The 144,179-nt window shown below is 44.0% G+C and overlaps 1 protein-coding gene across 1 annotated transcript; it reads right to left on the bottom strand.

Annotated features, from left to right (window-relative positions):
• Positions 1-28,142: 28,142 nt before the first annotated feature.
• lars2 (leucyl-tRNA synthetase 2, mitochondrial) lies at positions 28,143-124,567 on the bottom strand. Its single transcript, XM_078539616.1, has 21 exons — positions 124,528-124,567; positions 122,655-122,893; positions 121,053-121,181; positions 110,867-110,958; positions 96,225-96,285; positions 89,501-89,590; positions 88,340-88,483; positions 83,196-83,303; positions 81,829-81,988; positions 75,095-75,199; positions 73,819-73,934; positions 71,562-71,845; positions 69,337-69,435; positions 67,840-67,977; positions 65,553-65,656; positions 63,854-64,036; positions 61,895-62,064; positions 57,052-57,129; positions 43,467-43,578; positions 35,252-35,379; positions 28,143-28,831 (listed from the first exon to the last, which is right to left on the bottom strand). Exons 2-21 carry the CDS (start codon positions 122,886-122,888, stop codon positions 28,652-28,654), a joined length of 2,715 nt encoding a protein of 904 aa, XP_078395742.1. The 5' UTR covers positions 122,889-122,893; positions 124,528-124,567; the 3' UTR covers positions 28,143-28,651.
• Positions 124,568-144,179: the final 19,612 nt, after the last annotated feature.

Below are 144,179 nucleotides of genomic sequence, written 5' to 3'. Positions count from 1 at the left end.
GGAGATGCTAAACCTATTCCCTTATTTAAAGAGTAAGTGGAAAACAGGCGAAGTGACTGTTGGAGCGGTGGAAAAATTGCCCATTGCAGGAGTTCAATTTATCTTGAGTAATGATATAGCTGGATCACAAATGTGGGTGATGCCTATGATAGTTGAGCAGCCTGTAGAAGTGTCTTCAACAGAAGTGTTGCAGAGAGGGCGTCCTGGATTGTTCCCAGATTGTGTGATAACAAGGTCACAGGCTCATAGGCTGCAACAAGAACAGGAAGTTCATAGGCAGGGAGAAGGTGTGGAAATCCAATTAACTGACACCGTGTTTGATAACATTGTTCAGGAAGAAAGACTGGGAAACAATTCAGCTGAAGTGCTAAACTCAAAGCAGTTGGTGGAATTCCTGAAAAAGACTTGCAAATACAACATTTATATCAAACAACTTACTCTGAAACAGAGGCAAAATGTATTCCAGAATGTTTTTACATTAAGGGTAATGTTTTAATGAGAAAATGTAGGCTTAATAATGTTTCAGCAAATGAAAGCTGGAGGAGGTACATCAGATTCCATTTGGATATAGAAATGAGATTCTGAGGACAGCTCATTAAATTCCAATGGGGGGACATTTAGGAATTAGAAAGACATGGGCAAAAGTACAAAAAACATTTTTTTTTTGGCCTGGATTATGTAGGGATGTTGTCAAATTCTGTAGAACATGTCGCAAATGTCAGGCGATAGGAAAACCACCAGCAGTTTTTAAGCTGGCACCTTTAATTCCAATACCTGGAAAAACTCAGCAGGTCTGGCAGCATCGGCGGAGAAGAACAAAGTTGAAGTTTCGAGTGCCACTCGAAACGTCAACTTTGTTCTTCTCCGCCGATGCTGCCAGACCTGCTGAGTTTTTCCAGGTATTTCTGTTTTTGTTTTGGATTTCCAGCATCCGCAGTTTTTTGTTTTTACCTCTAATTCCAATTCCAGCATTTGAAGAATCTATTATTAGGGTCATGATTGATTGTGTAGGGCCTCTCCCTAAGACTAAAAGTGGAAATCAGTGCTTACTGATAATAATGGATGTGTCTATCAGATTTCCTGAAGCAATATCTTTGAGAAACATTGCAACAAAGAGGATTGTGGAAGAGTTAGCTAAATTTTTTACAAGATACGGTTTACCTAAGGAAATACAATCAGATCAGGGTTCAAATTTTATGTCACAGCTGTTTAAGGACGTAATGAACAGCTTGGGGATAAAACAGCTTATCATTCGGAGTCACAAGCAGCTTTGTAAAGATGTCATCAAACTCTAAAAACTATACTGAGAGCCTACAGTCAGGATTATCCACAGGATTGGGGTGGAGGAATTCCATTCTTGTTATTTGCTTTTAGGGATGCTCCTAATACACCATCTGGTTTTAGTACTTTTGAACTAGTCTATGGTAATGAGGTAAGGGGACCACTGAAATTGATTTATGAGGAATTAGTGGGTCAAAATTCAGAAACTACTCTCCTGGATTACATATCAAACTTCAGAGAAAGATTGGTTAGAGCAGGTGAGTTGGCTAGGGAACATTTAAAGATATCATAGCAAGTGAAAGCAGACAGGAAAGCTACAGCTTGAAATTTTGTTGCTGGAGAGAAAGTGCTAGTTCTATTACCAGTACTGGGTGACTGATTAAAGGCAAGGTTTATTGGGCCTGGCAGGATTGAAAAGAAACTGAGTGAAGTAAATTACTTAATAAACATTCCAGATAGAAGGAAGAAGCAGAGGGTGTGTCATGTAAGTATGGCTAGAAAGTACTTTGACAGGGAAGAGGACCAAAAGGAGGTATTAGTGGTGGTAGATAATGAGAAAGTAAAAACACAGGTTTCTGAAATTGATTTTCCTCTAATCAAATTGGGTAATGAGGGAGTACTTGAACATTTGAATGTAATATTGAGTTTTTGTGACCGGATGCCTGTGTCCAGTAGGGCTCCACAGGGATCGGTGTTGGGTCCCTTGCTGTTTGTGGTGTATATGAACGATTTAGACTTGAATGTAGGAGGGTTGATCAGTATGTTAGCGGATGACACGAAATTGGTGGGGTGGTAAATAGTGAGGAGGATAGCCTTAGATTACAGGAGGATATAGACGGGCTGGTCAGATGGGCTGATCAGTGGCAAATGGAATTTAATCCAGATAAGTGTGAGGTGATGCACTTGGGCAGGACAAACAAGGCACAGGAATTAACGATGACGTAGGACCCTGGGAAGTACCAAGGATCAGAGGGACCTTGGTGTGCATGTCCACCGGTCCCTAAGGTAGCGGGATAGGTAGATAAGGTGGTTAAGAAGGCAAATGGGATACTTGCCTTTATTAGCCGAGGCATAGGATATAAGAGCAGGGAGGTTAAGCTGGAACTGTATAAAATGCTGGTTAGGCCACAGCTAGAGTATTGCGTGCAGTTCTGGAATCCGCATTATAGGAAGGATGCGATTGCACTAGAGAGAGTGCAGAGGAGATTTACCAGGATGTTGCCTGGGCTGGAGTATTTTAGTTATGAGGAGAGATTGGATAGACTGGGGTTATTTTCCCTGGGTCAGAGGAGGTTGAGGGGGGACATGATTGAGGTGTATAAAATTATAAGCAGCATAGATAGGGTAGACAGGAAGGAACATTTCCCCTTGGTGGAGGGATCAATAACCAGGGGGCATATATTTAAGGTAAGAGGCAGGAGGTTTAGAGGGGATGTGAGGAAGAAATTTTTCACCCAGAGGGTGGTGGGAATCTGGAACTCACTGTCTGAAAGGGTGGTAGAGGCAGAAACTCTCATAACATTTAAGAAGTATTGGATGTGCACTTGCGATGCCATGGCATACAAGGCCTAGTGCTGGAAAATGGGATTAGAATAGTTAGGTACTTGTTTGACCGGTGTAGACTCAATGGGCCACAGGGCCTTTTTCTGTGCTATAGGCCTCTATGACTCTATGACAAGTTTCAAAGTGATTTGGAAAAGCTATTGCAGTCACACAGATATTTGTGGAAATAAGTTGGGAAGGACAGATTTAGCTATACATGATGTGTCTGTAAAAGTTTCATCTTCAGTGAGGCAACATCCTTATAGATCAAATCCAACAAAGTTATCACAAGTACAGAAAGATATTGACTTCATGCTTCAAAATGATATCATTGAATCTAGCTGCAGTAACTGGAATTTACCTATTGTAACTCTTTCGAGTTATCAATAGATCGCATGTAACTCTTTCGAGTACATTCACAGTTCTTGGTTTCCGGGAGTGGGACATGAACCCACAACCTTCTGATTCAAAGGCGAGGGTGCTATGAACTGAGCCACAGCTGACACTGGTACCAAAACCGGATGGAACACAAAGACTGTGGGCAGAATTTTCTGTGTGTCGGGCGGGCGAGCCTGACCCAATCGCTGGCGGGCGCAGAGCCGATCGCCGCCAGCAATCAGGGCCGCACCACCATTTTACGTGGGCGGGCCAATTAAGGCCTGCCCAGCGTGACGTCCGCCGGGAAGCGCTATGCACTCCCTGAGCGGGCGGGGGGGAATCCCTGAAATCGAGAGTGCGCTCTTTTGCGCATGCGCACAAAAGAGTGCACTCATCTCCCTGAGGCTAAGTGCAGCCTCAGGGAGATCACCTCGACTTTTAAAAATATTAAAAATAGAAAAAAAAAATTCCCTTACATGTCCCTCATGTGACAATGTCACATGAGTTGGGACATGTTCATAATTTACATAACTTTATTACAATTTTTAAAACCCTACATGAAACTTCATCCCGCCGCTGGATGAGGTTTCATGTTTTCTCTAGTTGCCGCCGGGGCTCCTGGCCTGCCCGCCGGACAGGTCCTTCAATTGCTTAATTGATCCTGTCAATGGCCTCAAGCAGCCATTGACAGGTCAGCGGGCCCACAGCTAATTTTGCTGTGTCCCCGCCTTCCTGAAAATTTAAGTGGGGTGGGGTGACGTTGGGGGTTCCACCCGATGTCATCCCGCATCATTTTACACATCGGCGAGCAGGCTCTGCCCCTTGGTCACCGACGGCAAAATCTGCCCTGTGTGTGGACTATCGAAAGGTGAATGCAGTGACAAAAGCAGATTCATATCCTATACCACGGTCGGAAGATTGCATTGAGAAAGTGGGACAATCAAAATTTATCACAAAGATTGACTTGCTAATAGGATATTGTCAAGTATCGTTATCGGAGAGAGCAAAGGAGATATCGGCTTTTGTGATGCCAGATGGACAATTTCAGTTTAAAGTCATGCCATTTGGTATGTAGAATACACCTGTGACATTTCAAAGACTGACAAAGTAATTGCAGATCTGAGCAATTGTGCTGTTTATATCGACAACTTGATAGTTTTCAGTCCTACGTGGGAGGAGCAGTTACAGCATCTGGAAGAATAGTTTTTTCGATTACAAGAAGCTAATTTGGTGATGAACTTGACTAAAAGTGAATTTGCAAAAGCGCAAGTTGCATATCTAGGCCATACCATTGGACATGGTGAGGTGGCTCCGAGAGATGTGAAAGTCAATGCTATTGTGGATTTCCCACTGCCTACAGAGATTTCTGGGCATGAGTGGGTTTATCGGAAATTTGTACCAAATTTTAGCGAGTGGTTGCTCCACTGACTGAACTACTAAAAAAGAACAAGACGTTTCAATGGACACTGGAGTGTCAGAAGTAATTTGACAGTTTGAAAACTGTATTAACTACGACATCGGTTTTGGCAATACCCAACTAGGCCATTGACACAACTGATAAAGGCATTGGGGCCGTGCTGTTACAGGATGAAGAAAATGGAATTGAAAAACCGATAGGGTATTTTTCACGAAGTTGAATGTACAACAGAGAAGATATTTAACAATCAAAAAGGAAACTTTGGGTTTGATGTTAGCATTGCAGCATTTTGAAATTTATGTGGCAAACAATTCATCAGAAACAATTGTTTATACAAACCACAATCCTTTAAAGTTTCTGGACAAATTTTGAGACAGAAGTGCAAGGCTATTCAGATGGAGTTTATTACTGCAACAATTTAATCTACAGATTGATTATACATGTGGTGGGACAAGAAAATCTGATTGCAGATGCTTTATCAAGAGTTTGAAACTTAAAGGGAAAATTGGACATTTAAAAACCTGGACTCTGAACTGGAATGATTTCTGTTGATGTGAAGGATTTGTATATGTATTGTTATGTTAATGCATGCACCTGGTAATGTAATAGTGTAAGTATATGGATAAGTTATAGGAGATATTATAAGATGGGTTAATAAAAATAAAGCTGTCTTTTTTAATTATGATGGTTCATTTTTTAATAAGGAGGGGGTGTCAGGAAGATATAATAATTCTCATAATGCTAATGGAATGTATTGTAAAATAGAGAAATAGTGGCATGTGTCTTTGTGTGTGTGTGTGACTTAATTGGATTAAAGGCAGCTGGTCTGAAGGCTTTGATGTAAATGTGGTAAACACGGGGGAAGTTTAAAATGTAAGAAGTAAAGGGAACATTTGCATTTTAAATAAACCAGACTAGATTGTTTTCAAAAGAGGGAGTGAAATGTGTCACCTGGCCAGGTGAAGTTTAGAAACAGTGTGTTTATTTTTCCCCAAAGATTACTGGTAAAACTTACTGCTATAAGAGGTTTTTATTATCAGGGAGATAAAGTCCAAAGACATAGTGAAATATTGGGAATTTGCGTTCAAGGGGGAAAATATGTATAAAGAAGTGAAGGCTCTGTGTAAGGGTAGGCATTTTAAGATCTTCCAAGCGTGAAAAGCCTTCAGCATCTTTGCCTCAAGCTGCTGTCTTCAAAGGACTGAAGTTAAGAAAACTCACTTTGAATTCGACTTGATCAGGTCTTTTAAATCTATGTGTCTTACTGTTGTCTTAATGAAAGTGTAACTGGGAGTTAGATTGATTAGAGAATTTAGAAGTTGTCATAGTAGTAATTTGTAGATCTATGTATGTATTTAAAAATCATTTCTCTTATTAATAAATGTTTAATCTAGTTTTTTAAAATCTATAAGACTTTGGGCAGAATTTTGCCATCGGCGAGCAGGGGGCAGGGCCCGCTCGCCGATACGTAAAATGACGCAGGATGACGTCGGGCGGAACCCCCAATGTCATCCCGCCCCATTTAAATTTTCAGCAAGGCGGGGGCACAGCAAAATCAGCTGCGGGCCCACCGACCTGTCAATGGCCAATTGAGGCCATTGACAGGATCATTTAAACGATTAAAGAACCTGCCCGTCCAACCTTAAGGTTGGCGGGCAGGCCAGGAGCCCCGGCGGGCAATAGAGAAAACATGAAACCTCATCCACCGGTGGGATGAGGTTTCATGCAGGGCTCTAAAAAGTTTAATAAAGTTTTACTGTAATTTATGGACATTGTCACATGAGGGGGACATGTTAGGGAATTTTGTTTTTTCTAGTTTTAATCTTTTTAAATGTGTAAGCGATCTCCCTGAGGCTGCACTTAGCCTCAGGGAGATGTGCGCTCTTTCGTGTGCGTACACGAAAGAGCGCACTCTCGCTTTTGGGGAATCCTCCTCCGCCCACACAGGAAGCACATAGTGCTTCCCGCTGGATGTCACGCTGGGTGGGCCTTAATTGGCCCGCCCACATAAAATGACAGCAGGACCCACTTCTCCAGCAGGGATCGTCAGAGATTGGGTCGGGCCCGCCCGCCTGGCAGGTAGAAAATTCTGCCCTTTGTGATACTGAATTCAAGGCAGGCATCTCGAAATTTATACAAACTGCAAAGCAAGTTGTGGCAGTTGTTTCAAGTTTCCCTTTGGGATTTGAAAAACTCAGCATTTCCCTTCGGCTGTGCCATAACAGCAGTTAATCCAATAAATCTGTCGGGTCAACCAATGACTCAAAGAAGTTGCGGCGCAGATCACATTTCTGGATTTTCCAGTTTAATCAACTGGATTCTCTTCCAGCACAATCTATCGGATGCTGAGCACTTCCAAAGAACAACAAAAAAAGACACCAGTCTACCTAATATCTCTTGATTCCAAATCACCCCAAACATTTTATCTGCATTAAATTTCCAAAGCTGGCCTGAAATGAAATGCTGGCAAAGCAATACTAAGGTGCAGATTTACCAGAGCATGATATTGGACTCAGAGGGTTAAGCTAGGAAGAGAGATTAGACAAACTAGGCTTGTATTCCCTAGTATTGTAACAGAACTTTAAGGGGTGATTTGATCGAAGTTTTCAAGGTATTAAAGGAGGACAAGATAGGGTAGATGGAGAGAAACTATTCCCGCTGGTTGCGGAGTTTAGGACTAGGGGGCATAGCCCAAAAATTAGAGCCAGACCTTTCAGGAATGAAATTAGAAAACATTTTCACACACAAAGGGCGACAGGAGTTTGAAACTCTCTTCTACAATTGCCAATTAGAATTTTAAATCCAAGATTGATGAATTTTTGTTAACCAAGTTGTATGGAGTTAGGTCACAGATCAGCCACAATCTCACTGAATGGCAGAACAGGTTTGAGGGGCTGAATGGCTTTTCTTCCTGTTCCGACATTTCCAACTTAACGGGTTTCAGTTATTCCACATTGGTGGAGAGGCGTTTTCTTCTTCAATTCTCTGCCTGAAGGCAGGTTCTTGGTGATTATTCACCCAATCTACAGCAAAGTGCCATGATTTTTATTTTTACTACCGGCAGGGCAAGGAGGCAGGCCCCGAGTCTACCTCAGCTGGAGCGGGAATCGAACCCTGCGCTGTTGGCACTAACCTAACCCACATGCCATCTAGCCAACTTGAGTTTACCGCCACATCCCCCCCAGCCAAGCCATTTTCTGTTTTCAATACCAAGAGAATTAGTTAGTTTTTCATCAAAGCATTGAGTGGACCCAACTTTCACATATTCTCATGGTGTTTTGTGATGGTGCATTCATCTACAAGAGGAAGTGGTAACGCGATATGAAGGCCCTGCTGGAGTGCATACTTGCCTGATCAAATTGCAGGACAGATTCCGCAACACTGCAGCAAGGAAACAACTATACACATCCGACCTAAAAATCAAGCAGTGGAAAAGTGAGAAAATAACTTTTTTTTAAAAAAAATTAAAATTAACTCACGCTCAACAAAAAAAAATGTTAATGATATGCCACTTAGAAAATGCCAGAAGAGAGGCCAAAGCTTACTTTGGGCAGACTCGTTACATTTTCTGAAGGAAACTGTGAAAACCCACCCCCCAAATTTTCCACACCTGCAGTTTACATAAAGACAAACCTAACATCTGGACATGAACAAGGAAACCAATGACAAGCAGCAGCGGTTTTTCAAGCTCGGGTCCAGATAGAAGCACCCAAGTTTTGCTCCTGTAGCTTGCATTATGTACACTGCATGACCCTGCCATTGTGGGTCAGCCGTTCCTCAGTTGGCAGCACTCTTGCCACTGAATCAAAGGTTCCAGATTCAAGTCCTTCTCCAAGGTCTGAGCACAAAAGAATCAAGGCTGACACTCCAGTACAGTATTGAGGGAGCGCTGCACTGTCACAGGTGCCATCTTTCAGATGAGGCATTTAACTTGTCACGACATGACAGATTATGTGTGCAAAGTGGACCAAATCCACGAGGGAAACTTGGTCGCGCTATCAAAGCAGTTTTGCAATTTGTATTTGAGATGTGTATACTGAATTCAGAACTAATAAGTCCACCAAGGCCTTTAGAGATTTTAAAATAATAAATTAAAATATTTATTAACAAAATATAAAAGATTTCAAGCACATACATAAGACTACAATTACTTACTACTATAATAACTCCTAAAATTCCTAATTAACCTGACCCCAGTTACACCCTCTTTAAGGCAACAGCCCAAAACAGATTTTAGATTTAAAACATAACCAGCAAGTTTACACAATATCCACTTAACAGTGGAATTCCAAATGACTTTTCTCTAACTGCAGTTTCATTATATAGCATAGTCTTGTACACATGGCTGGAGGCTTCATTAAGGCTATTTCACACACTTCTGTTAGATCTTACATGGCCTTCTTCCCACATAACCTTTCATTCTCCTTTATATGTGTTTCTCTCTTTTTAAGATGTAAATTCTATTGTTCCATATGTCTTTGAAACTGTATCTTCCTCATAATATAAAAACTTCCATGTTGCCAATATTGTCAGTAACCTTTGGGAAAAATAAACACATTTCTTAGCCTTGATTATCTGGCTGGTTGTAAACTGACTAAGATCCCTTTGAAATTCAAATATCTTCATTTATCTAAAGATGCAAATTCCCTTCACATCTTACATGCTAAGCCAGCATCCATGTTTACTCATTAGCATGTCAAGCACATAGCTTCTTTTGATACAAAAACAGAACATGCTGGAAAAACTCAGCAGGTCTAACAGCATCTGTGGAGAGAAAAACAGAGTTAATGTTTCGAGTCTGTATGGCTCTTCTTCAGAGCTTTGCTTTTAGCTTCTTTTGATGTGCTTAACCTTGCAGTCTACTTGTCTCCAAATGTAATTAAATCACACAGATAGACCCAAATATACTTACCCCCATAAACCTACTTCACAATAAACCAGAAAAACATTAGGAAAATTATTATACTTTCAGCACAAAATAAAGATCCTGTTTGCCCTCTCAGGTGGATGCAAAAGATCCCATGGCACTATTTCGAAGAAGAGTAGGGTAGGTATCCCTGGTGTCCTCACCTATATTTATCTCTCAATCAACATCACTTGAAAGAAACATTATCTGGTTTTTACCACATTGCTATTTGTGGGAGCTTGCTGTGTGCAAATTGGCTGCTGCATTTCCTACATTAAAACAGTGACTACAATTCAAAAGTTCTTCATTGGCTGTAAAGTGCTTTGAGACATCCGACGGTCATGAAGAGTGCTGTAGAAATGCAAAACCCTCTTTTATTCTCCTCTTGCATGCTGTTCCATTCCTTTCTGTTCTGTAAGTAGGCTGGATCTCTTTTGCTGGGCTTTCAGATATACTGTAACCTTCAGCAGAGCACAGATGGTTCTGTAGAACATTCCGCATGGAAACATTCCTTGCACTTTCCAAGCTGACCCTCTTTGACAAAGTTTTCATGTGGGTCTCCAAACATAGCACTAGGAAGTTGGCCCACAGTGTCTAAGAACATGTTTTTTTTAATTGCTCTTGGCGATTTTGTTGTTAGTGTTGTGTTACCTGCTCCATTAAAGCCGGCAATTAGAGGAAGCAGACAAAATATTAAGCTGGTTTATTTTGTTCCTTGGGGCCTCATTAAAACTCAATTTCAGAAATGCAACTGTTTTGACTATGGATAGAGGTTCCCGACTCAAGTGTATCTTTGCAATAATATTTCATGGGAACCTTTCATATTGGATTGGCTCACTATTATTATGTTAGAGTTAAATGAGAAGTGCCTCTGACTGGGTCCTTTAGACAGTCTCACTCTGCTCCTTAAAGCACTGGAGGATCAGGATCCAGCAGGATCCTCCAAAGCGGGTGGTAAGAAAGGTGTTCCAATAGCAGCGTCCTCTCCCAAACCAGCTTGGCCAGCAACGAGGTGCTAATCACTCAAAACCAGCTCCTCCGACTGAGACATGCCATTCATATGCCTGACACCAGACTTCCAAAGCAACTGCTCTACTCGGAACTCAGTCGTGGCAGGAGACTCCCAGGAAGACAGCGGAAACGCTTTAGGGATGTCCTTAAAGTATCCCTGAAGAGGTCAAACATCCCCACCGACTCATGGGAGACCCTGGCTTGTGACCAACCAGAATGGAGAAGGTTCATTCAGGTAGGCACCGAACACATCGAGAGACTTCGTCAGGAATGTGCAGAGGTGAAGTCGAGGTGTCAGAGGGAGCACTCAAACCCCCAAACCACCCATCTACCCAACCCTTCAAGCACCACCCACCCCGCAGGTGGCAGGGTCTGCAGGTCACATAGACTAATTGGCCATCTCACAACGCATCAAACCAGGCTGGAAGCAAGTCACCCTCAAACCTGAGGGGTGGCCTAAGGAGGAGACACTGAAGAAACTCTGATAGCCAGACAACAGAACCAACAATAGCTTAAATATTAAGGGTAAATATGTATATATACCTTTTCACCTTTCTAGCTAATACATTCAGGAAAGATTAGAGCATTAACAAGCAGTGACAAGCTGACAGGTTGGAAGCACCTACTTTGGCTTACAGATCTAGATTAACACAACATGTAGGCTAAGGTGTTGAAAGGTCTGCTCTCTGCCAAAGTAAAGCAATTTCATTCAACTTTGTAACTCAGTTCCTGCTGCAGATTTGTATGCAGAACTTCACCTGTTGATAGCATGAAGTTCCAGCCACTCTCATTTATAAACTGGGACAGGACATTACAGATAGATTTACCCTATTCACACCATCAGAGGATGGAGGATCAGCACTTCCATTCATAGTAGAACTTTTAGATAAGGTTTGCCTTATCTAAATCGTTTTAGATCGTTTGCCCCACCGAAATTCCAAGCTTGGGTAAGGTAGCAAAGTCCATCTAGTCTTCTGAGGGCAATCTCTGCTCTTTCTGCAGGTGGCAGGTGAAACATATTCTGACAATGTGCATCCACAAACAGTGCAACACATTCAGTCACTTACTTTGATAATTTCGCGATAACATCACCAGAGAAACCAGCTTGTATCAATCTGCTTCCAAATGTGTGAGGTCTATGTCAATTTTTTTGTACACATGTAAGCGCAAGTTGAAAAATTATGGCACATACCAGGAGCGAGAGTGCAGTCAAACATCTGCCTGCGATTATATTTGCATGACTCACATTCCAACTGTACAATATAGTGTTATGCTTTATATTAAAACAAAACCATCAGCAATGCTCAATAACTTCGTGGAACAGTTTCCAAGGCAGGCTGGAGTTGGAACGGTAGTTTGCAAGGAGAGAGGGGTTGCAAGCTTTTTTTGTTGGGGCAGGGGAGGACAGATGGCAGTGGTTTGGTAAAAGGAGTGTATCAGAATGATGCCGGTGAACCATTCTGCCAACATGGCAGCTAGGAGAGGAAGATGAGCGGTCAGCAGTTTGGTGTGAATGGGGTTAGGGGCTTAGGAGGTGAGTCTCATGGACAAAGATGAGCTGAGAAAGAGCTAGGAGAGACTTGGGAGAAGCATACCGGTTCTGGGCAAAGGGAGGGGAAGCAGCAGAATGAAAAGTCTTAGTCTTACTGACGAAGAAGAGAGGTCTGGTTCGAATGAGAGCACGTTGGCAGTGGAGGGCTTATTCTTGTAGTGGTGATCAAGCCAACTCCAGGAGACTGATACACTAATCACTAACACGCCTTCTATTTCCTACTCACAGGAACGTGCCCAATCTGTGGTTGGCAGTATAGGTTTGTCAGGTCACACGTTCTAACCCAGCTGGAATAGTTGATGTCAGGTATTTGGAATTTGGAAAGGTACTGCAAGTGTCAGAATTCCAGAGAGTGGGAGAGGAGGAGGTGGAATAAAAAAAAAATCGACTAAGGCTCTCATTCTTCAGTTCTATTCAACAATCCCGATTGGTGAGTGGACTTTAGTTGCAAACAAGATTCCCTCCATGGTTAATGTAGTCTGTCCATTCACTGTGCTAGGACGTTTGGGCAGGTTACTGGTTGTATTCTTCCATGGGATGTGGGCATTACTGGTTGTTGCCCACCCCTAATTGCCCTTGAACTTGAAGGGTCAACCACATTGTTGTGGGTCTGGAGTCACATATAGGCCAGGATGGCAGATTTCCTTCCCTAAAATACATTAGTGAACCAGATGGGATTTTACAACAATCAATGAGAGTTGCATCTCACCATTACTGAGACTAGCTTCCAATTCCACCAGCTGCCGTGGTGGGATTTGAACCCATGTCCCCAGAGCACTAGCCTGGGCCTCTGAATTACCAGCCCAGTGACATTACCATTATGTCACCATCTCCCCCATTGTTCTTGGCAATGGGAACACTGGACAAGTCATCAGCTTCAGAACTGGAGATGTTTAGAGAGCAAAAAAGGCGAGAGAGCATGAAAGAGCAAAGGTCTTTTCAGTGAATATGTGGATTTGATAAATAGTGTTCAGAATATCAGAAAGTCTGACTGCGCTGTCTCTCCTGGTATGTACAATAACTTTTAAACTTGCGCTTATATATGTATAAAAAAAAAATGACACAGGCCTCACACATTTTGAACCAGGTGCTAAATTGATACATGCAGGTTTTTCCCTGTCTTAAACAGCTCCATTAAAATAGTGGAGTGACAAATGTGATACGAATGCTCTGAGTATTTGTACCACAATATCATATTGGGGATTTGTGCAGACCCTATGCCAACTTCATGGGAGATCTCCAGCAGAAATTCATTCACACTGTGTCTAAACCTGGCTTCTGACCTCAAGGTGTCCTTTTTTCTGCGAGAGCTCTTTTTTTTAAGCACATCACATGCTCTGCCAAAGGCAATCCGATGGGATGAAAAGGAAAACAAGAATTCAATTAAAAATCAATGAGCATTTTTTGCTTCGAGACAGAAATGTCAGCATAAACACTGGCTGCTGAACTTCATATATTTTTTTAGAAGCGTATGTCTCCATTTGGTTCAATAAATCAGGGAACAACTTGTGTGGGTGGTTCTGTGGCTGAGTCTCTCTGTACATATGACCTGTTAATTACACCAGTGTATTGAGAAACCTGTGTACAAAGACATACAAATGTGCCTTTCTTAAAACCAAATGGATTGTTAGTACGATGCACAAATTTGGATTTTTTAAAAACATACACAGACATTCATGCCCAAGTACAACGGTAAACACAATAAGATCTCAGAGTTACCAGATCTTGGCACAAAGACATTAGTGCTTTGAAAATCCCACACCCTGCCAGAGCAATCTGTTCATGACTTCACAATAGCCCTTAGGAACCAAATCAATCTCATTGATTTGCTCTCTCACCATTGTCAGGCAGCCTTTTTGAAATCGCTCCCCAAATGGCTGGATATTTCAACCGTGCCTTTACACAACAGTAATCTTTGACCTTTCTCTACATTGAAAATTACAATGTGAAGTAGATGCCCTTTACAAAGTAATAACCAGTGGAGTCTAGGTTAACTCAGCCCCTTGGCAAACTTTGGCCAGTAGCTACAAGGTGGGATGAGAATTGATCAATATTAGTTCATTAGATTAAATCCTAAATAGAATTTTTGTTGATGCCAAAACACTTGTAAAAAGCATACGTGTGGAATGCTCAGTTCATTGGTGGGACAAAAATTAATTTCACTGCAGTAGCCCATAAGAACAGAAAATATAAGAGCAGGAAAAGGCCACTGGACCCCTTGAGCCTGTTCCACCAGTCAATAACATCGTGGCTGATCTTTTACCTGAGCTACATCTTCCCTCAATATTCACATCCCCCTGAATTCCCTTAGTCTCCACAAGTCCACCAAGCTCTTTCTTGAATAAAACCAACGGCTAAGCAACTACAACTTCCTGGGGTACAGAATTCCAAAGTTGCATCATCCTCCAAGTGAAAAAGATTTCTCTTCACCTCAGTCTTAAATGGCCAACCCCTTATTCTGCAACTGTGACCCTTAGTTCTAGACTCCCCAACCAGGGAAAATACTCTCCCCTCCCATCCAATCTATCAAATCCCTCAAGAATTTAAATGTTTCAATTGGATCACCCCTCATTCTTCTAAACTCCAAGGAATATAGGCCCAGTCTACTCAATCTCTCTTTGTTGGATAATTTCCTCGTCCCAGGAGCCAGTCTTGTGAATGTTCCACGCATTCCCTCAAAGACAAGTATGTCCTTTCAGACATGAGGACTAAAACTGTACTCCAGATGTCTCACCAAAGGTCCTGCACAGCTGCAGTGAGACTTCTTACATTCCAATTCCTTTGTAATCCAAAGAGAGGATTCAAGTTATATTGAAACATGACTGAAGGTTTGAAATCTGATTATATAAATCGTGTGTGCTACTCAGCAAACTTTCAGTGCTCTTACACTTATCATTCTTGTTGCACTTTCAGTCCACTGCAGGGATGTGAGGTCAGTTGGTGAGAACATCAACTTGCATTCATGCAGCATTGATATAGAAGAAAAAAACGACCCAAAGTGCTTCATAAAATTAACGGGGCAACAACACAAAGGAAGGAGATATTAGGAAGAGTGAACAAGTTGTTGGTCGAAATGGTGTGTTGAGGACCTTAAAGGAAGAGTGGGAGGTGGTGCAGTTTAAGGAAGAGAATTTCAGAGCATGGGACTCAGATGGGGGTGAAGAGTAAATGCACAGGAGGTCGTATGTAGAGGAATGGAGAGTTCAAGGGACACATGCAGTTGTGGAGCTGGAGGATGTTACTGAGATCAGAGTCCCTATTATCACCCACGGTTTCAGCCAATGAGGTAGAGGTGGGGCAGGACTCACAGCTGTTTGTTTTACAGCAAAGCAAACAATATTTACTCAGTGGAATTGTGCACCACACCAAACCGTCTACAGTCTGCTTCAAGAGTCTCTTTGAAGCAGTGGGAGCAAACCTCATAACTGAAGCTACAGCAACCCCTCCTGATAAAAAGCAGGGTGATTTCTGCAGCAAAATTGCAGTCAGTGGAGGATATATACATACAAATTAAATGCATAAAATCAATCCCAGTTGCTTATACCTGCCATAGGCATGACCGACAGGGAAATAATTCAATCATTCCCATTCTAACGGGGAATAATAGTGTTGCTATAACCTAGAGACATAGGGAGATGCAAGGCCCTGGAGGGATTTAAAGACAAGGATAAGAATTTCAAATGTGTGAATGAAGTGGTCAAGGGGCAGCTTCTGGATGAGAGGGCCGAGGATATAGCCTTCAGGAATTCCAGAGGTGTGGGATGCTCTAGCTACGATTGGATAGGTTAAGAGTACAATCACACAAGGGTGTTCCCATTCAGTTGGAGACCAGAGACAGCTATTGGAGGACAGTTTGGTAAACCATATGAAAGGCTGCAGAGAGGCTGAAGGGAATTAGGAGGGATAAGGCACAGAGGATTCAGAGCAGTGCTTATAGAAGTTTTCTGGAATTGATGTAATGCAGCAAGTTCATGTGCTGAGGTAGGAGAATAGGACAACTTTGCGATTGTATTTCCCTGCAGAGCAGAGTGAAGAATGGGGAATAAGTCATAGGCGATGGATCAGCACAGATTCTTTCTGTAATTCTCTTTTAAATGCATTGAGTGTCATTCACAAAGAGATGGTGTCAATTGTCTAATGCTCAGTGTTTAACAAATCTTTTCATTAGATTGGAGAAAACCTTCCCCCCCATATTGAGTAATTATATTGGTCATAATCAAATTTCTATATCACACTGAAAAATAGTATAAAATTAATGCCTTATAAATAAGTGTGTGTTGGTGGGGTGGTGGTGGTGTGGAATTAATAGATCATTTAACAGCAATTAGATTTGGTACCAGGTGTCAGCTGTGGCTCAGTCCATAGCACCCTCGCCTTTGAATCAGAAGGTGGTGGGTTCATGTCCCACTCCCGGAAACCAGGAACTGTGATTGTACTCAAAAGAGTTGCAATCTGTGACTGTTGATAACTCGAAAGAATTTAATAGGCACTTAAACGTTAACAAGAGAATAATATTGTGTTTATATGGCAGCATTTACAGCACAGAAACAGACCATTCAGCCCAGCTAGTCCGTGCTGGTGTTCCTACTCCACATGAGTCTCCTCACATTTCATCTGCCTCATCTCAGATTATCTTTCTTTTCCCTTTTGTCTCATATTCTCCTCCAGGTTCTTTTTGAAAACATCTAAACTATTTGCCCCAATCACTATGGTATTGAGTTCCAGTTTCTAACCACTCTTAGAGTAAAGAAATCCTTCCTTATTTACCTATTGGACTGATGAGTAACCATCTTGCATTAATGGTCCCTAGTTTTGGATTCTCCACAAGAAGAAACATTCCCTCCACAGTCATAATTTTAAAGACCTCCATCAGGTCACCTCTAAGTCACTCTTATCAATCTTTCACTATAGCTGTAATCGCTCAGTTCTGGTACCACCCTTGCAAATCTTTCTCCAGTGCATCCATGTCCTCTTTATAGGATGGAGGCCAGAACCGCGTACAGTTCTCAAAGTGTGAGCCGAACAGGGTCCTAAACGAGTTTAGTTTAACTTCACAAAATTTGAATTCTTCTTCTCCAGTTCTCTGCCCAAAGGCAGGTCCGACCCACAGCGCCGTGACCTCCACCATGGGGAGAGCAAAGAGGCAGGTCCCGAATCCACCCCAGCCGGAACAGGGATCGAACCCCATGCTGTTGGCACCAATCTGATCCACACGGGCCTTCCAGCCAATGGACTAATCCCCCAAGAAGTCAGAGTTGCTATGGCAACATATGCTTTTACATGCATGTTGGGGCCCGGAGCTATGAATAATGATGATGGAAGCTCCAATTTCTTTCCATCACATGGCTGACCAGGAATCTCTCCCGCTCTTACCACCAGCTGTTGGCGTGTGTTGGAAGGATTTACAAGTTGATACTCAACCTGTTTGGCCACATTATGAACACATCTTCCTTAGCCATCAAGTCCTGGAATGGGACTCGAACCTAGAACCTCTAAGGGCAGGGTGCTGCCCACTGTGCCACATTCCCTTATTTGAATTCTATACTCCTAGAAATAAAGCCCAGTGCTTTGTTAACATTTTTAATTGTTTGGCTGACGCTGTTTTTAATGATTTGTTCACCTGTGTCTTTAGGTCTCTTTTTTCTACCCCATTCAGTTTCTTATTTTCTAAGCTGTTGGTGATGCTTCTGTTCTTCCTATCGAAATGTAATTACATCACATTTATCTTCGGTAAAGTTCATTTGTCACTTAGCTGCCCAGTCTGCGAGTTTTCTGTATTATGTTGCATTCTTCAGTGTTAAGTCTAAATCCCACTTTGGTGTCATCTGCAAATTTTAACATTGAGTGACTCCTAAAATCCAAATTATTCTTCTAAATTATGAAAAACAGTGGTTCTAGTCCTTGTAGAATCGCACTTTGTCCTTCCCCCAATTTGAATAAATATCCTTTACTCCTACTGTTTCCTACATTTTAAGCCATTTGCATTTCATTAAGCTATTTGTCTCCTACCTTCATGTGCCTTAATCTTGGTCACGAGTCAACTTTGTGGCATCTTATTGAAGACCTTTTAAATCCAAGTATATCTCATCCACTGTATTACATTCGTTCACCCCTCCCATTACCTCTTCAATGAATTAGTGACGCATGATGTAGCTTTTCAGAATCCATGCTGACTTTTAAAAAAAGTTATATTTTCTGTCTCTAGATGTATGTCTAATCACTTCTTTTAGCATAGGAAAAATATTGGAATCTATTACTAACATTAAACTTACTGATCAATCTGTAGTTCTAACTCCTTTTTTGTACATGGGAACACCATTGAAGTCCACCAGTTCTTTGACATTATCCCCATTCTATGGAACTTGGATATAAAACCTCATGCCTTTGCCATCTTCACCCTAGTTACTTTGAGTATGCATGGACACAAAGCATCTGGACCCGTGATATCTACTCTATCCTGCCCAAATTAATATTCTTTTTAACCTCATTCTCTAGTGCTGCCTACTTTGTTATCTCCTTCAGTAAAAACAGAATTCCAAGGAGGTTATGTTAAACCTGTATAAAACACTGGTTCAGCTTCAACTGGAGTATTGCATCCAGTCCTAAGTCCCACACTTTAGGGAAGATGTGAAGGCATTAGAGAGTGCAGAAAGGATTCACTAGAATGGTTCAAGGGATAAGGAATTTCAGTCACATAGATAGAATGAAGAAGCTGGGGCTGTTTTCTTTGGAGGAGAAGGTTGAGAGGCGATTTGATTGAGGTATCCAAAATCATGAGGGGTCTGGACAGAGTAGATAGAGAGAAATTGTTCCGATTGGTGGAAGGATCAAGAACAAGATCGGCAGAGGCAAAAGAAGCAACGGAGACATGAGGAGAAACCTTTTTATGCAGCGAGTTGTTGGGGCCTGAAATGCGCTGCCTGATAGTGTGGTGGAGGTAGGTTCATTTGAGGCATTCAAGAGGGATTTGGATTATTATCTGAAAACGAAGAAGGTGTAGAGCTACAGGAGTAGGTACAAGGAGAAAACAGAGGAGTGGCAGTAGGTGGATTGATCATTCAGAGAATTGGTGCATGCACAACAGGGCAAATAGCCTCCTTCTGTATTAAAACAATTCTATGATTCAGTTCTGGCATCCTTCCATCCACGAAAGATGATGGACAAACAGCAAACAAATCCATTTAGCTGAGGTGTCTTCATTTGGCACACCTTTGCTGACGGCTGTGAAGACCAATCCTTGAGATGCAGATTCTGCTAAAAGTACTGCGCCAAGAAGCTGCCAAGTGGCATTGTGGGCTGTTGCTTTCAGCATTGGCGTTGGTTGCCAAGCTCCTGTAGCCACTGGTCATCGTGGTAGTGCACCCCATCCCAGAGCAGGTGTCACCATTTCCCTCTTTCATCAGCTCGTGACTCCCAGGTGCAACAATTGACATTTACGGTCTTCATGTCACACTTGCAAGCATTACTGAAGTGGAGCCTTGGCCACGCCAATGGTTGACTGGCTCCGGCTACCTCACCGCGCGGAAAGTCCTTGGGTATGTAACCACCTTCCACCCTGTGGCTGTGCCCGAGCCAACAAAGCCGCCTCTGCCTTTGAGAGGGCTGCCATAATGATTTTGTCCTGCCAGAGTATGTCCATAATGTGCTGCACATTAGCGAAGATGGAAATTGTTGAGTTTATTTTCTTGATAGTTGTAAGTCACCCATGTTTCAGAGCCATACAACAAGGTGCTGAGAACACAAGGCGCATAAACCATTAGCTTGGTCCCAAGGGTCAGCTTGATGTTAACCCATATGCATTTTGAGAGCTGGCCAAAGGTGGTAGCTGCTTTCCCTATGTTTGTATCAAGTTCTGCATCAAGGGACAGATTGTCTGTCACTGTGGACCCGAGGTAGCAGAATTTGATAACCACTTCCAGTGTGATCACACTAGTAAAAACATTACATGTTATTAATATTAACACTAAATTAAATATTAACATGATATTTAGTGCAATGCGATGCGAGAAGAAACATTTTCGCACAGCGAGTGGTTCAGGTCTGGAATGCATTGCCTGGAAGTGTGGTGGAGGCAGGTTCAATCGAGGCATTCAAGAGGGCATTAGATGATTACTTGAATAGAAACACTGTGCAAGGGTACGGGGAAAAGGCAGGAGAATGGCACTAAGTCATAATGCTCATTCAAAGAGCCGGTGCAGACACAATGGGCTGAATGGCCTCCTTCTGCACTGTTACATTCTGTGATTCACACTAGTAAAACAGAGACAAGTAGTTATGCAATACTTGTGCTATTATTTCTGGCACCCCTAGTCATTACTCTAAGGCATAATGTTCTTGTCTGTTAAATATAGCACATTCTCCAATGTACCATGGGGGAGGTTTGCTAGTAATATTTTAAAAATGATACAACAGCACATGCAGACATTAAACTCCAGGCACTGCATTAAATAAAATATGCCTCCAACAGAAAAACAGCCCATATTGTAAGGTTGGGTCCTCTGGCCTTCTCCCAAAAACTAATGAGCACTTTCCACGGTGCAAAAATCCCTTGTCCAAACAATTTAACAACTCCAAATCAGCCTTTGGTTCCTCAAAAATTACATTTTTATTGTTATCGCAGCGCAGAATAAATCAAAACCACTCCGAGAATTAACACCCAAGCAATATTTAAATACCTTTATTCCTAATTAAAACAAAGATTAAATCTTTTCTTCCACAATGCCTTAATTTACCTTGATGTATCTAGGCAGAGACTGGGGAATAAGAAAATGGCAGAGACGATTCTGTCTTCACAGTCAACAACGCAAAGAACATATTGGAAACTGGGGTGCGGTGCAAGAGTCTAATGAGAGTGAGGAACCTAATTATTATTACTGGAAAAATAGGATAAAAAAAACTGACAACTGGTTGGACTGGATGGCCAACACCTTAGGATTTCAAAAGAAGTCGCAGAGATAGTAAATGCATTAGTTTTGATCTTCCAAAATTCCTTAAATTCTGGAACAACCCACAGACTGTAAGGTAGCAAACTATTCAAGAAGGATGTCATGAGTTTCTGCTATGTGTCTTCATGTGACTGAACAGGCCGATTCTTGACCCACAGATCTTTGTGTACATGGGGACAGGATGTGCCACGAAGTGGTGGGATCCGGAGTGCAAGATTTGCTTCTTTTTCCTTCTCTGCCTCATCATTAAGATGTTGTGACTCAATGTGATGCAGCTTGATGGACAAGTTATCGCCATTTTGAATGGCTGGCAGCAAGCTCCTCCCAGTCATAAATGTCAACACAGCCGTGCCTCAAGGGGAGCTTCAGAGTGCCTTTGAAATATTTTCTTTGTCCTCTCCTGGAACACTGGCCATTTGAGAGTTGAGAAAACAGGGCCTGGCAGGGGAGACACTTTTTGGCCACCCAGACACAGCATCCAGTCTTTTGCAGTTGATTTTTGCAGGAGTTATGCCCGAATGCTTCTGGAGCTGGCTTCAAGGAGGACACTAGCATTTTAAGAAGGCTAATGGAATGTTACCCTTTATCCCACAAGGGATTGAACTTAAAAGTAAGCATGTTATGCTTCAGTTATGCGGGGCATTGGTAAGATCGCACCTCGAATACTGTGTGCAGTTTTGGTCTCCTTATTTAAAGAAGGATGTAAATGCATTGGAGATGGTTCAGTGGGGGTTTACTAGATTGATACCTGGAATGAGTGGATTATCTTATGAGGAAAGGTTGGGCTTGTTTCCACTGGAGTTTAGAAGAATACGGGGTGATTTGATTGACGTATACAAGATCATGAACGGCCATGACAAGATGGATGTCGAAAGGATGTTTCCTCTTGTGGGTGAGTCCAGAACTAGGGGGCACTGTTTTAAAAATAGGGGTCGCCCTTTTAGGACAGAGATGAGAAGCTTTTTTCTCTCAGAGGGGTGTGCAACTTTGGAACACTCTGCCTCAGATGGTGGTGGAGGTGGGGGGGGTCACTGAATACTTTTAAGGCAGAGGTGGATTGATTCCCTTGCCTACGAAGAATCTAAGGTTATCAGGGGTAGATGGGACTGTGGAAATCGAAACACAAGATGATCAGCCATGATCTTATTGAATGGTGGAGCAGGCTCGAGGGGCCGAATGGTCTACTGTACCTATTCACGTTCTTATGCTTTTGATGGTCCTCCCATTGAATCCAGAGGATGTGGCGAAGGCATTACTGATGGAATTTCTGTAGCATTCCCGTGCTGTTGATAGGCAGTCCAGGTCTTACTGCAGCACAGGAGTGTGGTGACAACAACTGTTCTGTACACTAGGACTTCTGTATATTGCAGAGGTCGTTGTTGTCAAACACTCGCTGCTGTAATTTGTAGAAGGCTGAAGTGGTGTAGTTGATCCAGTGTTGGATCATCTTTTGAGAGAGGTGACTGTCAAGGTATGGGAAGAGCTCAACATATTCCAGAGCCTCTACTTCAACATATATGGGAGGTGGAATATTTGGTTGACCAGATGTGGGTTGATTTAAAAGTTTTATTCATGCAACATTCAAGGACAGGCCAAGTTTCATGCAGAATTGAAGAGATCAAGAATGGCTTGCAAATCTGGTTCAGAGTGGGCAACATTGCAGTCATCTGTAGATCGTGTATATCTATGGTTGTCAGTTTAGGTTTGGCGCAGAGGCAACTGAGGTTAAAGAGTTTTCCATCCAGGTGGTATTTAACACTCACCCCAGAGGGCAGTTGATCTTTGATGAGGGGAATAGCCACTGTCAGGTGGATTATAAATAGTTGGGGGGGGGGGGGGGGGGGAGATGGGCAATGTGGGGGCTATCACACAGCCTTGCCTGACTCTTCCCCAGATATTTTAAGACATCTGTTTCAGATTTCCCACTCAAGACAGTCACCTTCACATCATCATGAAGCAATTGCAAGATTGTGAAGAGCTTTCTTGGACATCCAAATCTGTGGAGCACCAGCCACAGAGCCTCACAATTTACTGGGTCAAATGCTTTGGGTCAGGTCAATAAATACAACGAAGAGTTCTTGGTGTCGTTGATGACATTTTTCTAGGATTCATCTGGCAACAAAAACCATGTTGGAGTTTCCTCCGAAAATTTCTAAAGTTACACTGTGTAGAATTGATATAGAACTTCAGTCATAGTCCAACTATAGCTGTGCAGGCTCGAGAGACCATACCTGTTTATGTCCTATTTATTCTTTATTTATTTCTACCAATACAAAATTAATTATCCCAAGCTTATATACGGTTGTAGCATTTTCATATCCATCTAAATCTCATTAAAAAGAATATCCAATAATTTTAAATTATGTATGAAAACCATTTTTCCGCATTGTATATGGGTTCTGTCACACTTTTGGGATCGAGCTCATTGTGTCTTCGTACATTACTCCCCCTCTTATCTTAATGAGTCAGCTCCAAGTCTCCAACCTTCTGCAGTGTCTATTCTTGAAACAGGAGCAAGATAATCAATTGCAGCTGGCTAAATGAGCAGCAAGTCTGGTTAAGCAATTGCTTTTGGTTCCTAGGCTCCATAAAATTCCATTAAGACGATGACAGCAAGACCACAGAAAGAACAAAAGACAAAAATATGGTGCAACTTCCAATTGTCTATAGTCAAAATAAAAAGCCAAACCTTGAGGTTAGCCATCAAAAGGAATACTGTCTTTCAGTAATTAAAACATAAATGGTGATGGAAAAACTCAGCAGGACCAGCAGCATCTGTGGAGAGGGAAAGAGAGATAACGTTTCGAATCCAATATGACTCTTCTTTGGAACTCACTGACCTTTAGCTCCGCTACGTTTATCACCTCAACACTTACATGCGGCAGAGCTGAGGTGGCAAACCAGAAGGTGTCAATTTCCCGCAAATGGTCTTAGAGTATGAACTCCTCACCATTCAGGCTGCTTCGCTCAGATTTCACATTTCATCCGTTTGCAGATTGCAGATTAGAGTCAGAGTCATAGGGTCACAGAGGTCGACAGCACAGAAAAAGGCCCTTCAGCCCATCGAGTCTGCCCCAGTCAAACAAGTACCTAACTATTCTAATCCCATTTTCCAGCACTTGGTCCATAGCCTTGTACGCCATGGCATCGTAAGTGCATATCCAAATACTTCTTAAATGTTATGAGGGTTTCTGCCTCTACCACCCTTTCAGTGAGTTCCAGATTCCCACCACCCTCTGAGTGAAAAAATTCTTCCTCACATCCCCTCTAAACCTCCTGCCCCTTACCTTAAATCTATGCCCCCTGGTTATTGATCCCTCCACCAAGGGGAAAAGTTCCTTCCTGTCTACCCTATCTATGGCCCACATAATTTTATACACCTCAATCATGTCCCCCCTCAATCTCCTCTGCTCCAGGGAAAATAGCCCATCTATCCAAAATCTCCTCATAACTACTCTCCAGGCAACATCCTAGTAAATCTCCTCTGCATTCTCTCTAGTGCGATCACATCCTTCCTATAATGCGGATTCCAGAACTGCACGCAATACTCTAGTTGTGGCCTAACCAGCGTTTTATACAGTTCCAGCATAACCTCCCTGCTCTTATATTCTATGCCTCGGCTAATAAAGGCAAGTATCCCATATGCCTTCTTAACCACCTTATCTACCTATCCTGCTACCTTAAGGGACCCGTGGATATGCACACCAAGGTCCCTCTGATCCTCGGTACTTCCCAGGGTCCTACCATTCATCGTGTATTCCCGTGCCTTGTTTGTCCTATCCAAGTGCATCACCTCACACTTATCCAGATTAAATTCCCGTCTATATCTTCCTGTAATCTAAGGCTATCCTCTTCACTATTTACTACCCCACCAACTTTTGTCATCCGCGAACTTACTGATCAACCCTCCTACATTCAAGTCTAAATTGTTTATATATACCACAAACAGCAAGGGACCCAACACCGATCCCCGTGGAACCCCACTGGACACAGGCATCCAGTCACAAAAACACCCCTCGACCATCACCCTCTGCTTCCTGCCACTCAGCCAATGCTGGATCCAATTTGCTAAATTGCCTTGGATCCCATGGGCTCTTACCTTCGTTATCAATTTCCAATGCGGGACCTTATCAAAAGCCTTGCTGAAGTCCAAGTAGACTACGTCAAATGCATTGCCCTCATCTACACAACTGGTCACCTCTTCGAAAAATTCAATCAAATTGGTCAGACATGACCTCCCCTTAACAAAACCATGCTGACTGTCCTTGATTAATCCCTACCTCTCCAAGTGTAGATTCATTCTGTCCCTCAGAATTGCTTCCAATAGTTCCCCCACCACTGAGGTTAGGCTGACTGGCCTGTAGTTCCCTGGTTTATCCCTTCCTCCCTTCTTGAATAACGGTGCCACATTGGCTGTCCTCCAGTCCTCTGGCACCTCTCCGAAAATTATTGCCAGCGCCCCTATCATCTCCTCCCTTGCCTCACTCAACAGCCTGGGATACATTTCATCCGAGCCTGGAGATTTATCTACTTTTAAGCCTGCCAGACCACTTAGAGCCTCCTTCCTTTCTATGCTAATTTCTTTAATTATATCACAGTCCTTCTGCCTGATTTCCATACCCACGTCGTCCTTCTCACTTGTGAACACCGATACAAAGTATTCATTTAGAACCCTACCTATGTCTTCCGGCTCCACACACAAATTACCACTATGGTCCTTAATGGGCCCTAATCTTTCCCTAGTTATCCTCTTACTCTTAATGTACTTGTAAAATAACTTTGGATTTTCCTTTATTTTACCTGCCAATGTTTTTGCATGCTCCCTTTTTGCTCTCCTAATTTCATTTTTAAGTGCCCCCTACACATTCTATAGTACTCTAGGGCTTCTGCTGTTTTGAGCCCTCGGTATCTGCCATAAGCCTCCCTTTTTCTCTTTATCCAATCCTGTATATCCGTTGACATCCAGAGTTCCCTGGATTTGTTGGTCCCATCCTTTGTCTTTACTGGAATATGTTGCCCCTGTACTCACCCTATTTCCTTCTTGAATGAGTTCCACTGCTCTGACGCAGATTTACCTAAAAGTAGCTGCTCCCAGTCCACTGTGGCCAAATCATATCTGATCTTATTCCAATCGGCCTTCCCCCAATTTAGAACTCTGATTTCTGGCCCATCCTTGTCCTTTTCCATAACAACCTTGAATCTAATGGAATTATGATCACTGTCTGCAAAATGCTCCCCCACTTATACCTCTACCACTTGCCCGGCTTCATTCCCTAAAATTAAGTCCAGGACTTAATGTAGGATCTTCTACGTACTGGCTTAAAAAGCTCTTCTGGATGCATTTTAAGAATTCCACTCCCTCTAAACCTATCACACTACGACTAACCCAGTTAATGTTGGGGAAGTTGAAATCCCCCACTATTACTACTCTATTATTTTTACACTTCCCTGAAATTTGCCTACATATCTGCTCTTCTATTTCTCTGACTGTTTGGGGGCCTATAGTACACTCCCAGCAATGTGATTGCTCCTTTTTTGTTTTTCAGTTCTACACATATGGCTTCATTTGAGGAGCCTTCTAAGATGTCACCCCTCTTTACTGCTGTGATTGATTCCTTGATCAATATTGCAACACCCCCTCCTCTTTTACCTCCTTCCCTATCTTGCCTGAAGACCCTAGATCCCGGAATATTGAGCTGCCAATCCTGCCCCTCTCTCAACCATGTCTCTGTGACAGCAATTACATCATACTTCCATGTGTTAATTCATTCATTTAAAAGCTTAGTTACACCCCATCTTATGTACATGATCCACAGAGCACAGCTTGGGTTATTTACAATGGTGATTTTAAGGCTTTGTGGCAATTCTGCAGGTTTACTGAATGAAGCATGGAACCAGCTTGTTAAAGGTGCGGTGAAGGTTCTTAGGGGGCTTGACAGGGTGGATGCTGAGAGAGTCTAGGACCATGGGACATAATCTCAGAGTAAGGGGTTGCCCATTTAAGACCGAGATGAGGAGGAATTTCTTCTCTCAGAGGATGGTGAATCTGTGGAATTCTTTACCACAGAGGGCTGTCGAGGCTGGGTTGTTGAGTATATTCAAGGCGGAAATAGACAGATTTTTAATCAGTAAAGACTATGGGGAAAAGGCAGGAAAGTGGAGTTGAGGATTATCAAGTCAGCCATGGTCTCATTGAATGGTGGAGCAGACTCGATGGGCCGAATGGCCTACTTCTGCTCCTATGTCTTACGGGGCAGAATTTTCTGCCTGTTGGGGGGCTTGTGTGGGCGCGTTTGCGGGCGGGCGGGTTCCCGATCGGCGCCCCGCCATTTTGCGTGGGCAGGCGCCGTCTGCTCTGAAGCGCTGTGCGCTCCCTGTGTGGGCGGGGAGGGAGGAGGGGGGATTCCCGCACGCCGACCAGGAAATCCTGCCCATGGCCTTAAGAGTGGGGGAAGGGAGGGGTAAGGAAGGAAAATCAAACAGTGGATTTCACAATGAGAAATTTCTGACAGTGATTTATGCACACTGAGTCGTTACCAGTAAAGAAGACAGAGGAAATACTAAGAATAGGCAACTTGAAGCACTGCAGTTCAACAGTATAAATTAAAATAGTCTTGACAAACTGCGCTGGGTTGTCAGTACCTCATTACCCCAGGATGTTGAGCACAAACACTTTCTTGACCATGTAAACATGACCACTGCATGTTCTGAAGATTGTGTTGCTAGATGTAAAAAAAAAAAAAGACTCATACAGCATTATCCAAACATTGCGAGCATCACACACTTATCCAATCGGCTACTGTGTCCAAGCAAGGCACAACCTGCTGGAATAAAACACACGGGGAGGGGGGGAAAAAAACAAACACTGCTGTTCATGTTGAACTATTAGAACTTTCTCACCTAACAGATCGAAGAGATGGTCACCGCAGTTCTGTCCCTTTTTAATTTGGAGTTACCGTTGGGGCGAGCGATTTTTTTTCCTTCAAACAAACTCATTTTGCTTTCCTTCTGACTTCTGCATAAACAATCATTGCATTTTTAGCAGAGTTACGTTTTAAAATTCCCTAAATTATTATTATTCCACTGCTTTGGTATCAAAACAAACTCCTAGTATTTTATTACATTTAATGTGATTTATTAAATTTACAAAATAGTTGAGTGTGATTGGAACATCAAATTTGCAGAATGTGGGCCTGGAAACCATCACCAATTTTGCACTACAAAGATGGGGCCCAAAATGCTTTGATTTCTTGACTCAATAGCTTTTTTACGTCTCCTGTTCATTGCTGTTGGCCATTGTCCATCACTTGTGCTTCGCTCTAGCCTAAAAGGATTGACCGATCAATGCCATTGTCAATAGCATTTCATCACGAGAGAGTTTCACTGCCCTGTCACTGCCAAACCCTGACCGTAGGTCCACAAACTGGAGGAAAGAGCTGGAAGAAATAACTGCGAAATCTGAGCCATGGCTTTGATCATCCCGTGAGCTCCAGGGCACAGCTTTTGGGCTCCATGCGTTGCTTCAAATTAATGAGTTTACGGTGAGAATTGACAGGGCTTCGCTTTGAAGGGAGCGTAAGTCCGAGGCACACGATGTTTTGAAAACATAAGCAGCTCTGTTATTCCTCCACGAGGAAATTGATGAGTGCGGTCCTGGGGGACAGGATGGCTTTCTTGATGGCCCGTCCCTGGAGCTGTCTGATCCCCAGTTCACTTTGAAGAATCAGCTCCTGCACTCTCTCTGCATTCTTGACCACTTGTTGCGGCAGGTTTACTGAGCCACAGACCTGGTTGTTAATCTGTCGGAGGCAGGGGAAGAACAGAGAGAGAGAGAGAGAGAGAGGGGGAGAGAGAGAGAGGAGAAACAGCTGAGCTATAGAACAATTGGACAGGGCAACATGTTATTAACATGCCTTGCATCTCATCAACATTTCTAGGTTTATATGCAGAGGCAATTGAACTCAGATTCCCAGAGATGTCCTTTGGTGTTGTACTTGCTTACGACGAGGTTTCTCTACAACCCCCTGAAGTCGCTTGCGCTTTCTTCCCGTGTCGTTCCTGGTTTCCTTGGCCACTGCCCTGCTCAGCCCACATCAAGCTGGAGCATTGGCAAGTGGCCAGAAGCTTCATGACATCATTCATACGAGCAGAGGTTGTCAGCTACATGGAACTTAACAGTTAATCAGCAACCATGAAACCCCCAAGGCCATACCATCACTTGGCTTCGAATTATTCTTCCAGTGCAGCTGCACATTCTATTATTGAAACCATGTGCCGATTGTGATAATACCACAGAAAATCCAGCTCCCCCACTACATTTAGACCTTGCAGTTGAGAAGAAACAACAACTTGCAGTTATAGAACACCTTTGATGTGTTATAACATCTCAAGACGCTACACAGGAGAATTATCAAACAGATATTAGGGCAGGTGACCAAAGACCTTAAGGAGCATCTTAAAGGAGGAGAGAGGCAGAGGTTAAGGGAGAGAATTCCAAGCCTTAGGGCCCAGGCAGCTTACAGCTTGACCACCGACCGTGTGGCAGAGACATGGATACGAGTTTATAAATTCAGATCCTCTTCCTGTGCCTCCTCTCACACTTACTCCCCCTCCAATGCTACTTTCATACTGGGAGACAGTTCCAACTTCTGATAGCTTGACGTTTGTGTAATTAGATTGTTAATGTCGGATTATTCAACTTTAGAGAATCGCAACCACATCTGTCCTCATCTAATCCACCCCATGCACACTCTTTGTAACAGGGGTGACTACATGAGTGAGGATATCTGGCTGATGCAAACCTCCCTAAATCCAGAGAATTGATGTAATTGCTGCCCATTTTGAACATTCCATGGTATGGGTGTGATCTCTGTAAATGACACGAATTCTACCCCAGGCTAGTAACTGTTTATTCATTCATGGCACGTGGGTGTCACTGGCAAGGCCAGCATTTGTTGCCCATCCCTATTCACCCTTGTACCTTCCCACCACCCCCCCACCCCACTTCTCTACTGCCCCGCCAATGACCAGATGATTCATTGTGGGTTGACGATTAAAATCTAGATCTTCCAGGTCCAGAGTTACAGAGCAAACAAGGGGAGTGAGTGACAATGCCACAGTAATGGCATTACGGCAGCAAGTTGAGGGCAAGTTGTGCTCAACAATGACATTTCTCAAACATCAGAAATGTGTGGCTGTGGACATGAAGCAGCTGAGGTGACAGTACGCATTACATATTTAAGTCTGCAGTTGGATTGATTTCTGACAAGAATGTATGAAACAGCAGTAGACCAGTCAGCCCTTCAAACCCGCTCCATCAATAATATCATGGATGATCTGACTGCAGCCTTAACTCCACTTCCCTGCCTGCCCCCATAACCCTCGACCTCCTTTGGAGGTCATATATCTGCCTAACTCACTCAAGGGTGAAATTTGAATGTGGAAGGGGTGGCGAAGAGCTGATTATACTTTACTACTATGCCACCACCTCCCCAAGTGCAATGTCACTGGACTAGTAATGCAGAGGCTGAGACTAATGCTCTGGGGCATGGGTTCAAATCCTACCATAGCAGCTGGTGGAAGTTAAGTGCAATTAGTTAATAAAAATCTGGAGTTGAAAGTTACTCTGAGTAATGGTGACCATGAAACTGTTATTGATTTTCATCAAAAAAACTCATCTGGCTCAGTAATGTCCTTTAGGGAAGGAAATCTGCCGCCCTTACCTGGTCTGGCCAACACATGACTCCAGACCCACAGCAATGTGGATGACTCTTAACTGCCCTCTGAAATAGCCTAGCAAACCACTTAGTACACAAGGGCGAATAGGGATGGGCAACAAATGCTGGCCTTGCCAGTGACACCCACGTGCCACGAATGAATAAATATTTACTAGCCTGGGGTAGAATTCGTGTCATTTACAGAGATCACACCCATACCATGGAATGTTCAAAATGGGCAACAACATTTCCACCCTTTAATACTCTTGATAGTTCCCAATGGAAAGTAGAAATCCTCTAACAAGTTGGAACATGCATAGATAATAGTCACACACAGCCCCACCAGAATGCACCCGCTTAGCCGCAACCCTCTAGAAGCAAACAGGATTGGGACCAGATACAGACTTTTTTTTAAAAAAGGGATGGGATGATTGCTTTTGGCTTGAGAGAAGTCTTTGAAACATTCAAACTGGAATACGGGTACCTTGTCCCAAAATCTCAATGCAGTGCGGAAAAGCAGATTTGTAACGAACACAGTCTGTTGCACAGAGTCAAAAGTTCAAACAAACAAGTGCCACCCACTTGCATAAAGCTACAAATTCCTGTTTGATTGGATGTAGTGACTCTATTGTGATGTGATGCAATCACGACTCAATGCACAGAGTAATATCTTACCACAATAAAAGCTCCCGAGACTTCTTGGACTTGTATGAACGAAGACACAGATTTGACCGAGTTAACTGGAAAGTCAAACTTTGGTAAAAGGATGCCACAGCTTTGAAGTACATTAAATGTGAGGAATACTGTCCTAGAATTGGACATAAAGGTCTTTCATAATGACAACTGATCATTTTGAGAGGCAAATTATTATGGCCGTTTGCCTTTTGTGACGGGGAATGAAAAGTTTCTGGTTTCCAATTTTCATATGCAGCGTTTGCATTAATCACTCCCAGGTCAACACTCTTTATCGACTCCATTACAATGTGGCCTAATCTGAATATTGAAACTACAGCTGAGTGAGATGAAGCAATATTAATTTCTCACTGGATGCTCATGGCCTTTCATTTTTATTAATTTTGTGAAGATATAACCATTAGATTTATGGAATTTTGCACAAGTCACATGTTCCATTAAAGTCTTTTGTGGGAACTTTGTCTCCATGATCCAACCTAATATACCGCCCCCAGTGCCAGCCACTTCCAACAGTGGTACTGCAAGAGGAGTCTTCAGCTACAAGGGTATCACACCTTGACTGTCAACAGATTCACCTAATCTTGTGGGACATACAGGAAGTGGAATGAACTAGTGGGAGGAAATAGTTAAAAAGTATATAAGATAAAGGCAAAATTTTGCAATTCTGGAAATCTGAAACAAAAACAAAAATTGCTGGAAAAACTCAGCAGGTCTGACAGCATCTGTGGAGAGAGAGACAGAGTTAACGTTTCGAGTCCGTATGACTTCTTCAGAACTAAAGAGAAGTAAAAATGTGGTGAAATATATACTGTTTAAGAGGGGTGGGTGGGACAGTTGAAGCTGGATAGAGGGTCAGTGATAGGTGGAGGCAAAGGAGAGATTTCAAAAGATGTCATAAACAAAAGATCAAAGGGGTGTTGATGGTGGTGATACTGGCTAAAGGAGGTGCTAATGGTGACATTAAGAGCAGAAAGCAGAATGAGCAAGTGACAGATGGCCCTCATGGGAGTGGGGTGGTGGGAGGGGACAGTGTGAGAGAAAAGGTCGAAATAGGCTATAAGGTGGGGATAAAACACTGAATGGAAATAAATTATAAAAATAGCAATAGAAGTAGGCGGGAAAAAATATATATATAAAAATTTAAAAATAAATATTTGAAAAGGGATCAAAAAAGGGTGAGGATGGAGGAGAGAGCTCGTGCTCTGAAGTTGTTGAACTCAATGTTAAGTCCGGAAGGCTGTAAAGTGCCTAATTGGAAGATGAGGTGCTGTTCCTCCAGTTTGCGTTGAGCTTCACTGGAACATTGCAGCAGGCCAAGGATGGACATATGGGCATGGGAGCAGGGTGGTGTGCTGAAATAGCAAGCGACAGGGAGGTCTGGGTCATGCAAAAAATATATTTACTTATTTCAATTTCATGAATGGCTTCTTTTAAACATTTATGCCATCTCTTCTACATTTTCTTAAAATATGCACCCCACTCACCCACCCCAAACCCATTCTCCAAACCTCTTTTGTTATATATCAGTCTTGAGACATCTAAAATACTTAGCATTAAACAGAGGAGGTTCACTCTGCTGATTCCTAGGATGAAGGGATTATCTTGTGAGGAAAGGTTGAGCAGGTTGGGCTAATACTCATTGGAGTTTAAAAGAATGAGAAGTGACCTTATTGAAACATCAGATTGTGAGGGGGTTTTACAGGGTAGATGCTGAAAGGATGTTTACCCTCATGGGGGAATCTAGAACTAGGGGGCACAGTTTAAAAATAAGGCACCTCCCATTTAAAATGGAGGGGAAGAGGAATTTCTTCTCTGAGGCTCATTAGTCTTTTGAATTCTCTTCCACAGAGAGCAGTGGAGACTGAGACATTGAATATATTGAAGGCTGAGTTAGACAGATTTTTGATTGACAAGGGAGTTAAGGGTTATGGGGGACAGGTAAAAAAGTGGAAATTAAGGCCACAATCAGATCAGCCATGATCTTATTGAATGGCGGAGCAGGCTCGAGGTGTCAAATGGCCCACTCCTGCTCCGATTTATTATGATCTTATGTTATGTAGTAAATTAATTTCAAGTAACCTTGTGTCCCTCTCTCCGTGGCTCCAACAGATTCTCAAAATAATTATTTTATTACATGTTAATTATTTCCTTGGGCCTGCCCACACAACCTGCAGGAGAGACCAGACCATATTCTCAGAAGTAGTCCTTTGGTAGTACAGAACTTGAGTACTGCTGAAATGAGGACATGCCAAAGCTTTTTGCCTGCACTCATCAGGACACTTCACAAGAATACCAATATAAGGGGAAAACAACAATTTATACTATATGAGAAATAATTAGTTGGCAAGTGGATTCTGATTGGTAGAGACATTGCCATGGAGAGTGCACCAGTTGGTGGTGACTGACAATTAACTGCCAGTCACCACCAACTGGTGCATTCTCCATAGCAACACCTCTACCAGAGTCTACTTGTCAACAATCAGCACTCTCTTCTCATAGTATAAATTGTTGCTTTCCCCTTATTCTTGCGAAGTGTCCTGATGAGTGCAAGACAAAAAGCTTCGACATATCTCTTTTTTCAGCAATACTCAGAAAAGTTCATGGGAAATAGAGTGAAATATTGTTTCAATGCTTATAAAGAGGGGTAGGGATACTTACAGATTAACACAGGCAGCAGCCTTGACTGGTGCTTCTCCCAGTTGGTTTTGGCATCAGAGGCTTCTGCTGACTCTGCTGCACCATGTGCCAACCAAACAAAGTGGTGTCTGATCCTCCTGCACTAAGAGAACAAACTCCCAAGCCGCCAACAGCCAAGAGGAACAGTAGGGGTACTGACCGCCCCACAATGTCCCTCTTCCCTGGAGTACAATCCAGGGCTGGAGCAGCAAACCACATTCCCATGCCACATTGTTAGGAAGTTACGGACTGAGAAAGGGAATGGCATCTTGCTGTATTCTTCCATATCTCCCCAGCTGAGATGATGATTCAGGCACAGGACAGCCAAGGGTAGCCTATCAGGTATCCATCCCTTGAAGACAAAATGGTAAGGGTGGGAGGGGAAAGGAATAGAGCCCAGCTACCTACCTTCCCATGGAATCAGGACCACATGGAGAGAAGACATCCGCCCCATTGATAACTCAGTTTCTACCACCTGGCAGCACAACAGAGGTACTTTCCCTGTCCTTCAGAGAGCCCACCTACAACTTTCTCTCTCTCCCCTGTTTATCTTTACCTTCCCTCATTGCCCTTCTCTGCCCAATTCAATCCTGGGTCGAATGAATCACCACCCCAATACCCACCACATGCCTCCCCTGCTCCGTCTTCTAACACTGCAGCATGACCCAAATACTGCAAGCTGGTCGTGACTCCCCTCGGGCTATACGACTGGAGATTGACTCGTCCACGTATCAAGATTTTTGTTTTAGCTCATTCAGAGGATATGGCTGTCGTAGGCAAGGTCAGCATTTATTTCTCAACCCTATACAACTCAGTGGTTTGTTAAGCCTTGTATTTCAGAGAGCAGTTAAGGGTGAGCCACGTTGCTCTGGATCTGGGGGTCACATATTGAGTTGTGGTCAGGTGTCTAGTAGAGTGGAATCCAGTGCCACCTACCTTGGAGACACAGAAAGGAAAGACTACTTGGGAGTGAAGTAAATTGAAATGTGTTAACCTGGCATAATGAAAATAGTAAAGAACACAGGATGATGGAAAAGGTATAACAGAAGAAACGCTTTACGAAGCAAGAGGTTATACTTAAGATTTGTTTCCCACTTCTGTGATTTATCCTTTGTTTCCCATTTCTGTTCTTACCCTGACAATCATCTGCACAGTGTCTGGCTGCTGTAGATACACTGGGTCCACGCTTGGCCACCGTTGAAACAGCACATCTGTACCCCACTGATAGTGAACGGTAAGCTTATTCTGGACACTGGAGAGACCTGTAACAGGCAGGAATCATTTTGTACATCAATGAGAAGATTAAAAAGTGGTTTCCCAGAGACTTGCAGCTGGCGGCGCCGCGAAGGAAATAATGTTTATTTGTCACAAGGGAGGAGCACTTCACATCTAATTGTGCACATTGCAAGGATAAATCCCCTGTGCTGGTTGGAAAAGCACAGGCCACTTTGTGAACACAAGACTGGATTTCCATGCTATACGCCAATGAAGTTTCACAGAACAACTCTCTCAAATCGCAGAAAAACAAATCTGCAGCGTCGGAATTGGAGCGGCATGGCTGCAAAAAATGGCCCAAACCTTCCGAGCAGGCTTGGGACCCCCTGTTTCTGGCCCTGATCAGACAAAAAAAAAAAAGCCCCCGTTCACCTTCCTCCAATTTTTCTGGCTAATCTTCCGACGGAGGATCCTGCAGAAACAGGACAGGAAGCCTCAGAACATCAGGGGAGGGAATCCGTGCAGAAGCCACGCCCCTTTTTAACCAGAATGAGGCAGCTAGTGCAATAAGTGTTCACTAACACACTGAAAAGCTTTGAGACACAAACAGCTTTTCAGTCTCTTAGTGAATGAGCATCGTAGGGCGGGTGAGGTAAGCGGAAGGGTGGTGAGGTGAGGTCAGGGGGAGAGGGAGTGGTGGGGGATTAGGTAGCGGGGGGTGTTATTCAGTCAGGTCGGGTGGGGCTGGGGGTGGTTGTTGAGGGGGAGTCAGTTGTGTAGTGACCCAGGGATTAGACTAGGATTTTTCTGTCCAACATTTCCTGTGTAACTATTCAGGTAAGTCTGAACTGTCCAAAGTCTCTGACTCTAACTCAAACTCAAGAGTTGGAGACTTTCTTGGAGGGTTCTGGGTGCTGGGGAATTGTTCATCGGAAGTTAAAACTTCCCAGACAATTCCTTCAGAGTCGGGGTTTCAGTCTTGTAATGCTTCTTGGGGTGGGGGGCGGTGTTGCTATATGTCCCGTCTCAAGCAATCTGGAGACTGAAATATCTGGGCTATTGACTTTTGCTTTTAAGAACAGCAATGTTTGCATACATTCCTTTAAATCCTAAACTAAGTCAACGAGGACTCGTCATTGAAATAACGTATTGAGTAACTTGGAAGAACTGGTGTGTTGTTGCTGGCATTCAAACAAACAAAACTTGACTCTGACGCAAGTTACCAAATACGACAGTCACGTGCATTTCGAGTTAGATGTTTGGATACAGATGGATTATTAGCTCCTGGGCTGGCAAAGCTTTCACATTTGTAAAAAAAAAAATCAAAGGCATCCCCCTCCACATCCGCAAAAATCATACTTCCCTCTTTCTGATGCTTTAATTTTTTGACCCTCTTTGGTCTTATATTTCCATTCTCCACCCCCGCCCCGTCCCCCACACCAACAGATCTTTGCTGTGGGTGTACCAAACCACATTGACTGCAGCAGTTGAAGAAGACAGCTCATCACCACCTTCTTAAGGGCAATTGGGGTTGGACAACAAATGCTGGCCCAGCCATACCTCATGAAAGAATTGTTAAAAAAATTCTCAGGCCGAATAATATGATAGAAGCAGAAATGACCGTCATGGCATCTGAGGGAGGTTAAATTCAACTTTAATTAATCTGGAACAAATGCTAGTCTCACTGACAATGATCGTGAAACTACCAGGTTGAAGTGACAACCCATCTGACTCACTAATGGTCTTCAGTGGAGGAAATGTGCTCATCTTATGTGGCTCCAGGCCCACAGTAACGTGTTTGATGCTTAACCGCCCTCTAAAATGGCCTAGCAAGCCACTCAGTTGTATCAAACTGCTACAGGAAAAAGCACTGCAGCTGCACCTACACTCCAGACTGCCGCAGTCCAAGGCTCACCAGCACCTTCTCAAGGGCAATTAGCACTGACAGGTATTTTCGGGAAATTCAATCAGAGTTAACGTGGCTGATTTGCGCAACATATAAATTTGCACGTTCGCATATTTAGAATTGGAGGTCTAAATCTTTGGGAGAGCTGGTTGGTGTAGAGGTAGTGTCACTGGACTAGTAGTCCAGAAGCTCAGGTTAATGCTGTTGGGGACATGGGCTCAAATCCCACCACGACTGCTGGTGGAATGTAAATTCAATTAATAAGTCTGTTATGGAAAGCCAGTCTCAGTAATGGTGACCACAACAACGATCAATGGTTGTTTCATCTCCAATTTCATTTAGAGAAGGAAACATGCCATCTTTACCTGGTCTGGCTTACACGCGACATGCAAGCCACTCAGTTCAAGGGCAAATAGGGATGGGCAACAGATGCTGGTCTTGCCAGTAACACCCCACATCCCATGCAAGAGTAAAAGGGGAACAAGAAGGTGATGCCGGAGCACTTGCAAACTGGGTTTGCAAAGCGCAAAGCAGCTGCCCAGCACACCGGTTGGGGGCTGAGCTTTGTGTCTCCATGGCAGTTGGTGGAATGTAAATTCGATGAATAAATCCGATATCAAAAGCTAATCTCAGAAACCAAAAGCGTGGGGGGAAAAAAGTTTAACGACTGTGTTGTTTAACATTGTGACGCGAATGTTAAAGGCAGAAATCGCTGTAACATGTCAGACCCTTCACTTCAGGAAGGAACTGTGCGTTTCCTTATCCTGTGAACGGTAGTCAAATTCCAAATCTGCGCCAAACAACAACCAAAGGTTAAACTCCGATAACATTGTTTTGATGCGCCAAAACCAGGTGCACAAGTACAGTGATGACAGAGATATATAAACATTTACTAATCCAAGGGTTATGTTTTTATATCTGTGGAAAACATGGGCTTGAATCTGCATTCCAGGATTCAGCAACATTTAGGAGGCGGGGATGGGGGGGTGAATTGATGGAAGGCGACTTGAATCATTCAAACAAGAATTTCTAACCAACGTCCAGCACCAAGTGCAGTTCTTAACCGGAACAGCAAGAAATGGAGAAGTGGTGCGCCAGTGGCAGATTCCCTATTTTAAAAATTTGGTCATGGGATGTGGGCAAGGTGACGTTTTTTTTGCTGCGAGGGTGTTAAGGGTCAACCACTTAGTGCAGGTTTGAGCCAAGCTGAGCAGAATAGGTGGAGGAGACAGGTCCACCCCATTCGAACACTAATGAGCCATTCGGATTTTTACAGTGATCCAATAGTCCTTACCGTTGGGATCATTTCAGGAATTCTTGCAACATTGTAGAATTAATTCTACAAAGTTCAGGATTCATCGGGTGCCCTGGTGCTGCGGTGATAGAAACTCCCAAAGTTACCAAAGCAGGCCAGCGAAGAGGATTTTTATTTGAATTCACTCTTGGGGTGCGGGCGGCACTGGCTAGGCCAGCATTTATTGCTCACCCCTAACTGCTCTCAAGAAAGTGGTGGTGAGCCGCCTTCTTGAACCGCTGCGATCCTCGCGGTGCCGGTACACCCAGTGTTTCTTTTCCTGAAGCGATTTGATACAACTGGGTTAGGCCATTTCAGAGGGTAGTCAAGAGTCATCCACATGTCTGTGGATCTGGGGTCACGTAAGGACCGTAGATTTCCACCCCAGAATAACCTTCCGAAGGTCATGACTGAACCAGGTGGGGTTTTTTTTTTAAATGACGACCCAGTAGTTTCATTATTATTAATAGAGAGACTAACATTTTATCCCAGATGAATTGAATTTAAATTCCCCCTGCTGTCGTGGCGGGATTTGAACTCATGTCACCAGAGCTTTGGTCCAGGTCTCAAGGGTTACCAGTCTAGTAACAATACCACTCTGCTGCCATCAGATGCATTCCTCAAGAAAGAAACAATTAGGTGTGGAGATAAGTAGAACGATGTTGAAAGGACAAGCCTGTTGGATGAAACATGCCTGCTTCTGTTTCTAAGAATCAATCTCTTAAAGCCAAATATGTTATTGTCTTTGGATACATTGCTTAAGCTCAGGATCATTTCTGAGCTTTATCTTCTCCTTCAGAAGCTATGTCGTGATTGTACAAGGGACTAAACGATGGCAGAGGTTAAAAAGACTAGTTTGTAACCACATGGCTCTGCTGAGCAATTCCCTCATGAGCTGCAAATAGAAATACAAACATAAGCTGCAAAACCACAAGAGTTCGGTGCTGCATTAGACAATGGCTGCAGGAGAGCAGAAGAGTTTCAATTCCTCACACAGCACATAGAGTTATCATGGGGAAGATACTCCAAGCAGGCCGAGTATTCATTAGTCTCTTTGTAATGCAGGAAATGTAGCAGCCAATATGCGCTCAGCAAACTCCCACACATAGCAACGTGTTAAGACCAGATAATCGATTTTCCTTCGTGACGTTGACTGAGGGATAAATATTGGCCAGGATGCTGAGGATAACTCCCCTGCTCTTCTTCGACACAGTGCCATAGGGTCTTTTATGTCCACCTGAGGGGGCGCTTACGTCTTATCTGAGAGACAGCACCGCCCTCAGTACTGCACTGGAGTGTCAGCCTGGATTTGTGTGCTCAGGTCTGAGCGGGGTTTGAACCCATAACCTTCTGACTCAGAGGTGAGTGTGCCACCGACTGAGTCACAGCTGACAACCAGCGACATAACTTCTGAAGGAGAAGATAAAGCTCAGAAATGATCCTGAGTTTAAGCAATGTATCCAAAGACAATAACGTATTTGGCTTTAAGAGAATGATTCTTAGAAACAGAAGCAGGCATGTTTCATCCAACAGGCTTGCCCTTTCAACCTTGTCCTACTTATCTCCACACATTCTTGAGGAATGCATCTGATTGCAGCAGAGTGGTATTGTTACTAGACTGGTAAAATGACAACCTTCGGAAGAGAAGGCTGGGTTAACAAAATTGTCTCGACAAACCTTGGCAATTGAGACACATTGTTAAAGTTATTATTTGTACAGAAAATAAGCAGTTTTAGTGACATCAGTTGTGTGTGCTGCTCCTTTAGGGATATGCAGCAGCACAGCAGGGTCTGTCTGTGCCTGTGGGAATTTCAGTCATGCAGTATTCAACGTTTCTGCTTGTGCTAAATTGGTTTCAAGAAAATAACCTGACAGCATGGGTGGTTGGAAACATCTGATCAATGAAACTTCTCTCTTTAGAAATAAAGGAGGGAAATGACAAGGCAGTAATTGTGAAAGAAAGGATGACTTTGTTATAACTTGCTGCTCATCCACTGAGTAAAGGTGGAATCTGGAGCCAGTCTTTCCTTAACATAGGTCCATTCGCAAAACCCCGAGAACAAAAAGCACAGACTCCCTTTCCTTTCCCCCCATGTAGGTAGAAACTGGTTCTTTGAGAATAATGCCCTAACCTTTCCCCGATTAGTAACTGTTGCGCTTGCTTACAACTAAAGCATGCGCTTCACTGCAACAGGATTGCAACCTTAACAGACTTGCTGTAATTCATTCTTTGCCCCAATCAGTAAGCAAAGGCAAGCATTTCAAGATGGGGTCCCATTTACAGTCGTTCACCAAACATCCTGGAAAGAACGCACGACAAAAGAAACACTTCAATTAATTTGCATCAGTAGTTCCGCCATGGTATTGCTCATGTGATCAGCACTTCCATCACTGGAACTCAGTTTCTGGCTGCAGAACTGCCTGGTATATATTTGTTGACTCTCTTTTCTGGTACATTTTAATGTGCATCTATGTTACATTATAAATTTGATTTTCAAACTCTGTTCGTTAACCAGAATGCAGGAGGAATAAAGTGGCCATGAACAGCCCGAAGAAATGACTTGGGCAATTTGAATTTGCTTGGCAGCTGTCGGTCTGAATTATTTGAATATTTTTAATGATAAACACGTGAATTATTTGGCTGGGTGTTTGCTCATTATGAAAGGACTGGATTATAGGGGATATTTCAACCAATAACTATTTCTTACCCTGGTGGTGACGATGCCTTGGAAACAATCCCTGTGACACCAGCAGTCCTTCAGTAGTGCACTGAAGTGTCAGCCTAGATCTTGTCTTGTGCTCAAGTCTCTGGAGTGGGACTTGAACCCACAATCTTCTGACACAAGGAACGAGTGTAACTAACTGAACCACGGCAACATCTTAGAGGAGGGATTCCCAAACTGCGGGTCGCAATGCCACTCGCGAGCTCCAAGGCAGCAATGGCTCTGCAATTGACAGCTGCAAGGCTCCTTTAAATGTTTGGGTTTTTCCCCCCCCCATTGGTGGGCGTCGCTTAATCATCTGTCCTGAGGCTCGATCACTGCTGCAACAGGGTCCTCGCATTTTTCAGGGCAAGCCTAGCAGTTTTAATCCCCCCACCCCCCCAACTCCACCCTCCCCTTCACTCAACAAGTTCCCTGCATCTCCCCAGATTTTCACTCTCGGGTTCCACAAAGTCAGAGACATTAAAATGGGGTCATATAGGCAAAAATCTTGGGAAGCACTGCCTTAGGATGGCTGTTACAGAAAACAGGAACGTGAAGATGTATCAGTCCAGCAAGGAGTACTCTTCTGTGCTTGGGTTAAAGCGAGTTGTTGAGTTAAACCAACAATGCAACCGGCCTCCAGTTGGGAGAATGTAATAAAAGAAAAATCACACACACCAGGATTACTGTTATCGTTCCATAACCACCACCTGGAAGTCATTTGCACATCTGGAGAGACGACAGGCTATGGTTGAACAACTCATGTTTCTTTTTTTATTTATTCTTTCGTGGGATGTGTCACTGGCAAAGCCAGCATTTGTTGCCCATCCCAAATTGCCCCTCAACTGAATAGCTCGCTAAGCCATTTCAGAAGGCAGTTAAGAGTCAACCACATTGCTGTGGATCTGGAGCCACATATAGGCCACACCAGGTAAGGACGGCAGGTTTGCTTTCCTGAAGGGCATTAGTGAACCAGACGGGTTTTTATGACAATCGATGATAGTTTCATGGTCACCATTACTGAGACTAGCTTTACATTCCAGATTTTAATTGAATTAAAAGAAAATTCTGAAGAGCTCTGAAGAAGTCATACGAACTCAAAACGTTAACTCTGTCTTTCTCTCCACAGATGCTGAGTTTTCCCAGCATTTTCTGCTTTTGTTTCAGATTTCCAGCATCCGCAGTATTTTGCTTTTATCTTAATGAATCTGTAAACGTACGTTGAGCCATTAGTCATTACAGCACAAAAGGAGGCCATCGGGTCCATGCTGGCTCTCTGTAGTGCAATCCGGTTAGTCCTATTCCCCCACCCTATCCCCATAGCCTTGCAAGTTTATTTCCGTCAAGCGCCTACCCAAAACTTATTCTAGTCTCTGCTTCTGCCACCTTCATTGGCAGCGAGTTCCAGGTAATTCCTCACATCCCACCTGCATCCCTTGCCCAAAACCATAAATCTGTGTCCTCGGTGTTCCCTAGTCCTTATTCCATCAGCTATGTTTTACTTCGTTAAAACCAAAATATTGCGAATGCTGGAAATCTGGAATGAAAGCAGAAAATGCTGCAAAACTCAGGTCTGGCAGCATCCGTGGAGAGAAAGAGAGTTAACGTTTCGAGTCCGTATGACTTCTTCAGAGCTTTTCCTTTGTTGCCTCATCAAACGTGTCATTATCTTGCTGCAATATGTGGTAACAAGCAAAGGACCTGAAGCCCAACAGTCTAGAATTAGGCAAGCAGAACTTTATATCATAGCTTGGGTGTTTTCTTTCTAGGTTCGTTTAGGCACTGGGGAGACAATTTTACATTGCAACGCCAGTGAAGGAGAGCAGTGCTACACATTCCCACCCGTGCTGCATTTCCCATTAACATACAGCAGTGTCTATTGTCAAGTATCGGGCAGGTGTGAACCCAGCAAGCCCAGGACTCAAGATTCATGAAATAATTTGAGTCTCCACTGCCGAGGGCATGAGAGCCTCATGTTTGCTGTCAATTGCACATTTTAAAACAAATTTTTTTTATCCGTTCATGGGATGCAGGTGTCGCCGCTAGACCAGCATTTATCACCTATCCCGAACTGCCCTCGAGTTTAAGGTTTAAAAATGTTTAATAAACACAGCATACTCAGTAATGAATTTAATACTGCATTCAAGAATTGGGACCACAAATTCCCTTTTTGCCAGTGCGACTCTATTTAAATTTTTTAAAAATGTAATAAAAACTTTTAATGTTTACCTTTCCACAACTCTGATGCTAGGTATGGAGCCATGGGAGCGGTCATAATACACAAGGTAGCCAGTGCATCTTCATACTCAGTGCTGTGCAGTATCACTTGAGGAGAACTTTGCTGAAGGTAAGGGGGGAAAAAAGAGAGTAACAATACAATCTTTAATAACTGCATAAAGCCAGAGTCAATTTCTGTCAGAGAACCTGACACATGATCTGCTGTGAACAACACACCTGTGACCAAGTCCTGGGCATGGCGACGTTTCCATTTTTGAGTTTTTGTGTGTGTTTATTTTTTAAGTACAAAAGATTCTTTAAAAAAAGTTATTGAATTTTCTCCGCCAACCTTCATCAGGCAATTTTATTTGATGCGAAATGTTGCTGTTCGCAAAATAAAGTAAAAAAAATTCAATCCGATGGTATGGTTAATGCTAACCAGGAGGGATTGTTTACAAATTCTTGAGAGACATTAGAGCAGCAATGGTGGAGACAACATTAGCAAGGGCACAGGGCTCAAGATCGGATGCTTGATGTTTGCTGGGAGCACAAACTCCAAGAAGGAACACAAGTAAAGGTTTGCATGCATGAAACAAACCTGCGTTTAGCCTCACTGTGAATGTAACATAACCCAAAGTGTTTTACAACCAATGGGTCCCTTGTTGTAGTGGTGCCACTGTTTTTAAATGGAGGCCCAGCAAAGACCCAGAAATGGCAAATGAATGAATGTTGATCGATGGAGAAACGCTGGCTGGGACACCTGTATAACTTCCTGCCATCTTCAATGGAGCTCATGGGCACTACAGCAGGGAGACGGCACCTCATCTGAAAGATGGTACCTCCAAAAAAAAAAGTGTAGCAATGCCCGAACGGTCAGCCTGAATGATATGATCAAATTTATCAGAGGGCCCACAACCTTCTAACTCAGACGTTGACAGTATGGTTTAGCTAGACTGACACGCAAAAAAAAAATCCAACATATTACGGTAGCACTGGGAAGGTCTGTTATTTCCGTAGCCCAGGGTAAACCTCCTACAGGCACACATTGGAGGCTTGAAACGTATTCTGTTAAGGGTAGTTTCTATCTGCTCCGCTGTGCCACTGATGGCTAGTGTGTGTGGCCTGCAACATGGCTATGACGCTTCCATTACTAATCTCACCTGTCCCTTTAAAACCACAGCTCAGGTACAGCCTGTGGAGAAGTGACCCAACAGGCACACCCCGAGATCAAAAACAGTTCATCAGAAAGTGGCTGGTTTTGTTTTTTTTTGAAAAAAAAATTGAAATGTGACCAAGACTTTTTATTTACAAAGTAATCAATCGTCCACGCCCCTGAGCGTCGTGAGCCAGAGAATGATTATTCTTTTTACACGCCTTCATGTTGCTTTTTCACTCAGTTTCTCCCCTTTACTCATCCTTTTACCTGTCTTCTTCTGCTTCTCTCTTTTCCTTCCCTTTTTGCATCGTGGGTAGTGTGTAGAATGGCAATAATGTGGCAGGGACAGAAACCACCAACACCAAGAAGCTGTTAATTGTGTATCAGTTCTGTTGTATGATATGTAGATGGAGGGCATTAATTGCAGTTTCATTTCGAGCATATAAAATGAAGCGTTTACTGAAACTGCAGTGTGGCTGAGTTAGGAGGAGTATGCTTGTAATGCCTCACTCTGTAAATAAATGCAAGACTGTGTAAAGACTGGCTCCTGTATCATCCAACTTTCTGGCTTTCCAAAATAGAACAGAAGCTACTATTGAAATGGGGGTTACGTGGTAAATGTGGCCCTCAATGGCACCATTTCCAAACTCCATCCATATGTTTCCCCCCGCACCACCCTTACTGCCATCACATCCCCTCTCCCCTTACCCACAGCCCTTCCCAACACCATATCACTCAACATCCCTTCCTCAAACTCTCAACACCTATATCATCCCTTTTCTGTCACTAATTTATTACCTAACCTCCCCCATCCCCACAATTTACTCTCACCCATTCACACCAACTATCCCTAATGATGGATGCTAAGAGGGCAGAGGCCCAGTCACTATGAATGAGGTGGTTTCCCCCTCCACTCCTACTGATTTTCCTCAAGTAGGCTTATTTTCAAATTTACTGTAAATAGATAAAGAATTCAAATTAGAAGTAGAAAAAAAAATTGCCCACCTACAAGTTCAACTGGTAATAGAGAAGACAATTGGAATGTTGGCCTTTATTTCAAAGGGAATGGAGCATAAAAATGGGGAAGTCTTGCTAAAGCTATACAAAGCAAGTTAGACCACACCTAGAATACTGTGAATAATTTTGGTCCCTTTATCTAAGAAAAGATTTACTGGCATTGGATGCAGTCCAGAGAAGGTTCACAAGGTTGATCCCAGATATGGAGGGATTTTCTTATGAGGAGAAGTTGAGTAGATTGGGCCTGTACTCACTGGAGTTTAGAAGAATGAGAGGCGACCTTATTGAAACATAAGATTCTGAGAGGGCTTGACAGGGTAGATGCTGAGAGGACTTTTCCCCTTGTGGGAGAGTCTAGGACTAGAGGGCATAATTTCAGAGTAAGGGGGCGCCCATTTAAAACAGAGATGAGGGGGAATTTCTTCTCTCAGTGGGTAGTCAATCTGTGGAATTCTTTGCCGCAGAGGGCTGTGGAGGCTGGGTTAAGTATATTCAAGGCTGAAATAGACAGATTTTTAATCAGTAAGGGAAACAAGGGTTATGGGAAAAGGCAGGAAAGTGGAGTTGAGGATTGTCAGATCAGCCGAATGGCCTACTTCTGCTCTTATGGTGTGTGCCTTGCCCTCCCCCTAGAAACCAGACCTTACTTCACAGATGCGCAGGATTAGAACTGACCTTTCCACCTAGGGTGAAGATAATTAATTGGCATCAAAATTCAACTGGTGAATATTACTTCTCACTGCTGTCTCAGATTCCAGTCCTTATCGCAGCCTATTTCCTTTTTTTATTCATTCACGGGATGCGGGTGTTGCTGGCTAGGCCAGCATTTATTGCCCAATTGCCCTGGTTCAGAGGGTCACCCACATTGCTGTGGGTCTGGCGTCACATGAAGGCCAGACCAGTTAAGGACAGCAGATTTCCTTCCCTATTGGAAATATTGGACATTAAACAACCATCAGCAATGGTTTCATCATTAGATTTTTATTGGATTCAAATTCCACAATATGCCGCGGTGGGGTTTGAACCCAGGTCTCCAGAGCATTACCCCTGGGTCTCTGGATTACCAGTCTAGTGACAATACCACTACGCCACCGCCTCCCCTAGCTCCTTCGGCTCAATATGCTATTTAAATTTTATAGCACACCGAACACCAACAACAGAGGTGTGCCGAGAACATTACTAGTTTCCCTCAAATGCAGTCACTGAAAGGATAGGACCTCAGTTAAGCATCTGAAATTTGTCCTCTTGTTTTTCCAGATTATTTGAAGAGAAGCTTACTGGACAGAAAGTGCTAGGAGGTAAAGAAAAATATCCCTTCAGTACAAGTGACGGAACAGCACTGATGCACTCTAGGGCGTTAGGTGTATTTTGTAAACTCAAATTAAATAATCCAAATTTAGGTTGGTCATGGTTCTAGGTAAAAATATCACATCCTGTTGTCAGTTTCTAAAGGATGCGACCTTTATGCAAAACATTTAAAAGATAAGACAGAAGTTAATTCAGTAGATTAATTTAAATCATGTGATTGGAGTATATTTTCTTTAAACATTCCACAAAAGATAAGACATACTCGATGCTTGAAATTTTGGTAACAGAAAAAAAGCGTCAGCTGAAATACTTCTCGAAGGTATTTTGAGAGATAGATATATCTGTGGTCAATATATTGGGTAATATACTCATTACAAAATAGCATCCATTTAGGTGTCACAGTGCAACACTTTTAACACTAAAAAGACCCATTGCGGCAATTACAAGAGTATCGGGGGAAAATGTGTTTGCAATGAAATGACTGCCCCTAGACTGAATTTAATATAATATTTACTAGGAGATCCATGGTTACTGAAAAGCAGCAGATGCACTAAAGATAGGGTCATACTATGCAAAACGCAATGTATTATCATTGTGTATAACATTAAGACTAAAAAGTCTAATTGCTGTTAAGTAAACACTGAGTCAGTTCATGAGAATTTAATCAAAAGGTAACCGGCACTCTGACTCCACTTTATATAAACTCACCCACGCCCAAAAGCTTAACAGTGTACATTCTTCCCCAAACAAAGTGCTATTGCCTGGTTATCCTCAACTCTGACAACCTCCATTGGCTAACTCTCTCTCCTAAACATTGAATTCAAAATCTTCAACCTAATGTTACAATTTTCAGGTCTTTAGTGCGCTTCATGTGAAGAAAGACGTCTTCAAATGTTCAGTGATAGGAGGGTAAGACAATAAAAGGCATAATTGAAAATCTGGGTTTTGAGGAGGCTTTTTAAAGCAGGGAGGCGGCAGAGGCAACTGGGCATTGGGTTCTAGAGAGTTTGAGATACTGAAGCAGTGCATGCCTACATGCAAGGGTTGGACCATATCCAGTCTTGGGCTGATAAATGGCCAGTAATATTCATGCCACACAAGTGCCGGGCAATGACCATTTCCATTATGAGAGTGTTGAACCACCTCCCCATTATATTCAAAGGTATTGCCATCACTGACATCCTCACTATCAACGTCTTGGGGTGGGGTGCACAACATTGATCAGAAACTGAACTGGAACAACCATATAAATAATGTGTCCACAAGAACAGGTCGGAGGTGGGAATTATGTCCATGACAGTATCGGTAGGTGTGACCAGCGTACAGTCCTTTTGGAGACAAAGTCCTGTCTTCACACTGAGGATACCCTCCATCGTATTGTGTAGCACTACCATGCTAAACGGGATAGATTTCAAACAGATCTAGCAATTCAAGACTGGGCAACCGTGAGGTGCTGTGGGCCATCAGCAGCAGCAGCAATGTACTCAACAACAATCTGTAACCTCACGGCCTGGCATATCCCCTACTCTATCATTACCACCAAGCCAGGGGATCAACCCTGGTTCAATGAAGAGTGCAGGAGGGCATGCCAGGAGCAGCACCAGGCATGCCTAAAAATAAGGTGTCAACCTGGTGAAGCTACAACACAGGACTACTTGCTCGCCAAACCGCACAAGCAATACACACAGCTAAACGATTCCACAACCAATCAATGGATCAGATCTAAGCCCTGCAGTCCTACCACATCCAATCGTGAATGGTGGTGGACAATTAAACAACTCACTGGAGGAGGAGGCTCCACAAATATCCCCATCCTCAATGATGGGAGAGCCCAGCACATCAGTGCAAAAGACAAGGCTGAAGCATTCATAACAATCTTCAGCCAGAAGTGCCGAGTGGATGATCCATCTTGGCCTCCTCCGGAGGACCCAGCATCACAGATGCCAGTCCTCAGCCAATTTAATTCACTCCATGTGATATGAAGAAACGGCTGAAGGCACAGGATACCTCAGGGCTATGGGCTCTGACAATATTCCAGCAATAGTGCTGAAGACTTGTGCTCCAGAACTTGCTGCGCCTCTAGCCAAGCTGTTCCAGTACAGCTACAACACAGGCATCTACCTGACGATATGAAAAATTGCCCAGGCATGTCCTGTACACAGAAAGCAGGACAAATCCAACCCGGCCAATAACCACCCAATCAGTCTATTCGCGATCAGTAAAGTGATGGAAGGGGACATTAACAGTGCTATCAAGAGGCACTGGCTTAGCAATAACCTGCTCACTGACGCTCAGTTTGGGTTCCGGCAGGGCAACTCAGCTCCTGACCTCATTACAGCCTTGGCTCAAACACAGACAAAAGAGCTAAACTCCAGAGGTGAGGTGAGTGTGACTGCCGTTGACATCAAGACAGCATTTTACTGAGTATAGCAAAAGTGGAGTCAATGAGAATCAGGCTAAAACTCTCCACCGGTTGGAGTCATACCTACCGCAAAGGAAGATGGTTGTGGTTGTTGGATGTCAGTCATCTCAGTTCCAGGACATCACTGCAGGAGTTCCTCAAGGTAGTGCCCTCAGCCCAACCATCTTCAACTGCTTCATCAATGATCTTCCTTCCATCATAAGGTCAGTAGTGGGGATGTACGTTGATGATTGCACAACATTCAGCACCATTCGCGACTCCTCAGATACTGAAGCAGTGCATGTCCATATACAGCAAGACCTGGACAATATCCAGGCTTGGGCTGACAAGTGGCAAGTAACATTTGTGCCACACAAGTGCCAGGCAATGAGCATCTCCAACAAGAGAGAATCTAACCATTTCCTCTTGACATTCATTGGCATTACCATCGCTGAATTCCCCACCATCAACATTTGGGGGGGTTACCATTGACCAGAAACTGAACTGGACTACCATATTCCCTGGACGAGTGCTGCTCCAACAACACTCAAGAAGCTTGACACCTTCCAGGTCAAAGCAGCCCACTTGATTGGCACCACATCCACAAACATTCACTCCCTCCACCACCGAGGCACAGTGGCAGCAGTGTGTACCATCTACAAGATGCATTGGAGGAACTCACCAAGGCTCCTTAGACAGCACCTTCCAAACCCACAGCCACTACCATCTAGAAGGGCAAGGGCAGCAGACACAAGGGAACACCACCACCTGGAAGTTCCCCTCCCACTCATCATTCTGACTTGGGAAATATATCTCTGTTCCTTCAATGTCACTGGGGCAAAATCCTGGAACTCCCTCCCTAACAGTGCTGTGGGTGCACCTAGACTACATGGACTGCAGTGGTTCAAGAAGGCAGCTCACCACCACCTTCTCAAGCGCAATTAAGGATGGGCAATAAATGCTGGCCTAGCCAGCGAGGCCCACATCCCCATAACGGTTAAAAAAACAAAGAAAAAAATTCTGGGGGAATTCACACCACTCGACTTCCCAAACCCTGTCCACCATCTGCATGGCACAAGTCAGGAGTGTGATGGAATACTCCCTACTTGCCTGGATGAGTGCCACTCCAACAACACTCAAGAAGCTCGTCACCATACAGGACAAAGCAACCTGCTTGATCGGCACCCCATCCACCACCTCAATAAATTTGTGGAGCAAGTGAATGTTTAGAGTTCTTTGAGGATGTAACACAGTGTGGATAAAGGCAAACTAGTAGACACAGTGTATTCAAGATTTTCAGTAAAGTGCCACATTAAAGGCTATTCCACAAGATAAGAGCTCATGGCGTTAGGGGTGATATATTAGCATGGATAGAGGATTGGCCAACTAACATGAAACAGAGTCGGGAAAAATAGGTCATTTTCAGACTGGCAAACTGTAATAAGTGGAATCCCCTCAGGGATCAGTGTGGGGGCCTCAACTATTTATGATCCATGTTAATGACTTGGATGAAGAGACCAATTGCATTGTAGCCAAACTTGCTGACCATACAAAGATAGGTAGGAAAACAAGTTGTGAGAAGGACACAGCGTCTGCAAAGGGTCATAGAAAGGTTAAGTGAGTGGGCAAAAATTTGGCAGATGGAGTGTTATGTGGAAAAAATGTGGGGTTCTCCATTTTGGTGGAAAGAACAGAAAAGTAGAACATTTAAATGGTAGATCTGCAGAATGTTGTAGAACAGAGGGAGCTGGGTGTCCTCGTACATGAATCACAAAAAGCTAGCAAGCAGGCACAGCAAGTAAATAGCAATGCAAATGGAATGTTGATCTTCATTGCAAGGGGGATGGAGTTTAAAAGGAGGGAAGTCCTGCTACTGTCCAAGATGTTGGTGAGACCGCACTTGCAGTACTGCATCCAGTTTGGTCTCCTTATTTGAGGGACATACTTGCACTGGGAACAATTCAGAAAAAGTTCACTGGGCTGATTCCCAGGATGAAGGGATTGTCTTGTGAGAAAAGGTTGAGTCTATATTCATTAGAGTTTAGAAGGGGAGATAATCCTATTGAAATATAAAAGATTTTGCGGGGGCTTGAGAGGTAGGTGCTGAGAGGAGGTTCCCTCTCATGGGGGAAATCTAGAACTAGGGGGCACAGTTCAAAATAAAGGGCCTGCCATTTAAGATGGAGATGAAGAGGAATCTCTCCGCCAAAGGATCACTGATCTTGGAATTCACTATCTCCGAGAGCAGTCGAAGCTGGGTCATTGAACATGTTCAGGTCTGAGTTAGATTTTTGACCTGCAAAGGAGTCAAGAGTTATGGGGGCAGGCAGGAAAGTGGAGTTAAGGCCACAGTTGGATGAGTCATGGCTCCTGGGGCCAAATGGCCTACTCCTGCTTTTATTTCTTGCATTATGTTGCAACCCTGCCACACCATGGGCTGAATTTTCCCCCCGTTTGGGGCGGGGGGGGGGGAGTTGATGGGCGAAGGTGCTTCCAACCGGCGCCCCCGATCGGAGGTGCGGCGCCATTTTACGTGGGCGGGCCAAATTAAGGCCCGCCCAGCGTGACGTCCGCAGGAAAGCGCTATGCGCTCCTTGTGCGGGCTTGGGGGGGGTGGGGGGTGGAGAGACACTTCTCAAAATTGAATGCGCGCTCTATCACGCTTGCGCACGGAAGAGCGCACTCATCTCCCTGAGGCTAAGTGCTGCCTCAAGGAGATCGCCTCTGCTTTCAAATATATTAAAAATAGATAAAAAGATAAAAAATGTCACTTGAGTTGGGACATGTCTGTAATTTTTACAAAATCTTGATTAAAATTTTTCAAAGCCTACATGAAACCCCATCCTACCCGTGGATGAGGTTTTATGTTTTTTATACTTCCCGCCAGGGCTCCTGACCTGCCCGCCAAGCTTAAGGTTGGACGGGCAGGTCCTTTAATTACTTAACTGACGCTGTCAATGGCCTCAATTGGCCATTGACAGGTCAGCAGGTGCGCAGCTGATTTTGCTGCGCTCCCGCCTTCCTGAAAATTTAAATGGGGTGCGGTGATGTCGGGAGTTCCCCCCGATGTCACTGCGCATCATTTTACGCATCGGCGAGCGGGCCCCGCCCCCACTCACCGACTTGTAAAATTCTGCTCCATGGCTCCAGTCTGCGCCCTGCAGCAACTCATCAAGGTTTCAACAGCACCTTCAAACTTGCCCTCTCTATCACTGGAAGAACAAGGGTGGCAGATGCATGGGAACACCACCACCTGCAAGTTCCCCTCCAAACCACACACCATCCTGACTTGGAAATATGCCGCCGTTCCTCCACTGTCGCTGGGTCAAAATGCTGGAACTCCCTCCCCAACCACACTGTGGGTGTCCCTACGCCACATGGAGTGCAGTGGTTCAAGAAGGCAGCTCACCACCACCTTCTCAAGGGCAATCAGGGATGGGCAATAAATGCTGGCCTAGCCAGCCACGCTCACATCCCATGAAAGGATTAAAGAAAGAAACAGCAGTGGCTGAAACCAGGGCCACCAACGTCAAGCTGGGGAACAAAGGAGAAGTCAAACATTACAGCAATGGTGTGTGCAGTGATACAAGGCAGAGAGGAGATCACGACTACAGGTCAGGGTGAGACCATGGAGTGATGGGAATTTTGAAGTCAACTTGCTGGGGTATGGGAAATCTAGAGAGGAATAAAACTTCGTCCATCATTCCACAATGCAACATGGAAGTACTCCTTGCATTTTTTAAAAAAAAAAGAAATCTTAACACAATCATAGAAGCGTTTAACACCAGGGCACAGCGCTTCCACACACAAATGTGTTTTGGACTTGAAAATGAATTTGAAAGATTTCTAGCAAAGTCATGAGAACAGCTCTAACAAATGGGACTTGGAGAAATTTGGAATACCCTCGATGCCTTAGGGAAGATTTGTATGAACTGTATTCTTCAGGGAGCTTTGCTAATACAAACCACCTGAAAAAACTTAAGAGACATATCAAGGGAGGTTAGGACTCACTGCATCCATTTAAAGATATCATCGTGCATCATACGACGCAACACATATACAGGCATCAGCTGTTAATTATCTACAGCTTTAGTGTTACTTTAAGGCCAGAATCCCTCATGCTTTGTAGATTGGTCAAGAAGGTTAACTTTAACTATTGCTGAAAAATCTGGTCTTTATTTGTCAGGACAAACTATTTTCAGATTGACCTCATGGAATAAATACTTTCACAGATTTGTTTATTCAATCTGTGTGGAAAAGAAAGAGTGGGAAAGGATAAGAGTTCAGAAGATGCCAACATTTTTCTTGTTTTGGGAATGGTATTTTGTGTTGTAATTAATTGCCCAGGCAACTGCTTAAGGGAATTTTTTTTTTTTTAAGCAGCTTCTCAACACTTGATATCTTCCAGCGTTATTGTGCATTTCCACAATGGACCTCAAGAAAAACTGGAAGGACATCAAGATGATTTAGGGAGCAGGCCGAGGTGCAGGGAAAGGAGTCCAGCATCTGTGCCCCTGAGGGAAAAAAATGGAGCAAGAGCTGTCAAAATAAATCTCTTCAGCAACCATCCTCTTCATGATCTAATTAACACAGGCTAATTATGTGCTTCATTTCTTCAATTTGGTTACAAGTGGGTGTCAATCAAAATAGTCAGGCAAATTGAAATTGGCAGCCGCAATTGGACTAAGCAACGTCTCCAGAGGGCAAACCTAAAGGGATAAATGAAATACCAATGTAGAAACTTGGATAAGAGGGATACAAAAGTGAACTGAGATGATAAAATAATTATAAACTGTCCACGATTCTGAAGTGAAATACATTTGTGGGAATTGCAATAATATTTGAATTTCAAGAGCAGTAAAATTTGTAGTTCCATGAACAGCCTTGCAAGCTTTATACCTTAAAGAAACTTGCTGCAAATAGTAATGCCTTCTAATGTCCCATCCGTTGATGAAGGCTTAAACCTGCAACAGAAATACCGAACACAGCAAGGGGAAAGATGCTGATTCTTTTTCTTATCGCTAAAAATGTATATTTACATTTATATTCTTGCCCAGTTCTTCCTTTGGCCTTGAGCCCTGGAGATGTATTTGACATGGGGAATGGCAGCAGCAAAGAAGTGTCGATCCACCCCCAATCACACCTCCCACCATCTCAATCTCATTGTGTCTGCTCCCCTTATTATCTTTCCACCGTTTCCCCCACTTCCTCCCACCACCTCAGTCCGATTACTACTGCTCTGAAATTGTGTTATATAAAATCTTGCTTTATGAAGTCTTTGTGGCTGGGCACGTATATTGAACTTTTCGAAAGGAGCACTTAAACAAAGGACACTGGCCTACATCAGCTATTTATGTTGCATTTGCAAAGAACACAAGCTGCTTCATGGAGTCAGAAAGTCTACGGAGCTCAGTGGCAGTGGCTAAGATAAGCCCAGATTGAAACCAGAGACGGGTCACGTGTCCCAGCTCGAGTGTGAAATATACTGGATTTGAACTAGTACTGAGATACAGGCTGCCGCCGGGTATAGAAGGAGCAACAGCCTTACCCCCTTTCTGCTGAAACCGCTCTCATCAAAGCCAAGCTGCTTATGCTTTGAAAGCCCACTAGAAGACTTCATTGCTGCAAAGAGAGTTTTTAAAAAGGAGAATGCTGAACCATCACCACTGCCACCAAGAGAAAAGAGAATCAACCAGCTATGACTGCAGACTAACTGCTTCAAGTGAGAAACACAACTACCAGCAACTACTGTGGAAAGTGATCCTTCAGCTGCGAATAAGCATCCAGACAATCTGCAAATATTTTTTTTTCTAACTTTACTTGTTACTTGGCTAAATTTTAAGGCCTTATATTCTGCAGTTTTATTTCTTTTTTGCCTGCTTGGGTGGAGGAGGGGTGGGGGGTGGTGGGTGGTTCTGTGCAAGTGCTGTTTTTGCATTAGTAGATAGTTGGACATATTTGCACATTTTAAACCTTTTGTTAAATACTTGTGCACCTTTACCAGAGTGAGTTTTAGCAATAAAACTAACTGAAGGGTCATGAGGACTCGAAACGTCAACTCTTTTCTTCTCCGCCGATGCTGCCAGACCTGCTGAGTTTTTCCAGGTAATTCTGTTTTTGTTCTAACTCTTCACTTGTTAACTTAAGGAACCTGGCTGGCTTATTTCTTGCACCGAGCTATATAATTTCAATATATATTATATATTGAATTGACTATATCACCTCCCTTTTAAATTCAAACTCTGTTATGGCCAACTCAGGAGTGGGACAAAGTTCACTCCTAACTTGGTCGTAACACTACCTCTGCTTCTTCTCCTTTGAACTACCTACCCACCCAGTTAGGGGTGAGGTCAGGCACCGCTTTTACCCTCCCGCCCCCCCCCCCACGCACACATCAAGGTAGTGGAAATCTGGAACTCCGCCCCCCACAGAGGGAGGTAGATGTCGAGTCAGATTAAATTTTCCAGGCCGCGTGTGCGCGAAAGAGTGCGGAAATCTCCATGGCACAGAGGTGCCTCAGGGAGGTTAGTTTATGGTTTAAACATTTAAATAAAGAAATTCAAAACTTTTAAAAAACATGTCCCCTCATGTGACAGTGTCACATGGGCTGGGACATGTCAGTGAATTTTTAAAAACAATTTTATTGAATTTTTTAACACTTCATCCCACCCGTGGATTCGCCCGCCTGCCAATCCTAAGGTTGGACGGGGCAGCTCATTTTATTAATTCAATTAGTTTTTAAAGGTGCCTTAATAGGCATTTGACAGTCCGGTGGGCGCGCAGCAGACTCGTCTGCACGCCCACCGAACTGAAAATCTAAATGGCACGCGGTGACGCCCGCCTGACATCATCGCGTGTCGTTTTACCCGTCGGCGAGCAAGCCCCGCCCCCCGCTTGCCGACCTGAAAATTCGTCCCAAGGTGTTCAAATGGAGTTGAGGTACAGATTAGCCACAGAGTAGCGGAACAGGATGATTTACTCCTATTCCTGGGCAAACTCTGCAGCCTCTTCTCCTGGTACCAAAAATCACTCATCTCACCCCTAACGCACCATCCACCACCTGGGATGAAGGGCAAGTGATAATGGGACCCAAGGCCCCTCACCCTCAACTTGCTTTCTTGCTGTCTACCTCCATTTCTAATCCGTTTCCCTCAGAGGCTTTTGCTCGGTTTCAAATTTCAACTTGGTTTTCTTAAAGAAGCTCGAGTAAAACGAGGTCATTCCGGGTTTTTTTCCCTACTCTTCGTCCCTCTTTCAGACAACACGACAACAGAGGGGAGAATCAAAACACAACTTGCTCGAATGCCTCCCCCAACGCTGCCGTAAACATGGTCAAGACCGTCTTATCTGCAGATCTTCTTTTCCTCCCTGTAGGGAGTTTCTGGCTTCCACTCGACAGTGAGGCCATTGTTCACAGAATTACACTTGCAGAAGTATCCAATTGGGCAGATCTGAGAATTATAAAAGTGCTTATCGCAACACTCCGTACTGTTGCAGTACACGTTATGCTAAAACAATTAAAAAGTGTTTAGGGGAACAAATGCATGGGTGTTTGCTTTGTACTTGATATGACATTCTGGTGGTTTTCTCCTTAATACCAACTTACAAAGCCAAAGCTGTCCAACAGATGGGGTGTCCTTTCCCTGACATGCCGTCTGTTGTACTCTCTAACTTTCCACTTCTTTGCTAGCAGAGATTTGAGGAACTGCACTTACTGATAAAGTGTTTGTGAGGCCCATTAGCCGGGCGATTGCAGCATTCAACAGGAAATCCTCCGTCATGTAACTGGTTACCTAAACACATTTAAAAGCAAGGGAAACAAAATGAAAAACAATTGTCGGCTGTATTTGTTCAGCGTAGTGGAAATTGCAGATGTTTGTCCCCACTCCAAAATTTGAACAGACCTTTGTGCAGCTTCACCCCCTGAACTAGATTACAAATAATAATAACCTGGTTAATATTACAAGGCAGAAGGTGAGGTTCAAATCCTAATGCTAATCATGCGAATAACCCGAATAATTAACTACTGCTCATCTGAACCCAGAGATTAAAGCCTTGTTTCTTTTTAAATTATAGACAATATGAAGTTCTGTTCTGGGTCTTTAACACTGCGATCTAATAGATGAGTCGTTTTATAAACATCCTCACTGATAGATTAAAGGCTGCAGCAAGATCATTGTAACTTATTTCTCCCAGGGAAGGCGATGGCGTAGTGGTAATGTCACTGGACTAGTAATCCAGAGGCCCAGGCTAATGCGCTGGGGATACGGGTTCAAATCCCACCACAGCAACGGGTGGAATTTAAATTGCATTAATAAATCTCGAACATATAAAGCCAAAATGCATGCCTCCTGCTGTCTGGCCTCCATGTGACTCCTCTCAACTGACACGCGACTCCTCCTGTCCTCTCAAATGTTCAGTTCAAGGGCAATTACGAATGGGCAACAAATGCAGGCTTTGTCAGTGACACTCACAGCCATGAAAGAATCCCATGGGAGAATAAATTGAATTCTCTCCCCACCACCCCCCTCCCTCATTTTGCTGCCAATTTTCTCCCTTCCTGAAGGTGCCAACACCCCACAGTAAATCACCCAAGTGGCTGTTAACCACAAGCAAAGTCTGGAGGACAAGGGTAAGCAGAGGTGCCCCAGCATATCCCAACCTCAAATGAGAAATTGCTTCCAATAGCCAGATTTAACATGAGTGGCAAAAGATGGCATCATTTTTTAAAACAATGCAATGAGTTATGGTAATCTGGAATTCGCTGCTTAAAAGGACAATGGAAGGAGATTCAATAGTAACTTTCAAAAGGGAACGGGATAAATATTTGAACATATTGCTGAAATGACAGACATATTGCCGAAGTTTTTCATCTTGCACTCGTCAGGACAAATGCAAGAATACCAAATTTCAAACAATCACAACTTATACTACTGGAGAAAAGAGTGTTGAATGGTTGGCAAGTCGTCTCTGATTGGCTGGCAAGTCGTCTCTGATTGGCTGAGGCGCTGGCAGGGAGAAAGAAACAAGGAGCTATAGGCTCGCCAAGCTCCCGGGTAATTCATGAAAGGCGCAAGGCTTGAACATAGTCCTTTTGTTTTCCAAAAAACAGGTCCCTGCGTATGAATGTGTCATTTCCAGTAAGTGTGAATGAGCCACATTACGAGCTTGACTGATTATCTTAAATTGGTTGTTAGTGTAGCTATTAGCACACTCAAGATTGTTGAACACAAATACTGGGCAATGGGGGAGGAGTTGGGGGCAGGGCTGGGGTTGGTTAGATAGTCCTTCCAAATGGGCTGAATGGCTTCCTTTCGTGTGGTACCATTCTATGATTTCTAGTAGAGGTCATACCATAGTAATCATCAGCAGGAATCCTAGGCCAATCTCCCCTCCATAAACCAGTGGCCAAGTATAACTCCACAGTGGAGATCAACCAAACCCAGCAGAGAATGGAGCTTGATGTTATCACCCGCACCTGCCTGGTCTGTTGAGTTCAGCTGCTCGCTACAATTGTACAAGCTTCCACCCATTCTAGAGGCAGTACATAATGCTTACTTAGTTCTCTTATTCATTCACCCCTTTCCCACTGCCATCTATCCTCATTCCACCCTCGACCAAGAGATTTCCCATCTCGGACAGGAAGAAGCAAGCCTGTAGATGCCTCAAGAATTTTTGACAACTGTGATCAACAGCAGAAGACATAATTATCGGAAAGATATATGTCAACTTAAAAAAAATAATTCTCTGTCGTCTCTCCAAGGAGAGTTGATTTGAAGCTTCTGGTTCAGCCAATCACAAAACACCCCAAACTTTTTGCTCGAATTTAATCATCAGGCAAGCATGAGCAAGAGGTGTGATCGAAGAGCCTTATACAATATTCAGTGACAAGCTGCCTTTGCTCTTGAACATGTATTTTTCTTTAAGCTCCCATTTTATTCCTCCTTCCTTTTTCATTATTTCTAGTTGTGCTGTGTGCTGTACCCCAACTAAAGCAAGTGGGCAGGTAATTGATCCCAGAAAGGTTTTTTTTTTAAACTGGTTATCACCATGTTTGTTAACTCCTGCAGTTTAATCTGGTTTCTCGGATGCTGCTGGTCAACGCAAGCCCTTTCTCACTAACGTGCAGCGTTTTAAACTGAGAATCTCATTTTGCTCTTTACACCCAAAAAAAAACCCGATCTAAGTGACGCTTAGGGATTTGGTTTGAAATCCTTTTATTCTGATTGCCATTACGATGATATTGGTTGATCTCTCATGGTGCTGCATATAAGGAGTCAGGACCAAGTGTGATCAAGGTCAAGCAGATTAAAAGGCTGGGCATAAATATAGTGAGACAAGAGGGGACAGGGTCGAGAAAAGGGAGAGGATGCTGAGAAGGTCAAGAAAAGGGAGGGGCGACTGCAGAGGTGGGGTCCCAGAAAGGTTTGATTTTCTTCATGGGTCAGTGTGGGAGACTCGTTTGTTAGATAATGGGCTGCAAACCAGGGCGCTGTATTTCTGCTGTGCGGGGTGGATATTGTCGTGTGCAGTTTGAGACTGAGATGAGGAGAACTCTTTTCTCTCGGAGGGTAGCGAGTCTTTGGAACTCTCTCCCTCAAAAGGCGTTGGAAGCGGAGTCTTTGAATATCTTTTAAGGCAGAGGTGGATATATTATTGATCAACGAGGGGGGGGTGAAAGGTTATTGAGGGTTGGCAGGAATGTGGGGGTTGAGGTTACAATCAGATCAGCCATGATTGTATTGAATGGCGGAGCAGGCTCGAGGGGCCGAGTGGCCTCCTCCTATTCTTAATTTGTATGCTCAGTCGTGGGGGCAGGGGTGAAAAACACAATGCTGGGGTCTGACATTTCTATCTAAGGGTGAAGAGGTAGCTGTAATCATCTATTTCTACTCTGCCTGGGAAGGAGGGGTTACACACCCACTGGTTTCCAAGGTACAATATAGAACAGCACCCAGATTTCAACACTCTCGTACTTTAGAACATCCCTCAGTTACAGAACATTATTCTGACACTGCCATCTACAGGCACACACTTCTTAAAGATACTACAGCACAGAAACTGATCATTCAGTCCAACAGGTTAATGCTCCACATGAGCCTCTTCCCATCCTTCTTCATCCAGCACCATCAGCATATCCCTCTATTCCTTTCTCCAAACATGTTTAACTAGTTTCTCCCTGAATATATCCATGCTATCCATCTCAACTACGCCTAGTGGTAGCAAAGTCCATTAAATTCCTAGTCATAAAGAAGGGCAAATATTCCATTACGCAAATACACTTGTCACGATGCCCAATGTAATAAAGTGTGTCCTGGTTTTGGCTGCTTGGTTGTTGATGCCCAGTGACCTCAATTTTCTAATTTGCAGTTCGAGTGATATGCTCGCCAAGGTGGTGTGTGAATGCGACTCTCAAGTTTTCTCAACTATACCCACTGTGTCCCCAAAGGCAGGCTGCCTTGCACAAGGTCTCATTTTTCTCACTTTCTCACAGATTTGTTGGGTAAGGAACGGATTAAGAACACCGCGAAGCAAACACACAAAGACTAGCTTGTGTCGCCTCACAGGAAATTTGCCGGTCAGGTTTGAATAACATTAACAACGTTAATATTGAAATCCTGGCATTGACGCCCAATTATTTTTTTCTTGGAGCAGAGGAAGAAGAATATAGTGGGGATTGGGATCTTCGATTGAATTTAACAGCTTCTTCCTGTTATTGCTTTTCTGCTCCTTTCAGAACATGAAGAGAATTGATCAGGCCAACAGAATTGGAAGTATCAGTTTTTAATAAGAACAGCTCGGATCTTCCCAACAGCGTCAATGACAGCCGGATTGCCGTGGCGCCCGAAAATTCCCCCAACTCGAAGCTGCCGCGCATTTCTTCCGGGACCTTCCGACCCCGGCTGTCACAAATGCGCAGCGCAGTGCCCCTCGGGGAACTCCGCCGCAGCGGAGTAGAGTCGGGGGAAAGACAGCACTAGCTGCCGTGTGGGTAAGTTTAACGGTCCAGTGTGAATGTTAGTGAATAGGTGAATGGATGAGTGAGGCGGTCGAGATGGTCAAAGTGGGTGGACGGGTAGGCAGTTGGGTCGGGAGGGGTGGTCAGGTTGGGGGGAGGGGGTAGTCGGGTGATCAGGAGCTGGGGGGTGATTGTGTACTTGCCCAGATTTTAATGCCTAACATTTCCTGGATAGCTACCCAGGTAGGTACTGGGAACTGTCCAAAATGTCTGACTCTAACTCAGAGTCGGAGACATTCAAGGAGGGTCCTGGGGTGCAGGAACTTGCCCATCAGAAGTTTAAACTTCTCAAGCAATTCCCACATAGGTCCACGCATTAGGACATCCACAGGGCCCTGACATGCACTTGCAGTCGTATGTCCTGTCTCCGACGACACAGAGGCCGGGAGATTTGGCCCAGCGTTTTTATTCGAGATGGAACAAGATCGAGAAGATCCGAGTCCTCCTGTGAAAGAGACTCATCAATATGCCTTCGCCGTTCTATATTCTAGACTAACTGTACAAAAATGTTACATTTGCTGCACCCAACAAGCACTTACCTGCGATACAGTGTAGTTTTTGCTCTGCCATATTTTCTTGGCTTCCCCTTTCTCCTTTTTGCTCAGCAGGTCAGGACTGGGCATCATTCCGGCATTCCGAGCATCAATCAGCTTGGTAACCAGGGCCCAAAGCCGGACTTGCCACCTCAATACACCTGGAATGGCATCCGCTGCGTTCAAAGAGGAAACATTTAAAACATTTTTTTACTAATTCTTTCGTGGGATGCAGGCGTCGCTGGCAAAGCCATCATTTGTTGCCCATCCCTAAATGCCCTTGAACTGAGAGAAAAAAAAAACAAGCACCCAACAAGCCCTCAAAACGTCTTTGTCAACATTAAGAAATCCCAAGTTAGGTGAAGTTCTCCCTAAGATAAAGCAAATTAACATCAACATCTCCCCTCAGACTTTATTGTGATGTTTCCACATTCTACAGCTGGTATTCTCCTTGCCCCGTTTTTTTTTGTTTTCGGAATGGGGGGGCGGGGGTGTTGAATTTTCGCGTTCAAGCTTAAGGATGTTAATACAGATGTTTGGAATGAAAATCCTTACCCAATTCAGCCTGGCAAAGCATCCCCACCATCAGACGCAGCATGGATATCTGCACAGCTAAGCTTTTGCTATGGTGCACCAAGAACATGCCCTCACCCCTGCTTCACCAGTGCATACCCAGCTTTCAACATGAGCCATCCACGAGGGAGATTGGGAATCATGTGCTAATTTTTGGGTGCTTTATCCCATGCCACTTTTCAACTTAAGGGAGACGGTGGCATAGCGGTAATGTCACTGGACTAGTAACCCAGAGGCCCAGGTTAATGCTTTGGGGACATGGGTTCAAGTCTCACCCTGTCAACAGGAACTTAAAATCAATTAATAAAAAAGTCTAGAATACAAAGCTAGTCTCAGTAATGGCAACCATGACGACTATCATTGATTGTCATAAAAACCCAACTGGTTCACTAATGTTCTTTAGGGAAGGAAATCTGCCATCCTTGCCTGGTCTGGCCTACATGTGGCTCCAGACTCACAGCAAATGTGGTTAACTCAACTGCCCTCTGAAATGTTCAGTTTAAGGGCAAATAGGGACGGGCAACAAATGCTGGCTTTGCCAGCGACACCCACATCCCATCAAAGAATAAAAATTGTGACTGTGTAAACAAACGCTACACAGGAACCTTGCATCATGCAGATGAGAGACATTCTCATCCGATTACTCGGGAGACAGATTTGAAAGTCCTTAAGTGTACACTTTAAACAAAAAAGATACGTTTTATTGTCTTTATTTGAAAAGTAGTATTTTTATATCTGAGCATGCTCAGTGAGTTCCAATGAAATCCAACAGTTTCCTTACATTTTATGGGGCGGAAGTTAATTTAAAAATCTACCATCTCATTTCCTTCCCTAAAGGCACATCAGCAGCCTTCACTTTGCTCAGGAAGGATAGGTGATTAGGTGATTCTCAGGCAATGGCGCTATTATTTGTTGGGCTCTGCCAGGGTCACCCTGGCCAGCAAGGCATCCTTCTCTTATAGGGGGGGTCACCGTCTTCCCATTGACACCAACTCAACTTTGAATTTGGGGGGGTAAGCACGAGGATAGGCCCCAGGTCAAAAATATCGACTTAAACCCTAATCTCCCCCACGGCGAGATCAGCGTTTGCTTGCTGTCACCTCCAGCCCATCCTGGCTGGTAATCGGTTGTGAACAGGGGTAAAAAAGAGCTGGGAAGAGGAATAAGGTTATGCAGGGAAGGGAGGGAGGAATGGAAAAGCATTCCTTTCCCCAACTCAGTAATCCAATCTGGCGTGTGGCTTAAAGGGCCGAATGGCCTCCTGTGCCGTCATGACTCCATGACTATAAGACTTCTCTCTGATGAGTCAACACACCCAATGGGTCTCAAAAAGAAGGCATCGCGCGCAATGTATCTGCCGACTGCTTGAACCGGAGGAGCTCAGCCGCTTACTTTTAACGTCCCACAGGATATCCTGCTCAGGAGGGGCGGCATACAGGATGTACAGGCGAGCAGTGTCAATCCCGTACTGCTGGACCATTTCTGCTGGGTCAATGCCGTTGTGTTTGGACTTGCTCATTTTTTCCCAGGTGATCTGCAGTTTCTCGGAGGTCCTGGCATGGAGTGGGTCAGGGCCTGTGGTGTGGCAAGAGGAAAACGGTGAAATTACTGGCGTCACACTTAATTCCTGGACGCGTACTTTGCATTACCCAAAAACCGATGCCAACTTCACCGAGGTCAAACCGGTCAAGTCCATTCACACTTAATGCTGATCATCTGAACTGCAATATTTACAGAAAACGGGCACGTTAAAAAAAAAACTAAAAAATGTACTTTGTTTTCGTTGAAAACCATCTATTGCTGCTGTCCAAATCATGCAGGACAACTGGCTGGGGAATCTAGGGTCAGTCTCAGAATAACAGGGTGGCCTGTTTTAGGGCTGAGGCGAGGAGGAATTTCTTCACTCGGAAGGTCGCGAATCTTTGGAATTCTCCAACCCAGAGAGCTCTGGGTGCTCAGTCGAAGTGTATTGAAGACCGAGGTTGTTTGACACGAAGGGAGTCAAGGGGTATGGGGGTAGTGCGAGAAAGTGGAGTCGACGTAGAAGATCAGCTATGATCTTATTGAATGGTGGTGCAGGTCGAAGAGCCAAATGGCCTAGTTCCTCTTCAGAATAAGCAGGCAATGGGGATGGGAAATAAGAGAGAAGAGAGGAAGGGGGTTAAGGGTTAGGATCTATCTTTGAGGTTCCAGCAGTGAATAGGGGTCAACCTCATTTCTTGTATAGGGCCGATTTTAACCCAGCTGAGCACCAGGTGTGGTTTGGGATGGGGGTGAGGTTCCAATGGCAGTCAGGGTGGAAGGAAATTGCGCTCGAATTGGATAAATACTTGCAGGGGAAAGGTTTGCAGGGCTGCGGGACAGGACAGTGGAGTGGAGCTAATTGGATAGACCTAACTAAAGAGCCAACACCGACATGATGGGTGGAATGGTCTCCTTCTGTGCTGTATTATTCTGTTGTGTTCTACGACTCCCGTCCCTATTTCTTATATTATGTTCAAGTTAATCCCCTCCAATTGAAATAAGGCGAGTGATGGTCAGAGTCTGTCATTTGCCCTGGGAACAGGCAGCCTCCAGACACCTAACGCCTGTAAAAAAACAGGCAAAATAAAACTGGCCCAATAAACCCCAACAGTGGGCTCGAGGAACAAGAGACCAGAGTGCACGGATAGGACAATACACAGCTGGGAGCTCAGACAAAGTAATCTGAATCACTCGATCTATTACCGTCCTCTAACATGCTGCGCATTAAACAATACCCTACATTTAATAACCGTCGCAGCAAAAGATGACGATGGGGGGGTGGGGAGTGGGGTTTGCTGAGGTAAGAGCGATATCTCCAGTGCTGCATTTCTTTTTGTGGATGGGAAATAAACCTGAACCGTTTGAGGAACGTAAACAGCCATGTGAAGCCAACCCCAATGACAGCAACATAGCACATGGAAAGCCTGCCTATATGGTGCCTATCTGTGATCATAGATGTCGTGCATATGGTTCAGAATCAAATAGCAGCAATTTTCCTTCTTTGCATCCACTTAATTGTCCCTGGCATCCTTCCTAATCCACTTATTTAGTTTCAATGGCCACTTACCACCGAAACTTATTTCCTCTTTCTTCAGATATTGGCCACTTGAGAGCGTTCGGAATGTTTTCCCCTTTATAAGTCCGTGCACTAGGAGCTTGCGGAAGGGTTCCCTGTGCCCAAGGGAAAAGCACAGATTATGACAAAGGAAATTTAAAATGATCAAACCACAACGGGCGGATGATACTTATCGAACCATCGCAGCAACGTCAGAAGCAAAAGGAATCGGATTATCCTAACTGGGAAAGGCTGGCTTGGGAATTAATTTGAAGGTAAATTCCACATCACAGGAACGGCAAAAAAAAAAAGAGGATCTGCGTCAAAACAAATTAAATTTGAGTAAAGTCAAAAGAACAGGAATGGCTACAGCACAGAAGGGAGGCCATTTAGCCAGTCGTGTTCATGCTGGCTCTTTGTAAAAAGCAATTCAGCTAACCCTACTCCCACAACTTTTCTCCGTAGCCCTGCAATTTTTTTTCCTCTTCAGATAATTAATCCATTCTTTTTTGAAAGCCTCCATGGAACTTGCCTCCACCACACCCCCAGGGAGTGCATTCCAGATTCTAATCACTCGCCGAGTAAAAAAGTTCCTCATGCCGGCCCCTGGTTGTTTTGTCAATCACTTTAAAATCAGTGTCCTCTAGTTCGCAATGCTTAGGAACAGTTTTTCCCCTACCTACTCTGCCCAGGGCCCTCATGATTTCAAAGTGCCAACAGCAAAGGGTCTTCCTCCCGACCCCCGACCACCCCCCCCACACTCTTTATTTATAATGTAGCTATCAAAATCCACATTCACCAAATGCCAATCTAACAGTCCCGGTCATGCCAGGGGAGAGAAGCCTGGGCATTTTCCTATGAGGATAGAAGGAAAACAAGGGGTTAATTATTTTGAGCTGTTTGCAGGCCTTCACTGCCCAGTTACACACAGATGCAGGAAACTGCCTGGGACTAACATGACTTGCTGGATAACAAAAAAGGTGGAAACACCGAAACAGTGGAGAAAGTAATCTCTGAAGAAGAGTCATATGGACCCGAAACGTTAATGCTGTTTATCTCTCCGCCGATGCTGCCAGGCCTGCTGAGCTTTTCCTAGCATTTTCTGTTTTTATTAAGGACTTAAAGTAATTCATATCCTTCACCTAGACGGCACCTCTGATAGTGCAGCACTCCCTCAGTACTGCACTGGAGTGTCAGCCTAGATTTCGGTGCTCAAGTCTCTGGGCCGGACAGCCTATACCCGCTCCCATTTCTTATGATCTTACGAGTGGGATTCCTCTGGCTCAGAGAGAAGAGAGAAGGAGAACAATTCACATCTCTCTTCCCACAGATGAAGTGTTCTGAAGCAGTCAAGGCGGCCACTCTACTGAACACAGACAAAGCCTCACTGCCCAACCAGTACAGGCCACTTCAAACAGCAGAATGGTCATCGGTTAAAAACAAAAAACTACTGCGGATGCTGGAAATCCAAAACAAAAACAGAATTACCTGGAAAAACTCAGCAGGTCTGGCAGCATCGGCGGAGAAGAAAAGAGTTGACGTTTCGAGTCCTCATGACCCTTCAGCAGAAGGGTCATGAGGACTCGAAACGTTAACTGATTTCTTCTCCGCCGATGCTGCCAGACCTGCTGAGTTTTTCCAGGTAATTCTGTTTTTGTTTTAGATTGGTCATCGGGTTTGGCGATTGGGGCTTTGAAAATTAAAACTAAACTCGTGAAGCACTTGGAGATACTTCGACCTGAAAAGGCATGACTGCAAGCGTTATTTTATAATCAAACTCAAACTCAGCCACCAGATAACCCCCATAGCCAAATGGTCCCAGAAGGTGTCCAATGTATATTTTGGTCAGTTTAAACATTCAAGAAAAAGGAGAATACGATGGCCATGGTCAAAAAGCCTGTCAGGTGGGTTTTTTTTGGCCAGCTGAATCAGAGGAAACATTCACCATCAGGTCGTATCTTGAAGTACATCGGAATAGAATTTGCGATATCGCAGTAACAAACTTCTCCCACTGGAGGACACTTTAGGATGTATACGGCTCACTTGCACCCCCTTGGGGCAGATGCTAAGAACAGCAGCTGGTGCAGGACTGAGTTGGCAGTCGTGCATTTTGTCTACACTTGCATATCACATAAGCCGTGAGCAAAACAAATAGCCTCCCACACGTCATTGTGCATTACAAAAAACACATGAAAAGCCGACTCAACTTGCAACTGGGTTACAAGACCATGAAAACTTACGCCACAACCACAGTAACACACGTTTTAGTTACATCTTTCTTTAGAGTGGCAATACTTGCCTGTATTTCACCATGTTTTGATCATTGCAGAAATGACTAATAAATCTTGCATAGTACAGATGCATGACAGCATGTTCTTTCCCTCCAATGTACAGATCTACAGGCATCCAGAAGTCCGCTGGCGCCTTATCAAAGGGCCTTCAAAACAAGTGAATGACACGCAGTTAGTAACTATATTCACAGCAGAGGCATTGTTTTTAGGCTTACCTGTGTGTATGCAGAATATTCAGTATTTGGTAAAGGAAAATTAAAAAAAAAATACACATTCCCTTACTCCCATCTTTCTGGAATAATTGGTTGCCAAGCAACCAGATGAGGACTTTCAACATATATGGGTTCGGTAGTATTGAGCTCAAGTATTGCGGAAAAAAAAAAAGACATGTCAAAAGCTTTTCATCTTGCACTCATCAGGACACTTGCAAGAATACCAATGCAAGAGGGAAAACAGTATAATTGTTGTTTTCCCCCTTCTTGCAGATGTCCTGATGAGTGCAAGACGAAAAGCTTTGACATGTCTCTTTTTCCAGCAATACGTGGGATTACAGGATACTGATACCGCCTTCATGTGGGAGACTCAGTTACAACCAATGGATAAAAGAAGGTATTTTATCACTTTGTCTTCAACCTCAAAGCGATTTTAAGTAGTAAGTGGCTCTCCCTTCCTTAGTAAGACTTCACAGCTCTCACCCAAACCAAAAAAAAACAAAGCAAAATAGCCCGATCCCTAAAAATCCTTCCCCGATCCAGCTGGCAAGGATTGAATTACACCACAATTCTCAGCTTCAACACACAAAGGGAATTATCCCACCTATTGTCAAAATGAATTGTAATTTCTCAAATAGGTATAATGTCATTACTACCGGCGCAATAAGATTGAATTGTTTATAAGAAATGTTAAATTCAAGGGTGCAAAACAAAAAAATGCTCAACGTTAAATATAAGGAAACATGATGGAAATCTCAGGAGGGCTGGAATTCAAAAGGGTGGATGTTATGCTGTAGTTGCATAGAGCTCCAAATAGACTGCAGCTGGAGGACTGGATTCAGCTCTGGGGAAACCGCATCCCAAGAGCTCAAGGGGATTAAATGAGAGGGTTGCATAGAGAGGTATGTATTCCCTTGTGTTTAGATTATGGGATGGTCTAGTTGAGGCATCTAAGACAATTAATGGGTTTGATGAGGGCGAGGGCGAGGGCGAGGGAGAGGGAGAGGGAGAGGGAGAGGGAGAGGGAGAGGGAACGGGAACTCCACCCCACTCCCCCAACCCCGCTCTTATGGGGGCTGGCCCAATACAGGTGGGCATAAAGCTAGGCCTCTCAAGGCAACGTCAGGAAACACTTCACAAAGTGGTGAAAATCTGGAACTCTCTTCAAAAAAGCTGTTAAAACTGGGGGGGGTTACTTGAAAACTTCAAAAGTGAGAGTAATAGATTGTTATCAGGCAAGGCTATTAAAGAGACATGTAAGAAAAATGTAACAACAATCATTTCCAAACTTACTTTTCACTATTATGAGAGTCAGTGTATCTGTAGTAATACCAAGCTGAATCCACAAACGTATCCATGGTATCAGTCTCTCGTTGGGCAGGGCCCTTACATCTGTACAGGAAGAGGCAAGTTACAGATTCTGTGGCTTCCAGTACTAAACAGTTCAGTGATTAAACCACACCACAACCTGGAACACTGCTCACTGAATTTCACAACATCACTAGTCACACTGTTCCCAAGCACCATTAGCAAGTAGCAGCTTTGCCCAACTAAAGGGGCTGGTCCAAAGCAAAATGCTGCGGATGCTGGAAATCTGAAATAAAAGCAGCAAATGCTGGAAACACTCAGGTCAGGCAGCATCTGTGAAGAGAGGAACAGAGTTCAGGTTTCAGGTCAACGACCTTCCATCAGGACCGAATGGATCCCCGAGAAAGCATCGGGGATAACCTGTGCAATGTCTACGAGGTGATCACTAATAAACCCAACAGGGAATTCAGAAGGGTGCTTACAATTTGGAAATCTCTCCCACAAGAATCGTTGAGGTGACTAGCATTGATGCACTCAGGGAAAGCTAGATAAATGAGAGGGAGATAGGAATAAAAGGAACACGTTGATGGGGTTAGATGAAGGAGGCTGGGAGGGGGCTTGTGTGCAGCATAAACACTGGCGTGGACCCAATTGCCCGATTCAGTGTTGTAACTACTTTGCAACATCAATAACTAGGACTTTGGCTGCTCACTTCCCCAGTGTAAACTGATCTAGCTCTTTGCGTTTCGACTTAGATGAAGAACTGAATTGGCTCTACACCAACCACAGTCAGAAAGCACCTGACTTGTAGCCATGGTTGGCTTGAAAAGAAATCGATTTGTGCGACAGGGACATCAGGAGCCAGTTTTTAAACTTTGTTCTCACCAAACAAGTATTTAGAGAAAGCAGACCAAGTAATGCTCTAAAAGGAATCCAGGGCTGATGTCACCGGAACACGCCCCTCCACACGGAAACGTCTCTCAGGTTTGGTTTTTAAACAATGGGGTTTTCTGTATGGATGAAATTTAGCGCAAGAACCTAAGATACAAATTGCTCTAGATTTTATAATGGGAACTTTGTGAAAAATATTACTGTATCTTGGTCTGAGCCACCTCCTCCTCTTCACTGTTGAATCGCTCTATTCCTATTTAGTCCTGCTTAGAATAGTAGAATTTTACAGCACCCGAGGCCATTCAGCCCATCATTGCTGTGCTGGCTCTCTGAAAGTGCTATTCACATCCCCATTCCCCTATAACTGTTAAAATTTGTCCTTTTCATCTGCAAATCCTTTTAACAAGCTGTTACTGCTTCAGGCAGGGCATTCCATGTGCTAACAAGCTGCTGCATTTAAAAAAAAAAATCTCAGTCCTCTCTTTTGGTGATGATCGTGAATTTATATACCCTAGTTACTGACTCAACCAGCGGTGGAAATAGTTACCTCCTGATTTACCTCGTCCATAACTGTCACAACTGGGTATTTCCAGCAGGTTTCCTGGACAGCAACTTAACAACTACACTCACACACCTTCCACCCAATCCTCAAAATAAATAAATGGTTAATCCAGAGGCTGATTTTATGCCTTAGGTGGATCAAAGGTCTATTCTTGCGCCAATGATGCCTGTCCGTTTGCAGTACTGTTAGAATATAATGGTTAAAAGCTACAAAGGCCACAGCGATTACAATGGTCCTCAGATTCCGTCGCTAATTGGTTGCTTTGATTGCCTTGTATAAAAGTTAGGTAAAAGCCCGCTGACACGAATGAACATTGTGAGCATATTTCACATCCGAGAGCCCGCGAGCTCCTGGGATCAACAAAACTACCGCGGTATATCCTGGCGGCACTGAAATACACTGGGGTTCTCTCTGTCGCAAATCTAGCTGACCAATTTGTCCCATTTGCACTGCAAAGTCGCTGCAAACTGAATAAGTCACTTTCCCATGCTTGGCTGGGAAAAAAAACCAACATAAGCGGTTGGTTAACTCTCACACTGGAATTTATCGTACTTCACAATTTAAATTGCTCAGCTCATCAGTTACCTCTTTAAACCGTTTCCATTTCTCACCGAAAACCCGTTACAACAGGACTCCAAGCTAACACATTAATCCTGGTGCGTCTCTCCACAGATTCTGTGCACCGCCAGCATTTTCTGTTCTTATCGCAAGAACGACTGCAGCAGTTTTATTAAGCGCCCAAGGATAAATGACTTACTTAGGACAGGTACAGTTGAACCACTCGGAGGCTGTAGTTAATGGGGAAAGCCCTTTAGCTGTAAACGACTTGATCTTGGGCAAAAGCACAGGCAGCTCTTCATAAGGGACGGGGACGGTGCCACAAGTCTGGCAATGGACGATGGGAATAGGGGTGCCCCAGTAACGCTGCCGGGATATCAACCAGTCGCGCATTTTTGGGCTTGTGAGGTAGCCGCCGATTCCAAGGTCTCTTGCACGTTTCATGATGGCCTGAGTTGCAGACTGTCTATCAAGTCCTGTGAACTGAAAAGTTAAACGGACCGAGATTTACTACAAATACTTCGGTTTAAGTAACAATCTGCCATTAGCACACCAAGTTCTACTAAATACCTGTTTTCTAATGTTTGACAAAGCCTTGATATTAAAAACATTAAACCATTTCCCAGAAGTTTCAGTTCTTGCTGTAAGGTATTAGTGACCTATTAGAACAGTTCATCACTCACGGTAGTGTATAGATATTTAATATAGACAATCAATAGTGGCTGCACAAAGTGGATCTCTCCCTTTTGTTTCCTAACCTCCGCAGGTTACCAAAAGGTTTTACTGGCCCCGATTTTGCAGTAGTAAAGACAGTAAGGCCGTCAGCATTCGCCGCCATAACTCCTCTGAAACTGACAGCAACTTCCGGAGTCCGCACATGTGCAGTTAAATGTGGGAATCCAGGAGTTGCTGTCAGTGATTCTACGCTTCTGCAGTGGGTACGCTGTTGCGGTTCCCCTCAGATTGCAATCAATGGGGGGAAAAAAGCCAGTGAACGGACGAGAATTTCCACTCGTACGCTCTTCGTCTTGCTGTGCAAACCCTTGAAAAAATTACACCTTGTTGAATGAGATATAACCGGATTTTTAAACTGTGTACTAAATACATAATTACTACTAAACAGTCTCACTGGCCCTGAGAGAGTAATTTTATATTTGTTGAATGTCACATTTCTCCATAAGAAATTCCACGCATATTTTTAAAAAATTAAAAGTTTGTGATATTTAAGTTTTTGACTAAATCCCATGTGTATGTGTTTGCTTATTTCACTCTCTGTAAAATTGAAAACTTTAAAGTGAAGGGATTTAGTGGTCTTTAATTCCTGGTTTGCTGTCTGTGAGAATACTTCAATGTGATTAGCTGCCAACGCTGCTTCATGACATCACTGCTGTTGGGTGCCTGAAGATCTCCTTCATTTGGCTCCAGATTCAAACTGATGACGGGAAGAGGAAATCTATGCCAGAGAAAGAGATCGCTAGATCTTGAGGGCAGCTGTCTTTGAAGTCAGTGGCAAGCACCATTGCTTCATGGCTCAATGTAAAACCTGGGCTACTACCTCGATTTCTGATCTAGATGTCTGCCCAGTGTTTGACCTGCTCATTAAGTCGCTCAAATATCACTCAAACAGACGCAATCTCAGGAACCTTCCCAGCCTAAAGAGCCAAATTTCACATAGTTCATCAATGTTCACCAGACTAACCCCTGGGATGGCAGGATTGTCCAAGAGGAAGGACTGAGAAGTCTGGGCCTATATGCTCTATAGAGCTTAGAAGGATGAGGGGGTGATCTCATTGAAATGCACAAAATTCTTAGGGGGCTCGACAGGGTCTATGTAGGAAGGATGTTTCTGCTGGTTGGGTGGGGGTGGGGGGATGGCTAGAACCAGGGGACAGTCTCAGAATAAGAAGTAGACCATTTAGGGCTGAGATGAGGAGGAATTTCTTCAGTCCGAAGGTGATAAATCTTTGGAATTCTGTATCAGAGAGGGCTGTGGAGGCTGAGAGTATGTTCAAAAGCAGAGGTCGATAGATTTCTAAATACCAATGACATCAAAAGACATGGGGATAGTGTGGGAAGATGGCGTTGCGGTAGAAGATCAGTCATAGTCTAGTTAGATAGCAGAGCAGGCTTGAGGGGCCGAATGGCCTACCCCACGTTCCTACAGTGGAATGAATAGACCAATCCAGCAGACTGCTATCAATATTAATAGCGCAACATTAAACATGGAACACACGGGAACAACTTACTTGTTCAAGCTAGATCAACCAATACTTTTAAAGAGGTTGACCTATTTCCCTCTCGTTTTTGGTTGGATTAACAGGTCAGCATGCAAGGGTGGGTGTGTAGCCGAGTTTGCCCGTGAGCCACTTGCAAAGGATGGAAACCAAAGGCTAACATTTCCAGCATTGACTAGCCCCGAGGGCCCAATTCACAGCTCCAGCAGACACATCACTAACCTCAGCACAATTCTGTAACTGCTCCGTGCCGTCAGGCAGGGTTTGAAAGACCTCTCGCCATTCCAGACCCAACCTTTTTGCAACTGCTGCATCTTCCGGACTCAGGCTGGGAATACCTGAGAAAGGAAGAGTTATCGGACAACGTTAAGCAAACTTTTGCTCAAATTAAAGAGTCTTCTTCCTCCTGCCTTCCAAGTGTGACGGCCCTGCCTTTTCTCTGCAGCATAGAAATGAGGACCATGTAGCAACTGGGGCTGTGCTTCCACAAATGCTGATGTCGGCCAGCCTACAGGAGGAGGCAGAAGATGACTCTGTCATCCTCCTCCTCCTCCTCCCTGCACCAGGGAAGGGCCTCATTGAAGGTTTTGCCTTTGCATGCAATAGGAAATCAGTCACCAGCCACATTGGGCACGTGTGCGCATTACTGCTGCAAGCGCACTTGTGACACTAGCTTACTTCAAAGGGGGCCAAGAGGGGCTGGCGGGGGCGGGGTTCAAGAGGTCATCTGACTTATTGGTTGCCTTCAAGCGCCCTCTACCTCTTCTGTATTCGTTAACTTGGTAGCAAATTATTTCTGTTGATTATGTCAAATAAATCTTTCCACCCTCCTCCTAAATGCTCCCAATAATAGTGAAGTTTAAATAGCTGACACAACCTATGGAAGTTAGCACAGGAGTTCTTTGCAAGCGTTTCGCCTGAACAACAACAGCAACATGCATTTATGTAGCACCTTTAACCCAGTAAAACATCCCAAGGTACTTCACAGGAGCATAGTCAAACAAAATTAGACACCAAGCTACATAAAAAGATTTAGGACAGGTGAGCAAAAGTTTGGCCAAAGAAGCAAGTTTTAAGGAGCTCTCAAAAGCAGGAGAGAGAGGCAGAAAGGTTTGGGGTGGGGAAATTCCAAAGTTTAGACAGCCCTCACCCAGGCTCGTCTGTCCACTCTGTTAACAGCTGCTCCCTCCCTGGCCCTAGTGCTCTGTGCTAAATCGCCATTATCCCTTCTCTAGCCTTTGGGGGAGGAGCAAAGAGGAAGTGTGCGAGGTATAAATAAACTAAAAACAAGAAAAGGCAGATATTTTACTTTTGAGCAATGCCATAAATCATCAACCAGGAAGGTTTACTGAAGAGGAGAAAGCAAATTGCAAAATTGGCACATTTCACTGGAGACATTTATAGATACGGAGAGTCTATCCTCACAATGATGTAAAACAATCTCCAATTACCACCTCCCATCAAACAGGATCGTGAAAAATAGGAATGGCTGCCTTACCTATGACTGTGTCTAAGTGGCCTTCGAACTCTTGCTTGGCTGAAATGACAACAGGAATCTCCTGGCCATTTAAAAGGTTCACCCCCGTCACTGGGGTCTGGCAGTCTTGAAAAGAAGCAATAATGAATCATGGTGAGGCTCTTAATAGATCGTTCCTTTTCCACATTTGTATGGGCAATCTCTCATGGGGAGCGCACCACTCACAAACAGCAAGTGCAATTTCTTTTTATGAACTTTGCCCTAACAGTCTGAGACAATTCAGGTCCAACAACAATAATGACAATATTTCCATTTATATAGAAAATGTCATGATGAAAGATCATACACACAACAAATTACTTTCTGAACAACAATGATTTAGATCAGAAGGAAAAAAAAAATATTAAAAAACAGGCAGGCAAGACACAGATGGAGCAAGAGGAAAAAGTAAAGAACGAAAGGGCGGGGGGAAGGTGTAGGAGTGAGTTACAGAAACAAGACAGAACAGCAAGAACAAAAAGGGAAGATGATGAATGTGAGTGAACACTGTTAAACTGAAGTACATCCATCCATCCAAAGGAGGAAACTGGAGCCAGTTTTGCTTTAACTTAGGTTTATTCTCAAATCCACAGTGACAGAGGTGCAGGCTCCCTTTAACTTCCATTGAGTTGCCCCCCCCACCCCCCCCACCCCAACCGGAAACCAGTTCTTATATATACCGAAGAATAATGCCCTGATCTTTCTCCAATTAGTAACAGCTGCTCTTCTTCACAACCAGAGCGTGCACCTAACTATCGCTGGATTTGCAACATGAACAAATGCCTTACGGGGTACATGTCCAACTCCTGGATCAGAGTACACAACCCAGGCAGACAGAGGGCAGCATGAAGCACAGCTGTATGGCCAGGAGGATGACATTTCTGTTGCGATGGAATCAGATGGGTGCCAGAGATCCCACAGCATTTTTCAACTAACAGAGGGATTGTGCATCTTGATCAACAACCTTTCCCTCAACCAAAACCCTCATAGGACAACTCATTGTAGATCGTGTTTTTTTTCTTGTATTCTTTCATGGGATGTGGGTATCGCCAGCAAGGCCAGCATTCGCTGCTCATCCCTAATTGCCCTTGAACTGAGTGGCCAGGCCATTTCAGGGGGAAGTTCAGGAGTCAACCACAATACTGTGGGATCTGTAGTCACATGTAGACCAGACCAGGTAAGGATGCCAGATTTCCTTCCCCAAAGGACATTAGTGAACCAGTTTTTGGTTTTTAACAACAATTGACAATGGTTTCATGGTCACCATTACGGAGATGAGCTTTCAATGCCGGATTTTTATTAACTGAATTATAAATTCCACCAGCTGCCATGATGGGATTTGAACCCATGTCCCCAGAGCATTATCCTGGGCCCCTGGATTACTAGCCCAGTGACATCACCACCGAGCCACTATCTCCCCCACGTGCCATGTGAAAAATGGCTCTCACATTCACCTATACAACAGCACACTTCGAAACAATTCAGTGCATGTGAAGCAATTGGAATACCTCAGAGAATTTATGGCACTTGGGATCTGATTTAACTGCAGTCACTCAAGATGTTGATTTAGTGAATTTATTATCACTCGTAGTCACTGGTCTTGTATTAATATTTAATGGTTCATGTCTTACAGCTTTGCTCATTGACAAATAGCAAAATATCTCTTTCCCCTCCCCCATGAACTTCACTCAAATGATTTTCATAATTCAAAGAAAAACTTTCAATTACTTTTTAAACTTTGTTGCACTGTTAATAATGTGCATGAAAAATTTGATAGGATTCAGGGTGAAATTAAAAAAAGCCCCTGCCTAAAATGCTTTCCAGCCAGTTATTAACTAGAAGGCTCTCATGAATGCTAGTTATTTCTCAGTTGAGTTTACCTGCACTTTTAACCCCAAAACAACGGGCATTCATGAGGCGCATGTAATCTAGTACTGAGAGTGAGCGCGCATGAGAGAACAGGTGCACAAGAGGCCAGGGATGGAGGAACTCAGTGCTCTTGGACAGTGTTAATCTCCTCCAGGCCTACAAGAGAAAAACATAAAAAATAGGAGTGTGTCATTCAGCCCTTCAAGCCTGCTCCACCATTCAATATGACCATGGCTGATCCTCTATCTCAACGTCGTCCCCCCGCTCTCTCCCCATACCACTTGACGCCTTTGGAGTCTAGAAATCTATTTCCTTCTTAAATGTATTCAGTGACTTGGCTTCCACAGCCTTCTGTGGTACAGAATTCCACAGGTTCACCACCCTCTGAGTGAAGAAGTTTCTCCTCATCTCAGTCCTAAATGGCCTACCCCGATATTGAGACCACAGAGGGGATTCAGACTGGAGAACCAGGATTTATAACTGAGCCAATTGCGTCTAATTATTTCTGCCTTAGCCCTTCTCTCCTGAAGATGTCAGTTCCACGGGCCACACCAGCACCAAAACCTCCAATGCTTCAAAGCGGCTATACTTCAGTGATTAGATGGTGGGCTGATCCTGTCCACAAAGTGGGTGGACAACAAGCAGTAGTGCAAATACTGCTGAGTGTTTCCCACTCCTACTGCAGGAGCACCGACTGCAGCCTCGGGCGGGATTGGTAACTTCAGCAAGGCTCAACATTGAAGCTGAAGCCTATCCAGTCTGTGTACCATGGCAGCACACCATATACACATTTAATCACTGAAATTTTCTTTTTCCATAAGGCCCTTGTTTGTATTTCTAAAGGAAACATCATGACTTGGACTATTAGCAGCAGCAGGTAACCATTAGCTCATTCGTGCTTATAGCACATCAAGTATAGCCACAGATAACACTAGTGGCTTTTGGGGGGCAAAAAAAGGGCAGAAATATGACAAATCGTTGGCAAAAAAATCATACAACCCAACTCGACTTAGTCCATCACAGTGGCTGTGATGATTGGGCAACACAGTTCTTTTCTATATCTTTAAGAAAAGCTACTAGTTTCTCAGGCAAAGCAGAGAAAGGAATCAGGTCCATCAAATAAGAGTTTTAAAAAAATCCTACAATCCAATGCAAAGAAAACGGACCAAACTATAAATCAGGTAGTTGGCGAGGAGAGTGAAGAGGGTGAGAAATATCAGCAGTTTAGCTTGTTTGTGCGTGGGGACAAGGTGTTTTACAGGATCACAGCACGAGAAAGAGAGTTCCACTGAGAGTATTTACGGACAAGTTACATTTTCCCGACCGGCAAGTGTTTTGACAGGCTATTTCCGTGTGAACCAACGGCAATTCACAGAAACGCAGAGAGAGCGCTCAAAATAACTCGATCACAACAGGAGGACCTTTAAAAGGCAACAGGACCAAAAGGGGAGAGTTTGGAGGGGAAAAAAAAAAATTGCTTTTCTCAGTCTGAATATTGTTGCTGGTCCTTTGGAAAATGAACAAAACTCAACTGGGTCACAAGGGGTGGTGGGGGGGGGGGGGGGGGGGGGGGAATAATAATAATCACACCATCAGCACTGTGCCTTCTGGCGACAGAAGGAAGGACATTCCTATTTGCAGGCACTTCCTGATGGAGACAAGGTCGTATGACAACGATTTCCTCTAGTTCTGTACTAAAAAATAAACATTTTTTTGGAAATTAAATCTCATTGCAGGAAAACTGCTGCAACTGGAATTTCCTGCCCAAACACCATCACATGCCAAACATGTCCTTGTTCCCAAGACTCCCCAGTGGGCGATGCGTAGGTTCTTGTATTAACACCATTTCTACAGTACATCCAGGTAAATATGGACTCAACTCCAAGTAACGTCACCAAATTGAGGATATAATTAACAGAGAACAATGGAATGATCGTGTAGAGGCACCACCAGATATATTTTTCTGTATTGTTACCACAGAATGTCCAGTAGGGCCAGTCACCTGTTATTATATACCTTCACATAACATATCAACTTCTCGCCGACATGATTTGTGACCGCCTGCCCTGTACAGATAAGGACGAGTGGAGAAAAAAAACAAACACAGGGAGCAAATAAAACCAGCTTTAGCAATAAACATAAAAAGGAAAAACAGCCCCGTCATCGGAAAACTGCAATCCACTTTGTGCCTGCAAGTCTCACAAGGTCCCATTAATAACTCATGCCACACCACAAGATTGCAAATTGAAAAGATCGCAATGGTGCTGCTGCCAAGTGAGAAAAGTTCCACAGAGGTTTCGACCCATTCCACGAGCTTAGCTGCCGGAGGTACAAGCTGAGAGTCGGGGGGAAAACTAGGTGGGAAATCATCACCAAGATAAAAAGCAAAAAAACTGCAGATGCTGGAAATCCAGAACAAAAACAAAAATACCTGGAAAAACTCAGCAAGTCTGGCAGCATCTGCGGAGAGGAACACAGTTAACGTTTCGAGTCCGATTCGAAACGTTAACTGTGTTCCTCTCCGCAGATGCTGCCAGACTTGCTGAGTTTTTCCAGGTGTTTTTGCTTTTGTTTGGGAAATCATCACCATATGATTTTCAGCCGCTGGGTGAGGATGGCACTTGTGGTGGTTTGCCGGTCCCCTTTGGTCAAACATCCCAGTGTTTGGTGAGGGGTGGACTGATAAACGGGAGAAGAGGAGGAGATAAGATAACCTTAAGCCAGCAAAGAAGTGGCTCTATTTGAAGGATCTGCCATCTGTGCTTAGGGTCTCATCACCTCAAACCCAAGTGAAGCATATCTAACTCAGCCAGCTGGTGGTGGCAGCACTTCTACGGTTGCCCTGAGGAGAATGAGGGAGAAATTCCTCCTGGTTCTCCACCTCCGATCACCATCCAGCAAGCTCTGCTGGACAACACACACACATGTCGACAGGATCAGCCAGCCAATTCTAACCATCAGGGCACACACAGGGGAATAAACCCGAGTTCCCGAAGAAGAGTCACATTGTACTCAAAACATTAACTCTGTTTCTCTCTCCACAGGTGCTGCCAGGGCCGCGGAGTTTTTTTTGCAGCACTTTCTATTTTTATTTATGAATAATGGCTACCTGGATGAGGTATAGGAAGGTTTGAACACAGCATGGGAAAAAACACCTCCAGGGGAGGAGGGAGAAGTGAAAAATATGGAGCATATGGGAAAAGGAAAGTAGGTGCCTTAACAGAACAGTGCAAAGAAATGCCATTTTCCTGTCTCCCACAGCATGCTCTATTTAACACACAAATGAGAACAAATTAAATGAGAATAGTAAACATGTCTAGTCCTCTGGGCTGTAAGCCTTTGCATTACTGGTTTTGCACAGGTTTAGCTGGGGAAATGAGGGGATGTAATATGGGAACAATTTCGCTTTCGACCATATAAGATTAAAGCAATACATCATTTCTACACTGAAAGCCACTGTTACCTTTCCTTAAAAGTTAAAATTAATTTACAGTGGAAGCAAAATGGAACCTATCCTAAAGATATCAAAAGCCCCTGCGATCCGTAAACAAGGTGCGAGCCAATCTAAAGTCTCATTTCGGGCGAGCGGGGTGGGACAGTGGGTTGACAAATTGGCCTTTTGCCTCGGAGACGAGCCCATACAAGGTGGTTTCTCCTGTCCATTTGACAGGTTGTCCCCAAGCTCAAAGGCGCAGCTTATCACCACCGTCAACACCCCTTTGTCCTTCTGTCTATGACATCTTTGCCAATCTCCTCTTCGCCTCCACCAATCACTGGCCCCCTATCCAGCTCTACCTGTCCTGCCGTCCACCACGCACACGCACACGCACACGCACACGCACACGCACACGCACACGCACACGCACACGCACACGCACACGCACACACACACACACACACTCAACTGTGTTCCTCTCCGCGGATGCTGTCAGACCTGCTGAGTTTTTCCAGGCATTTTTGCTTTTGTTCAAGCTTACAAACAGTTCCTGGTGGAAGTGGGTTCACAGCAGTACACCACCCCACACCCAATTTAGCATTTATTAAGATCAAAAAACTCAAAGACCACAACGGAAAGTGCTTTAGGAAAAGGATATATTATGTCACTCCGAGGTTAGGGAGAAGAGCTTATGCTAAAACGAGTACATTTCTTGGGAGACACTACTCCAAAAGCATTTAACATAGAATTAGTCAGTGCATTTGGACAGAAGTGTGCCAAAAGAAACAGGTGTATAACCTAACTGGTGTTCTTCCTCTGCTCATTGTCTCCGTACCAGTTTAGCAGTTATGGGAAATGGAATACATTTAACATCTCCCTGAACAACAGAAAGAGGATACAGATACCAGATAAAGAAAAGGAAACCTTCTTCAGCAATAGGTTTATACCAGTTCCCGAATTCAACAGAGGCCAAGAACTACAAAAAAAAATTCACACGTCACTCGCATGCTCCAAATGTTTTTATGACCTATAGACCTTAAGGTGTAACTTGTTCACTGAAGCTTGGCCCTCCGCCACCTGCAATAAAAACTATGGTACTCTAGGATACAGCTCCTGGGACACCGGTTCAGAGACTTGGCCAAAGCAACCAATCCCTCTGTTAGCATCAAGCATGGATGGCATTACATCTAAACCTGGTCCGATTTTCATCCAAAGTTTACCACTTTGCCACGGACACACACACACACACACGTATATACATAATATATACACACAAGCAAATATAAATATATATATTATACATACACACACATTATATATATTATATTTAATATATATATTTATATATATTATTTTTATATAGAAAATAATTGTTTTTGTTTTCTGTTGGAAATTTTCCACATTTTCTTACCTACGTCAGGTACAAAGCACTTTTGAAGAATGTGTTGCAGGTGACCATTGCTACGCAGCAATCTGTGGCTGGGTAGGATAGAAAGGTGGGATGCACCATAAACCGCATCTGGGCTGGAGGCATATGCAGGGAGCTTTTCGCCAACGTGTTTTCCATTTACCTAGGGTAGAATGGCTGTTCACATTGTTTGAATAATACAACAACTAGAATTTCACAGTTGCTGGCTACAGATGATGTAAGCAAACACTTGTGTGCACTGGGAGAGGGTTGTGAAGGGAGCAGGCCAGATAGGTGACTGACCAGTTTTTTTCCAGCTGTCTTATTAACAGGCAAGAAAGCAAAGGTACTTTAAAGGAGATTAATGCACAGATTGACACATGACAATTGCCCACTCATGCTACAACATTATCTGAGAGGGTTTGGCATGGGACAGAGATACAGTGCAGTTAGGGCTGTATTTTAAAGGTATAAAATAAGTTTTTTTTTGCACGGATTGATAAAATGTGGAGGTGAGGGAAATTTTAAACAAAACCACCACAGTTTACACTTTTAACAACAAATTTTAATTTCATTAGTTTACATTTCCATGCATGGGCTGAAATCTTTAAAAACAAAGAAAAGTCAACTAAGCAAGGAGAGAATGCCCTGAAGTCGCCTGCGCTTTATAAGAGTCATTAAGTTCACAGGTGGGGATACCTTGCTCTTTACTGAAGGTTCTCTACCTGGCGACACTTTCCACCAGCCATTCCGACTAAACTACCACAGTGGCAACATGTCTATCAGCAAATCATATGATCCCTACCATACTCCCGTGACACCTCCTCCTCCTTTGGGCACCTCAGCGTATTCCAATCCTCTCACCTCCTTAGCCATCATCCACCGGCCTCCTGGGCCCTACCTACTGAATTTCTCCCTGAAAAATCCTCCCTCAGCCCCCACCCCACCGCACTGAGTGACTTCTCATTCTCTGCTATTTCAATCTCCACCACTTCTCCCCTTGCCATCTCAGCTCACCACCAGCTGTCTTCTCAAATCTCGCCTCCGTATAAACTCACTTGCCTATATCCATGACCACTCCCTCAAACTACTGTCATCTGAAGGCTTCTTGATTCACATGATCTCGATCACTGACAAGGGAGTGCACATCCACCTCCTTGTGTCCCTCAAACCTAAATCATTCCTGCCTTCTAGTTCAACAACAAAAAAACAAAAATAGCAGTAGCATTTTGTGCAAACCGCATTAAGTTCCAAGGCTGAGGTTTTTAACATTTGCACTTTGCAATCTGTGATTTTTTTTTATCCATTGGGCAGAAAGCTTCAGGCTGGCAAGTGTTGGAAGTGAGGTCTGAATCCCCTAAAACTTGTACCTTCAGCTCAAAGTCAAAGTAACATCCAGTGCAAGATCCAATCCAGTTTGCTTGCATTTCTTTGACACCATACCAATCAGGAAGATCTTCCAGGGCATCCAGTAAGGACTGCAAAACATAAATAGTGTAAAATCGGAGGTTAAAACACGCACATCGACACAATTCTTCAAGTCTTCAATCCAGCAATCACCCATTAAACGTGTACACCATAGGCAGGATGCTCAGAATGAATGACTAGATAAGTAACTATGCTGGTTTGCTTGGTCAATTGTCAATAAGCAAGCAGAAATTGCAACTAGCCAGGAACCAGCAACCGACACACGCACAAATCAAATCAAATTGCTTAATCTGTTTTCGAAGCCAGCAAAGAGAATCCAAAAATGGCCAGAACCTGAATCAAGCCAGTTAAAATATTTCAACTCCCCTATCCAATTTCTTTTAGAGGCCAACCAGTTACAGGACTGTTAAAACGAGCATGCGGATAAACCTGAATGTATTTATTCGATAAAGACCATGGGGGCCTGAATTTGCAGAAAGCTTATACCATAGTGATGGTGCATCAATGGCGTGTGTTATTATTGCACTGCAGAAATTCCAGGAAATTCTGGCGCGAGTGGCTTATGCTGTTGTGTACACAGCGTCGCAACATATTGGGCTTCTCACCGCCTCTGCACCAAGAACGTGTCACACCTCCATTCCCCCATTAAAATTAATGGTGTGTTTACCACAGCCACTGAGGTCATTACAGAACGATGCTAAAGAACGCGTGAGTCGGTAAAGTATTGACTCGCTCAGCAAATTGCCCGAGGGCCAAATTTTAACTGGCTTGTTCCAGGCACTTCAGTTAAATGTCAAACCTCTAGTGCGTAATAAAATAAGCCTTTTGACAGCCGGGCATGTTCAGATTTCACAATAAACGTTACTCAAAATGTCAATTATTGAAAGCATACATCAAGTACCTACACCACATGGACTGCAGCGGTTCAAGAAGGCAGCTCACCACCACCTTGTCAAGGGCAACTAGGGCTGGGCAATAAATGCTGGACCAGCCAGCGAAGCCCACATCCCATGAATGAATAAAAAAAAAAGACATAGCATAATGATCTTTTCGGTATTCGCAGAAACAGGTTACATATGATCATTTGACCAGGTTGATCTTAGAGATGGCTGACGGTTAAACTTAACTTGGAACCAACATCCAATAATAATACTCCTATTGTAAGAAAGAAGTGTAGTAAAACCAAGCATTCAAGCCAATTTAGCAGAACTGTGCTACTGTGCAACCTTAGCCAAGACTCTAAAAAGCCATTATTTGATCTTTGCTGAATTCAGAAATAAAAACTTCAACCCTCATTAGTTTAAAATACCAACCAATCTGAAATTAAAGAAACTGGAAAATGCTGGAAAATACTCTGAAATGTTAACTCTGTTCCTCTCTCCATAGATGGAGCCAGATCTGCAGAGTAATGGTCTTTCATCAAAAACCTCAATGAAAGGTCATTGACCAGAGACATTAACTTTGTTTTTTTTTTCCCAATTCTTTCATGGGATGTGGGCGTCACTGGCAAGTCCATAATTTGTTGCCCTTAAATTGAGCGGCTTGTTAGGCCAATTCAGAGGGGCCGTTAAGAGTCCACCACATTGCTGTGGGTCTAGAGTCACATGTAGGCCAGGCCAGGTGAGGATGGCAGATTTCCTTCCCTGAAGGATTTGTGAACCAGATGGTTTTTTTACGACAATGATAGTTTTATGGTCACCATTACTGAGACAAGCTTTATATTCCAGATTTATTAATTGAATTTAAATTCCACCAGCCGCCTTGGGCCTGGGCCTCTGGGTTATTCGTCCAGTGATAGTACCACAATGCCATTACGCCCCACAACTCTCCATAGATTCTGCCTAGTCTATCAAAGCAGGTCATCCAGCAATACAGATTTCCTGATCCAGCTATCCATCACAAGACACCCTTAAAGGCTGCAAAAATATCAAAAACTAAAAGCAAAACACGTCTCAACCTGGAAAAATGGCATCACCACTGATGGCTGGAGTAATACCGTCAACAGAGTGGGAATTTTTACTTGCATTCTTCCAGATGAATTCTGGTTATGGGCACCTAACCATCCAGTATGCTTTGCAACGCTACAGGGACTCTTATTAAAAGCTGATAAAACACTTGCCATGTTAAAGATGAAAAGTTAGAATTCATAAACAGACTAACGATGTCATGGCAAATTACCTCCCTCCTTCCCTGCCATTGTTCTTCAAGCAACCAAGAGGCATTAAGAGTATAAGTGTAAAACTCCCATCCATGCATGAAAACACTTAGAATTTGGTAGGCTGCTAAACTCACCTTAATGGGAATCTCATCTCCCCCCCAAACCCCTTCCACCCACCCCCACCCTAGACGATTCTAGAACAGCAAAGTAAACATCTGACTCTGACCCAGAGATTGAATGAGCGGTAACAGCAGCAAATGACCAAAAGGGGATAGAAAGTGCGAGAGAGGAAAGGATTTCGATGGGGCCAGAATAAACACACAGATGTCTCTTATGAAGCCACAATCTCTGTGGTTTCCTGAACTCTTCAGAAGACCTGGGAAGACTCTCAATTAAGATTAATCGTAACTTGGCAGACATCAGATTGATCAGAAGTGAAGCCTGAAGGTTTCCAATCCCTTTGGAGCACAGGAGTTTCTTTGCAGTTGTCAATTTGTATTGTAATTCAAGTGTTTACCATCATGTAACATCTACAGCAACTGGGTATCTGTGTTACTTTAAAAAAAAATCCAGTAACAGCACATAAAAATTGCCTTACTAATCGCAACTTTATGCAGTGACTGTAATTATAGTTTCCTTTCCCTCAGTAGCACGAATTGAAAGTGGTGTTGTTCAAGCAATACAGCATGATATGGGGGGGGGGACTGCGTGCAGAGCCCCCAATTCTCAGTCTTCAGCACACACTCAATTAATTACAACATTTAATTTAACAATGCAGTACCCCTTGAAGTAGGTAGTCCAGTCACACATTTAGAGGCCGATTACAATTGAAATTAAACCAATTCATCGACATCCATCAGTACCAGTTTGAGCACTGGGAGCATGGGTGCAGTAATTATCATACAAAGCTACACTCCAAGCAGCTGTCAACTTGTGTTGCTAAATTGCTCATCACCCACTAAAAGCTGATACTGTGCCTGTCGAAAACCAACACAGTATTTCAAAAAAAAGTCCCTTCATTTGTAATTCTAATGTTCCATATATTACTTTAATTATAGCTTACAAATCCAGCATTGAAAATGCATAACATCAGGTTTACATGTGGTATATGATCAGAAAAACAGCATTTGTGCCTTCAGTCTAGTATTACTGCAATAGTGTTTACAGTGCAGTGTCCTCTACCTCAGGAGATTTAGGTGGTAGCTTCGCTGAATTCCTGAGTTATGTTTTTGCAAATGCTATCCTGTCTTCTCGTACAAATTCGCTACTTTACCCCTACTTCACATTCCCAACTCTGGCCTCTTTGTCTTTGGCCTGTTGCATTGTCCCAGTCAAGGTTCACACAGGCTACAGGCAAAGTTAACTCATCTTTTGGGCAGTTTGCAATCCTCGAAGCCGAATACTGGCTTTAGTAACTTCTGACTTTGGCTATATTCCCATTTGCCTTATTGCACGTGATGCTGGGTGGGCATGTCCAGGTCCTGGGAGCGATGCAGGTTGGTTTACTGGGTGCTAGCCTGTTTATCACTCCTTGTAGAACGAATGCTCATGCGGTGTTTCCAGCATTTTAACTTTCATTTCACATCTGCACGCACAGGGTCGTATTCCTCCCCACACATTGGTTTGTTGTCTTCCTTCTTTCTACCCTCTTTCTTTCACCTCTTCTGGACTGAGGTGATCTCACCGAATAATCTCCTGGTTATTTTTCAAACCAACAGTGGATTATTCAACTGTTAGTTTTTCCCTCTGTGATTGGGGCTATCCACTCATTACCTTACCTCTGGCTTTAGATCAGATTCTGTTGATACCTGGTATATCTTTCAATTATCACTTCTGAAGGTTCGGCTTGAAAGGTCAACCTGTCTTTTCTATCAGTTTATTTGCAGCATTTTCTATTTTTGTTTCAGGTCACCAGCATTTGCAGTTTGCTGCTCTTCACTTGAATGATTTCAATAGCTGTACATCACCTTCATGAACTGAATATTGACAAAAACAAAGTGTCCTTTCCCCACAGCCCAAAAACAAATGTCACATATTTCACAAACTAGCTTCAAATTAAAAGTAACTGGGGAATAGTTTGAGGTTAATTATCCTCGGCCCGACTGATCCTCATCAACAGATTATAGAGAAAGATTTGGATTTGTAAAGCGGCTTTCATAGCCACAGGACATCCCAAAGCATTTATTTCATTCGAATATATCTTTTTGAAATGGTGCCACCATTGTGACGTAGGAAATACAGCAGCCAATTTGGGCTCAGACAAATTCCCACAAACAGCAATGTGCTAACGACCAGATAATCTGTTTCTAAAGGCGCCGAGGGATAAATATTAGCCAGGATACCCCTGGGACGGTACCCCTGCTCTTCCTTGAATAGCACCACAGGGTCTCTTATGCCTAACTCAAAAGGGCAGTCAGGGTCCCGGCTTAACGTCTCATTCGAAAGTTGCACCGCCAATACAGCAGCACCCCCTCAGTGTTGCACTTGAGCATCAGCCTAGACTTTCTGTTCAAGTACTTGAAGTGGGACTTGGACCCACAACCTTCTGACTAGAGGTGAGCGCACTGCCCACTGAGTCATGGCTGACACTGGAAAAGTAGCAATAAAAAGACTCTCAACAGCCAAAACCAGTTATTTAGTGCAGGTGTTCTGTACATGTTACTACTGAACCTCAATTCCGGCATATAGCCCAACTCTTATTCAGATGAATTAATACAAGTTGAATTTGCACAACTCACATGACAAAATCTTACCCAATTATCGACTTTTGTGCAGATTATGGGAAGCATTTCTTAATTAAGAAAATCGCTTGCATTGACTTAGGTGAAAGGTGTTACTCTAGAGGTCGACAACGTTGAATACTTGGTGTACTGTTGGGTTAGAGTTCCTGATCTTCATTTCTGCTTGCACACCTTAATGACTGCTCACCTTTGCATAGTTTGTCGTCTTAATAAACCACTGCTTGAGGTACCGCTGTTCAACTTTAGCCCCAGAACGCCAGGAACGGCCATTCTCATCCACTTGCTCATCTGCCAGCACTGTCTGATCCACTGGGTCCCAGTTCACCAGTCCCTAGAGAGCAATGGGAAATACGTTATAGCCCAATACTGTTTAAATAACATGGGATGAGAAGGTTAAAGAACTCATTTGGAACCAGCGCACTGTAGCCAGCCAACCAGAAACTTTCATCCACGGCGAATTCCCGGGACATCGGCTGCTAAGTGGAAGTGGATTGCTTCCTTAGGAGAAGGTTCAAGAAGGTGAGAACAAAAGACGTGACGGGCAGCGTAACCTGGGATTCTCTCAAACACTGTCTCTCTGAAACATGACTAGCTTTCCTTAATTTTTTTCTACCTGCTTTACTGAAGTCAGCCCTAGTTCGCAAAGACCACAAGGCAAGTCTGATCAGAGAAACACCATTTACAGAGATAGCCTGAAAGTTAAATCAACCTGTATTCCTTCAACAAGTGTTAACTGTACGGGTAACATCCTCTACAAAAAGGTAGTGAGTCACTAATTCCTCCCTGTAAAAACAGCAAGGCAAAAATGGAACAAAATGTTGCTAATTAATTCTATAGTGCAACCTATTAAAATAAAAGCTGCATGGGGCTGATTCCAAGGCACAAATCCCACGTCAAGATTTGAATATCATTTGCAGCCTTCTTGAGCATTGCATTCGTCACTTAGAACATCACCCAGGTGCAGACATAGGATTCTCATCTTTCTCGTATATTGTACATGGGCTATGTTACTTCTGTCTGCCATAGCCTTCAAATTATTTTGGGGTAAAGCTGAATGCAACATCATAACCCATTAATGCAGATAGCGCCACGCACCGACACACAGAATTACCTGCGCTAAGTCACTAGCAACACATCAAATAACCCCAGGCTGAACAGGAGCACCACAATGAAGCCCATGCTACATACTATTAAAAGAAATAAGACACACAGGTCGAATGAATTCAAGGCCACTGTTAGCTTGACCATCTTGTGCTGCATACCGTTTGCATCTCGAGACAGATCACCGTATAATTCTCCCTGCTATTCCCACGTTTTCAAAACTCTCAACACTTTGATTGCAACTCACTTCCTTTTGGTATGCCATGCCGGCCGTATGCAACTTGAGGAAGAGGAATTGGGTCCACTTATAGTAATCAGGCTGACAGGTGGTCACCTCCTGTAGGGGAAAAGGAAGAGCAGAATGAAGCAAATTTTGCCTATTAAACTATTTAATGCACGTGTCAATCATGATAAAATCATTGGCCAGCATAGCAGGAGGTTGACCAATGAGGCTTGTGGCTCTTGAAAGACCTACCGATTATTCCCACTCTTTCTGCCTAGCCCTGCAAATTCTTTTCCTTTTTAAGTTTGTGCCCAACTCCTTTTGAATGTTACTGTTGAATCCCTTGCAGGCAGTGCATTGCAGATCATAACTACTTGCGTTGTAAAAGAATTTTTTGCATCCCCCCCGCAGCTTCTTCTCACCAATTATCTTAAATCTGTATCCTCTGGTTACTGACCACCACCCACCCCACCCCAACCCCACCAGTTAAACAGTCCTACCCTCTCTACTCCATTAAAACCCTTCCTAATTTCGAACACCCTTTTTCAAGCTTTCCTTAACCTCCTCCTCTGCTATAGAGGAGAACAATCCCAGCTTCTCTGGTGTCTCCATTAACTGAAATTCCTCATCCCTGATATAAATCTGGCAAATGCCCTCAGTACCTTCTCCAAGGCGTTGACATCCTTCCTAAAGTGTGGTGCCCTGGAATTAAACGCATTAGTCTAGTTGAGGACTAACCAACTAGCTAACTCATTGCGTTTGTACTCTATGCCTCTACAAAGCCAAATTTGCAGGTACTGGACACCTTATCCAGCACACCAAAATCCAGAAGGACCCGAAAACCGGGTCCTGCCCTGAAAACTACAATCCCCATCAGGGTCATTGCTGTCCGTCATGTCCGGGTCATGGTGCGCTGATCTCCCTGCCCTTTGGGTTTGGGACTAAAGGCAGAGTCTGGCCTGGCCCACCCCTCATCCCTTCCCCGTCTCGACTGGGTGCAGCTCGGCAGAGAAATCAGGCCGGCTTTAAGTTATCCTATTCTCCACCTCACCTCCCGACCACCCCCCAACCAAATTCAGGAGCATTCCCACATCCGGCACATGTCCAGTCCTGAGCCTAGTACCTGTATCTCTGTTCTCGCACGCCCTTTAAAATAGCACCAGTTCATATTGTCTTTCCTCATTCTTCCTTCCTACTTTGCGCTTTGCTGCATTACACTGCATCTGCCATGTGTCTGCCCAATTCACCAGTCTATTCCCTCATGGAGTCGGCTACTATTCTCCCTATTTTACCAAGTTTGATTGAGTTCTTCAAATTGAGGGAAATGTCTCATCTGCTGGCTTTGAAATACCACCCCCCCACAACCACCCTCCAATATCCAAGTCCTGAGGCAACGCCACTAAAATACATAAAAGATCACCTGGCACTAATCTGAAGAGCAGGAAAGTTCAAGCTAGTGTCCAGGATAAGATTTCCCTCTTAACCAACCTCACCAAAGCAGATTATCTGGTCATCATCACCTTGCTTATTGTGGGTCCTTAAATTATGTGCAATTTGGCTGCCACATTTCTTACATTACAACAATGACTGCACTTCATTGACTGCAAAGTGCTTTGGAATGTCTGGTGGTTGTGAAAGGTGCTATATAAATCCAAGTCTTTCATTCTATTAATATGTATGAAAAACAATAGTAGCCCTAATACTAACCCCTGGGAACATGACTATATATTTCCCACCAGTCCAGTAAACAACTGCTCACCACCACTGTCTATTTTCTGTCTCGTAACAGTGCCCCTTTAATTTCCATTTTGCTAAAAGGTATAATATGTGGTGCTTTTTCAATGCCATTTAAAATTCCATATACACATCAACTGCACTATCTTCATCAACCTTCTGTTGTTTAATTGAAGAACTTGATCTCAAGTTTGTCAGACATCAATTGCCTTTCACAAATCCTCTGAGCAGTCATTAATTAACTCAAATAACAACAGAAAATGCTGGAAACTCATCGGGTCTGGCAGCATCTGTGGAGAGAGAAACAAAGTTAACATTTTGAGTCCGTATGACTCTGAAGAAGAGTCTTACAGACTCGAAACGTTAATTCTGTTTCTCTCCCCACAGATGCTGCCAGACCGGATGAGTTTTTCCAGCATTTTCTATTGTTATTTCAGATTTCCAGCATCCACAGCATTTTGCTTTTATCTTAATTAGCTCAAGTTCCTTCAAATGAATATTAATTTGATCCTGGATTCTAGGAATCTAGACGCTTCTCCATTGCTGATGTTATGATCCCAGCTGAGGTTACCACTGGACAAGCCCGTTTCCTAGGGTGGAACCCAGCTTGATAGGTCCTAAATTTTATTTGTTTGTTTAGGTATGTGGAGAGGGCTACTGAGTGAGCAATTAACTTTTAACAAAATAATAAAATATCTATTAAACAAGGAAGATGAACTATATTATAATGTTCCTTCACCCACAACTATATCTTTACAGATATATATAGATTTGTAAGGATAACACAAGTTACAAAAGATATCTTATACTTTAATGTTCACGGTAACTACACAGTCCATGTAAACCTATGCGACCTGTGGTCAGACACACCACACTCTGAAACCATGTGACAAATGCCACCCACATAGATGCTTATGGGTCTCTCCTCAACTCCACCCAGAGCCAGTCAGTCTTGCTGAACTCTTTCACACAAGGGTTTCCAATCTCCACTCTCCGAGAACTCACTTTGGAATCTTCTCCCAAACCGACACTTTCTCTCAGGCACCTTGTCCAAGGGTTCACCTCCAAGGTTCCAAACTCTCCTTCCGATGATGTTCCTCTCCCCGGGTCACCACATGCATTCAAGCTGTCTTCCAAGCACTCTCTCTCGCTGACTCAGCCATCGACAGTACACCACTGCTTCACATGCCCATAGCAAAGAGGTACAGACCTTCAGCCATCTCTTTGGACCTACTGCCCTCTCAAGCCTTTATCTCTTTAAGCTTGGAGCTTTAAACTTGAAGCCTTTCTCTGCCCTCACTCTTAACTTCACTTAACAGGACATTTTCCAGGTTCTTGTCCTTCCTTTGACTAGAGGTCTGCTTGGGACTTTTTCCTGTTCCACCCCCCTGGGTTTTGGGTTATTTTCTTTAGCTTGGGACTGGCTATCTGTCCACTTTGCTCCAGTCTCTCCTGGCAGCAACTTCCAAAACCAACTGAACTCAAAGCAGCTTCCAAATCAAACTGCTGTTTCTAGTTTCTTCTGTATGTGCCTGTGGGAGGGGCCTGCCTCTCTGGACCCCTGTTGCTAGGCAACAGCCCAGTTCTCCACTCGTTTGTTTAACTTAGCTAAGAGTCGTAAAACTCTCATTAGAAATGCAGGCAACTTTTAAAGTGAAACTAAAAATCAATTTGACCTTTCTTAACACACAGATACAGAAATACAAATCAAACTTAAACATTAATGCTAAAACTCAGTCCTAACACCCACAAATATAACTTACTTAAACTATCTCTATTTCCTAACACTAACTTTAGGCTGTCTGGTTGTTTCCAACCTTCCTTGCCACAGCAATCCAATAGGATAGATCCTAGACAACGTGACTTTTACATGACCTTCTGCCAAAGGGTCATGAGGACTCGAAACGTCAACTCTTTTCTTCTCCGCCGATGCTGCCAGACCTGCTGAGTTTTTCCAGGTCATTCTGTTTTTGTTTTGTGACTTTTACATTTTGAGTGCTACCAGCCTTTTAAGTACCTCCTTTTTATCTTCTTGTTAAAAAATCTAATCCAAATTTCTCAATCCTTTTTCCTTTGACATTAAGTCGCATCCTTTTCTTTTGTGAAAACAGATGCAAAGCGCTCATTCTGTATCTTAGTCATGCCCTCCACAAGGTTTCTCTCCTCGTTCATAATCGGCCTCACCCATATTTTGAACATCATTTTACTTCATACGTTTATAAAACGTCTTGTGTTCCCATAACCAGAATTAAAGTAATCAAAATTATGCACTTTATTCTTTGCCTGCACCAGGCTAGTTGTCAGAACAATGTGAAATACTGCCTGTTCTTTGAGGCTCTGAAAACATTTCCTTGAAATATTTCTACTCTTTCAAAATTACTTTCATTTACATTCCACTTTACTATGATTCACTGAAATACGCTCCACCCACGTACTCTTTCGAGTGCAGTGATTGTTGCGGAGGCAAAATGTATTCGACAGGTTTCATATTTCACCAACACTTCACTCTGCGAAATCTTGTTAAGCTCTTTCCATTTTTTATAATGGCAGTATAAATTAATGAGTCAACAGGAGAAAATTAGAAGTGCTTTCAAATGATTACAAGGGAGTCTTAAGCTGCAAGGACTGTGCAATAGTTGCAAATTTAAGTTTAAACCACTTCAGAGAGACATCAGATCTTACAAGTAAGTCATGAATCATTATAAGGCAAGGCCACTAGAACCAGAAGCACACTAGGAGTGATGAGTAGCCCCCAGGTCTACACTAATTGCCAGTCCTGATTAATTATGTTGCTGATGCATAATTAGAAATTCATGAATGTGTCAAATGAAAACAGCCCAATCCCTTCTGATTCAGCGGCAATGAAGACTTGGATTTTTCCTGCTCTGGATGTCTAAATTGTGAATGAACCAAGTTGGTTCAATGGATCAGTGTCTGATCACCCCCTCACCTTTCAAAACAACCTCAACAAAAACCCACCTTCAACACACCTCTGTCACTGCCCCATCTCTAAACTCCCTCTCCTCTCCTCCTTCAAGATGGGTTTCAACCAGCCAGATCTGGCCCGCATCCCTCCCACAGTTTCCCCCAAATCAGACTTCCGCTTTCCTCACAGCACTGAAATGGCGCTAAACAAGTTTCACGGGGGAGATTTCCTGTGGCAGGTGACCTCAAGCTGCTCCTCATCCTTTCAGATCTTTCTGCAGCCTTCGACTTGGTCAACTCCATCCGCTTCGCCTAACACTTCCCAGGTTATTGGGATTGCTCTTGCTGGGTGACACCTATCCGACTGTATCAGTAGCCATTCTTGGGTTAAGTCACAATCCTCCAATTAGATGGGAAAACCAAGCCATCGTCTTTGGGCCTTGCTGCTACTCCCCATCGATTTGATCAGACAAAATCAGAACGCCTGCAAACTCGGCATTCCAACTGAACTTCCAACTCCCATTAACCTCTTCATCACAACGACTGCCTACTTCCATGACCGTGACATCACCTGCTTCTACCCTATGTCACTTGTTGCTGAAACCTTCACCCATACTTGTGTCGCCCCCATACCCAATTATTCCGCTACTCTCCGGGCCAGCCTCCAATCTTCCTTAAACTTAAGCTCGTCCAAAACGCTGGGCGGAATTTTACGGCCCCTCCCGCCAGCGGGATTTTCCGGTCCCACTGAAGTCAACAGGATTTTTAAACGGCCCGCCGCATTTTCTACCCCCCCACCCTCCTCCGACGGGGGCCGTAAAATTCTGCCCCCTGTTGTTCATATCCTATCCTGCAACAAGACCCATTTGTCCATTTTCGCCTATACCAGAAAATAACTTCATATCTCAGCAACCCAATGGCCTGGGCACCACCTTGTCTTTTATCTCTACAAAGAATATAATTAAGGCAGGAAGACCCCCAGAAACCTGGAATCTCTGGTCTCTGAAATGCCAAAAGTACAATTATATCTGCCATTCTGGTGGCTCACAAATCGCAGATTATATTTTTTTGGAAATATGCAAGAGGCTCAAAAATACTGCAGGGTGGTACTTTTGTCCTGTTTATAATTTAACAATGTACCCCAAAGTGCTGCAAGTCAGACTGAAGTCAAGGTCTATAAAGCCATGGTGATGAATGGATATATGTAGTGTGGCATTGAGCTACTGTCTAGGAGGGTAGCAGGTTTGATACCACATCTGTGTAATGATCCTAATACACACAGCAGTGGAATCGATATCGATTCTGATGTATACACTTTTGGCTCCAGTCTTACAACTAAAGGCAACTTTTCCAGAAAAATAGTAAAGATAGAAAATAAGCACTTATAACCAATGAGAAATATAAACATGACATGCATTTCTATAAAGCCTTTCACAACCTCGGGACTTCTCAAAGTGCTTTACAGCCAACTGAATACTTTGAAGTGTAGTCTCTGTTGTAATGTAGGAAACAGGGCAGCCAATTTGCGCACAGCAAGCTCCCACAAACAGCAATATGATAACGACAACACAATCTGCTTTTAATAAATGTCGACTGAGGGATAAATACTGACCACTGGGATAACTCTCCTGCTCTTCTTCAAAATAGCACCATGGGATCTTTGAAGGGGCAGGTGGGGCCTTGGTTTAAATGTCTCATCAGAAAAGATAGTACCCCCACAAGTGCAGCACTCCCTCAGTACCGCACTATAGTGCCAGCTGGAATTGTGCGCTCTGGAGTAGATTTGAACTGACAACATTTTAACTCAAGGAGGTGAAAGTGCTACCCACTGACCCACAGCTGACACTAGTATATAATCTAACGAGGACTGTGTTTCGGTTTTCAAAGCATTAGATTAACTTCGCTCCCATCCTCTCGATGTAACTACCCCTGCCCCGCATGATCTCACCGCCTGCCCCTCCCTTTAGTTAAACATTCTGTGAAGTCACCTTTTTCTTTTAAACTGTATTTGGGTCAAATAAACATCATTCATTTTTCAAATAATATTTCAAGAGACCAATAACTAATATTTTTGATTGCGGTCACTCACTTTCTCCCAGTCAAAACACAGACCAAGGCTATGAAGCTGTTCTCTCATGTGTGCAATATTACTGGAAGGAAACAGAATGAAAATGACTTATTCATTTTTTGTCCATGTATTTCCAAATACTTACATAGATTGAGAGAAAAAAATGGAGGTACATTACAAACCAAATCTTGAAATTCATCAAGCAGCCAATTAAACATTCATACCAGTAGCCGTCATTCAGGTCGTAGGAAACTGCGTGAAATGTAACCAGAAGTGGACCAAATTTCAAAATTTCCAATCAATCAAGAGGCATCCCAAGTGTTATTTCAGTGCAGGGCAATATTCTGCATTCTGTGCCAAGTGACTCACCTCCTGACTCCTCAAAACCTTCCTTCCACCTACAAGGCACAAGTCAGGAGCGTGATGGAATACTCTCCACTTGTCTGGATGAGTGCAGCCGCAATGACACAAGACGCTCAACACTATCCAGGAAGCAGTATTCTGCTTAATTGGCACTTCATTTACCAGCCTAGAGACCCACTCCCTCCACTATTAGTTACAGCGGCTACAGTGTGTTCTACCTACAAGATGCACCGCAGCAACTCACCAAAGCTTTCTCAGCAGCTCCTCCCAAACTCATAACCCCCACTGCCCAGCAGGGCAAGGGCTACGGGGTCAAGGAAAGACCCACTCTTAAGTCATGCACCATCCCAACTGAGGCACATATCCGTCATTCCTTCATCACTGGAACAAAATGGCAGCACGCCTTGTCCAATGCTGGTGGGAGCACCTTCAGCACATCGATTTCAGCAGTGCAAAAAGGTAGCTCACCGCACCTTCGAGGACAACCAGGGATAGGCAAATAAACGCTGGCCTCACCAGCAATTCACACATCTGAAGAACGAATTAAAAAAAAGACTGGCATATTTAATTGTAACATTATTCCTCCTGCTTCATCGCTAAATAATTTGCAGTAAACTAACAGGGAACTTGTGAACAGTATTGATTTTGGGAATCAAAACAGAGCACTGGTTCCACACAGCAGGTCAGTCAGCGTCTGTAACGATCCACAAACTGCAATGAAAGATTGAGGCAATAGGAAATATATTAAAAGAATGGGTAAAAAGTTAAGCTGAAGACTTGGGGGGAGATTCATACAAAGGCAAGGCAGAGAAAGGGCAAGGAATGCAAGAATAAACTGTAAACGTAGGAGGCCTGGAATGAAAAACAGTGGGTCCACCAGGTGCAAAGTGGAAAAAACACCTGAGCATCACCACACACTGATACCCCTCCAGCACTGATGTAGGTCGACACCGGACACATCATAGAATGATCCAGCACAGGAGCCCATTACAGTCCATTGTGCCTGTACCAATTCATTGAAAAAGTTACCCAATTAATCCCATTCCCGTGCTCTGTCCACACAGCACTGTGAATTGCTGCCCTTCAACTATTCAACAAATTCTCTTTGAAAATGACATTTTAATCTGCTTCCTCCACCCTTTCAGGCAGAGATCCAGATACACCTTGTAAATCCCTGACCCCCACCCTTATGTTGCCTCTGGTTCTCATGCCTGTGACTTCAAATCTGTGCCCTGTGTGGTCAAAGCAAGCCCCGGCCGATGGAGTAAAGTTTGGCTACAAGGAGCGTGTATGAATTGAGTTTGGGCAGATAAAAGGTCTTCTGGTCCCTCCAGTTTCTCCCATGCAATTTAGAATACCTTGTGTATCACACAATATATACACGCTCCTCTCCACCCAAAAACACATGGGGCTACTGCATATTGGGCAGTGGCACAAAACAGGCGCCATCAGACCAGACAATGTCTGGACCAGACAATTAAACTGATATTTAGTTTTGCTGAGTGCATGGACGGCCGGTCCAATGTCACCTGTCTTCCTTCATTGCCCACAATCTCCTGGGAGAAACGGAAAAGCAGAGTCAGAATTGAGTCAATTCGGGAAAATAAAATATGGGAGATTCCTCTCCAACCCGGCTAGGCTTTCAGAACAAGTCCTGTAGGTCGCTCTGGCCCTGACTTCTCTAGCAGTGCCCATACTTTGTAAGAGGTGAATTCCCCCCAAGCCAGAAACAGGTCGAAGTTTGCGCTTGAAGGAATTCAGAGAATCAGCCTCCACTGCACAGGCCGGCTGCTGCCTAATCCTGAGGTCCACTGGGAAAGAACCTCTCTTTCTCTCCCCCCACCCACCTCCCCCGCCCCCCCCCCCCCCCCCCCCCCCCGCCACTCCCCCACTCCCCCGTCCCCATCCACTGTTTAAACTAAATTGACAACAACCCCTTTCAAAGAAATAAAGAATGGCACAAAACTGCAGTAGAGGCAAAGTTGGGCAACGGTGACATTATTAGGACCAAGTTGTATAACTGTGCCACACCTGACCGGATTGCTTTCTGTACTCCAGCTGTCTGCCAGAAAATACATTTTGTTTTTACCTATTTAATGGTAAAAGTAACATATGATATTTAAGAATATTATCTGGTCAACCAGTGCAACAGCAATGTTCAACACAGACTCCATTAGCTGGAGTGGCTTGCTAAACTGCCTGCTATTGTACAGCTATCAACCCCCCCATTCACTCTTTTAAATACAAGAACATACAAAACTTGTGAAGCTGTGCACGTTGGGCATGCCTGCTCCCCTGGGCACAGCCAGTAATTGCTTCTCTGCACCTCGAGCACAACCCACAACAGAATAAATAAAGTAGTGTGAACAGCTCTCATGAACATGCAGCGTTAACTGAATGGCAAAGATGATCAGACAGGTGGGAACAGGAACCCATGTTGTGAAGAAGTCTGAACTTTACTGCTGCCAACTGCAATTACCTCTCTTTCCATTGCAAGACTATTAAAGAGTTTGTCTCTGAACATTAGTGAGCAACTCCACCATTTACTGAAGGATGACAAATCTAGCAAAAAAAAATGATTGGCCTGGATTCTGCAGTAGAACTTATGGTGAAGTTTTCAGTGCTCACTGTTATTACTGGAGTAAAGGAGGCAGCAGCTTCTGGTGACTGCACACAAACAGCAAAACAGGGAAGTCCAAAAGCTGCTGTCCATTTTCCCTGTTCCTCCTCAAGCTTTGTTACACTGGTAGCTCACTAAGAAATTCAGCATTGAAATCCATGCAAGGGTGTGAATTTGCAGTACTTACCTACTAAACATGCCACAGCAAGTTAGAGCTTGCCCATTTAAATAGAAGTGATTAATCCCATCTCTCCTCCCCTCTCTTTAGCTAGCTTTCTGTACATGATTTTATATGGAATGAAATATTCTAAGTTACACTTCCCAGTTTAGACCGTGTGCATCTCATTGAGGATTTCTCAATCTGCACAATCCCGATCTTTGAAGATGCACTATCAGAAGTTGCTCTGAATTGTTCAGTGCATTTCAGTGAGGGACGCAAACAAGCCAAAAACTGCAAAATACATCGGTTTGCTATAAAAGCTGCATTTGGTTGAACCAAAATTTCCTTCTATTCTTGTTCAGGTGCGCAGCTCAACTGCCACTGAATCGGGTCCTCAGTTCTGATAGAAGTTCATGGGCCTGAAAGATTAACTCTTTTTTTTCCCTCTCCACAGACACTGCCATGCCTGAGTGTTTCCAACATTTTGTTTTCAATTGCCCGCTGAGTCTACTAGGTTTTGTAGATTTAAACCTGATTTGCAGTTCACAAACATACAATTTGTTAATGAGCTGTTTAGTAAATGCAAAAAAAAAGACCAGCAGTACAGCAAAGAAAAACAGAGCCTAGTCAATTGGTGAGTGTGCTGAGTGATGTGTTCTTGTTAATTTGCTCTTTACAGATAGCACTCTCAGCTGCCAGCTTTTTTTTTGCATTTCCAAAGCAACATTTATTTATTGCACTCGCTGAACTTTAAGTCAATTGCCCAATAGCTTGCCCCACTAATTATTTATTTACACTTGTGTGTCCTTGCCCGAGAGTCTCCCTTTCTCACCTGCTGATAAGCCTATTACAACACGAGAGTTAGTAAAAAATAGCACTCTGCACAATATTACTGATCAATCTTTCCATTATGGATACTCTTAACGCAGCGCCACCAGTCTTATCTCATATTTCTATGTCTCATCCTCAGCTAAGGTCAGCCATTTTAGTGAGCCTTATAATTAGAAACTTCCCGCATCGAGACACGCACGATGCAGAAAAAGCATGTGCTTATATCCGTTTCTATCTCACTTTCCTGGAGCAGGTCACCAGCGTCACTCTACATTAAGCTTGGCTGATCAGCGTTCTCTCCCGTTCTTACCGACTGCCATGGGCAAACTGGAAGGATTGACAGGTTGATCATTAACCTGTTTGGCTGCGTTACGAATGCATCTTCCTCGGCACCAAGTCCTGGAGTGGGGCCTGAACCACAGAGCTTCTGGCTCAGAGGCAGGGACACCACCAAATGCGCCAAAAGCCCGCTTTAGACTACCTGTCCAATGTGAAGTCAAGGGTGAGCCACAACTTCGCCCGATTAAGCATTATTTTGGCCAAAGCCATTGATTTCAGCCCACCATCCTGTACCTTTCACCATTAACTTCACCCCCTCATTCAGACTGCATACAACTTTAACATTATTTTTAACACAGTTGAGCTTCAGATCCCTTATTTTAAAATCAAGATCACTTAACATTTACCACTAATGCCTCCACCTTCATCCTACCACCCCTTCAGGTGGTAATCAGCACTTCATGTCAGGCAATGACCATCTCCAACAAGAGAGAATCCAACCATCGCCCCATGATGTTCAGTGGCATTACCATCACTGAATCCCCCATTATCAACACCCTGGGGGGTTACCATTGACCAGAAACTGAACTGGACTAGCAATATAAATACTGCAGCTACAAAAACAGGTCAGAGGCTAGGAATCATGTGATGAGTCATCTCCTGACTCCCCAAGGCCTACCCACCATCTACAAGGCACAAGTCAGGAGTGTGGTGGAATACTCTCCACTTGCCTGGAAATGTGCAGCTCCTACAACACTGAAGAAGCTGGACACCATCCAGGACAAAGCAGTCCACTTGATTTGCACCACATCCACAAACATTCACTCCCTCCACCACCGACGCACAGTATGCATCACCTACAAGATGCACTGCAGGAATTCACGAAGGCTCCTTAGACAGCACCTTCCAAACCCATGGCCACTACCACCTAGAAGGGCAAGGGCAGCAGATAGATGGGAACACTACCACCTGGAAGTTCCCCTCCAAGTCACTCACCATCCTGACTTGGAAATATATCGCCGTTCCTTCACTGTTGCTGGGTCAAAATCCTGGAACTCCCTTCCTAACAGCACTGTGGGTGTACCTACACCACATGGTTCAAGGTGGCAGCTCACCACCACCTTAAGGGCAACTAGGGGTGGGCAATAAATGCTGGTCCAGCCAGCGAAGCCCACATCCTGTGAATGAATAAATAAAAACCTTGCTGCCAAAGGCCTTTCCCACCTCCAGATAGCTGCTCTAAAACTCTACTTCCAGCTTCCTGGCACGCACCCTCAATAAATGTGGCCATTTAATTGTCAGTGTTCTGTCCAATGCCAAGTCCCATACACCCATTCTACTGTCCTACAGTGGCTCCACATCATAGCAACATTGGAACAGAGAGACAGAAAAGATTCATCTAACTCACCACTTTCTGCCAGCCTGATAGATACATGATAGGATGACAAAGGAGCTTTGACAATGGAACTTTCCCGTGAATTGAATATCAAATCCTTATCCCATCTACGAACTTATTCCATGGCCTCAGTCTCCCCTACCCCTGCTGCCTTCTCCAGCCTCGTGCCCCCTCCTGTGTGCTCTGGGCTCCAGTGCAACTTTAGTGATATAGCCTCAGGCCCTATTCAGGAACCTCTAGCTCTCTCCCCCATTTTAAAACTCAAGCAAACCTTTCATCAACTTCTCACCATCCTGCGAGGATCGTGTCTCTGCTTCTCTCCTCCTCTGTGAGGCACATTAAGACATTATTTTTCCTACTTAAACAATGACACTATTTGCTACTGTTGACAGGATACGGAACTTTCCACCAAATGTTTACAGCAACTACACATGGAATCCAATGGACATACATTTATAAACCCTGCTGAATTATATACTAACCTACACAGTGTTGGCTAAGCTCTTAGATGTGGGAATGAAAGTTCACACTACCCGAGTATCTTGATGCCCTGGGCTGCCCATGGGAACAGCACACAATGAATTACATTTCTGCAAAGTGTGGGATGCATTACGTAAGCAGATTTAATACTTTCTGAGCTGAAAGGTTGATGGAATGTGTGAATTTTACTCATCCAGGTTTCAGATAGTCTGGAAGATGTTAATCTGATCCCTTGCGTTTATAGTGATAACATGACTGAAAGGGTTTGAGAGTTTTAGAGGGTAATATGAGCATAGTAATGGAATGCTTAGAAGATATTGAGAAGAGCTAATTGTATTTTGCTGTTGTTATGGATGGGGAGGGGTGGTGGGGGTAGGGGGCAAGGCAATAACTTCTCCCCTTCCCTCACTTCTCAGCTGTTCGCAACAAGATGTATATTTTTTAAAGGGAGTGTTTTAATCCCCTTTTGGGATTGTGACTTAATAATAGACGCGAAACACGAAGATAAAAAAAGGTGTTCATAACACACAACACAACAAAACACTCACTGCCTCAAACCAAGACACACAAGGCAACAGATGACAATGCACTTAAGTTTATTAATAGAATAACAAGAAAACAAATCATGAGGTTAAATGAGTCCTTGAGAGAGGAACTTGTTGCAGGCCTGGATGAGGTCCTCTCTCATGGTTCTTTCAAGGCGAAGGCGGGGGTTGGAAGTTTTCAGCCGAAATTGCAGCCGAGCTTCTATAGAAAGCATGTGGTGACAAATTAGCCCCTCTCTCCAAACCTTGGTTGTTAGGCAGGATTCTGGGCATGGGAGGGTGGGGGGGGGGGGAATGTGGAATGGTCCCTCTGGCATCCTGTTAGTTAGTTTCCAGAATGGCTTGCCCCAGGCTGATCCATGGGATGATAAGATGTGTTGTCTGAAATTAGTTTCAATCATGTGACCACATGATCAGTTCTTCCATTGTTCACACGAATGATTCGAGGTTAGAAGCCATTGCTACACAATGGGGAATGAATGGTGGCCATTCACACCTGCTCATGATAAGGTAGCTTTTTCATACCTCTCTAAGTTCCGAGCTCCCAGACAGTCTGGGGTGGCCATTGAATTTGAGTTTCAGTACATATCAAATGTACAGTTCCTATTGTCTGGATAAGTGAATGTGCACTTTCAATGCCTTTTCAAGGGAGGGGGGCTCCACCCACAGTTTTTTTACATTTTAATGGCCTGCCAGGAACAGGAGTTAGTTCTTTGTGCAGAAATCACAAAAAGTCACCCGGCTTCCCCTGTGCCCCCATATTCCACCTTGGGTCAAGGTAAGTTGCTCACGTGCCATGGTATTTGTTTTAAAATAAAAATGATCATCCTCATAAAGGTCCCAGGCATATGACACAAGCATGACAAAAACAAAAATACCTGGAAAAACTCAGCAGGTCCAACAGCATCTGCGGAGAGGAACACAAGTTAACGTTTCAAGTCCATATGACTCTTCAACAGAACACAAGCATGACTCTGTCTCCAGATACAGCTCCTCACACCCCGCTTCCTGTAAGGACTCCTTCCCATTCTCTCAGTTCCTTCGCCTCCGTCACATCTGTTCTGATGATGCCACTTTCAAAAACAGTTCCTCTGACATGTCTTCCTTCTTCCTTAACCGAAGTTTTCCACTCACAGTGGTTGACAGGGCCCTCAACCGTGTCCGGCCCATCTCCCACGCATCCGCCCTCATATCTTCCTCTCCCTCCCAGAACCATGATAGGGTCCCCCTTGTCCTCACTTATCACCCCACCAGCCTCTGCATTCAAAGGATCATCCTCCGCCATTTCCGCCAACTCCAGCATGATGCCACCACCAAACACATCTTCCCTTCACCCCCTCGGCGGCATTCCGCAGGGATCGTTCCCTCCGGGACACCCTGGTCCACTCCTCCATCACCCCCTACACCTCAACCCCCTCCCACGGCACCTTCCCATGCAACCGCAGAAGGTGCAACACCTGCCCCTTTACTTCCCCTCTCCTCACCGTCCAAGGGCCCAAACACTCCTTTCAAGTGAAGCAGCATTTCACTTGCACTTCCCTCAATTTAGTCTACTGCATTCGTTGCTCCCAATGCGGTTTCCTCTACATTGGAGAGACCAAACGCAGACTGGGTGACCGCTTTGCAGAACACCTTCGGTCTGTCCGCAAGGATTACCCAGACCTCCCTGTCGCTTGCCATTTCAACACACCACCCTGCTCTCATGCCCACATGTCCGTCCTTGGCCTGCTACATTGTTCCAGTGAAGCTCAACGCAAACTGGAGGAACAGAACCTCATCTTCCGACTAGGCACTTTACAGCCTTCCGGACTGAATATTGAGTTCAACAATTTTAGATCATGAACTCTTTCCTCCATCCTCACCCCCTTTCCAATCCCCCCCTCCTTTTTATTCCCAATAATTTAAAGAGATTTTTCTTTTCCCACCTATTTCCATTATTTTTAAATGTATTTCCATCCATTGTTTTATCTCTACCTTTTAGCCTTTTTTGATTCCTTCACCCCACCCCCACTAGGGCTATCTGTACCTTGCTCATCCTGCTTTCTACCCTTAATTAGCACATTCCTTTAGATAATATCAACACCTTCAACACCTCTTTGTCCTTTTGTCTGTGACATCTTTTGGTTATCTCCACCTATCACTGGCCCTCTATCCAGCTCTACTTGTCCCAACCCCACCCTCCCTTAAACCAGATTATATTTCACCTCTCTTCTATTTTTACTTAGTTCTGTTGAAGAGTCATTCGGACTCAAAACGGTAACTTTGTTCCTCTCCGCAGATGCTGCCAGACCTGCTGAGTTTCTCCAGGTATTTTTGTTTTTGTTACTGTCTCCAGATAATTGTTCTGGTGTCACTTAATTATCATTGATGTATTGTGATTGAGTGGTAACATGCATGGGATGTAGAGATCAAAAAGGTAGAATTAATTTTAAGAGTTGAGTGAAGTCATATATGCTGCATTCATACTGAATTGAAGTGTTGAGGTCTGAGTACACATATTGGATTGTGAACAATGTTTGCTTGGTTAAAGTCACTCAGATGTTTAAAGTAACGAACCATAGAAAAGATACGACGCAAGAAGAGGTGATTTAGCCAATTGCATCTGCACCGGCCAAAAATAAATAAATAAATAAATAACTAGCTGCCCATTCTAATCCCACCTTCCAGCACCTGGTCTGTAACCTTGTAGGGTACAGCACTTTAGTTGCTGATCCAGGTACATTTTAAATGAACGAGGGTTTCTGCCTCCATCACCAAACCAGGCAGCAAATTCCAAACACCCACCACTCTCTGGGTGAAGATGTTTTTCCTTATGTCCCCTCCAATACTTCTATCAATCACCTTAAATCTGTGCCCTCTGCTAACTGACCTCTCCACTAGGGGAAAACAGGGCACCCCTGTCTACTCTATTTAGACCCCTCAGTCTCTTCTCTGGATTTAATTCCATCTGCCACTTTCACCCACTCAACCAAACCATTGCTATCATTCTGGAGACATCAGCTACCCTTTTCACCATCAACTACATGGCCAATTTTTGTGTCATCTGCAAACTTCCCAATCATGCCACCCACATTTAAGTCCAAATCATTAATATATACAACAAACATCAAGTGACCCAACACAGCCCTGTGCAACATCACTGGAAACCATTTTCCATTCACAAAAGCATCCAACCCATTACCCTGTTTCCTGTCACTGAGCCACCTTTGGATCCAACTCGCCGCATTGCCCTGTATCCCATGGGCTTTTACTTTTCTGACCAGTCTGCCATGTGGGATCTTGCCTTACTAAAATTCATGTAGGCAACATCCACTGCACTACCCCTCATCAATCCTCTTTGTTACTTCCTCAAAAAAAAAGGATCAAATTAGTAAGACACGATCTTCCTCTAACAAAACCCTGATTAATCCATTCCATTCTAAGTGACAGTTTATCCTGTCTCAATTGATTAATAATTTGCCCACCACCAAAGTCACACTGACCAGCCTATGATTATTTGGTCTGTCCCTCGCACCCTTTTTAAATAATGGCACAATGTTCGCAGACCTCCAATCATCTGGTACCTCACCTGTATCTAGCGAGGATTGGAAAATGATCCTCACAGCATCCGCTATTTCCTCCCTGGCTTCTTTTAACAACCTGGGATACAATCCATCCCGCCCTGGTGATTTATCCACCTTCAAGGACGCCAGTCCTTCCAGTACATCCTCTCTCACTATGCTTATTGCATCTAATATTTCACACCCCTCCTCTAACTAGAATATCTGCATCATCCCTCTGCTTCATGAAGACATGGACAAAGTACTCACTGAGAACCCTGCCCACATCTTTCAGCATCAGCGCACAAGTTACCATGTACAGCTCTGATGGGCCCTACCCTTTGCTTTATTATTCTCTTGCTCTTAATGTACAGGTAAAACATCTTTGGGTTTTCTTGGATTTTACCTGCCAATATTTTTCATATCCTCTCCTTGCTTTCCTAATTATCTTTTTTACTTCACACCTGTACTTTCTATAATACTGTTGAAAGCCAAAACTTTGTTTTGAGATTGTCATAAGCTTTCTTTTTCTGCTTTATCCTACCCTGTATGCTTCTAGAAAACCAGGGGGGCTCTAGATTTGGCAGTATTGCCCTTTACCATTTGTGGGGACATGTCTACCCTGTCCCTGCAGAATCTTGCTATTGAATATCTGCCAGTGGCCAGACACTGATTTCCCTTCTAGTAGCTGTAACCAGTCCACTTTTGCCAGATCACCTCCTGGCTTCGTAAAATTTGTCTTTCCCCAATTTAGAACTTTTACTCCTGTTCTATTTTCATCCTTTTCCATAATTATGCTAAATCTAACTGTATTATGGTCACTATCTCCAAAATGGTCACCCACTGCTACTTCATCCACTTGCCCAGCTTCATTTCCTAACACTAAAGCTGGAGCTGCACCCCCTCTCGCTGGGCTGGCTGAAAAAGTGCTGGCTGAATGCAGTTCAAGAATCTTGCGCCCTCTGTGCCTATTACACGGTTCGTATCCCAGTCAATATTAGCGTAGGTGAAGTCCCCAACTATTGCTGCCTTGTTGTTTTTGCAATCAGAAATTTGCCTACATATTTGCTCTTCTAACTCCCTTCCACTATTTAGGGAGTACACTCCTAGCAGTGTGGCTGCCTCTATATGTCTCAGCTCAACCCATATGGCCTCATTTGATCCTTCATTTATTATCACCACCCCCACAGCCGTAATTGATTATTTAACCAATAACGCTACACCTCCCCGCCTTTATTAGCCCCCTCTCTATCCTGCCTGAAAACTCAATATCCACGGATGTTGAGCTGCCATTTTTGCCCCCTTTAAGCCAAGTTTCTGTTATATCAATGATATCACGCTGCCTTGTGTCTGTGCCCTCAGCTCATCAGCTTTGTTAGCTTTACTCCTTGCATTTAAATAAATACCCTTAATACTGCCAAATTCCTGTGCTGTAAACCTTTTAACCTGTGCTTATTCTGTCTTTCAGAGTCACCCACTAATTTTCTCTCTCCAGCTCCCCGGTCTGAATCTGCCCTCAGGCTCCCACCCACCGCCCCCCCCCTGCCAATCTAGTTTAAACCCTCCCCAAGGCTACTAGCAAATTTCCCTGCAAGGACATTTGTCCTGGTCCTATTCCAGGTGTAGACCATCCTTGTACGGATCCCACCATCCCCATGACAAACAGAACAAGAAAGCAGTCTAACAGTCAGTCAATACGTCTCTACCACAGGAAAGAATATCAGGCCTTTCAGATAGGTTCCTGTAAAAATTGAGCAAACCAAAAAAATAGTATTTCTTGTCACAAAACCTTCCCCCCCAAACACAACCTGTGTAAAAAAAAACTTACAATTAAAGAGCCTCCATTTATCCTTTGATGCAGAATGAGCAGCGGCAAAGGTGGGGGATGGGGGAGGGTCAGTGGGGGGATACACTCCTTTATTCAATAACCCTTTAAACCACCCATGATTGAAACTGTGCACCAGCATGGGCATTAGAATACAAATCAACTTTCAACAGCAGTCCCAGCAGCTGCAGCATTGTAACATAGGTGAAGTGACCCAGCCATGTCAAGCTTCGAACCCACATTGATGGCACAAAGCTATCGACCAAAGGATGCTTCCCCTACAACACAGCTGGTGCCAGCATGCAAAAGGCTGCTGCCAAGGGATGACCTTCCTTCCTGGCCTTCAATGGACAGAGTGCTCAACAGTAGAGACCTGCAGCTGTGACATAATGGCAACTCCCGTGCGTGGAGGATGAATTTTCTGTTCATCCAGATGAGGTAGGTTACTGCAGGAGAATGGAACACTTTCCATTTCAGGCATTGGGGACTGTACGTTAGCTCAGTAGCAGGAGGCTATTTTGGAGGTGTGGAAATTAAGTAGTACAGGTTTTCCCAAAGGTTCTGCAGTTTCAACATCTGTACCTGTTTTCCTATATATGTTTCCTGCCCACAAGTAGACTGACCGGCAGATAGGCAGGGAGTGGTGGGAAACAGACCGATTGCAAGGTGGGGGGGGGCAGTGTTTACTGGGTTGTCCATGGGGCTGGGGGGTCACCCCTACTCCTCTTGGCCCACAAGCAGTGCTACAAAGGTGCTTACCTTAAGGATTCAGCCCCTCTCGCCTCCCTTCACCTGCTGCATTCCTCAAATCCAGGAAAACCTCTGGTTAAAAATACAATCAGTTAAAATGAAGACAACGGGGCTTTAAAATATTTAAGTGGCCAATTTGCCTGCAGCAAACAGATTGGCCACCCGCCCCCTCATCCTGCCTCCATTAAAACCAGAAGTGGGCAGGTTCAATTCCTGTTTCAGGTTTTTACCTTCTTAACGTCATTCAAACCAAACCCACCTATTTTTTTGTGGGTCAAAATCTTACACCCCCACACCCACCCACTTCCACATCACCTATTTATTAGCATCTCTGACTGAGGGCCGTTTTGCCTACCATAACCCATTTCATGTATAACTGTCAAAGCCCAACAAATGCAAAACATTCACCCATCAATCCAGAAGCCACAGGTCAAGCTAACGCTCAACTTTAATGCAACAATGAGTCTCCACGAAACGTGGAGAGATGGAAAGGCTAGAGCTCGGAAATCCACCAGATAAAGTAAATGGGACAGATTCCAAAAGAAACAGAGGCGCTTCTATTTGAGGCAATTCTGTGCAGCATCCAAGTGGCAAGAATTCAGCCCACAGTCAAATCTGGCAGGCAACAAAAAAATCACCGAATGAGTAGGGACAGCTCCAGGTCTTTACATGCTCCTTGAAAAGAGATTTAGGCTCATTATAAAAATTATGTTTTCCACCAATTACTGCACAGCTTGAAGCAGCAGGTGCACATTATTGAGCCCAATTAGCAACACTTCACAGCATCATGCTTTCAATTCAAATGCACCTGTAAAATAACAAGCAGTAACACGGCAAACAAATCATGCACTTTAAGATAGGAAAGAAAATGGTAACAAGATGTTGGGTTCCTAGGATACGGAAAGAAACCTGCCGCTATATATTTAAAAACCTTATTCTCGTTATTTATTTTTTTTTTAAATAGTCTTTTTCTGCTGAACAAAGGAAATTAAGATGGCTGTTACAAGTCACCTGATAACAGGCTTGGCCCTCTGTCCGAGAGCTATCCCCAGAGTAAAAGGACAGAAGAATTCTTCTCTCAGTTTCTGGAATGTGATGCCTAGAGAGATACTAACAGACTCACATCACACCTGGGACTGTTCAGGACAATTTCAAACAGAATGACAGGGATGCGCGCCAGCGGCCCAAGCACCTGTGTGCTGGCGGGCCTTATACTGTAAAACTCCTTTCCTCTGTCCCTCCCCCACCCCCCTTTCACCATGTGAATGTGCAGAGTGGGAAGGGGCGAACACTCTTTTTCCAGGTTTCCAATGCATTAGATAAACTAACTGTCTGAGTTAATCCTAACCAGAGTTTGCTGCGGATTATTAGTAAAATCGGATCACAAAAACCAAGGCTCTGGAAAAACATGCCAACACTTATTCTTTGGAAAGCTAATTTAAAAACACCTTCTGCTGATGGGACAGGTGGCAAGAGGAAATCAGTGCAGTTTGCACTGTCCCTCTCCTGTCCACAAGCAAACGCCACCTAAACAGATGATAACTGAGCTCAGAGGTTATGGCACACCTCAAATCAGTGCAAATCTCACCAACCAAAATTAGGAGTATCAAAATAATCTGGACGCTCTGCACAAGCCACAATGTAAAGTGCGGCTGACTCCCTGAAATTTCCATTACACATCTTGCAGGCAGCTTAAAAAGCACAATTTAAATGGTTTCGTCAAACTTTGTTTTGGAAAGAAGAGGCACTTATATCAGAGTGAAATCACCAGGTGATGTTACGTACTGGATATTGTCTTCTGCAGTATCTGAAGTGTAAAGATCAGCCGTATGCATTTTAATGAAGACCTTCAGGAACAGAACTCTGCCCTTTTACCTTTTTGTCCATTCTTCTGGATCCAGGCCACGCTCAATTGCAGCATTTTCAGCAGGCAAACCAAATGCATCCCATCCCATTGGGTGCAAGACCTGCAATTTACGGAAAGAATGGTAGTTACAAAACCCCTTCCTGAAACAAGTTATTAATTTTTTTTAAACTTACTATCGCAAGTGTTATCCCAGCATTGCTTAATGAAGCTTAACCAATCAGGTACAACTGCCCACTCTTCCTCCACAAAAAGCAGTGGGACAAAATGTTACAGGTCAGTTATTCACATTCATTATATGTTCTCCTCTCGCAGATAGTTCGATGGCTTAATGTTATTTATCTATTACACATGATCTATCCAACCTATGAACATCCTTGTTTTCAAATCCCACCATGGCCTCACCCCTCCCCAACTCTAATCGCTTCCAGCATCCACCTCCCGCCAGCCCCCCCAAAAACAAAAATCCCACGATATCTGCTCTCAATTAATTCCGGACCATCCCCGGTTTTAATCACTCCGCCACTGGTAGCTGTGCCTTCGGCTGCCTAGGCCCCAAGCTCTGCAATTCCCTCCCTAAACCTCTCCGCTTCACTTTTCTCCTTGAAGCAGCTCTTTAAAACCTACTTCTATGACCAAGCTTTTGGCCATCTTCCCTTGTATTGCCTTATGTGGCTTCTTGTCAAAGTTTGCTTTACAATGCTGTGAGCACCTTGGGCCATTTTACTGCATTAAAAATCACTATACAAATACAGGTTGTATTTGATAATCATTGTTCTGTAATAATGTAAAAGCACATTTATATTCCTATGTCGTGATCTGTAACTTCTATGGAGAAAGTTAATCTGTTGCCATTTACAAAGGAGTAATCTGGTCAAAAGAGCCAAAAAAAAAAGACTCCAAGGAATGAGAGGATTTTTGTTTTAAGTTACTTATATATTTCCACCCCCCCCCACCCACCGCTTCTCTCCCAGTTGCCCTCTGCCTAACACCATGATCTGAAGCCCCCCAGGTAGTGGAAAGATAAGCAGGAGGAAGCGATCATTGTCAGAGATTTCAAACACAAACTGCATTGGCAAGTTTAACACGTTTGCTATGAATTGAATTCTTTGGTCCACTGGTTATGTCACAAATGTTAGTTTCAGCAATGTATTCCTGAGATGGCTGACCAAACCAAATAGTGGCCAAAAGATTCAAAACCAGACTTGCACACCAGCAAAACTACAGCTCAGTAATAAATACACTCAAGATACCAGTAATATTAATAATCCTTGTTAAAAAAATATGTCTGTAGATCACCATCAGGCAAACTATCCTGCCCTTCACCCCTGAGCTAAGTTTTTTTCAAAAATTAATTAGACTTCTTGCTTTCATCAGTTATTTTGTTATTGTTGCCTCCATTCTCTCTGAACTGGAGATATTTATATAATCTTTAACACAATTTATGATCTTTATTCTCATCTTTAGGCTATTTTCACATTTATTAATTTAGATACGGCAGAGGTTTTAAATAGCTACTTTGCATTAGTCTGTACTACTGAAGATTACATTGAATGGCTTTGTTGATCCCATCACTGATATCGTCCTGACTAGAATTAGTGTTTTTAATAGATTAGGCATCCGGCCCTGACAGCATTTGTGCTCAAAGCAGCAAGGGCTGTGCTCTGCAAGCTACTTGCTCAAACAATTAGTTTGTTGAGGTCTGGGATCATTTGAAAAAATGGCACGCAAAGCAAACTAATGTCGAGCCTTGAGATATTTTTGGGCCAATAAGAAAATGGATACGAAAAGCAGTTATTAACGCTTGTGGTTCTGCTCGAGGATTGGTGACGAGTGGCAGGAATTGATGTTAGGTGTGTTGCTCTCCGGCACATTTATCAACGAGTTGGACAAGGACACCAAGAAACTAAAAGTGCGAGGATGACAAAGACACATGCAGCTACTGAAGCCTTTAGATAATTTTTTTAAAAGGCAATTCTAGATGCGAGGAGGGAAATGGAGCTGTATGTGGCAGATGTCAATTAGTGTTGATAAGTGAGGCATTAAGCACGTGCTTAGGGGCAAGTCCAAACCTACAGGACTAACTCCAAACCTATACACATCCAACAAGGGCTGCATGCTCAAAGCTGACTGGGGGGCAGGGGATGGTGGGTCAGTGATGATCCTGGGGTCCATAGCGCACATGTCATTAAACACCAACAACCAATGCCATGAGGATATTTCAGAAACAATAGGCTGCCAAATAAAATGTTGCACATGTATGCAGCTGCACGCACACAGATTTTGTTCCACAATAAATGCCGCACATGAATGGCTGCACCAAAAAAAAAATAAACGTACCACCCATTGAAAAAGCTGGCTGCACACAACAGGAAAATTTTAAAGGGAACATTGATACCCACGGTGTATTGCTGGGACATATGCCTCTATATGCAGGTCTCAAGTCAGACCACATCTAGAATATCATGTCCGGTTTTAGTCCCACGACAGTGGAAAATAGAGTTCGAGGAAGAGCAAGTACGTTGATACCCAGTTTGGTTTAAAAATCCTCTTATCAGGATAGGTTGAGACACATAGAACTTTATACTTTAGAAAAAAGTGTGGACTTCAGGGAACATTTGATTGAAGCCTTCCAAGTACCAAAAATGATTAAACTCCCTCTGTAAATAAGGTAGAGAAGTTCGATAGAATCAGGGGTGGTGGGAGAAAAGTTGCGATGGTATGCACCAGTCATGCCAGAATGGGATGGGGCTGAACAGACAGACACGTATTTATTTTTCAAAGGAAATCTTGAAGTTAATATTGGTATGCGTCATATAAAAAATTATGATTGCCTTTTCTTCCAAACACATTGTGAAATTAAAACAAAAATTGAGATGTTAGCTACATCAATGGCATTTAGCTTGTATTTTCCAATATAATCATTGAACAAAAGAGATTCAACGATGCTGAAGATGTTATAGCAGAGAAATTGGGCTTTGCAATAATTGCACGGAAACCCTTCAGAAGAGTTGACTGAATACTGATATTTTTATGACTTCATTTCAGCTCCTTGAGCCTTGTAATGTACTGCTAGCTTTAAAACTACCACTGCTGACTAATCCCATCTCACTGCCTTTCTACAATATCCTTTCACAGCATGATTTCAACCTATTGTGTTAATCTCCAATTATATTGGACATTGACACAGCATGTTACCCAGTGAAGGGCTATTAAAAGCCAATAGAAAGGGCACGAATGCAAAAGCCAAGTAAAATTGTCAAGCTTAAGAGAGACAGCATTTAGGGAGACAGAAGTACCTTAACGACAGAGGATTTCTCTGGTGTTTGCTATACTAAAAAGGGGCTTTAAAATAAAAAGTTCTTCAGATGGGAACATGTCTTAATTGTGTCAGATGTTCAGCACTGTGGAGATTCGCTGTTTTAGGTTTCAGTTTCACACTGGGAAGCTGTTGCCTCCTGACATCAATTCCGGGGAGTCCAGGAATTACTGCATCAGGAATCCTATTGACCAACATCCAGCGCTGGCCTGGAACGTCAATAGGGAGGCACCACAAAGATGGATTATTCAGCACTGGCCAAGGGCTGCTACAAGGCTGCAATGATTGTTCACATAAGTGTACAGGTTGCCTCAATAATACAACTATAAATTAAAGAAGTGCTCTCTGGCAAAGTCTTTTAAGGATGCACACAGCTCCCAATAAGGTCCAACTTTTTCCAGGTCCAAACAGCAGAGGTCAGAGGCAAGGAATGCGAGTGTATCTCCTTCTCTTAGTTCTGTATCAAAGGAGCAGTTAAAGTACTTACAGCATTACTTCAAAAAAAAACATCAAGCAGGACAATAGAAAGGCCTTGCATCATTACCTCTGGTGTCACCATCCACCTCCCTGCACCACTTAACAACATTCCAAAGCACAACATCAGTTTTCACACGTACGCTGACAACACTCAGCTCTACTTCAACACCACCTCCTCTCTCGAACGCTCCAGTGCCTCTAAACTGATTCTGTGCTGTGCAGTATTGGACAAACACAAATTTCTTCCAATTAAATACTGGGAAAACAAAACATTACCTTCAATCCCGGATTAAAAAAAAAATCCATTCCCTAGACTGACTCCACCACACAACCTGGCAACTGTCTGAGGCTGAACCCAGATTGTTCCAAACCTTGGTGCCATATTTGAATCCAGGATAAGCTTCGAGCCACACATCCCCATCACTGCCAAAACTGCCCATTTCCACATCCATAAAATCACCCTACTCCACCCCTGCCTCAACTCCTCAGCTGAAACCCTCATCCATGCCTTTGTTACCTCTAGATTTGACCACTGCAGTGCACTCCTGGCCAGTGTCCCAGGTACTGCGTACCAAACTCTGCTGCTGGTGTCCGAACTCGCACCAGGTCCCTATCACCCATCATCCCTGTGCTCGCTGACCTCCTTTGGTTCCTGGTTAAGCACCTTGATTTTAAAATTCTCATCCTGGTTTTCAAATTCTTCCAAGGCCTCACCCCTCCCTACACCTAATCTAACCCAGCCATACAACCCGCCGAGATATCTGCACTCTTCCAATTCTGACCTCTGAGTATCTCAAATTTTAATCGCTCCATCATTGGTGGCCGACCCTTCTGTTACCAAGGCCCTAAGCCCCTCTCTTCTCCTTTCAGGCGCTCCTTAATACTACTTCTTTGATTAAGCCTTGGATGATCTGGCACTAATTATCTCCTTAAATGGCTTAGTGTCAAATTTCTCTTCATAACTCTCCTGTGAAACGCCTTGGGGCATTTTATTACAGTAAAGGCGCTATATAAATGAAAGCTGTTGTTGCTAATGCAGCTGTGGTGTTGGGGGTGGGGGGGGAGAAATCACCATTTAAGTGATATAGGCCAAGACAGATCAACAATTCCTGCCAAGACGCAGGGATCATAGCTCACTTGAGGCGTAAGCAACATCTACCCAGCTGAAATTCTCTAAATCACTGAAAGTTAAAAAGTTGTCATTGAATGAAATAACTGGCAGCGGTCTGGTGAAGACACCCAATAACTCCTCTTTCAAACCATGCCAAGATATTTTTATTGCTACCCATCAGACAGCACAAAAGCAGACCCCAGTGAGAACAGTTACAAATTCTGTAGTTACCAAGCTCACATTAAATTATTAAGCCATCCTGTCAGTTCAATTTTGATAGGAATTTTAAAAAAGCGTGCATGCAAAACACACACACAATTATCTGTTGGTTTTCAATATCGAGGTCAGTGACATGTTCTTAAGGGAGTACTTCACAGTAAAGTAAATGTAAATATAATGAGTTGAGAGGGGTAAGGAGTTAGAGTTACTTGTTAATCTTTTTTAATTATTAGTTCTAATTTTTTTTAAGCACATTAGGGATAAATTAGAAGCAAATGCAGCTGATGAAAACACTGGCTATTGGAATTGTAAGAACAAGACTGCAAGCAGAAGGCGGAAATAAAACAGGAGTTAAGGAAGAGGTCTATTACACAGTTAGCAAAGGAATGCCTTTACCAGCAAGGAATGAGAAGAAAAGCTGCAAAAAGGCTCAGAGGCAAAAGACACTAATGATCAGAAGAGTACCAACTGCAAACAGATAAGGAGGTAGATAGACAGTATTTAGGCAAATAAAGATTGCCATTATGATAAAAACAAAAAGCTAAAAGCTACTGCGGATGCTGGAAATCCAAAACAAAAACAGAATTACCTGGAAAAACTCCGCAGGTCTGGCAGCATCGATGGAGAAGAGTTGACGTTTCGAGTCCTCATGACCCTTCGGCAGAACTGAAGTATAGTTAGGAGAGGGGTGAAATATAAGCTGGTCTAAGGTGGGGGGACGGGGGGAGAGAGAAGTTGAGGGTGGGGTGGTTGTGGGGACAAGCAAGCAGTGATAGGAGCCGATAATCAAAAGATGTCACAGACAAAAGGATCAAAGAGGTGTTGAAGGTGGTGATATTATCTAAGAAAAGTGCTAATTAAGAATGGATGGCAGGATACTCAAGGTACAGCTCTAGTGGGGGTGGGGTGGAAAGACTAACAAGGTATTAGTTGTAGATTTAAAAATAATGGAAATAGGTGGGAAAAGAAGAATCTATATAAATTATTGAAAAAAAAGGGGAGGGGATGGGGGGAGGGGGAGTTTAAGATCTAAAGTTGTTGAATTCAATATTCAGCCCGGAAGGCTGTAAAGTGCAATCTTTATTTGCCTAAATACTGTCTATCTACCTCCTTATCTGTTTGCAGTTGGTACTCTTCTGATCATTAGTGTCTTTTGCCTCTGAGCCTTTTTGCAGCAAGGTTTGAGTCTTTCTTGCGGACAGACCGCAGGTGTTCTGCAAAGCGGTCGCCCAATTTGCGTTTGGTCTCTCCAATGTAGAGGAGACCGCATTGCCGCTTGCCATTTTAACACTCCACCCTGCTCTCTTGTCCACATGTCTGTCATTGGCTTGCTGCATTGTTCCAGTGAAGCCCAACGCAAACTGGAGGAACAGCACCTCATCTTCCGACTAGGCACTTTACAGCCTTCCGGGCTGAATATTGAATTCAACAACTTTAGATCTTAAACTCCCCCTCCCCCCATCCCCACCCCGTTTCTTCCCCCTCCCTTTTTTTTCAATAATTTATATAGATTCTTCTTTTCCCACCTATTTCCATTATTTTTAAATCTACAACTAATACCTTGTTAGTCTTTCCACCCCACCCCCACTAGAGCTGTACCTTGAGTATCCTGCCATCCATTCTTAATTAGCACTTTTCTTAGATATCACCACCTTCAACACCTCTTTGATCCTTTTGTCTGTGACATCTTTTGATTATCTGCTCCTATCACTGCTTGCTTGTCCCCACAACCACCCCACCCTCAACTTCTCTCTCCCCCCGCCCCCTACCTTAGACCAGCTTATATTTCACCTCTCTCCTAACTATACTTCAGTTCTGCCGAAGGGTCATGAGGACTCGAAACGTCAGCTCTTTTCTTCTCCACCGATGCTGCCAGACCTGCGGAGTTTTTCCAGGTAATTCTGTTTTTGTTTTGCCATTATGATTATGTTGTCTGCAAACGTCTGGATCGTAAAGATAATGTGGATTAACAAAGAGCAAAAAAAAAGAGATTCATAGCATTAATCAAAGCTATGATTGACAACACCACAAGGAAAAAGAGAGTAACAAGTTAGGATCGATTCAGTACTTGCTTAACTTGTGGTAACATCGCTTTTAAAAGAACACAAGAAATAGAAGCAGCTGATCTTCTAGCTCAACTCCACCTTCCTGCACTATTGCCACGTCCCTTAATTTGCTTAGTACCCAAAAATCTATCAGGTCTGTCTCGAATATACTCTGACTGAGCATCCACAATCTGCTGGGGTAGTGAATTTCAAAGATTCACAACTCTGAACATAGGAGTAGGCCATTCGGCCCTTCAAACCTGCTCCGCCATTCGATAAGATCGTGACTGATCTGTTTGTATCTCAACTCCCACTTTCCGGTCTGGCCCCCATAACCTGCCCCCTAACCCACCTGTCTATCAAAAATCCATCTAACTCAGCCTTGAGCAGATTCAACGACCCTGCCTCCGCTGCTTTCTGGGGAAGGGAACTCCAAAAAAAATCCTCATCTCAATCTTAAAAGGGAGATCACTTATTCTTAAACCATATCCTCTACAAACATAAACAAGGAGTAGGCCATTCAGCCCCTTGAGCCTGCTCCACCATTTAATAAGATCAAGGCTGATCTGATAGCAACCCGAAATCTGCACCCCGCCTACCCCTGATAACCTATCACCCCCTTGCTTACCAAGAATCTATCCACCTCTTCCTTAAAGATATTCAAAGACTCTGCTTCCACCATCTCGAGGAGTGTTCTAAAGACCCACGACCCGCTGATTTGAAAAAATTTCACCTCATCAGTTTTAAATGGGCAAACCCCTTATCTTTAAACAGTGACCTAGTTCTAATCTCCCCCACAAGAGGAACCATCTTCCCAATATCCATCCTGTTAAGTCCTCTCAGGATCTGGTGTTTCAATAAGATCACCTCTCATTCTTCTAAACCCCAGTGGTTATAGGCCCAATCTGTTCAACCAAGGTAAGCCCCTCAACCCCAAGATGAGTCGCAAAGTCCCTCTTCATCTCAATCCTAAATGTCCAACCCATCATTTGGAGGCTGTGACCTTGTATTCTAGACTCTCCAGCCAGGGGAAAAAACAAAAACAAACATTCTCCCATCCTCTATCTGTCTAGCTCCTTAGGCTCAGTTTCACTTCTCATTCTTCTAAACTCTAGAGGATACAGGCCTAGTCTACTCAAACTCTCCTCATAGGACAATTCCCTCATCCCAGGAGTCAGTCTAGTGACTGCAGCAGTTCAAGGTAGCAGCCCACCACCACCTTCTCAAGGGGCCATTAGGGATGGGCAATAAATGCTGACCTAGCCATCAATGCACAAATCCCATGAATGATTTTTTTTTTAAAACAAGTGAACCTTTCTCACTCTCTCCAAGGAAGGTCTATCGTTTCTTAGGTAAAGAAACCAAACCTGTACACGGTACTCCCGGTGTGGTCTCAGAAAGGCTGTGTACAATTGCAGAATGCTACCACTGATGAGGGAGCTCAGTTATGTGAAGAGACTGGAGCAACTGGGGTTGTTCTCCAGAGAACAGAGAAGTGATGGAGGAGATTTGATAGGGGTGTTCAAAAATTCTTAATGTTTTGATAGATAATTCCAGTGGCAGAAGGGTTGGCTACCAGACGATGCAGGTTTAAGGCGTTTGACAAAAGAAGTGACAAAAAAAGAAACTTATTTTTAAAAAAAGCATAGCAGGGGGTGGGGATCTGGAATGCACTGCTTGAAAGGGCAGTGGGGGCATTTCAATTTTAATCATTCAATGAGAATTGGATAAATACTTGAAGGGAAAAAAATCTACTGGGCCAGGGAGAAAGAGCTGGTGAGTGGGATTAATTGCTTTGCTATACCGAAGAGAGCCAGCAAGGATGTGACATCATGAGAGAGGGCAGAAAAGATTTAAGAGAATGGTTCAACAGGTGAGGGACCCAGTTACGTGGCTAGTTTGGAGAATCTGGGATTGTTCTCCTTGGAGAAGAGAAGGTCAAGGTGAGGTTTGATAGAGGTGTTCAAAATCATGTTGGGTTTGGACAGAGCAGATAGGAAGAAACTACTCCCATTGGTGGAAGGATCAAGAACCAGAGGGCACAGATTTAAGGTAATTGGGAAAAGAAGCAATGGTAAGATGAAGGAAAAACTCCCCCATGCAGTGAGCGGTTAGGATCTGGAACGCACGGCCTGAGAATCTGGTGGAGGCAGGTTCAACTGAGGAATTCAAGAGAGAATTGAGCAATTATGTGGAAAGAAAAAAAAATGTGCAGGGCTACAGGGAAAAGGTGAGGGAGTGGCACTAGGCAACCCGCTCCTGCAGCAGGCCAGCATGGACAGAGGGCCAAATGGCCACCTTTGATTATGTAACCATGCTATGTTTCTTTAAGCTGGAGAAGCTGTTTCATCTTTTCACTAGCACAGGTCCAATGTCAACTTCCTAGTCTTTCACAGTACAAGGAATTTGGCAAATGCTCTATCCCAGGGCAATTACCTTCTAAATAAAGAATTTCAGCTAGTTTCTAACAGAAAAGAATAATTTTTCAGATTCACCATCAGGTGTGCAGGGCAACTTGGGATGGACTATAAATACTGGCCTATAAATGCTGGCCTTGCCAGCAATGCCCACATCCACATTCTAACAGAAATGGCAACAGATGTTGATTTAACCCACTCACACCAGCCCCAGCTGTCACTCCATCAAATTGAATATAATCGATGTAGCGTTTTGTTCCTTCAATTCTTCAGAAATCAAGAAAATTGAAGTCTGCACCTGCTCCCCGCACCACCACCACCACCACCACCACCCCAAAAATCTTTGATTATTCTCCGGACATGGGCCTTGCTGGCAAGGTCAGCATTTATTGCTGTTCTCCAATGCGGACCTGGTGTGGAGGATCTGAAAATTATCATCGTGGTCTCAAGATTTAATGAGGATAGCTAGATTTTCAGGGTGAATCACTTCATCATCTCGTTACTGTATCAGACAGGAGAAATATGGGGGCAGAGACAAAAATCACTGACGCAAAGCACTGTTTAGAGACATTTTTCATTCAGAGACAGCTTCCATTAGAATGAATTTACCTGAAATCCACGCATTCTCTGGAAGTGGGCCATTGTGTCACTGATTGTGTAGACTCGAACATGCCCCATGTGGAGTTTCCCAGAAGGGTATGGGAACATGGAAAGGACATAATATTTTGGCTTTGATTTCTGAGGGGGAAAATAAAGATAATCTGTGAAAAAACACATTGTAAATAATAGTCACCAAGTCTTAAGCTCATCATTCACCAAAACATTTTCCCAATCTAAACTCGTAACTTGCTGTTGCACACTGAATGCGATACAGATCGGGGTTAGCAAGGATAAAGAGTAACACTAGGTATTTCTTATTTTATACTACAACACACCAAAAGCAAATATTGCCAGTGCTGGAAATCTGAAATAAAAAAATAAATATTCAGCAGGTCTGACAGCATCAGTGGAGAGAGAAACAGAATTAACACTTCAGGTTCTGATGAAAAGTCACAGACCTGAAACATTAATTCTGTTTCTCTATCCACAAACCCGATGAGTATTTCCAGCATTAATATTTAAACTTAGGGCTTCGCTCTAGATAGTACTGGAGCAACGATTTACGAGTTTTCTACTCAATCAGATCCGCGGGTCGTGGAAATGTATCAGGTGTGAACATATGTGAAGTTGCATTTACATCCTAGCCAACCATTCAAACATAAGAATTAGGAGTTTGCCATTCGGTCCCTCGCGCCTGCTCCACATTTAAGTATTTTAAACTTTAAAAGGAACTCTTGTCAAATGTGTTAGACGGATCCCAAGTCAGGCGTGAAGTATGAAGCTAGACAAATCCTTTTTTCAATAGGTTTATGCATTACATATCTCTGCCTCCTAGCTATCAACGCCCAGTGTCCCAACAGCCTCTCCTTCTGTTCTTAGGTTTTTTTTTGAACTCTTCTGAGCAAACTAAAACAAATGGCTAAATTAACAACCCCTTCAAAGGGTATGTAACTATAACAAAAACTACATATGGCTCCTGGGGCTGATGATGCATTCCAGCTCCTGCACCGCCCACTGGCTGTGGAAGGCCTCCACCCACTGCCTGGACCTGTTAACGGCCACTTTGACCCCAGATGTCACCAGTGCAGCACTCCATCGGTGGGACACTGGGTAGAATTTATGTTCAACAGACTGAAGTGGAACTTGAACCCACAACCTTCTGACTCAGAGGTGAAGAGTGCTACCCACCAAGCCACAGCCAACACCTTAATATTTCTGCCCAGTTTCAAACTGGAGCCTTTCGCCTGTAAAGCGAACATGAAAACCACTACACTACAGAAATCAACTTGATCAATCAATTCCCTTCACTTGTGTATGCTTAACTTTAATAACACAATTAACATACCATCGACAAAATGGGCCAATCCCTTTTACTCTGTGCAGATCTTGTGAGCAGTGGGGCAGCACGCAGGATTACTAATGGCCCAAACATTGGTAAGGGCAACAAGGGAATAGAGGCCAAATTTCGGGATGTGGGCATCGCTGTCCATCCCTAGTGTGGAGTCTTGAGAGATGGAATAATCTATCCATATGCCCCTTCCTACATCCAAGCTTTACACATGGTTGTCTCTTTCTATAGATTTATGAAAAAAAACATTTTTAAATACTTACATCCGTTTCAGAGATCACCTGGAATTGCTCCTTTAGTCGTGTGTGCCAGTGTTCTTCTACACGTTTCCTCGTTTCAACTCTATACTCCCTTTCCCAAGGTCCTGCCTCTCCGGAAATGCTTCTGCTGTGTCCCAGTACTTGCCTCCCATACTGCTCGATTGAACTGGTCCAGCCACAAAAAGTTTTTTTCAAGCAGGAAGAGCAAGGCCCCAGCTTCCGCAGGGCAGCCTTCATCTTTTGTAGATGCCTTTAAAAATTGAACAGACAATTGTCATAACAGGGTAAAAATACAAGCTTCCAGTTTTTATGGTGGGGTTAAGAGATCTCTCATGCACACAATTAAAGCTTTAAGTAAAACTCATGACAACTTTAGGGATGATTTTTATTTCCTCGCAGGAAACCAGAAGTTGGACAGGAAGAGTGTATCGGCTGGAGGAGTCAGCAGGGAACATTCACAATTTGTTGGTCACCCCTAGCTTGTACAGTTGAGACCAGAACAATACACACTCTAAGACGAGAAATCAGGTGCCGTTGCTGAAACTGGAGGCGTGGAGTAGCTTAAAAGGGGGACCGGGCAAACAACTCTGGAGATGCAGAAACTTCTACGATCAAGTCAAACCCCATGGTTCAGGCAGTGAACAGAGTCTTTGTACACTTAGAAGCTTTTATTTACAGGGACACAAAAACATATTGTGCATTGCCAAACAACCACCACTATTTCATACATCATATCTAATATATGTAGAAACAAAATACATTATGTGAGTATAGACAAGTTTCCATTAATGTCCACCACCTGAACACAATTAAACACCCAATTAATATACAAGTAACACTGTGTTTTAGGCCTCTAACATTGCCCAACTTCATCCCTCTCAGTTCATCCGCTGCCAAAACACTCATTCATGCTTTCATTACCTCTAGACTTGACTATTCCACATTCTATCCTCCATAAACTTGAGGTCACCCAAAACATGTTGCCTGTATCGTAACTTGCACCAAATTTCATTCCCTATCACCCCTGTGCTCACTGACCTACATTGGCTCCCGGTCAAGCAACATCTCAATTTTAAAATTCTCATTCTTGTTTTCAAATCTCTCCATGGCCTCGCTCCTCTCCCTCTTTAATCTCCCCCAATTCAATAATCCTGAGACACATAAAAACAGAAAATGCTGGCAAAACTCTGCAGGTCTGGCAGCATCTGTGGAGAGAGAAACAGAGATGGCATTTCAAGTCTATATGACTTTTCTTCAGAGCTTTTGCTTTTAACCATCAGAGGCCTGCGCACCTCTAATTCTAGCTTCTTGAACAGCCCTGACTTTAGTTGCTCCATCTTTAGTGGACATATCTTCAGCCACCTGGACCCTAACCTCTCTGGAATTCACTCTCAAACTCTCCGTTTTCCCTTTAAAAGTCTTTGGTCATTAGCCTTAACATCTCCTTATGTGGCTCAATGTCAAACTTTGCTTTATAACGCTCGAAAGAAGCACCTTGGGGCATTTATTACATTAAACACATGTCTATACCAGTTGTTGTTGACAGGGGGATCACATTTATTTTAACGTGGAACAAAAAAGGCATCTGCCCATCCACGGGGGGGGGAAGAGAAGGGGCGTGAAAACGAAATAAAGAGAAAAGGGCGAAAGTCTGAAGGAATCACAAATAAACCAGCCCGGCCCCACTGATCAGGGGAGCAACAGCAACTGATTTTTATGGTGAAAATAAACTCAAATCAACATAGCAACGGCTGCAAGAAAAAAACAACAAAAACATCCGTATCACTCAGGCAGCTTCACGGTGCATCTGAAAATCTTCCAAAATGTGTGCGGCTGCGCCTTTTATTGCGGGAAGGGCTGAGGGACAGTGCAGCAGGAGCTCACCTCACTCCCTGGGCGCCGCCAACTTGCCGGCTCTCTCAACAAAACTTTATTTAAACCGCATCCGGGCGCAATTTTATTGACATCAGTGAGAGGCGGGGGGGAATGCTGCGCATGCGCGCTACCGGCAGCACGTGCTCTGGAACACTCAGGCATTTGCCAACGTTCCATGACCACTTGGTCCCCACGTGGGTGACTGGAGCTGGGATTCCCACGTGGCTGCTGAGAGTTTGCAAACATGCAAAGGCTCAACGCTGATCATTTCTACTCTTTAAACATGTTCAAGAATACATGGCATGCACCAACTTTTTTTTAATGTTTCTTTTCTTTAATGACAGAGCTATAGGATTGCCAGACCTCCAGAATTGGTGACAACATTGGGTGGTGAAGCATTGGGAAGATAAGAGGCTACAGGGTGAAACCTCCAGGAATATGCCCAACCAGGATTGGCAACTCTAATGTCCAAGGAAGGCATGTTCATAACGTGGTCGAGCAGCTTGATTGTCAACTGGCAAGTCCTTCCAGCACATGCCAATATGCCAGGCATTAAGGGCAAGAGAGATTCCTGGGCAGCCATGCTTGATGTGGAGTGGTACCCCTCAAGCTATAGCTTCAGGCTAGAGACCTGTTCAAGGAAAAATGAGCTATGGAAAGGGAAATAAACGTGTGCTTTGTCTGCCTCATGCATCATTAGACACTGGAAGCCTTCTAAGTCTAATCAGGGCCTGTCAACTGAACCCAAAGCAAAAACATAACAACCCATTGGCAGATGCTGGAAATCTGAAATAAAAATTAGAGCATGCTGGATAGACTCAGCAGGCCAGGCAGCATCCGGAGAGGGAGAAGCAGGCTTAATGGCCCCAATCTTAACTCAGAGGTGTACTGGGAGCAGGATTGGGGACCAGGTGGGGTGTCATATTGCATGGGAAACTTAGAAGGAATGTGAGCATGCCTGTCTGTGGTATTTCAACATAGCCAATGCATTATACTTCTGGACCCAGACTCAAGAAGCTCAACACCATCCAGGACAAAGCAGGCAGCTTGTTTGACACCCCATCCAGCACCATAAGCATTCACTCCCTCCACCACTGGTGCACAGTGACAGTAGTGTGTACCATTACAAGATGCACTGCAACAATTCACCAAGGCTCCTTCAACAGCACCTTCCAAACCTGTGATCTCTATCGCCTAGAAGAACAAGGGCAGCAGCCATGTGGGAATACCATCACTTGCAAGTTCCCCAGCAAGGAGAGATGGTGCTATAGTGGTAATGTCACTAGACAAGTAATCCAGCAGGCCCAGGCTAATGGTCTGGGAACAAGGGTTCAAATCCCACCATGGCTGCTGGTGAAATTTAAATTCAATTAATGATCTGGAATTGAAAAGCTAGTCTCAATAATACTGACCTTGAAATTGTTGTAAAAACCCATCTGGTTCACTAATGTCTTTAGGGAAGGAAATCTGCCACCCTTACCTGGCCTGGCCTACATCTGACCTCAGACCCACAGCAATGTGGTTGACTCTTAATGGTCCTCTGAAATGGTGTGGCAAGCCATTTGGTTCAAGGGTAATTAGGGATAGGCAACGCATGTTGCTTGCCAGCAACACCCACATCCCACGAAAGAAAAAATTTAAATTCAATTAATAAACATGGAATTGAAAGCTAGTCTCAGTAATGGTGACCATGAAACTATCATCAATCGCTATAAAGACCTAGCTGGCCCAGGTACACTAATGTCCTTTAGGGAAGGAAATCTGCTGTCCTTACGTGGTCTGGCCTACATGTGACTCCAGACCCACAGCAATGTGGTTAACTCTTAACTGCCCCCTGAAATAGCCCAGCTAGCCACAATTCAAGGGACAATTCAGGATGGGCAACAAATGCTGGATGTGCCAGCGCGCCCACATCTCGAAGGAAATAGGCCATTCGACCATCCTGACTTGGAACTATATTGCCGTTCCTTAAAGGGGAACGCTGGGTCAAAATCCTGGAACTCCCTCCCTAACAGCACTGTGGGTGTACCTACACCACATTTTTGTTGCAGAGGATGATGCAGCGGTTCAAGCAGGCGGCTCAACAACACCTTCTCAAGGTCAACTACGGATGGGCAATAAATGCAGCCGAGCCAGCGACATTCATAACCTAAGAACAAATGAAAACAATTGATCATGTGACAGTGTGTGTGATGAGCCTCTCAACTGAGGCTGTGTTGTCACCTTGCCTTCAATGCTGAGTTTCAGGAAGCCCAGGAAGTTTGTGGATGTGATGTTGAAATGCTGCTCCAATTGAGTGATCGCCATATGTTAATAGGTAGCCCAACTTTCCCACATGGGTTGCACGGAACTAGCTTAACGCGTTTAAGTTAAATGTGGAGCTTTACTGCATTTAACTTCCCAGCTGCACACAAAACACATGCACTTCTCCAAATAGAAATTCACCCAATGTTTCAGGTCGATGAGCTTCTGTCAGAATTGGAAAAAGTTGGAGGTACAGGATTTTATGACCTGTCATCCATCAACCTCTGGAACAAACATGAGGGCCTCTTTAACAGGAAACTTGACAAGGTTAGGGAAAGCGAAGCCTCAGCTGTTGTCTCATCATCTACTGTGATGTAGGTCTGCTCCGATACTGCTTGCCAAGGAGACTGAATACAAGAAGTAGGAGCAGGAGTGGACCAGTCGGCTCCATGTCCTTGCTCCACCATTCAGTACGATCATGACTAATCTTGGGCTTCAAATCCATTTTCCTGCCTGTTCCCCAAATCTCTCAAATCCCTGAGAGACCCGCTAGATCAAAGGCAAAAGCATCTGTCATAATCCAGGATTTGACCTATTTGGGCCCAGATGCAGCTTTCAACTTTATGCCCACACTAATGTCCAACTATCCCTTGAACAGCAGACCCTACAAAATTAGTTCTTTATAATAGTGGGCACAAATACAATCTCAGTTGGCACCCTGGCCTTGGCTCAGTGGGTAGCGCTCTTGATTCTATGTCAGGAGGTTTTGGGTTCAATTTGCTCCAGAAACTTGAGCTCAAAGTCGAGACTATCTACCACACCAGAGCAGTAGCGAGGGAGTGCTGCATTGTCAGAGGTGCTGACATTTGGATAAGACATTAAGCTGTAGCTATTTTCCCTCTCAGATGGATATAACATGATATATGTTGGGGAATTATTCCTGGTGTTTTGGCCAACACTTATCCATTGACCAACATCATTAAAACAGATTATCTGATCATAATGGCAAACTGGCTGCTGTATTTCCAGCATTAGAACAGTGACTATACTTCATTGATGTAAAGGGCTTTGGGACAGTCTGAGGTGAAAGGGTCAGACGTGGCACAATCGGTAATACTCTCACTTCCGAGTTGAGCAGTTCTGGGTTCAAGACCCACTCTAGAGCTTGTGTACAAAAATCCATGCTGATAGACCAGTGCAGTACTGAGGGAATGCTGCACTGTTAGAGGTACTGTCTTTTGAATGAGACTTGAAGCCGAGAGCCTATCTGTCTGCTCGGATGAATGGCAGAGACCCAATGGCACTATGTCAAAGAGCAGGAGAGTTCTCCCTGTTGTCCTGGCCAATATTTGCCTGTTAATCAACATTACTGAAAAAAACAGATTACCTGGTCATTATCACATTGCTGTTTGTGGGAGTTTCCTGTGTGCAAATTGGCTCCTGCATTTCCCGCATTATTACAGTGTACTTCAAAAGTTACTTAATTGGCTGTAAAACGCTTTGACACACCTGGTGGTCGTGAAAAGTGCTATATAAATGCAAGTCTTTCTTTCTTTCTGTTACATAGGATTGTGTGGCACAGAAACCATTCAGCCCAACCAGTACATGCCAGTGTTTATTCTCCACTTGAGCCTCCCCCCATCTTTCCTCGAAATCTACCATTGTAACCCTCTATTCCCTACTCCCCCATATGCGAATCTAGTTTCCCCTTAAATGCATCTTTACTCCCTGTGGTAGTGAGTTCCACATTCTCGCCACTCTTTGGGTAAAGAGGTTCCTTCTGAGTTCCCCATTGGATTTCTTGGTGACTATCTTATATTGATGGCCTCTGGTTATGCTGTTCCCCACAAGAGGAAAGATTCTCTCTGTAGCCACTATAGCATAAATATATAAATAACACATAAATAATATATAATACTATGTAAGTGCACCTCCACCTCAAGCACAGTATAAAGTTATTGTCCATGGACAGTGCAGCATGGACAAACCCTGATTGCCAAGATATAGGTTCCTTCATCCAACTAAGTTATGGAATACCAGAAATAAGGAGACAAGCGGAACCCTTGGCAGAATAGCCAAGCAGGCAAATTCACAGCATTTTCAACGACAATCATAGAACGCAGTTCCTTAGCTCAGTGTTGTCCAATTGAAATCACTGACTCACCACAGATGTAGCTAAAGCACTATCGTATTAGCCAAATGCGCTAACTTTAGTAGAAAATCCTTACACATGCTGACACGGAAATGTACCTCATGTGTGTATATTTACTGAATAACCATTCACCAAGATTCAGTAACCAAGGAATTAAAACTCCTCAGCAGCCAAAAAGCAGTTCACACGCGTTCTGCTGTCATCTTACTCAACTCCTCCCAGCATATGCAGAAAGAGGTTAAAGTTCACATTGACACATCATGTGACAGAATATTGAGTTCACCTGCCCAGTGACAGTACCTAATGCTCATTATTTACTTCATAATCAGAAATGCAATTAGCTGCAACTGGATTCCCTACTTTATTGGACAGCACTAAGTAAGGACAAAAATGTGAAAGATAGAATATTGTAAAGGGGATAACTTTTGAAATCAATCTATTGAAATCAGGAACTGGCCAGTTTTTATGCTGTAAGTACTATGTAATTTATATAAAATCTTAGGCAGGTCACACTTGGAGTACTGTGTGTAGTCCTGATCTCCATATTACAAAAAGGACATGGAGGCATTGGAGAATGTGCAGAAAAGAATCGCAAGGGAGTTTTGACAATTCAGGGAATGCAATTATTGGGAAAGATTAAGCAGGCTCGGGCTCTTTTCTCTGGAACATAAGAAATAGGAGCAGGAGTAGGCCGCATTTGCCCCCTCCTTGAGCCTGACCTGCTGCATGGACAGGTTTTCAAAATTGGCAGAAAAAAATTAACCGGAGAAAAGGGAAAGAAAGGATACCTGACAGAGGCCTTTAGAATTATGACGTGGTTTGATAGGATGGATTTGGGGAAACTATTTCTACTTGTGGTTAAGCCCAGAACAAGGGGGGCAGGAGTTGGGCAAGGTGGAGGGGTGGGGGGGGTGGGTGGGGGGCATAAATATAAGATAGACACTAACAGATCAAATGAAGGATTCAGGAGGAATTTAGTATGCTCAGCTGGCTGAGAGGAGGGCCGGAGAAAACAGAGGCTAGCAAATCGTGCTCCTCCTCAGCCCAGTACCTTCCTCTGTGGCGAATGCAGCTGGGACTGCCAGGCCAGTGTGGGGCTCCTGAGTCACACCATGTGATGCTTAACACAGAGTTGACCACCGTGCTGTCTTATGAGACGGAGGGCAGCCACCGTTTATGCCTAAGCTTTGATCCCTGAGAGTTCCTTCCAGGCCCCCTTTTAAATTCTGCCTGAAACTGGTTTGGGAGGCACGCCACGCTTAACCCATATGCACAGTTTTAGTTCCACACATGACTCTGCGAGTCCCTAGAATAAGGGGTGCAAGGAGACTCATATGGAGCATAAATGCCAGCATAGATCATTGGGGCCAAGTGGCCTGTTCCTGTGCCACAGGCCGTTGTTTTTAAGCCAATATAGAGACAGGACGGGACGTTGAGGAAAGGACAGAAGGGAAGGTTTATGATAGGGTCAAAGAGAGAGGGATTAAATCTTAAAAGGGTGCAAAGCAAAAGTGGACAAGGGACAAGTAAATAAACAAATGATGGGCCTGTTAAAAGGACAAGTCTAAAGGCTCTGTATCTGAATGTACGGAGCATTTGCAATAAGATAGACGAATTAACAGGGCAAATAGGTGAAAACAGGTATGGTACAATTGCGATTATGGAGACATGGCTGCATTGTGACCAAGGCTGGAAATTGAACATCGAAGGGAGCTTGATATTTAGGAAGCTCAGGCAAAAAGGAAAAGGAAGTGGGGTGGCATTGTTAGTTAAGGATAAAATCAGTGCAATAGTGAAAGAGGACATTGGCTCAGAAAATCTAGATGTAAAATCAGCCTGGGTGGAGCTAAGAAGCAGCGGAAAACATTAGCGGGAGTTGTCTATAGGCCTCCAAGCAGTAATGGTAAGGTAGGGGATGGCACTAAACAGGAAATTAGAGATGCATGTAACAAGAGTGCTACAGTAATCATGGGTGACTTTAATCTACATGTAGGCTGGACAAACCAAATTAGCAATAACACTGTGGCAGATGAATTCCTGGAGTGTGTACAAGATGTTTTTTTAGACCAGTATGTCGAGGAACCAACTAGGGAACAGGTTATACTAGATTTGGTATTGTGCAGTGAGAAGGGGTTAATTAATAATCTTGTTGTGTGGGGTCCTTTAGGGAACAGTGACCATAACATGATAGAATTCTTCATTAGGATGGAAAGTGAAGTAGTCCGAGCTGAAACTAGGGTCCTAAATCTTAATAAAGGAATCTACAAAGGTATGGTATGTGAGTTGGCGAAGTAGATTGGGAAATTTCATTAAAAGGCATGACAGTGAATAGGCAATGGCTAATATTTAAGGAACGAATGTATGTGTTGCAACAGTTATACATTCCTTTCTGGCGCAAAGACACAACAGGAAAAGTGGCCCAAGCATGGCTAACAAAATAACTTAAGGTTGGTATTAGATCACAAGAGAAGTCACATAAAGTTACCAGAAAAAGTAGCAAGCTTGAGGATTGGGAGCAGTTTAGAATTCAGCAAAGGAGGGCCAAGAGAGTTATTAAGAGGGGAAAAATAGAGTATGAGAGTAAACTTCAAAGGAACATAAAAGCAGACTGTAAAAGCTTCTATAAGTATGTAAACGAAAAAGATTAGTGAAGATAAATGTAGGTCCCTTATAGTTTGAAACAGGGGAATTTATAATAGAGAACAAAGAAATGGCAGAGCAATTAAACAACTACTTTAGTTCTGTCTTCATGGAGGAAGACACAAATAACTTCCCAGGAATACTAAAGAACCAAGGGTCTAGTGAGAAGGGGGAATTGAAGGAAATTAGTATTATTAAAATAATAGTGCTGGAGAAATTAATGGGTCTGAAAGCCAATAAATCCCCGGGGCCCAATAATCTACATCCCAGGGTCTTAAAGGAGGTGGCCATGGAAATAGCGCATGCATTGGTTTTCATCTTCCAAAATTCAGAAGATTCTGGAACAGTCCAGACAGATTGGAAGGTGGCAAATGTAATCCTACTATTTACAAAAGGATGAAGGAGAAAACAGGGAATCAGTGGTAGGGAAAATGCTGGAGTCTATTATAAAGGATGTGATAACAGGACAATTAGAAAATATCAATGGGGTTAGACAGAGTCAACATGGGTTTATGAAAGGGAAATCATGTTTGACAAACCTACTGGAATTTTTTGAGGATGTAACTAACAGAATAGATAAGGGAGAACCACAGATGTGGTGTATTTGGATTCTCAGGAAGCTTTTGATAAAGTCCCACATAAGAGGTTAGTGTGCAAAATGAAAGAACATGGGATTGGGGGTAATATATTGGCATGGACTGAGAATTGGTTAGCAGACAGGAAACAGAGAGTAGGAATAAATGGGTCTTTTTCAGAGTGGCAAGTGGCGATGAACAGGGTACCGCAGAGATCAGTACTTGGGCCCCAGCTATTCACAATATATATCAATAATTTGGCTGAGGGAACCAAATGTAATATTTCCAAGTTTGCTGACAACATGAAATTTGGTGGGAATGTGAGTGCTGAGGAGGACATTAAGAAGCTTCAAGAAGATTTAGAAAAGTTGAGTGAGTGGGCAAATACATAGCAAATGCAGTTTAACATGAATAAGTGTGAAGTTATCCACTTCAGAAGGGAAAACAGAATGGCACAATATTATTTAATTGTTGATAGATTGGGAAATGTTGATGTACAAAGGCACTCAATCACTGAAAGCAAGCACGCAGGTGCAGCAAGCAGTTAAGAAGGCAAATGGTATGTTGGCCTTCATTGCGAGAGGACTTGAGTGCAGGAGCAAGAATATCTTACTGCAGTTGTACAGGACCTTGGTGAGACCACACCTGGAGTAGTGTGTGAAGTTTTTGTCTCCTTACCTAAGAAAGGATATACTTGCCATAGAGGGAGCGCAGCGAATGTTCACCAGACTGATCCGTGGGATGGGAGGATTGTCGTATGAGGAGAGATTGAGTCAACTAGGTCTGTATTCACTGGAGTTTAGAAGAATGAGAGGGGATCTCATTGAAACATGTAGAATTCTGACAGTGCTGGTCAGACTGGATGCAGGGATGATGTTTCCTCTGGCTGGGGTGGTATAGAACAAGGGGTCACAGTCTCAGTATACGGGATAGGCCGTTTAGGACTGAGATGGGAAATTTCATCACTCAGAGGGTGGAGAACCTATGGAATTCTCTACCACGGAAAGCTGTGGAGGCCAAATCCCTGAATATATTTAAGAAGGAAGCAGATAGATTTCTAGACCCTAAAGGCGTCAAGGGGTACAGGGAGAGAGTAGGAGTATGGCGTTGAGATAGAGGATCAGCCATGATCATATTGAATGGCGGAGCAGTCTCGAAGGGCTGATTGACCTACTCCTGCTCCTATTTTCTATGTTTCTGTGGAGGAGGTGAAAATGGCAAAGGGAGCCATCATCAGTAACTGCTGTCTGTAAAATCAGAAGTTACAGTCTGAATTTGTTGAACTTGATGTGAAGTCTGGAAGGTTGTAAACTGCCGAATCCAAAGATGAGCCCTGTTCCTCAAGCTTCTGTTGAGCTTTATTGCAACATCTTTCCAGGAGCAAGCCAGATGTAACAGATGTAGAATTGGCGCGTGTAGAATTGAAAGAGGACTTTGCATGTTTTAATGACATGTTACACATCGGATAAGGATTGTTTTCCCCAGAACATTGCTCCATCTCCTTGTTGCCCTAGATTCAAGTTTTATCTCTGTTAATCATTTCAAGTGAGTATTACACACTGGCTTTAAATGAAACAACAGTATTTTGATACATCCCTTTGCTAGTGGCAAACATTTCCATGTGTTTAAGTGAGGTTGAGCAATTCACCAAGATGATAATTGCAATGATAGGCTTTATCTATGACGGGAAGTCAGAGAAGCTGGGTCACATTTTATTTAAACAGAGAAGGTTAAGAGGAAATCTAATCAAGGTGTTGATAATTATGAGGGTAAGTGATAAAGTAAATCAGGAAAAATGAAATTACCAGGCAGATGAGTCGGTAACAAGGGGATATTTTAAAATTAGTATGTACAAATACTTGAAAAATAAAAAATCAGTAAGGTCAAACGCTGGGAATTCTGTGGTGAGTAACTCATCTCTTGACTCCCCAAAGCCTGTCCACCATCTACATGGCTTAAGTCAGGAGGATGATGGAACACTTTCCACTTGCCTGGGTGAGTACAGCTCCACCAACACTCAAGAAGCCCGACGCCATCCAGTCCACTTGATCGGCACCCCATCCAACACCTTAGACATTCACTCCCTCCACCACCGACGCACAGTGACAGCAGTGTGCACCATCTATAAGGTACATTGCAGCAAGTCACCAAGTCTCCTTCGACAGCACCTTCCAAACCCGTGAACTCTACCACCTGGAAGGACAAGGGCAGCAGATGCATGGGGACACCACCACCTGCAAGTTTCCCTCCAAGACACACATCATTCTGACTTGAAAATATATCGCCGTTCCTTCACTGTCGCTGGGTCAAAATCCTGGATCTCCCTCTCTAACAGCACTGTGGGTGTACCTACACCACATGGACTGCAGTGGTTCAAGAAGGCAGCTCACCACCACCTCCTCAAGGGCAGTTAGGGATGGGCAATAAATGCTGGCCCAGCCAGCAATGCCCACATCCTATAAAAATAATTTTAAAAATTAAAAGGGTATGCAAGAGGGCAGAGGAATGGAAGTCAGTGGATAACTCTTCGGAGAATTAGCACTGGCACAATAGGCTGAATGGCCTCAATGCTGTAAAATGCAGTGATTCAAATAGAAAAAAGGAATGGTTTATGATAGCCCAAAGCATCTTAGCATCCAAAGCAGACATGTTACAATATTTTTGGTGATCCACACCCTAATGCAGCAGCTGCATCTGCCACAGAACAAAACTCTCAATGCCTAATTTCTGCTGTTGGTGCAATGACAGTAATTGACGATGAATTACTGCGATATTGCTGGTTGGGGATGAAGGAGTGATAGTGTACCGACCCCTGTACTGACCACTGTACTGACCACTGTACTGGACACTGTACTGACCACTTGTGCTGATCAGTGTGCCAATCGCTGTACTAACCTCCTTACTGACCACTCGTATTGTTGACTATACTGGCGACTGTACTGACTAGTTGCAACTGACCATTTTACTGATCATTGCGCTGACCCTAACACTCGCTTTCTTTCACAGTCACTATCACGTGAGTTCTATACTGATGAGCCCGAGCAATAAACCATCCACTTAAGTGATTGTTATCAGAGAAATGACGTTTCTGTGCATCACCGGGTATTATTCGGCCTTTGAAGCCTAAAAAAGTCCTTCCAAAAACAGGGGTCGGGTTATACACTGAGTATAAATTGCGAACAGATGGTAGGTATAGGTGTTCACCATTTTGAAATGTGAACAAAGAACTTAACATCGGTAATTCAAATTAAATCAATGTGACAGGTTTTATTGAATGAATTAATTCGACCAGCACACCTATAACCACAATCAAAATTAGGCTCAAAAAGTTCATCGAATTCATTCTGAATCGTTTTGGCTATGACATCATCTTAAGGGTCCCCACTCTGGATCAGATTTGGGCACTTTCGCTTTCAGAATCATCCCTCCGCAGCAAATCATCTTCCTCTCCACACACTGAGTTGGACATTCTGCCATACGCTGTGTGTGGGCATGTCTGAAGCTCCCACGCGTTGTCTAGGTGACACGGCCAGTACCGTCTGCTTGATTCCAGGCACCGACCTGCGAAGTGAGTAAAACATACATTTCTGAGGTGAAAAATTGAGGTTGACTCCTAATGCGAGTTTAACGTTTCTTAATAGAAAAAGGGGGTCGACCTACACACCAAGTATAGGCCTAAATATGATTTTGGCGCTGAAGAAATGGGGTACTCTTACATGCAGGATTGACTTATACACCACGATCTACGGTAATGCTTTGAGATTCTGTAATGCGCTCTGCTTCCTAATCACTGCAAATCCTTTACAGAATAAATATAATGTGTTGAGCAAACCTGACATCCAGCCTCAGGCTCAACTGGACATCCGCTGGACTACATTTATATAGGATGCGGGATTAATCATTTAAAGTTACCAAAACAATTCTCTGGTTAAAAAATTGATGATTAGATTTATGTACTGGGATAGCCTTAACAATTGGTATAGTCAAAGTGTCATTTGTGCATAGTTAGCTCTCTGTGATAATTTTTTATTTGTTCATGGGATGCGGGCATCATTCGCAAGGCAAGCGCTTATTGTCCATCCCTAATCACCCTTGAGAATGTGATGGTGAGCCAACTTCTTCAACTACTGCAGTCTGTGTGCTGTATGTAGGTACATGCACATTGCATTTATTTGTAGTGGTTTGAAACAACTGAATGTCTTGTTAGGCCATTTCAGAGGGCAGTTAAGAGTCAACCACATCGCTGTGGATCTGGAGTCATGTCTAGGCCAGACCGGGTAAGGACAGCAGATTTCCTCCCCTCAAGGATGTTAGTGAGCCAGATGGATTTTTACAACAATCTGGTAGTTTCATGATCATTATTCATTAGACTAGCAATTGTATTAATTCATTAAATGCAAATTCCCCCAGCAGCCATAGTGGGATTTGGCCTTACCCCACCTGTGGATTATTAGTCCAGTAATATTGCCATTATGCCACTATCCTCACAGCCATGCAACAATTCTCCTCATTAAAACTGATAGCTAAGATCGTAAGAAATAGGAGCGATAGTAGGCCATTTGGTCCTTTGAGCCTGCTCCACCATTCAGTAAGATCGTGTCTGATCTGATTGTGGCCTTAACTCCACTTTCCTGCCTGTCCCCATAACCCTAAACTCCCTTGTCAATCAAAAATCTGACTAACTCAGCCTTGAATATATTCAATGGCCCAGCCTTCACTTCTCTCTAGGGAATTGAATTCCAAACACTGAGAACCATCTAAAAGAAGTGATTCCTCCTCATCTCCGTCTTAAATGGGGGACCTCTTATCTTTAAACCGTGCACCCAGTCCTAGATTCCCCCAAGAGGGGAAACATCCTCCCAGGATCTACTCTGTCAAGCCTCCCTCAGAATTTTATGTGTTTCAATAAGATCATACTCTCATTCTTCTAAACCCCAATGAGTATGGGCCCAACCTGCTCAACCTTTCCTCATAAGACAATCCCTTCATCCCAGGAATCAACCTAGTGAATCTTACCTGAACTGACGCCAACACAAGCATATCCTTCCTTAGATAAGGAGACCAAAACAGTACACAGTACTCCAGGTGTGGTCTCACCAATGCCCTGTACAGTTGTAGCAACACTTCTCTACTTTTATACTCTATCCCCCCCTTGCAATAAAGGCTAACACTCCATTTGCCTTCCTAATTTCTTGCTGTACCTGCATGTCAATTTTTTGAAATAGATGTACAAGGACACCCAGATCCCTCGGTACCACAGAATTCTGTTCCAGTAAAATTTTGCTTTCCTATTCTTCCTACCAACGTGGACTACCTCACATTTTCCTACATTATATGCATACCTATTAATCTATTTTCTCAGCGCACCTTAGCCAACTCACCCTTCGAGCCTTTGTAATTGCCTCGATTTAAATTTAGGTCTCTAGTTTCAGACCCAAGTTTCTCACCCCTCAAGTTGAACATGAAGTTCCTGGTGCTAACCTGGAAATGAATCATTTATCGTGACTGTTTGTTTCCTGCTAGTTAGCCAAACCTCTGTCCATGCTAACATATTGTCCCCAACTCCATGAGCTTTTATCTATGTGGCAGCTTATCGAATGTCTTTTGGAAATCCAAATACACTACATCTACTTGTCCCCCTTCATCCACCCTGCTCATTCCGTCCTCAAAGAACTCCAATAAATTTGTTAAACACAAGTTCCCTTTTGTAAAACCATGGGCAGCATTTTCTGTTCAGAGAGTGGGCGGGGCCCGCTCGCCAACACATAAAAGGTCACAGGGTTAAGTTGGGCATGCGACCCAACGTCACCCCGCATCACTTAGATTTCCAGTTTGGCAGGCGGGCAGCTAAGTCAGCTGCGTGCCCGCTGACCTGTCAATAGCCTATTAAGGCCAGTAAAAAAGTAATTAAAATGATTAATGGACCTGCCCGTCCAACCTTGTGGTTAGCAGGCAGGCCCAGGAGTCCAGGCGGCCTTCCGACAAAACATGAAACCTCATCCACGGGCAGGATGAGGTTTCATGAGGGATTTAAAATGTTCGGAAAATTTAAAAATAAAAGTAATGGACGTGTCCCAGCTCATGTGACACCGTCACGTGAGGGGACATGTCAAGAAAATCTTCTCTTACCTTTAATAAATTTTTTAAAAGCCCTTTGCCTCAGGGAGATCTGTGCGCTCTTCCACCCACATGTGTGAAAGAGCGCACCCCAAGCTCAGGGAATCCCCCCTCCGCCCACGCAAGGCATGCACAACATTTCCGTGAGGACGTCACGCTGGGCGGGCCTTAATTGGCCCGCCCATGTAAAATGGCGGCGCGCCCACGATCGGAGGCGCCCATCGGGAACCCTCCTGCCCACGCCCGCTTCCGCACGTTTCCCCCCGAAGGGGGAATGTTAACTGCCCCATGTTAACTCTTCCTGATTGCATTTTGATTTTCTAAATGTCCTGCTACTACTTCCTTAATAACGGATTCCAGAATTTTTCTCAATGACTGTGCTAGGCTAATGGGCCTACCGCTTTCTGCTTTCTCTCTCCCTCCTTTCTTAAAGATGGGTGTTACATTCCCAATTTTCCAATCCATTGGGATCTTTCCAGAATCTAGAAAATTTTAGAAGATTACAACCAATGGGCGGAATCGTCCCAGAATTTGCACTAAGTGCGGGAGGGGACGGGTGAAACAACGTTTTACCCACCGGCCGCAATGGCGGCTTTTCACGCTGCATCGTCCCAAACCTGCCGCATTAATTATGCATTCACGGGAAACACACTGTCTGCATGGTGGGTGGGCTCTCATTTTCTCGCCACGCCATCACCTCGCCGCTTCATCATGCCGAGCGCCATATTTAAGGTCCTGCCATGGGCACACCTCTCAGCGCTTCCAGCCCACCACTGCTGCAAGGAAGACATGGCCCTGAAAGGCAAAAAGACTGCAACCCCCAGGTTCAATGACGTGTCCTTCAAGTGCCTTTCGGATGCAGTGGAGGCCGCCGTGATGTCCTCTACCCCCGCTCTGGCCGCAGCAGTGGTCAGTGCCAATGCCCTGCAAAAGAGGACAGCCACCCAGTGCTGCTACAGGATGAATGGTCTCATCTGTTCCGCCAGGGTAACTCACTCTTCTCATCACTCTCAACTCACACACTCACAAACCCATCACACATCCACAGGGATCTCACATCTCAAGGGACAACACCACTAACTCTCACACACACCCTCACATCTCCATCAGGCTCATATCCTCTGGAGCTCACGTCCTCATCCTGTCCATAGCTCTGCTCAGCACACAAACATTCCACACAGTGTCCTGTTCACACTCTCTCCATCTGTTTTCATGCAGGAGAAGCTGGCTCACATCAGCAGGGAGAGGTCCCAGACCAGGGGGTGGAGTGGCCCACATTAAGCCCCTCACTCACTTTGAGGAGTTTGTCATCACGCTGACTGGTGAGGATGTGGACTGTGCCTGTGGCAACGGTGAGGTTGGTGGTGAACACTCTCGTAAGGATCTTACACCACATCATCCCTCTCTCAATGCAAATGTGAGTGCTCTCTCTCCTGCATTTGACTCTGCTGCCATGCACTACTTATCCCTACTTTAATTCACAGGAGCTCTACCAAGCATCCGACACCCTCAGCCAGCCAATCCCTCAGCTCTATCTAGGTCCTTACCTCCAGCCAAGTGACACCTCCTCCTTTGAACAGCTGGAAATAAGCAGCCTGGAAGACCCTTCACAGCGTTTACCCACGCCCTGCACCAGCTCAGAGGCACATACCTCGCGGAACCTGGATCTAGAGCAGGCTCGGGTTCACAATCTGCGGGTCACCGCACAGGCAAATGGCCGCAGAAGCAGGAGGCAGGTTCGTGCGAGCTCCCCGGCACTCGGAGGGCTGCTGGGGATCAGGTCTCTGTGAGGTCTGCGTCAGATGATGAGCCTCTAGATTCGGCCTTCCAACTCATCCTGGAGAGTCTGCAGAAGGTGGGGAACATCACGCAGAGCTGTTGGAAGCCCTCAACAGAGTGGCACACGAGTCAGAGGAGTGCGTCCGCCTGCTCTCTGATGCAGTGGTGCCCACACGTGCGCGTACGGAGGTCTCCATGGGGAGGATGGTGGATGCCGTGGAGACCCTGGCCCAGCAGAACACGGATATGTGTGCCAACCTGCACCGCATCATGGGAGCTATGGCTGAGTTCCTGCAGTGGCAACGCGAGAGGGAAACGGAGCACCTCGATGTCCCTCCAGGAGTCAGGCCAGGGCCCCTGGTCACCCAAAGGGAGGAAGAGCGGCAGCTGGACACGCTTAGGTCGTCCACTCAGGAATCTCAGAGGCTGTCCTCTCCCTCCAAGTCCCCTTTGCCTGTGAGCCCCTCAATCTCATCCTCTGTCACCACAGAGGGAGCAACGAGTGATTCTGGAGGGAGGAATGTGTGTGTGTGGCAGGGCCTGTCGGAGCCTCGTGGAAGCCTCTCCCACACACATGGATCCTTCACCTATCACACTCACCGCAATGTCCTGAGCATTTTCAATGCTGCCTCCTGGGGTTCACTTTTAGTTGTCCATCTGAGCTGACCTGCATCTCTGCCCACCAAATCATCTCACTCCCATGAAGCATCTGATCTCGCTCACCACGACTGTCATTTCACTTTCGATTTGGACAGCATGGTCTGGATTCGCTTTTTTGTCAGCTCCCTCATCTATTCCACTGCCCCAGTCACCCATTTCCTTCCCCCCATCACAGTTGACACCCCTGACATCACCTTGCGCCTCCCCTCTGACGCCTACCAGCCACAACCCTTTTCCTTTGGGGATGTCCAGGCAAACGTGCACGTTCTCTTCCTTCCCAAAAATCCCATCCACATTCACCTCCCCGACCTTCTCCTTCCCATCCCCAGGGTCCGTGTCTGCCTCCGAGACCCCACCAACCACCCTCGCCGCCCCTTGTATCACTACTGTCGAATTCTCACCGTCCCACCCTGCCTCTTCACTCTGCCCTCGGTCATTCCCTCACGCCACACCCACCCTTAGTTCACTCCCCAGGAAGCAGTCATGGACCCACCAGAGCTCCCCCCCCCCCCACCCCGCACATTCACCTGGAAATCCCCCCGTCCAGATTCCTTCTCCCCCTTCCCCCCTTAGTCCTTCCACACCCCCGGATTCCCCGCCCACTTAGTGCCTCCCCCGTCCTGACTCCCTCAGACACTGTCATTTCTTCCTCCAGCATTACTCCTTCCCCCTTCCCGACTCCTTCCTGCACCCTTACTCCCTCCCCTCTCCACACACCTTCCTCCCCCTGGACTCCATCCCCTCTCCGCACTCCTTCCCCCCACCAAACTCCTTTCCTTACACCTTCCACCCCGCATTACACCTAGCTCCCCACTTGCCATCTTCTCTCCGCTACCCCCTCCACCCCCTGTACCCCCTTCCTCCCAACTTCACCTCCCCGACACCTTCATTCCCCACCCAACCCCTCCCCAACCTCACCCCCATTGCTGCCGGGCTCCAGCATTTTCTGGTTCTTGGGTGTCCGCGATGGGAGTAAGGCCCTGGTGGTTAAGTCCTGGCTTCTGCATGTCACAGTTGTCAAGACATGTTCTGCACCAGTGTGTTTTCTCACTGATGTGGGCGAATGATCCAGCAGGGGTGGAGGGGGATGAGTCCAGCAGGCTGGCCTTATAATGATACGCTGATGTATTACAATGGGGTTCCCAACGTCCGATGGCAGGGAATGTGGCCCACCATCAACAGGCTGAGCAGACGATCGCAAACTGGCTTCATGATATCCTGAAACCTATTTTTGGCCTTCTCGCCATATTGTCCGTTCACACCACCAAACATGCCCGATGCCAACGGGCATGGAAAATCCCGGCCAATGTATCCTCTGTCTCTGGAAGCACTTTTTTTTAAGATCCTAGGATGCAAGCCATTAGGCCCAAGGGGCTTGTAAGAATTTAATCCTATTAGTTTTCCTGGTACTTTTTGTCTAGTGATCATAACTGTTAAGTTTCTCCCTCCCTTTTGCCTGTTGATTTTCTACCATTAATGTGTGTTTTGTGTGCTAGATCGAAGACAGGTAAAAAATTTATTATTCAAAGTCTCTGCCATTTCCTTGTTTCCCATTATTAATTCCACAGTCTCATCCTTTAAGGAACCAACATTTACTTTAGCTACTCTCTTCCTTTAAATATACTTGTAGAAAGATACTGTTACTGTCTGTTTTTGTTTTCTTACTAGTTTACTCTCTATTTTCTCCATCTTTATTATTTGTTTAGTCGCCCTTTGCTGCTTTCTGCAATTTCCTCAATCTCCTGTCCTACCACTAATCTTCACAGCATTGTATGGCTTTTCTTTCAATTTGATATCATTCTTAACTTCCTTAGTTACCCAAGGATAGTCCATCCTTCTCGTAGAGTCCTTCATTCTCAATGGAATATATTCATATTGAGAGTTATGAAATATCTCCTTAAATGTCTGCCACTGCTTATTTCTGTCTTGCCCTTTAACCTGTTTTCCCAGTGCACTTTAGGCTCTTCATGCCCTTTGTAATTACCTTGATTTAAGTTTAGGGCACTAGTTTCAGACCCAAGTTTCTCACCCCTCAAGTGGAATGTAAAATTCCTGGTGCATTGCAAATGTAAATTCTTTGATTTTTGGCCCCATTTCCTTATTTATGTACACTCAGCTTGACAGTTGGATGATTGGCAAGTCCCAGATATGACCAAACATAACATTGTTGCCAATATGAGGCAGGAAGGGGGACCTGCTTCAGAATTTATGCCTGAAAATGCCACGGCACTGCAACAGAAGCCCCGAAATTTCACTAAAAGCAAATCATTTAAAGCCAGCAGCTTCATACCTAAATTATTTGGTTCCATGGTGACCCTGAAATCTGGTTGTGGTACTTGAACACTACATTTCCACAGGATACCAGTTATAAATATTCAGGAGTTTTTAAGACATTCACTTTCTTCTCTACGGTGTCAGATACCGACAATTATCACACATTTCATTGGCAAGTATATCAGCAAAAGTGACTCAACGGGACTACAATAGATGATGTGTGACATTATTGAATTATACATGGTATATATAATGCATTGTGATTATTCATTGCTCTATTTGTACTGCTCAAATTTACAACAATCATTCATTCTTCACCTGTGTGCGTATTTACGTTAATAATTTTTAAAGTTTTGCTTTTTTGCGAATTTTACGTTTGCCGAATTCAACTTAGATACAGAGCCCAAATTAAATTAAAGCTACAGAACCGATCCGGTTCAGCAATGCAGCCCACCAAAGGATGGATTGGGGTTGGGTAAATGACAGAAAACAGAGAGTGGGAATAAACGGGTCTTATTCAAGCTGGTAGGCTGCGGCTAACTGGGCACAGCGAGGGAGCAGTGCTTGTGCCTCAGCTGTTTACAAACTGTATCAGCGGTTTAGGTGAGGGGACTGTTGTAATGTATCCAAGGGCTGGGTTTTAAGGCCCACCCCCCCCCTCCCCCCGGCGTGTTTTCATTGCGTGGGGGGGGGGCATATAAAATATGTCGGTTGGCTAGCCTGTCACCTTCACACCCACCCCCAACCCAGTCCCCATATGAGGGGGTGGGTAAGGCATCTACTAGCCCACCCGACTTTAGGCCCAGTGAGGTCCTTAAGTGGCCAATTATTGCCCACTTAAGGCCCTCAATTTGTCTCCTTTGCCATAATACGCTGGGCAGTAACAGGCGAGCGAGAGTGGGGAGGCTGCTTTTTGACAACATTGGTGATAAAGTGAGGAAGAAGGGGAGACACACCATTCGGGGTGGGGTACCCGGTGTGCATCAGGGAGACCCCCCCCCCCAAAGATGTTACTCCCCCTTTGTGCCTAGAGGCAGGCTCCTCTTTTGCGCTGAAACACAGGAGACGGAAACAGAGTTAATGTTTCAAGTCCAATATGGAAATGTCCAATGCTCCAAACGTGTTGCCACATTGGCTGAGTTTTTCCAGAACTTTCTGTTTTCTATTTCAGATCGCCAGTATCTGCAGCATTTTGCTTTTATATAAATGTTG

The sequence above is a fragment of the Cetorhinus maximus genome, chromosome 3 (assembly GCF_964194155.1).
Source record: "Cetorhinus maximus chromosome 3, sCetMax3.hap1.1, whole genome shotgun sequence".
NCBI classification, from domain to species: domain Eukaryota; kingdom Metazoa; phylum Chordata; class Chondrichthyes; order Lamniformes; family Cetorhinidae; genus Cetorhinus; species Cetorhinus maximus.
The sequence above is the reverse complement of the archived record's forward strand: the minus strand, read 5'-3'. Positions and strand labels throughout refer to the sequence as shown.

Coding starts and splice junctions, on each gene's coding strand:
- lars2 (XM_078539616.1), bottom strand. CDS start 122,888: ATGAAGGCTGCCCTGCGGAAGCTGGGGCCTTGCTCTTCCTGCTTGAAA. Junction 71,846..73,818: donor AGTTACAGAATTGTGCTGAG/GTTAGTGATGTG, acceptor TTAACTTTTCAG/TTCACAGGACTTGATAGACA. Junction 69,436..71,561: donor TTCAACTGTACCTGTCCTAA/GTAAGTCATTTA, acceptor CTTCCTGTACAG/ATGTAAGGGCCCTGCCCAAC.